Here is a 144,179-nt window from a genome sequence, read left to right on the forward strand (position 1 = left end):
TTTAGTAAGTCACCTTAAGCCACCTCCATGCCCACAATTTAAAAAAATAATATTATTCCTAATTGCTAAACAAGATTATTTTCACATGTTCATCTTCAAATTCTTTGAGTACCTCCTTATTTTATCATGGTACAATGAGTGAGCTGCCCAGGGGGTAGGTGATGTACCACTACCAGTGTTTTGTATTTTTCTACTCCCTCACTGCTACCCGTATGGATGTGCAGCAGCAAGGATCTTTTCCATTCCCTGAAAAGCATTGGAAGACAGAAACTGCTGTCAAGTGCCCTCAGAAATTTGGAGTAGGGCTCAAATTCAGCCACCAAAGTACGCTCCAGTCACGGGCATAGTTGTGCCTGCAATGGCGAGAGTCTCCAGTTGAAAACCATTCACAGATGGCTGCGGCTGCTGTAGGTCCATTTCTATCCCAGCTGGAATAACCTTTAAGGTTGTTAGCACATGACCAATTCAGGTCCTGTCATATTTTCAGGATTCTGATGTCTCATACTGAGGTTTACTTACCCCACTCCACACCAGCAGCTGCCTTCCTAACACTCCCTCTCTTCTCTTCCACAGAGCGCTTGCCCCGACTGCACAACGGAACAGCTCAGAGCTCTGCTGCGCTCACACCGCCGCGCACTCCAGCAGCCTTCAGCCAAGTGTTCTGCTCCAAACTACAGAGCAGCTCACTGCTCTTTATCCTCAGCCTTCTTTCAGTCCTCTCCTCACAACTCCAAAGCCCAGGCCAGGCTGGCACACAATCCCATGGCCACTGTCTGTGCAGCCTGTGGCCCAGCTCTCCGTGCTAGTCACAAATCTTCCGTAGAAGCTGGGCTAACGCTGCCCTTTAGTGTGCTGCTACCTCCCTGCTAGACCTGCTAGTTAGAAAAGATCATTTATTCCTCATGAGAGCAAGCAAGAGAGCAGGTCAGCTTCTGAAAGTGAAGGTGAGGCTCGGGGAATTCATCTCACAGTCAAAATAACAGCACTTGTGGCTCCAAGAGTGAACTCTGGAGGAAGACCAGGTCCCTCTGATTTGACTGGTAAAATGTGATTTATTTAGTAGAGGTGGGAGTTTTTTACATTAATACTCTCGAGAGTTTCAACTTACTGATCCAGTAGGTTACATCTTATGGATACAAGCAGATCCTTTGACTAAATTATACTGATAATCATAAGTCCCTCAGTGAGATGAGTCATACACTGACATGAAACAGGTTAATGAGAACTTTTTAATTTTTCACTACTGGCACTACAAAGAGTTCTTTGCAAACTAAATTAACCATCAATTCTGAGCACTAGAGTGCTCCAGTGAACCACATGAAGCCACCTCATTTTCTCCAATGAAATTCAGAAAGGTCATAGATCTCTTACATTCAGCCTTAAGAACAAATACCACAGGGATAACTGGCTGAAGGTATAAATGGCTTGTGATGATCAGAATGATCCAATAGTCCCTGCTGGCTTATTTACTATGAATCTTTAAACTCACCCAAGAGTGAGACAGACTGCTCCTAAGTGGAGCCGTCATCAAGCAGATCAAAGAACTCAGCACTTAAACAGGATAAATGCCAGAAGGCACTGGAGCAACGCAGGACTTGTGCCAAAATTTTATTTTTCATCTTTATTCATTTCAATTAATAGTTCTTATAACCATAATTATTAAGGAAAAGAAGAGAGTTTTCTGTCCCTCTCTAAATTTTATTGGAATTGCCTGCAGATTTTTCACCAGCAGAGCCCCTGCTTTGTTGGCCCAGTTGTTAAAGAAAGACAGACTGGAGCAAGCATTTGCCTTTATGCTGTATAGTCAGCTTTAGTAAAATCAATGGGATTAGCTAGACTGTGCAATACTATAGAGCTTTGTAGGTCACTGAAGAAATGGGATCAGACATTGCATTTTCCCTGAAAAAGCACAGTAGCTACCAGGGACTATTATGTGATATGTAGGGGAATACAGGCCAAGCTCTTATCCCAGATACAGCCCTTAGGAAGCCACAGGGAAGTTCACAAACCCAAGCAAACATTCAGCTGAAAGGCCAAAAAGCTACAAAGACCCTCTAGAACAGGCAGGTTATTTGGAGAAAAAATGCACCCATCCAAGTCCCTTTGGGCCAAGAAAAAGTAGCCAGAGCACTGCAACTACCTTGAGGCTTCTCTAGGCTACGCAGGAGTTTGAACTGCCCCAACTCCACTCCAGGCCCTTCCCACAGACACCAAGGCTATACAAAGATTTTGGCTCAGCTAAACAGAAAACTGGTCCTGGAGATTGTATTTTCTGCATTTTCTCCCTTTCTATTTAGCCTCTTTTCCTATGATCCTACAGAAATACTCAGAGACCATATTTCTTTAGTTGTTGTTGCTGTTTTTCCATAACAAAAATGCTGTGTTAAAACTTATTTTCTGGAAATAAAATCCACTGTAGAGCAAGATGGGCAGTGTTTGCATTCTTTAGGAGGGATAGTGCAGACATTCAATATGTAAAACAGAGACTAAATGCCTATTTAGAAAAAAGAAAACAAGCTGCAAGAGGATGCAGATGGTTGATACAGGAAGTCAGTTTAAGGTCACAGCTGAATTTAAGGTCACAGCTGAATTTAAAAAAAGAAGGAAAAAGGAAAACTGTTACAAACTAAAAATAAAATAAATAGACTACACTGTTTCAATAAAGCAAGGGCCCATATTTTAACCACTAATATTTCATTGTAATCTAGATCTCCAAACAGAAGCTATTCTGGACAGGTGGAAATTGTGAAATTGCAACCAAGATCCAGATTTCTGTGATGTTTACCTTCCAGAAATTCATTACCTTCCAGACTGACTGTGGTCTATTTTTCATTATGAGCAAATTCCCTTTTTTTTAATTCAGCAGTAGGTTGAATACAAATGGGATTCTCTGCTGCTGGTATATCATTGTATCTTGAAGCTCTTATATTTCAACAAACCAGCTTGTACCATTAATGATGTCTGAACTCGTAGTATGTAAAGATATTTTATCTTTTTTTTTCTAAATGTTCAATAAACAAAATCATTTATAAGGATACGTTTCTGTATTTACACGTCTTCATCACACAAAGACATGTGATATCATATATGTGCCTCCACTCAAAAGAAAAACCCTAATTTCATAACTTTTTATGTCTAATGATATATTGTCATCACCAAAGTGGAATGAGGTGAAGAAAATCCACAACAATCTCAGAACACACTCAGTTCTGAGCATCATATATACTTGCACATATCCTTCCCTTGCCATTTTTCTTTTTAAGTTCATGTGTATCAGCAACAGATCTTTTTGTGGATTTACAAGGCATTTTACAGGCTCTTCTATGCCCTACAAAGTCAGAAGCTCAGGTAGTTTCAATCATTTCTGGTTTTCTTTAAAGAAAAAAAAAAAAGCAATTTCTTTACCTTCCAAGCAACTTTATAATACTATATGCAAAATGCACGAGCCCTTTTCTCTGAACAAAGAAGGTGCTGGATTGCTTTGCTGCTCTTCCAATATCCAAGAATAGGCCATTCTCCACTCAAATGATGGAGAAGCATTTCATTTCAGGAATCTGTCACAAGGAACAAGCATGGCTGGGTTCTCTGTATCTTCCAGAGTCCCTGCCAGGATCAGCTGGAATGATCTTCCAATATCCCTAAGCAAGGACTCAGGTCATTTTTTATACAGCTGAGCTGTAGGACCTCTCTGCTTCCTTCTCTTGACATTTCAGTTTCCACTGCCTCAGGAGACAGAGAGCTGGAAATAGAGCACCTCAGAATTTGTTCAGTGGGCTTTGAATCTCTCTTGAGCCTCAGCATGTGCAACTAAAGGAGAATCAGCCTAAAAAAACCTCCAGCTATTAATGAAAACTATTGGAAGCAAACCCTCAAATACTCAGAGGGCCTAAGAAAGAATTGACACCAAAAATTAATCTCAGCAGTGAAGAAGTTCCTCTGATCTCCATTATAAACTGAAAAAGAACAGCAGGATTTATATAACAATAGGTAATTTAAAAGTGGCATGGAAGATACTGAATATTTCACTAATGTTAGTTCTTACAGTGTTGTTTCAATTCTGCAGTCAAATACATGAGTTCTCTGAGCCTGACAGAGATAAAGCACAAATAACTGAATCTAATGCTGCTTCTAAGCCTTTCCCCTGAGCAATAAATGTACTAATTGCAGAAAGCAGGATCCAGCTTTCCTTTTGTGCTCCACATGTTGTCACACATGGATGGAAATAATTAGCATTTATCAGAAAGGTTTTGGCTCAAAAAGGTTCAGTGAAAGCCTAAGTATTTTGGAGACTTATCAATACACATTTCATTAAGAAAGGCTGGTTGGGGCTAGGTCTATCTATGAAAGTGAGACATTCTCATTGCTCTGGCCCTAATACTAAAATCTTGGATGTACCTGAACGAATTCCCATCTAAACCTGCTCTCAGCAGACAGTAGGCAGAACAGAGGAGTGTGCATTGCAGCCCATTCCCAAATCAGCTTTATGAGCATAGCTGGCTATCTCTGCAGCCTTCTAATTGAAATACCAAGGCTTCAATTCCAGAGATGACACCTCAGTACAGCTCTGGCTGTGGAAGCGTAAAAATGAACCTGAAGTCTTCCCAATGTAGAAGAAAATGAAATGTCAAAACCTCAACTTTCCTGAAACCAAGCTTCTGTTGTGTAGCCAGCATTTATTGTGACACATGTTATGAAGCAAATTCTTTTTACTGAACCAGACTGGAAGAATGAAAAATCTATAGCTAATTTAAAATCTGCCTGCTGCACACAATATCTAAAGTATTTTCCAAATGCATAGTGGCAGAACAGTTCCCCTAAACAAGGGATTTGTTCAGTTGCCCTCCAGATCATCATTGATACTCCCTTAGCTATTGCTTAGTCTCTAAAAAAGTTCATTAATTTTCCCTCAGAAAGTTTCTTACCAAGGTCCTGAGTTAAAAAAAAAGGATTTGAAAGTAAGTTACATGAAAGGACATGACATCTCCGAGCCTCAAGAAAACTAGGGAACCCGTAGAAAAGTTACTATCCCCTCTCTCTCTTTTTCCCCCCCTTTCTTTTTTCACATGAATAGAGTCTTACTGTTAACCTCTGACAACTTAGGATTTCTGCTATGCTGTACATTGCAGCCAGAGAAACAAGGAATGGAAACCTGGCCTGTACTCATGATAATAAAGGATTCTTAGATAAAAGAGGATTGCAATGGTTCGTAGTTATACTATCCTTTGGTCACACAGATCCCCAGCTCCTGCCCCATGGGGCAGAGCTCAGGAACATGTACTGAGATTGCTTAGCCTTTACTGCCTTAATGCAATTCACAGATTTCTGATTCACTACAAGGACTCACTACCTAATTACTGAGGCCTCAGTACTCCAGGGAGAAAGGGAAATATTAACCCTGCTTTAACCCCTTTAACAAAAACCTGCAAAGAAATAAATCTGAGCACGCAGCAGTTCAGACACAGCTCCATCTGTGCAAGTCTGTGCCATGGCCTGAGGAGTTCCATGGGCAGCAGCATCTGCACAAACCCACCAGACATGAACACACAACAGCAGCAGACTGCACCACAATAAAGGTCTGTGTTGGTCCACTAGGACTGAAGTGCAAGACTGACAAAGTGGAAGTGAAAGTCAAGAGTGTGAATGACCTTCTGGACTGAGCTCACAGAAACCATTTGTCCCAACAGCACTCCTTAAAAATGTGTGAAGTGAAGGACAGTAAATCCAAGCCCACTGTGCACAGAACTCTCACTCCTCAGCATGAAGTGATTTGGTCATCATCCTGACACTAATGATGCCTATGCCTTGGAGCTAACCTGATTTCTTCTGTGACACTATTCCAGCACCAAACAAGACTAAGAATAGTGTTTTGAAAACTCTCAGAAACATTAGCATGCAGGATTCATAAAAGTGACTCACAAAAAGTAGAAACCAGAGCATTGCAGCACTACCAACAACTTGAATCTTCACATGCAAGCTTCCCGACTAAAGTCAAACTCTGCCAGGATCACGAACTATCATGTCTATTCCTGTTCGTCATTTCTTTGCTTTCCAGAAGCATCTCTTAGCAATGAGGACTGAAATGACTGGTATTTTTCACCTTCCCCTTTTCTTAAATAGGGTAGTTTCTTTCTGGTTCCTAAAATCACAGACTTCAATTCCATCAGGTCTCCGTGCATCACAGGAATATCCAGATAAGCTTCTTTGAAATGGGAGTCAAGGGAAAGGCAGAATATGGTGGTGGTTTTTTCCTCGGTTGAAGACACTCAGGCTGACAGGCATCTGATGCTTTCCATTTGGTATTTTTGTTCTGTACTAAAAAGCATAAAAAAATCTGTGGGTGTATGTATATTTTTATTGCACCAGCACCACACAAAAGAGAAAGCAAGAAGTGGTGCATAAAAACTGCAGTAAGGGAGAACAAAGACAAAACTATTGAAAAATAAATAGGTTTGAAGGAGCCAGATACTTCATGGATGCATAGAAAAGGACACCTGAAGTACTACTGACTGTCATTACTATAAGTATTTCTGCTTTTAATTAATTAGGAATACCAAGCTAAGCCAGTCTGAAAGTGAAATAAGAGTGACAGCAGCAATTCATACACTTATTGAACAAGTCTTTTTTCACCATCAGGAAATGTTCAATTTGAGAATATGACCATTAGGTATACCCAAAAAAAAAAAAAAAAACAAAACCCTGACCTAACTGCCAGAACTCCAAACACGGTCCCTGGATATGCATAAATTCTCTCTCTAGAGAGTACATAGGGACCAGAGTGCTCCATGTACATAATGGCAATTTGTCCTGGATTTGGTGATATTTGTAGCCTACTCAGACCTGGAGTTACAAGAGACTTGCAAAACACCAAGAAATACAGGACAAACAGCATGCTCAGATCACATCCAACATGCACAAGAACATGCAGAGTAAATCTAGTGCACAATAGATTGTGCTTCTTTTCAGGAAATCTTGGACAGAACTCTGGTAGCTGTAATTATGTGTTTTTACCTATAAGAATATATCACGATTTTCATAATAAATCAGAAGTGTACCTCTAAACTCAATAATGGTATTTGCTAAGATGGATTCCCCATCAATGTACTTCAGAGTAATCTGAATTGCAGAGAGTAATAACTCTCTGATGTCCTCCACACAGCTGGAGCAGCACTGCAGCATGCCAGGAGGTGCAGCCACACCTCTCAGAGCACTGTGAGTTGTGCCCTGCTCCCTGTGTCGTGATGTGTCCCCATGAAAAGGATGGCACTTGCTGTGCATCTTAATGTGCTGCTGTAGGTCAGCTTATTCCCAATTCTTTCCCCAAAGCAGTTTACTGAAGCATGACCACAGGCTCCAGCTTCTCCTCTCAGATATGCTCACCCTCCACTCCAACTCCTCCATTCTCCCTTCTGTTCTGTTAGCTTTATTTTCACCACAGTTACAAAAGTTTCACGCTGAGCAAGTAAAATGATAGCTCCTTTTCTAAAAATCTTCTGATGTTTCCCAAAATAACTGTATCTACTAGACCTGTGAATCAGACAAAAATACCCTTTCACTAGAGTATTCAAAGGCAAAGATAAACAGTACTATATATGTAATCAGTGCATGTTCCCCAGTGTAGAAAGTCCTTTCCAAAAAACCTTTTTCTGGTATTTTACTGCTCAGAGCAATGCAGGTACACACTGTCCACCTTTTTTTTTTCTCCTAGAAAAAGGACAGTTTACTTGAAGCCACAATCAAATGAATCCCATTTCCACCTTGTAAAAAATTAAAGCATCAAATTAACCCTCAGATGAGATACATCACACTGCAGAATTATTAGATTAACTTAACTTAAAGCAATCCATCAACTAAGAAAGGAAGAAAGACTCATCCATTTATTCTAGATAATTTCTTTTGCTGAAAGGAAGCTTTTTCATTGGTATCTGCAGAGAAAATATTTTCTCCCTGTCTATCAGTCCCAGGATGTGTCTAGAAGAGGAGGCATAAACACAGCTCAGGTCCCCCAGGTGGAGGCCCAGCTTTACCTCAGAAGCTGTAAAAGCACAGGGTCTGCCTGCCACTGGAGCACATTGTCCCTCTCAGCAGTACTGACCAGTTAATGCTTCACCAGTGCTGAGGTTGTCCCTCACCTGAGGAGCAGGAACACTGCTGGCTCCTCTCACTGCCTCTGCCACTGACCCTGTGCCAGGTTACTGATGAGGTATCTTTTGATTTTTCAGTTTGGCTGTAAACTTTTCCAGTGCAAAAATTGCTCCCTGTGCATTTGTACAGCACCCACCATAATCAGCACCTGATACTGGTAAGAACCTCATGCAGTGTCTCTTACAACAGATTTGCAGGATTATGTGCAAACAGAAAGAACATTTCAGCTTGACAGTGCAGTTCTATAAATTTGGATTCTCATATTTTGTCATAATCTTTGAAACTGATTAGTTTCCATATAAAATCACAGTTCATTTGGCACAGGATTTCCATACCTGGCTGCTTGTCAGTGCTTTGTGCAGTGTTATGAACCTCTCTTTCCCCATTAGTATTCATTGCAGCAAGATGATGAATGACACTGAAGATGTGTTTATCTGATGTGATTTCTTACTTGTCTTCACCCATTTACTAGATACCTCGTTTTGTTTCCCTTGTGGTCTTCAATCTTTTACCAAGGAAAGATGTCAATTTTTTTTTCATTATTACCATTTTCTACATATCTATGAGCCTGATCCAGCTTCTTTGAAAAAATTCCTACTGACTTCAAAACACACTGGAACTGGCTCCTATGGAGGATGAATGTGTCTGGTATGTCTAATGCTGCAGTACCACCTCCTACTCATCCCTTTGGTTCTTGTCCCTTTTGGGGCTTCACACTTTACCAGCTCTGCCAATAAAATGCTCTTGCTTGCATTTCAGAGATATCCCAACCTCTGGCCATGCTGACAGCATGTGGCAATCCCACCTAAGCCTCAGTCTGCACTCTGACCTCAATAAACAGCGGTACCTTTGATACCCAAAAGCCAGCAAGAACCAGCTCATCTTGTCAATGTCTGAACCAGCAAGAAGGTCTCATCATTTTGTGACATGGAGCTTAATCCATGACTGATCCTTGGTCCCTTTTAAGCAGTCAAGCATACATGCTCTATTTCTCCAGCATCTGCAAAAAGCATTTTTTTCTGGATGTGACAATGCAAACACATAGTGCAATACACACAAGAATTTTCCCCATTACAGCATGTAAGGTAGCAATCTTTACCTTAGGACTATTACCTTCACCTTTTATTTTCCAAATCACATGCAACTTTGGAAGACATGTCATTTCAAATGGAAAAAAAAAAAAAGTCAGAAAGAACTCAGCTCGTCCTCCCTCTCCATAAGCCCAGTCAAAGGGAGCAGCTTCTTAATTATTGAGCAAGAGAGTCAGTAAAACATCTCCACCTCCTTTACAGGATCCTCAGGCTCCAAACTCATTATCAGATTGCTTTTTAAGAGTCAGCAAATTAAACTCCCTCCAGCGTTATAATCACCACAGTGATTATAATTCCATGGTGCAGTGAAGTTTTAGGATGCTACAGACTTGCAGCCACTGTTACAGCCACAGACACTGCAATACACAGCCCCCACCAAGCAGCACCACACTGGGAAGCTCAATCTGCTTACTGGAACAATCTTTAAATAGTATTAACTGGCAGACAGCATTTCCTCTAACTCAGGCTGCAGCAGGGGTTGTAATGCATCCTGAATAGAACACAGCACATGCTTCTTAAGTTGTCCTATAAATGGCTCTTATTTATTACAGGTTCGACTTTCCCATAAAATGGGCTTAGGCAACAGAAAAAAAGAAAAAACAAACCCTGTACATTTTTTTCAAACTATTGCTCCCAAAACAGCATTGCTTTTTTGAGAACCATTACAAAATAATAATTGAGACTATTTCAGAAAACATTCTACTTGATCAAAAACAGTAAGCCAGAGATAGCACCTTCAGGCTCTAAAGTTTCCTTTAGAGAAATTAAAAAAAAAAAAAATCCTCTTTTATATTTTAGCCACAAACTTGAAAGGTGAGTATGAAGAATAAGAAGGGCTTGGACCATGCTTTCTCAAGGGTTTAGCACCTGCCAGGTGGGGTCCAGGTATGGATGAAATTTGGCTACACTTTAGAATCAGCTTTTAGGAGCACTCTTAAATCTGGCTGTAAGTAGATGCCAATCAATCTAGTCTGTCTTGGAACTCTGTCCCTTATTAGATTCAATAATCACTCTTCTGAATGACAGCAGAGGGAAATTCAGTATAAACTGTTTTGAAGATCTGAAAGGTTCTCTCCCAGAGTGATAATTACTATGTTTCCATTTCTGTTAATGACATCTAAGAACTGGAAACAAAAGCCGTGGTGGAGGATTAAGTAATTATGGAGTATTAGATGCATTTGAAGAGCAGGGTCACCGAAAAAGGCAGGAGGAGGAAAGAGTGAGCATGCTGTGGGCTGCTCATCAGCTTGAAAGCTATAAAATATTCTCCCTTATTCACAGCTTGGGCACTGCAAAGGACACAGACTCACAGATCAGCTATTCTTTATTGTCCCCATTCTGGAGAGCTACAGCTTTTATGGGTAAGTAAAGTTCTTGTTAACTATAGATAGATACAATCTCTACTATGTGATTCATTTTCTCTCATCTAGAAATTGCAGATGTGTGTGACAGAAATAGAAAACTAATTTAGGATCATTTAAATATACAAGCGTAGGTCTATGTTAAATGCAGTAATATAGGAGACCTAAAATTCTTGTGTCTTCTAATTCAAACAATACTTAACACTTACAGTCACATGAAAATACAGGCTGGTTTAAAGAACATTAGCAAATTATGAGAATGGCAATGAAAAGGGAACTTAAAGCACTGGAAAATGATGAGTTCTCATGAAATTTAAGTGTTTGAAAGAGAACTAAAATTCATTCTTCTCTATTGACAGTACAACATCCATCAAAGCAAATATGCTCACATGTGCCTCTGCATACATACTGCACTTTGCCAAGTGCTGCTAGAAGGACTGGAGCTGCATTTAAGTGGTCCAGCCTTTGAATATGCTTCCTTATGACTCAGCCCTCAGCACAGGCAAAGCTGGAGAACAAGCCCTTGGCTATGATCTTTCCATGTGAAAGGAATGCCTTTCATACTGCATTTAAAATACACCTTTGAGAGTTTAATTTCCATTAGTCTCCAGATCATTCCAAGGTATTGGTTAACTGGATCAAAGGGTTCAGTCTTCCACCTTCATTCACATGATGGCAACTCACGTCACAATTGGACCTTGTGACATCAGCAGAACTAATCTTAGTAATACTCAGTATGTTTAAGGGCAAAATAATCTGTCTTTAAGAGCAGTATGACAACTAAGCAGCCATTTAGAGTAATTATCTTCCTAGTCAATTAAATAATTATTCAAGCAAAGTTAAACATCTCAGTAGTTGTGGGACACTGATAAAAAAACAGGTCAAAATATAACTTAAAAGGACCTTAAACAGTCAGAGAGATGGGAACAAAATATAAGTGGACTAAACCAGTACTAGACAGCATTGCTTCTGGCTAAACTACCCCTATTTGTACAGGGTCATTTCTGCAGGACTGACTTTCTATTGCAATTCAGGTGGAGATAGCTGAACTTGGTGGATTGTTTCTTCTACTCCTACATCATTTATGTGTACCTGTCCCACTTTCTGAATGTTCTGCTCAGAAGGCTTATCCTTTTGATATATTTGCTGGTCGTGGCTCAAAGTTTTTATTCCCACTTTTGTTCCTACTCTTTACAGCCTGCTTTTGCTCACACAGCACTGTTTGTGCTGCCCAAGTATGAAACTTTGGGCAGCATAATAATAAACAACAAACAGAAACCCATACGCTTCTAAGTTCAGGTTTGTCAAACTTACCTTTTCTAAAGAAACATTTATTCATGTAAAGCCATGTAAGAATTCAGGCAATTTTTAGATGTAAGCTGTATTACCTTCCTTACAACTAATACTACTAAAGCCAGCCTGGACAATATTACAAATTCCTTGTGTGTGCAGTTTTCAGCATTCCCCAGCACCTTGCCATTTGCTTCAACAGCATTATAAATCCATAATAGATCAATACCATAGGGAAATCCCACAGCTGCTGCTTTTAATTCAAGTTGGTTTGGGTTTTTTTTCCTTCTGCGTTTTAAATCATTGTGTCAGATGCACTTAAATTAGAGTCAACAAAGCTTGTTGCTAGAACCTAGTGAAAATGCAGCCACTCTTACTCTGTAGAACTAGAAATATTCTGCACCAGAGTCAATAAAGCCATCCTGACCCGTACAGGCTGCAGGAGGGCAGACAGAGTCCCAGAAGCAGTTTTGAACTAACTCCTCAAAGGCTCTCAGCCTCATTTCTGAGGTGCTTTGTGAAACAAAGCTCTTGCACTTGAGGAAGGATGAGATTGTGTCTGAAGGCCCATAACCTGTATGTGTTTCCATCTTCTCTGTTTCTAAGGACTTGTTTGCATCACAGGGTCACCAACAATCCAAAAAAAAAAAAAAAAAAAAACCACACACACCACCCCTCTTCTTGCTCTGTTGCAATCCAAGTACTTTTAATATCCATTCAGCTAAAACTATCACTCTTGTGCTTTGGGATCCTCTCCACACACATTAAAAACCCAAAATTAAATAAATAAAATACGGTGCTGCTTGGAAAGAGCTAAATTATCTTTTCACTATTCTAATATCAAAATCCAGTTTTCAGGGGGAGCTGTTTTGTAATGGAGATATAATTTCAATTAAAATCTATACAGAAAAAGTACTTCATCCAGGACCCAGTCCAGGAAAAGACAGTGCAGTATATTGTTATTTATAAACTGGAATGGGGACTTTGCTATGGTGCTTGGTAGTCAAGAGTGCAAAACTATGTCCTGATCAGTCTAGAAACATTTGGGAATTAAAGCAGCTCAGCTTTACTGAAAGACCTGTAGAAACTCCTTCAAAAACATCAATTCCAGAAAGGAAAAACAAATACCCATTTCAAAGAAATTAGCCCATGTTATAAATTAGAGAATATTTTAAGGCTATAAGAAATACCAGAAGTTTTTGGAATCAGTGCTGTTCAATGCAGATGTTGAAATACTTAGCATCCCAAAACTATTTTATCCAAATAATTTTATCATTCTTTAACTTACTTGTGCAAAAAAAAGTAGAACAATAGGAAGAAATCTAGTCAAAGTCAGCCAAGATGCACAAGCTCAGCACAGCAAAAGAATCTTATAACTTTTTCAGAGACAGTCCCTCCCTCCGTATATTAAACATTTCTTTTTCCTTTTCTCCAAAGCCCCTCCCATACACTTCGATAATTTTGATATTATTAAAATTATTTAGATAATTTCTAATGATTGCAAGCGTTTCTTCCAGACAAATAAAAGTGAGAGAAACCTGCCAAGATTTTGGAACCTGATAGTGCTAGGTACTCTCAAAAAAGCTTACACAGCATTATGTAAACATATACTTGTCCAGGAAAACCTTACTGCGACCTTCAGTGCCCAGGTAACACCAACCCACTCACGCAGCAGAGCTCAAACCTACTCACACAGCACAGGTAACCAGGTCAACATGATTAAGTTAAACCAAACAAAAAATTACCCAGCAAAAAAAAATACCGGATTTTCAAAATTGTTAAGACACCTGTGTCCATCTGCATACATTTAAAATCTGATCCTTCTTGCTCTGCTGGGAACAACTATAAAAGTAACACTTGATAGATATTGATAAAGTGATGCACCAGTAAGCAGATTCTGCTGAGCAACTCAGGTTTGGAGCAGAGCTCTGAATTGTAAGTCATATCTTACAGCAACATGTTACTTGCATTAAGCACCAACAGAGTTTATAAGGCCATAACTTTTCAAATGTGTGTCAGACTTGAGAATGGTCTTTTTTTACAGTACAAAGTCTCTTATACTGCATAAAAATAGCCAAACACACACACACCCACTAAGCAAGAAAAAAATATTCCTGGCACATCCACTATGCAACCAACTTTAATACTGTCTTCCAAGGATCTTCACATCTCTCTCAAGTTATAAAATAGGTCAAACACACATCAGGATCAACATTATAATACTCAGCACTACAAAATTGCAGACAGCGTCACAAAAAAAATTTACATTTAACAGAATTTAGGCAAATTCCCACTGCTGTCCACTTTATTCCGGAGACCTCTGAAATTAAAAAGACACCTCACTCCACAGGTCATACACTACCCTTATCTTCAACAGTGCAGGAACAAAATCCTCTTCTCTCAGTGTCTTTTTCCAGATCTTGAGTGGAGTCATACAAGCAATCAGCAAGAACAAGACAGGTGCAGGTGGCAGACAAGCTGCAGACAAAATATACTCTTTTTCTGGTGTTGTACCAGAGAAGCAAAGAGAAATGAATGCCCTTTCAAGGCCAACAATATATCTTTGTACTACAGCCTCTTCAAACAACATTTGTCACACACAAGCAGAACAGACAAATGCTCAGGCCTATGAGTTTACTTGCATAGAAACAATCATTAATTAAACCCTAGAAGTTCAGGAATTTTAATCTGGACAGTGGGACCTTTGTGCTGTGCCTGTTTAGGTGGAGCCCAGGCACAAAAGGCCAATAATTGCATTTGCTTTGTTATTTGTCATCACTCCATACAGCTCTCCTGCCACTGGGCTCCCTGGCAGGGCCTCCTTGCTCTGCCAGCCGTGCCCATGGCTGGGTTTGCAGCCCTGTTTCCTGCACCCTGCCTGGTGATGCACTGCACACATGTTCTGGCTTCTGCTGTGCATCAGCGTGCTCCAGTAACACCCACACACCAACCAAAACATCTGCAGCCAAGCAGGGCTTTGCGACAAGTCCCTGTTCAGAACTGGTTCACACACGCTGCCATGGCCAGGGATGAATGGCCCTGCTTCACTGCAGAGGCAGCAGACACTGGGGTCAGGGATGGAACATCTTCCCAGCTTTCCAGCCCACCATCCTGTGCCCAACACCCACTGACATCTTTCCTTGTGACAACACATGCTGGGCCTGGACACTGCAGCTTTCTTGTCACTGTCCACAGTCTCCAACATCCACCTACGCTCCCAAGAGACTGCTTAGCAGGGAGAGATGAGGGCTGGGCTGATGCTTTCATATCAGCAAAAAGGCTTATTTTTTCACAGCTGTTTTTTGCTTGGCTAAAAAACCCCTTGTAGGATTTGTCAGCCAAAGGAAATTAGTGTTTTCTCTGCCATGGAGCCTAATTGGTTTTGCCTCCACTGACAGCTCTTCAAGCTAAATTTAGGGAGCCAGGAAAATGAGGCTGAATGCTCTTTGGCTGAGACTATGGCATACTTCCCATACAGACACGATAACCATAGGGAAGGGTTCCTTTAAATCACTTTATGCTGCAAAACTGAAGATGTATATTAACTGTGTGATCAAAGGTATCTTTAGAGACCAACATCATTCAACAAATGCAGAAAACTAGATCTCCAGTGAGCAAGACACAGATTTCATTTGTTTCCGTAAATGAAGCCAATTTATCCCTAGCAGTCACAATTTGTCTGATTGCTTACCTGCTCACCTGTAGCTTTGCTGTACTGACAATTTACTCCTCTTTCACAATACATGATGAAATCAACACCTCCTGGAACCAAACAACTGTGAAAGAAGTTGAACTTTGATTTAAACCATCAAGTTTTCTGACCTCCTGTTTATTAAAAAAAAACAACCTACCTGAAAATATTACCCAAACACAGATTGTGCTGATGGTGCTTTACTTCTTGCTTTTGAGCACAGCACATTTGTGGCTATTCCTGCTAGCATAACTTCCAGCCTTTGGATCTAGAATTTCCTTACCTTGCATAATGAATTGGAGCATCTGAGAGCTCAGGCTCAGCATTAGCCTGTGAAGTTGGTCTATATCAAACAGACCTAGTCCCTAAGAACTAAGTCACAGTTAAATTATCAGGCATGAAAAAGGCACATCCTGGTACACAAGTTTACAACATTTTGATTCCCTTACACTGAAGTGAATTTTATCCCTATTCTCCACCCCTCAAAAAAAGGAGTAAGTTTAACAGAATACAATTAAGCAGCTTTTCATGCTATAGGTCATCTCTTTGGCACATATGTTCTCCCTGACTGCACTTGGCTGGCTTTCTTTTGACTTATCTCACTGACCTGCTTTAGGTTATCATATTTTTCCTCTTATCTGTTTTCAGTCAGGGTTCTGCAGCCATTTTTCTCATTGACTCCACAGGGCATTACATCAGCCACAAGCCAACAGCATCTGCTTTCTACCCAGAGCTTTCCTCATACACATTCTTTCCTGTAGTCCCTCCTTGGTGGGAATTCAATTATCTGAGAATAAAGCCAAAAATTATAAAAATATAGAGTTGCTTTCCCCCTCCCAAACAATCTTCATTTCACAATCAATCACCATTTTTTCTCACCATAATAGTATATCAGTATGGGCTACCACAAGACTATCAGTATCTCCTTTTACTAGGGCCTCTTCTGAGCCTGCATTTCTCTACTAGTTTTCTGAAAATTTCTTCAGGCCATCTCAGTTTCTCACTGTTAAGGAAGAAAAAAGCCTTTGTTTATGCACTTAGAGCTTCATACTCCAGTCATGCACCATGAAACTCTAAGCCTCAACCGTACAATTCCCAACCAAATGATGCAACATTTGTCCATCTCCTTTCACTGCTTCCATTTCCAACTTTTCCATTCACTGTTTCGCTCAAGTTAGAACTATGCACAGGTTCTCAAAGGGTGTTATCAATTGGAACCCCTTCCTGCATCAGCACACTCTTCTTTTGAAATCTCCCTTTTAAGTTTTTTCTGCTCACCACCCCTTTGCAGCACCCTTTGTCTAGCAGTTGGTGTTCAGGCATTGAAAATCCAACACTCTGTATCGAGCCATGGAAACCAGATGATGACCCACTTATGTTCCATGCCTCTTTTCTTCTTCTACTTTACTGCTAGGTGATTTCTTTATCTCATTTTCAAAAAATAAAAAAAAATAAAAAATAATGCCATGCATGACACCACATCAAAGAGAGCATTTGTGGCTCTCCGATCTGATTTGCGACAATTAAGAGAATTTTAGACATGGATTATAGAAAGTTTTTGTAAATCCCTGTGATTAATAGAGAACATTAACGTAAGTACTAGCCAGCCAGGCTTAAATTCCTGTCTTCATCATCCTTTCAACCTGTGGCTCACGCTAAACACTAAAATCTCCTTTGAAACCTGCTGCTTTCTCATATTCTTTGAATAGTAAAATGTTCAAAGGTCCATCCCACAGGATCACAGGCATTGAACAATACTTTAAGGAGTTCAGGATGGGCCAATGCAGTCCAGAAAGGCTCCAAAAGCAAGGGGCAAAGGCTAGATTTTGGGGACAACACAGTGGGCTTTCCTCTATTTTCCAGTTCTTGGCAAGAGGTATTTTTAAAGCATGCTTGGAAACTATTATGTGTTTGGCCATTAACATTGAGAATAATTACCAACAGTCTAGACCAGGAGAAAAGAATATTGGGGAAAATATGGCCCCTCTCAGATTCTGACAGTGGGTGAAAGGAGATATTTCAATTCCCAGATAATGACAGGGTTCCAACCTTCAAGGAAAAACTATAGTCATACATTCCCACTCCTTTCCTCCTTGAAGAGAGTTGCTGAAGAATCCAGAGGAACAAGAGTTAAAAACCAGCCAGGTCAGGAGTTGTTCATAATTATATCCCTTTCATCCTCAGGATATTAGTTTTAAGTTCTCTCCCCAGGTCCTTTTAAATCTTGTGATTTTTCTCCTACATCTCATCACCCTCGAGTGCAGTGACAAAGACACAAAATGTATCTTTTAACGTGGCCGTAAGTGGCTTTTCATGGAGACACAGATAATAGCTTATCTGATTTATAGAACAATTTTCTTGCCATGGGTTTGAAAGCCTGAAGAGATGGAGGATCTGTTCCTCCAATACTTTACTTCATGCACCCAGATAAGATAGTTCTATTGGAAAGAATGTAAGTCAGCCCAGTCCCAAAACAGTTGCATAACTTTCTGGAGATGAAATACAATAATTCAACACTGGAGAAATTAAAAAAAAAAAAAAATCTTTCCTTGAATTGAATGGCACCTTTCTTCTCCCTTCCCTGATAACAAAATCAAAAGCAGCAACTTTTGCTACCGTTGGTTTACAGCAAAATGCTATAATCATGTAGCTGCACCACTGACAGCCAGCAGGAATATATGTGACCTTACAGGCTTTATTTCCTCTTAACACACACACACACACTTACCAGCCCTCCTGGACTTCTCCATCTCTAATTTACTCCTTCATGTCTCATATGAAATAAATTTAATATCACATTCCCAGACAAGACCTAGAGCTTTATTTCAACTGTACAATAATACTTCTACTCAGCATACCGGTACATTTATCACCATAGGTTTATATAGGTCATGCCACAAACCAGGAATTCTTTTTTTTTTATTTTAGGGATGAGCATTAAAAAAATACTGTGAGAAAATGGAGACTTACAGCTACATGATTTTGCAGGCTGCCACACTAACATGAATGCAGGTCAACTTTGCTTTTAATTACATTGCTAGACACACCCAGCAGCTATTTTGCAGTACTGAGTTGAGCTTTTAGTTTCTTCAGGCCACATCTTATGCCTTTCAGCTACTCTTGACTTGCAGAACTCTAGCAGTTTCTCAGCCCTAACCCTCCTCCCTCAGCCGTTACACAGGATATGTCAAAACAGAGACTTGTGTGTCCTGCCCTGGTGTTGCAATACATTTAGAGAAAACTACAGTCAAGAGAGGGCCAGATGACAATTTCAACATGAAAAAACAAGAATGAGTTATTTTCTCCCTCAATCCATAGTTACTTTGTGGCACTTATCTCTAGTCCATGTTCTGCAAGCTAAATTTCAAACAAATTTAACATAAATACTTTAATGAATTTAAGTGCAACCGAGCAAGATTAAACTTCTGGCAAAGAAAATCCCTATGGAGTTGATTACTAGAAGTTAAGAAAGCATACCTGGGAAAGGATATATAGTGTCTTCTTTTACTGTTCTTTAGCCATCTATTACCAGAGACATTAGACAGAGCTAAATAGACCTCTGTTGTGAATAACCACCAAATCTTTATACTCTGGAAAAACACATTACCTTGTTTCCCTGCCTTGAATAATAATGATGGTAATAATCATCCATGGAAAAACCTTCTAAAGTATACTAAAGGTAAGTGACAGAAGAATAAGCTTAGTATGGGAAATTACCAAAGGAAGAAGCAGCAAAACACAAGGTATTTGACTGGATTAAGTTGTTTCAAGCTCTCAAACAAATTGGCTCATACAGACCTCATACTGCTCAGGACCCAAACAATAATAAGTAACACCAAGAGTACCATTTGTATTGAAGGATAGAGTCTATACTTCCTCCAGAAAAAAAGAGAAAATAATTTCTACACACGTGAAATGCTATGAAAATGAAAAAATCAGAAGCCATTGCTGTTTTAGAGGGGGCAAAATCAGTTGCTGAGAGAGACGCGTGGGATTCTTCTTCCTTGCTCCGTGAGGACTTTATAGGTCAAAACACAGCAATGGTTCAAGGGATTCAAAGAGCTCACCCCTCATGGCTCTTTCCCCACTGCAGAAGCCAGATGCAATTCCTGTGCTACAGCACATTTTCTGCACTATCGTCTCTGCTCTCATTAGGACGATCAAAAAACAACTCCCACAGCAAAAGTGTGTTACTATGCCTCTTACTCACTATCTTATGCACAGATTTATGTATGAATTAATAATCTATGCCTTCAGCTCAGGAAAAAAGCCTTTTGTACCTCAGTCTCAAGAGATTTCTAAACTCAGGCCCTGCAGGCAATGAGTGACCATTTCCCCCACTTCTACGGTGAATTACTAAAGCTGATGAGCAATATTCTGGCAAAATATGCTGATTCAAGAAAACGAACAGTATTCCTTCAGAACATGTTTATTCTGCTAAAACCCTCCTCAGAGGCCAGGCAGGCAGGCACTCCCTGCTGTCTGACCAGCTGGCTGGCCTGGCTGGCACCATTCCAGCCTGGCTCCCCGCCGGCCGGGCAGGGCGCCAGGCAGCCCTGGCTGGCAAAGAACCACTTCTGCAAAAAAAACTAAAACAAATTGTTCTGGTTTGCCTCTAGTTCCACCATTTCAACAATCTATTCCAGCATGGGATGAAACAAAATGTCAACATCCCTGAATTTTCCACAAAAGAGAAATAATATCTTTTTCTGGTCAGTTTTAGTCACAATCTGTAGGTGTTCTACTGCCTTTTCACAAAAATAACTGTCTTAACAGGGTCTGCTTCAATGCCCCTGCAGAAGCATGGAATTAAACACAAGGACTATTGAGGAATCAGTCCCAAGATGGTTAAATTAATCAAGTTTTTATAAATTATCTGATGAAGTCTAAGGAACTGAATAAAGACTGCTTTTACAATAGAAAGCCAAAATTATTGAGGTTACCTTTACTGGAATCTGTGTAATTCAATATATTCATAAGTGACCTAGAAATAGCAGAATAGGAAGGAGTTTTTTGATTATTTGGAGTACTCAAAATTGAAATTTACTGTAGAGAATTGCAGGAAAATTGTATCATCCTGCATGACTTGGCATAAAGAGGCACATCAAGTTCAGTGCCTGCAAATGCAAACTACCTACATGGGGAAAAGATGGCCAAATTCTAAAGGATGGTGGGGTTTAAGTAACTCCCTCTGCCCAGAAAATAATGGGTCATTTTGATTAACTGCACAAAAGCCATTCTCAAATAGACAAAGAATTAACAGAGTAGAAAACAAAACATGACAATCTGTCTTAATCCCAGTCCACCTGAGTCTTGAGAACACTTTCAAATTCCAGATCCTCACCAAAAAGAAAAAATAAATAAAAGTGAACTGGAAAAAGATTCAGGCAAGTTATCAAAGTTTCTGTAAATACTAAGCCAATTGGCAGAGGAATTACAAAGGAGGACTATAACAAAAATCCATCTGATTATGACAGACATGGAAGGGCAAATAGGGATAATTCCTTTCTCTTACTACAGCAACTCAAAGGCCATCAACTCTGACCTTTTTGGCAAATATTTTAAAACAAAGGAAAGTATCTTCCTCTTACAACAGTGAAACTATGGAACTGAATGTCACTGTGTGATGTGGAGATAAAAATTGTGAATTAACTTATACAGATAAAAAAAATTTCAAATAAAAGTTGATCAACATGTATTAAATGGATATTGATACAAATACTAGGTATGTTTCTAAAGGCCAAGGTTGACAGAAACAAAGGGAGAAGTATTTGACCTCATTTGTTTCTTGTATTCATTTGGGGCCTGCTACTGGCCACTATCACTGTAGGTACCCAGTTAGCTGAGCTGCAAGTACTGTCTTTATGATAAACAGGTATTTAGAAATGACAGACTTGATTTGGGTCCTGTAATTATTCCTCTCTCCTTCCCACCTCAAACTCTGCCACAGTTATTATATGTTAATTTCTGTTTCCAGACAGAATTTATCTCTGCATGTTTATGCCTGCACAAGAGCTATGTGCTGTACGAGAAGTGACCAAGCCTTTGACCTCATGCTCTTGGATTAAATGAGCATATTTAGATCTTGACCCTTCAGGAAATTATTTTATAATAAGACGTTAGCACTGAAAAGAACTTCCACAAGTTTTTTCCATGCTGCCTCACCAGAGTTTTCTATCCCATTCTGTATAGAAACCCTGAGTAAGCACCTGGAATACCTTGGGCTTTGTGAAGATGACACAGAAGCTGAAGATCAGATCCTTGAAAGTTTGAATGGGATTCTCCTGGCTATTACTGAAGATAGTTAAGTATCACTCTGGATCACCAATTTGCACAATTCAAAAGCATTAATTGCAGGTTTTGACTATTGTGATACTCTATTTCAAGCAGTGATTGCTGCTGGAACTATAGCAGTCCTCAGGCTGTGTTGCTTTCTTTTGTCTCTGTATAAAAATCACAAAGTTACTGGTCACTAAAATACCTAAAACTCCAGAGAAATTCCAGATTTAATATTCTATTTACTACACACTCCTAGGATTAATTTAGGGTGACCCTATCAGGTCAGGCATTTAAAAAGCAGTTTCTAGTCTACTTACACAAAAGTCCCTAAAGCCTCTGCACAGTCTCCTAAAATGACGTAAAGCTGCATTTATTTGAGTCTCCTGGCAGATGGTGATTTACCACCTTCAGGACAGCTGGCCATATTGTCAATGAAAAAAGGCTATGGGAATTGTCTGTTCTAATTGCTAGTTTAATAAAAGATGCTGTGCCTAGCTACAAAATTAATTGCTAGGCCATACCTCAGGAATAGCATCTTAATCCCTGACTTCCCATGCCTTATGCAAGCATCCTTTTATAGTCCAAGAAGATGAAACTCTTTTCCTCTTTGCTTTGTCACCCCTGCTTCAATTCAGCATAAAGCAGAGTAATCAGCTGGAAGCACACTTGCTGCAATTCAAGCAGATGACTGTGCCCATAGATTCAGAGTGAGACAGACTTTAAGAACCTTGTTAAATCAGAGCCTTGGATCCCACAGATACCCCCTCAGAACTCCAGGAAACAAAGGAGCATGTGAATGAAACAGCTGCAAACCTACTGTAGGTATTGCTAACACTTATCATTGCAGAGCAGAGATCCTTCCACCTACTCAGAGAGACTGGCATCTTCCCAACTTTGGCAAAAATCCTGAAGGGCAATCCACAATGTGCAGTGAAAGCAGCCCACGTGCTTTCAGAGATAGCCAAAAATGGTAAGTTGTGCTCAAGTATTACTACAAGGCATCTTACAGCACATTAGCTGCGTGTTTTCACTCCTGAATTTTGTTTCATGGCTACCAGCCATTGCTATTGCAATTGTTTCATTCCTAAATTGCAAAAGCCTGGAATTCCCTCTCTTTTATCTATGCAGAGGAAATGAAGAAACCATGTATTGAAGCAGATTTGGTTCTAACACTGATACCTCTGCTGGAGAGCACAGACCAAGAAATGCTGCTTCATGCTGGGAGGGCCATTGGCCGTATCTGTTACGATAATCGTAAGTATCCACTGAAAAGAAGCTGATTTTCCCTGGCTCTAAGGCATTACTTTAAAAGGCATTGTAACCTGTAACTCATAATAATTTTATGAGACCTGAGCACATAATGCACTTCAGCCTCCAGTTAGGTATACAATTCACACAGCTCACACACACCTGGCTGAATGCACCCTAAGCACTGCCTGAACTCTGGGTTTCCCCCCTGTATTTTTGACTTCAGGGTAGCACATCTCTGTCAGAACTGCTTTGCAATTACAAGAGGAGCAGAGCCTCATACATATCTTAATCAATTTTGCAGAACTGCCTTGGGTTCAAATCCTGAATGGCTTGGACTCCTTCCAAAGTAATAAGAACATCTATAAAGGAAAGCACTTGTTTAAAATTCATGTTAGAAAAAAACAGACTTAAAAAAAAACCAAACCAAACTGAGATATCTATCTATGCAAGGAGTGGTCTTTTCTGAAGACCACTGCTTGTATGCAAGAGAGCTTTGTGCTCCAAAGTACCTGGACACCAGCTTGCCTGCTGTCTCACAAACTAAACAATTTTCGTTTACTTGCCCAAACCGTTTAAGATTTTTCTTTTAACTCCCAGACTGACCAAAATATTTATTGTATACTGAAAGTAATATGGAAATTTTCACCCAGTATCTCCTATCCACTACCCACTGCCTTCAACCTATCTTCTCTTATCCTTCTGGTGTGGATCTGCACAGCTTTACTTAGAAAGCTGTGGGTTTGCCTCCCTGCACTGTTCTTACGAAATCCAAATGTGATGGGTACCTGGTATAGATTCCACTAAGCTCCCTGTGAATTACATGTATTTGCCAGGGAATGACACATAATAGCTTAAAAAAGCTTTTCCTTGCAATAACACTCCTGGCTCATGCAGCTCCTGCATACCAGCATTGCTACAGCATATGGCCATACTGCACATCTGCTTCCCTTCTGGCAGAGCACAGGCCCAGCACAGATTTGCCAAGATGACTGTGATTTGCTTTAATAAATTCTATTACTAATATAGCAATAAATACATCAAAGAGAAGAAAAATTAACTTCACCATTCCCTGCCTGAATTTCTATTGCCCATGCTACAATAGCACCCAGATCCTTCCTGGTGTCTGCCATACACGCTGTGACCCAAGCAGGAGCCCAGCTCTCAGCAAGACACTGCTGCACAAGCAGTGCCCTTGTGCTGGTAAGAAACCATCACTGGCCAAGTTTGTATCTTATAGTTCTTGGCATAATCAAAATCATTTTAGATATTAAGCAAGCATTCATTACAAAACTAACTACAAAAAGAAAAAACAGTCATCAGGGATTTTCCTCAGCAAGCACATGTGGATGGAGACAGTGGCTTAATTACTTAAGTCAAAGTAGAATCAGGAGGTTTAGCAAAAAATTTGTTCCAAACTTGCATTTCCTCCACACACAAATTAGCCTGAAGCTACCACACAAAGGCTTTACAAATTCTAACAGTGTGAGAAAGAACCAGACTACATTACTGCTAAGCATCTCAGCTGGACCCTTTCCACTAATTTAATCAGTTCCTGATTTAATCACCTTTAACATCTACGCTTTGCTGACCAGGTGACCTTCAGGAGGAGCTGGTGAAGGTTGGAGTAATCCCATCACTGGTTCGAATATTAACTGACTATGCAGAGAGTGAACCACTTGTCCACGTTGCTCTATTGGCCTTGTACAATCTTGCAGACCTTGGTAAGTAAGGTCTTTTTAAAAGTTTTTTAAAGTTTTTTCATTTTAGAGCTAAATATCATCTCCACACTGTCACTGCACTTCCATGCCCACACATTTGTTGGCTTTGTTTTGTTTTTCCTTTGCTTTTGTGGTAGGGCGGGGGTGGTGGTTTTTTTGGGCTTTGTTTTTAACACACTACTGATACCTAATCAGGAACTGGCCACACTATCTGGATTGGAGAAATAACTACTCTTCTATGGAGCAGCAGCATTTACTGGTACTACATTAAAACAATTCAGATTTAACAGACAGCTTTTGGCCCCAAAAGAAGAGATGGCATAACTTCACACAATAAATTGAAAATTTCAGCTACTTCAGAGATGGTACATTAAAAACCTGTTTATTAAAATCTCATTTCTATTTAATAATTAAGTATCCATACTTACTGAAACAGCTTCCATTTTCATTTACACAATTTTCAAAGCAAAAGCTTTGAAATCCTCTGATTTAGAATATATTTGCCCTACTTTACACAAGTTGTGAGTAGTAATAGAAGAAAAACACCAAGTTCAAAATTATTACCACTCTCTATATATGGTCTGGCTAAAATTTGATCTACTGCTTCCTGCTTTTAAGGGGAGAAGCAGGGAAGGGGACATGGTATCACACTGTCACATTATTCTCTAAGTAGGTCTGTCCTTATTATAGCTCTTACATTATTCAGTATATTCCATTAAAATGTATTCTATGTCAAACTGTGGCAAGCTTTGCTAACGTACATCTTGACGGTGTTTAGGAACCCAGCAAGACTAGAAGCCCCTAATCGAGGCAAAAAATATACTACTACAGCAAAGTGACATGTGCTAATGACACTTTCTTGTGTTAAATAATCATACTCCAGGTGGATTTGTAACAGTCAGGTAAATTAAGCCAGGATTAATCTGACACCTATGAGGTCTACAGGAATTACAGAAAAAACAGTTAAAGCAGCTGGGGGGAGAAGGGATAGAGCTTTCCTGTCTCAGTGCTGTCCAAAGAAATAGAGGAGTCTGTCAGAACAGAAAAAGCCTTCAAAAACAGTGTCTAATCACTTCAGATCATAGGGAGATATGCTCTAAACATTTAATCAAATAAAGAAACATTCAAAATCCTGACTTTATCACATGTACAGATTCAGCCAAGGAAGCTCTAAGCATGACCAAAGTTGCTGAACAGCTGGTGAAACAACTGAGGAGAGCACAGAGCCATGAGAGGTTAGAAATTGTCTTTGAGGTCCTGCAAGCACTTGCAGAAAACGGTAAGGCTCCTTTTGGTCTGGGTGGAACAAGGGGAGACTGGGTATTGAACTGGTTTAAGCTCTGGGTTCCAAGTTTGCCATGGGAGCCTGCTAATGGAACCAGTAACCCTTTCAGGAGAAAAAAGCCAAAAGAACATGCAAGATCCTGGCCTGAACAACATTGTAAGAGGTGAGACAACAAAGAAAGAAGGGAGAGAGTAGCACTCCACCGCATTTCAGCAGGTCCAAAAGACAGCAGATTCAAATTTATTCTCCACAGTGGGTAAGAGGAAAGCAGCAACGCAGATCGTATTTTTAATTTAAAATATCAGAACAACTGGGTACCAAGTTCAATTCCTGTTTAGGCCATTTACTTAAGAGCTTGACTCGCTGCTCCTTGTGGGTCCCTTCCAGCTCAGATTATTCTGTGAATCTGTAAAGATGTGTACTTTAAGCAGCAGTGCAACAAGTGCCAACATTGGTCCACTAAAAATGTCTAGATATCTGACACAGATTTTAAAGACATGAAAGCTCATGACTGGCAACACAAACGTCAAAGACCAATGCAGGAAGTTTTGCTCATTCTGCCTCGGTGTCATCCTAGCTCCAGAAAGCTGTTACAAACAAAACCAAAACAGTGACTGCACCTGAAAAAAACTATAGCTAAAGTTCAATGATTTAGCTTTCTATTTAGTTTGAAATGCTTCCACAAAGAACCAAGAAGTTTTTAATGTGCTTTTACTGTGATCTCTACAGATGCTCTGAAAGTGCAGTTGGTGGAGGCAGGTGTGGCAGAGGTGCTGTCTGAAATCCTGCTGAGGCTCCAAGGCAGTTCACAAGCTGAAGATACATGCATTGTGAAGTCTGCATCAGATCTCATTGTCTCTCTGCTTCTTGGAGGTAAAAAAGGGAATATTACAGGCCAGGTACATGAAGAATCAGCATCCAGAAGTCCCCATAGCAGAGGAGTTGCCATCTTCTCTGTTGCTTTCCTTTACTTAACAGGGACCCATCCACAATCTCTTATCATCTGTACAGGAATCCTTCTCAGGCACCACACTTTTCATTTCTATAGCCTAGAGCCCAGTGCTTGTGCTGCCATGCCTCCCTTCAGGCACTTATGTGTGTTGCCTCAGGTCATCTAAAACCCCTGTGTTTGTCCCTGGCCAGGACACAAAGGCCACGTGCAGGAACTTGAGCCATTGTAGCTGTACTGTGGCTATAAGGTCACACCCTGCTTCTGTAACTTTACTTCCAAAGCTTGGCTCAAGAGCCAATCTTAAATTTGAAGCTAATCACATTGAGTTGCAGGGTATTGAACTACTCCCCCATTCACTATTCCAGATCTGTTAGGTACCTTTGAGTATCTGGGTTAGCAAATGAAATGTAGTAACTTCTTGTAGTCCAAGTTCTGCATCTATTAGGAACAGACTACACACATTGGTGACCCAGATGTTTTACTAAGACTTTAAGCTGATTTCAGGAACAACACAAAAAGGCTCAAACTTTGTTTATATTGCTGCTATGCTGTATTTTGGGTAATACAGATTAAAAAATAAAACATCAAGAACTGGACACTTAGACTGCATCCCACCACTCTCAACCCCAAAGCAATCAACAACATAAAGGTCTTAAATTATTAACCTTAACAACAATCTAAGTCATCACTTAATGACAGAACAGTTCACTTTGGGGCTAATTATAATCAGATATGAGATATTCTCTATTTCTCATAACACAAATAAGTACATACAGAAGGTTTTTGCCTAGGGCTGTGGCATCATCTCTTAGAACATGGATACTTGCACCACATCCAGACACTTGCAGCTACCAAGACAGGGGCAATGCCTATTGCTAATTTTACAAAACAAATTGTAAGGTTGGTTATTGTCTACCCTTCAAAGATGGAAAGCCACTGTTTGTGAGTGCAGAGAAAACCAACACTATCAGATTTCACTGCTCCCTGGTTCTGAAACAGTTACATTCTTTTCTGCAGACTGGAGACTTGCATGCTTTTAAGTTATAGATGCTAGTGATACTAAAGTAATTTGGGGGCCATAATCGTGAAAAATGGGTCAATCAGGTAGGCAAGATTTTGCACTTTTCTTTTTCCTGAACCACACCTTATTACAGGGGAGACTCTGGAAATATTTCATCGGGAATATATTTTTTAGAAATAAACCAAAAAAAAAAACCAACCAAAAAAACCCCAAACAAACAACAAAAAAACCCAACCCACCAACCAAAACCAAAAAAACCCACCAAAAACAACAACACCACACAAACAAACAACCCAAAAAAACCACCCCCACACAGTTATTGATGTTTGAGGTTTTAAATCACTTTTCTGAAAGGGAGAGCTACACTCAGACACATTGGCAGGGGGGAGAGAAATCTCAAGATAAGCCATTTTATCTTTCAATTCCTATTATAGAAAGCAATGAGCCTTTATACTATGCAGAGGGAAACAGAGATTCTTATAAGCAGACTCCTGGAAGGCATGCTGTGCTCAATCCATCAGGGAAAGATCCCCACCACACTTCCTGTCCTTTGTCACCGACAGCTACTGTACTTGCTTCAAACTCAGTTAACAAAATTGCTCAACTTTCTGCACTAATAGGTGCTTAATTATTATAAAAGATTCCCTCAAATCTGTCTGAATATTGGTTTTGTTGGGTTTTTTTTTTTTAAGCAAGCTATCATCCACACATCTCTTCACCTCCACCTCACAATTTTTCCAGGCTCCCTTTCTTCCTTGCCTTATACCTTGTTCTGAATCAGCCATTGTGCCTCATGGCTCTACAAAGGCCACAGAAGTGCCCCCAGTGCCTCTAACTGGCTATTTCAATTCACTCAGCTGAATGGCTCGCTTTGTCTCTTGCTCTTCTCCCCCCATCTTCCCCACAACAGCATTAGATGTTTCATGTGGAAGAAGCAAATAATATCTCTCATGCCTCACTATGTGCCACTGATGTGTGCACAGTTTTTAATCTGGGAGAAAAAAAGTCCTATGGAAATCTGATCTCAGCATCAAATGACTTCTAGGCAATGAAAAGATGACAGACAGCTTCTGCAGCTATGAAAAGTGGTTGTTCCTATCAGACTTTAACTATGAGCCATTAAATTGAATGTTCTGCTGCTATTAAAGCAAAAACTCCATAGGAAAAAAAAGCAATTTGGAGCTCTGAGACAATCAAAGCAAGGCAACCACTAATGGGCTCTGCCTATTTGCACTTTACTACATGAGAAAAAAAAAAAAAAAAGCTCTGACATTCTTCAGTTTGAGAGGTGGGGGAGAAGAGAGAAATTAAGTTCAATTAAGGTTAGTCTATATGAAGATCGAAAATTTTTCCCTGTAGAATTTTATCAGACCAAAAGAGGTGACCTATTTCTATGGAACCTGTTCCTAAAGTGGACTGGGCAATTTTTCCTCATATACTCTGATCTCCAAAGATTAGGAGCAGGCAAGAGAACACTTGAAGAATGATAAGCAAAACCATCAGCTTTTCACAATGTGGGCATAAAACAGTATCAAAAGATTTTTGCGTGAGTAGAATTCCAACTATTTCACAGACTAACAGTTCTCTCAGGAAAATATCCAATTACATTTTATAAGCATTTGACAAATTCTTATCTAACATATGTAAGAATACAGGGAAAAAACAGGCTACTAAGTGAAATGTTAAGAGACGAGAAGAATAATAAGCACTTGTTCAGAAGACAACATGTTCAAAGGACAACAGGAGTGTCTATGACTTGGTGGTGGAAATAACATCCAAACCAGCAAAGGTGTTGAAATTACTAAGGCCCTTTTTCACATGCTATACATACAAAAATTAGAAGCCTGTACACCTCAGTCTGTAAATTTAGTTAGAACCATAACAAGTACTAAAGATACTTTTGGCCAGACCATGTATTTGCATGAGGTGTGTACAGTTCCACGGATAACTCTTTATTCCAAGTGAACATGTAGTCTATTTAGTGTTCACACTGTTTTGCCATTTTTTAACTAACAGCCTTCACAAGGTAGGAGCACAGCAATAAGGAGATGTTCGTATGTGTCAGGCATATACTTCTCTTGAGGCATAACAAACTGCATAAAGGAAAATACAGAAAATTATTTTCCAAATGGCATCTTCAAAACACTTCCTTCAGAAAGGATGCCATCTGTAGCATGGAGGGTTTCCTTTTGCTCTTTAGCAGAACTTTCTCATTTCCTAATAAGGTGAGCTAAGCAGCTTCTGAAAACAAAGCTGCCACTTGTACAGAGCCAAGTTCTCAAAGACAGAAGGAGACAGAGACATGCACTGACAAAATACTGCAGAGCATTGCTGGGGAAAGTGGTAGTTTTTTGGACTGGACAAATCTGCTCCTTCACTTGGATTAAATAAACCAGATCTCTCCAGGTCAGGTCATATTTTCCTACCTTTATATGAGTACAACACCAATAGACTTTTCATTTCAGAAAGTGTGTTTCTCAAAAGAGGTAAGAAAAACCTAGCTCTGATTCTTTCAAGGAGTAGTTAACGATAACTTATTTCATAGAAAACAAGGAATAACAGCAGTACAGAACTAGTAATCAGATTTACTGTTGGTGGATAACATCCCTGGTTTCACAATAGTGTCTTAAATCAGTAGAATAGTGAAATTAAAGGAGTGTTAAAGGTATCCTGGGGAGAAATGGAAGATGCCACTGGTATTCTACTACATATATAGTGGAAAATACAGCAGCACTGAGGAAAAACAAACAAACAAAAAGACTGGAAAACCTAGGGTTTTGAATTTGACAGTGACTGTCCCTTGAAAGCTCTCTTAAGCTAAACTTTACTGAAGTCTGTCTCAGCATCATTTTACAGGTAGCTGAAGCTTACCTCTATCTAGAGAGCTGAAGGTTGCAAAAAACAATGCAATATCTATAGTCTCGATCTTAGCAAGACATGAAAACAGTCAAGACTCCCTGAATTCTGAATTTGCATTATTAGTTTCTATCATTGTGTTTCTTACCTGTCTCACCTGCTTGGTTCTGCCCCTTTCTTCAGATAGCAGCTGCTTGCACATGGTCCAGCTGGGAGTCATACACCAGCTCCTGGACCTGCTGGAGAAACACGTCCAGAGCAGGGACACCTCTGTCCAACAGGCTGCACTCAGTGCACTGCAGAACCTCGCTATTCCAGGTACAGTCTGAAGACAACTGACTCACTAATTCTTTGTAAAGATGGGTCATCTGTGCAGCTCTGTCCAACTCACCAATGCCAGTCCCTTGTGTTTTGAGGGGCAATTGACCTTTTCCCCCCATCTCCTGCAGGAACATACAGTTGAATAATTCATCAGGACTTCCTCATCTACATAAAGAGTTTAAATATCATAAACCGTAATCTCATTACCAGCTGCTAAAATTGTTTCATATTAATAGCATACAGCAGCTCAAGACAAAAAAAAATCAGAACAGAGTTTATAGCTTAAAATACAGAGTACAAGGTGGAGATAGCTGGTAGGGATGTCAGACTTTCTCTTCCATAAAGCCAATATTCACTGCTACACACAGAATCACTAAATCTTAATGTTCTTTGAAGATGCATTGTAAAAAGCTCAACGGAATTATAAAATATCAATATATTTTATATATACAGAGCATTGTGATTATCTGTTCTGTTCAAGTCTATTACAAACAATTTTAGAGCTTTCCAAGTGTGTGGACACTTGAAATGCTATTCCTACACTGCACTTTTCCTCATCAATTCATAAAAATATCTGTAATATCTGTTACATATTCTAACAGAAATGCAACACTTCTAGAAACACAAACTATCACTTTCAACAGTATAATCTGCTACCTGAAAAAAAAAAAAAAAAACACTGAGTGGAAATCCATAAACATTAATTAAATATGGGTCAACACTTGGAAACAGACACAGAAGAACTCTTCAATTCAAGTATTGATCTTAGAGAACAGATGCTTATAAAAAAATTGAAAAAGTCATTATGGTCTAGTAAAATGAGTCAGTCTGTGCCACTGAAAAACAAGGACATTAAGAGCAATTTACTTAAGAGGGTCTGCTTCCCAATTTGCCCAATAAAAGGACAAAGGGATATAACAGTTCTCTCATTTCACTGTCCAATCTTCCTCACTACTCCCCCAAAAATGCACACAGAAATGGGAAAAAAATTGCTCTGGAGGAAGCAGCTTTTGGTAGCACAGCTAAGCAGTATTAAGACTCCTTCCAGACATGCTTATGATTATTACCAGGGATTACTGCACCAACCAGTGGAGCAAAGATGCAAAAATGAGGAGAGGGAAGCACAGAAACAAAGGCATGAACAACAGGGGATCAGTGAGCTCAAATATGAAAAGAAAATCCATTTTCAAGAAATATGGCTGAGTAAATCACATCTTTCCCCCAATTCAGTTAAGATGAACTGGCACAGAAAGGTTTCCTCATGTGAGCGGGCAAGTGGATGGATAACCTATTACAACTAGAAAAAGGAAGAGAAACAGCAATGTTATGTTTTATGTACTTATTCTGGCCAGGGCTAAGATCAAAATCAACCAAAATAACCCGAGAGCAGTTCCCTAGGGAAGTTTTAGCCCAACAGAGAAGTCTAAACAATCAGGTAGTCCTGACTTAATTTCCGAGCTCTCTAACAATTGAACTTTTTGCTAGAAGCCTAACACAGCACACAGTTCACAACAGTTATATCTATATTTCAGATGTTTGTGTCATTGCTAAGCCTCACATCAACACCTCTTTTCCATGTTCTAGTTGTCAGCAAGGTTCAGATGCTGGAGGAAGGTGTTGCGGAGCGGATCGAGGCGCTTCTAAGGTCAGAGAGCCCTCCTGTGCAGTGTAAGCTCCTTGGAACATTACGGATGTTAGCAGATGGGCAAGGTAGGCACCTACTAATGTTCACTGAGATCAGCTACGAACTCCCCTCCTCCCTTACCCTGCAAAACAAGGGCTGTGCAAGACTATGGGCTAAGTGTCCTCCTAACCTAATTCCACTCAATCTGGAGAGCTTCCAGCAGAGATTACTGCCAGAGGCTGCACACTTTCCAGACTGACCCAGTCAGCCTCAGAGGTAGTTGAGAAACAAACCACACAAAGAATCCGTGGTAGTCGGTGAGAATGGGCAAAGGCCTTAAAAGATGATGTTTTTCACCAGAGATACAGCAGCAAGGCATGAGTATGATGAAAAAGAGCCAGGCTGTAGTGTCAAATCAGAGGACAGCAAATCAATAAAGAACTAGAGAACATAAAAGGAATAAAGGGGGCTGGGTTGGAGAGAGGCAGGAGAAACTAATTTCTACCAGTCTTTCTATACATGTTGGCAGTTTTATCGTGCTCATGTGGTCCAAATGTTGAATTTACTTTGCATGCTAATGTATCGGATTATCTATTTGCACTTCAGTTTAACACAGAGGGGGGTATGCAAAAGCAACAATAATCTTTGTGCACATCACTGCATTTTGAGAAACATGCACAATGTCGGAGTTACATTAAGATCTACTTCAATATCTTAATTTATCCTTAGGCTTACTTAGCTCTTACCAGAACACGATACAAAAACAAGCATCGTGGGGTTTGGTATTGTTTTTCATATTGCCAGAGCAGCTGCTCTAGAGCACTAATCAGTAGTGATCCCTTGATATGCAGGAATGACATATGCCAAAACCAGAACCAGAATAGTTATGACCATTTTGTGACAGGAAGTGACAACTGACATGGGACAATTACAGACACCACTTCATTAATTATATGGAAGAAGATAAAGCCTCACTCTCCTACATTTCACACTGCTTTCAATTGCACCACTGCAGGCACCCCTTAATATGACAGCTACTTGCATCTTTTATCAAATTAATATGCACAATAGAAAATTTAGATCTAGCCCTTGTATTACTTTCCACTGCTTCCAGACCAGTGAAAAGCTGCTTTCACTTATATTTCACTGTGGTAGGAAATGAACATTACAAGATATACAGAAACCTAGAATCTTCCTGCTCTGAGGCTTTGAAGAAGTCATTTTAATGTCATTTCTCTAAAGTTGTATCTCAACTGTGACAGGGGGAAGCATTTAACATTTGAAATTGAGACATCACAGTAACATAGATCTAAATTATCAAACACTAAACTATCTTTTTTTTTATTTACCAGCCCTAATACAAAGTTGGAATTTGGCACAAGGTACAACTTCTAAATCTGACACAACGTAATTATCAAAATGCAAAGTAGAATAAAATACGTAGGAGATTCAATGTTTATCCATTCCCACCTATGAACACACAACTCTATCACTTTTAATTACCTTCTATTCTGTTTACCCATTGCCCTTAATTAACTCAGCCTGAAACTCTTATGAACACACATCTACTAAGAAGTCCACACTAAATTAGTTAATTGCCTTATCTAGTATAAATTCATTACTCTGACTATCAGCAGGCATGCTGAGGCTTACAGACTAGAAGAGGTAGGTTTCCTCCTAACCACAGAAAACTGCAGGCAGATCTGTCACCTTCATTACTATAGAGATGTTAACTCCTGGTTCTTCCACCATTTTACTTCAGAGGAGCAGAATAATTTGTGCACTTCAATAGCCAAAGGACTTTCAGCACAACTGAAAGTTCAACCTTATAAAATGACAAATTTGAATAAATTGTAAGTTAAAAGGTTTTCCTGTTAGGAATAACTATCGGGTTTTATCTCAAAGAGCTCTATTGCCTGCCAAACTGAGTAAAGAACCTGCCTTTGCAACAAACCTCTTACACTGGTTCCATCCTCCAGCCTCCTTCTTCAACTTCCTGTACTAAACTGATTACCATGATCTCTGCAGACTAACGAGTAACATCTGAGTAGAAAGAAAAGTCTTGTGTTACAGGAGATAACATGCAGGTAGCTGTGCAATGCCCTGTAACTCTTATCTCAAACTATGGCAGCTAGGCTATAAGCTCCCAGATTCCTTGTGGGATTTTGACCTGTGGGTGGACTGGACAAATTAAAAAGGAAGTGTGTGTACTTCCCCACCTCCTTCCCACAAAACAGAGTATAGGCTAATTTACAGCTTCTTGAAAATATCCAGAGCAATCATGTGGTTTACTGACACTGACCTTCTGGTGCCTGCTCTATTTGACCCTGCCAGCATATTTCAAAAGAAATGCAACACACAGAGGAAAGGGCCAGATAAAGGAACAGGAGCAGGGTGATGCCTCTATCAAATCTATCCCTTCTGTTACAGATGTTAATATAATTAGAGTTCCACTTCTCAGGAAAAGTTATCTAGTGAGGTTTTTTTCAGATGTCAACCATACAGACTAATATTTCTAGCAAGTCTTGAAATAGGATTCCTGAAACACAGGGGAATGCTCTTCCACACTCAAGGGGAATTTCTGATGATGCCTTATATGGTTCAACACACATCCTTAAGACTCAGGTCATCCAATTACTGACATGCTGCAATTCTGTACTAAGACTTGACTTCCCATGCTACCAACAATAATGAATTATCACTGTAACAGCACAAACAGGCTCCCAAGAGCCCCACGGTTACATTCTTGCAGGGCTCAAAGTGCAAGTGCAAAACGCCAAGTGGGAAAGGGCCAGGCCCCCTGAAGTATCCCAACAGAGTATTTGCTTTCATAGAAAGCTGCTCATTTTAAGCCCTACTTCAGCAGCCTCTTGAAAAGGATACGTCTGTTGGAACAGCTTGTTTTGTCCTTCCCCTGCACAATTCCTTTGGTAAGTATTTCCAAGATCCTTTAAAAGCCCAAAGCTTCAAGCAGAGTTCTTAGAGGATGCTGAGTGCATGCACGGCCCTAGTGACTTCCACATTCACATTCCTGTGGCAGACAGACAGAGGTCTGATTTCAAATGCCTCTTGATGATGCTTTTCTCTTCAGCTGACGCAGCTGAAATCCTGGGCCATGACCCCATGCTGCTCAACAGGCTGGTGCAGTGGGGCAGTGTGAGTGACCACAGCAGCATCTGCAGAGAGGCAAACCGGCTGCTGGCATCGATCCTGCACCACAACAGATCCCAGGTACGAGAACTACTGCTCTGATACATTTCTACTTCACCCTTCTCAAATATTTTTAGAGCTTGTTGACATAGCTAGGGATTAAACAGCACATACAGCTTTACAACAAAAACCATGAAGGCTCACAGTAAAAACCTCTCTGGTCTGCCTCAATGCCAGTAAGGGCGAAGTGAGGGGGAAACCTGTGCACTCTGTAACCACAGACACCTCACAGAAACAAGCACCATGGTCACTTACTGTCACTTGTCAACACTGACCCTCCTCGAGTAAGGCTTGACAAATGGTAAGCAGGCTTGACAAATGGTAAGCAGGTAAAGCTTTTCTATGCCCATAAATATGTTTCAAATTTTAAATTAAAATGGTAAAAAACCCCCGGACCTGTCCTAAATGTCAGTCCTCCAGAAGCTCCAAAGAGCCCAGTTATACATGATGAATGAATCTGGCATGATCTTTATCTGCTGCTATTTTAGAACAAGCTTCTGTCTTTTGTAAATTGTGCTATTACACACAGGCATCCCAGCCATGCTTTACTATGAGGTAGTGATTAAAAACGTAGATATTATCTTCACAGGCTTTGATAAAGCAAAACTAATCCTTGCTAGTTTGACGACTTGAAATGAAAGAGTGAAATAAGGACAAACTGAAACAAGACAAAACATATATATATTACAGATATGCATCTATATTTAATTCTAAGTATTGATATTCCAGGTAAATTAAACCAGCTCTAAGCAGACACATATGATCAGTGCCAAAAGCAGTGTTATCTCTAGTCTTTGAATACCATCAGTTTGCACTGCAGCAGACAAGTAATTTCCATCTATTGAGAAGCTGAAGAGTGCAATCTCATTACCCTCTCCATTCTACTGTATTCCTATGTCAGATTTCCATCTGTTTTACCTTTGCTTTAACAGGAAGTGGTCAAAGCCATCCAGGCAGCACAAGGAGTGAAGCATCTGGTTTCCATGACTACAAGTGAACATGCTGCCATGCAGAATGAGGCTCTGAATGCCTTGGCAATAGCATCTGCAATCGATTTAGGTATTTTCCTCCAGAAGCATTTATCTGCGCAAGATCCCCAATTATTAAGAAACATTGTCATGCTGTTAATTCTAGGTAACATGTATGAGAAAAAGCATGTTTCCTTGTCTAGATTTAGCTCTTCAGCATGAAATAAAGGTTAGCAGCCATTCAGATCATAAAATCAATAGGCTTTGGGAATGGCCTGAAGTTTTGCTTCTTATTTAGGATAGAGTCAAATCATCATGCTGTGTGGACAGGCACTAGCTATTCAAGTAGCATGATATGATACTAGAAACCTACACAAAAAAAAAGAGGGAAAGTAAAGCTGACTGAGATAAGAAAAGATGGTAAAGGCTAAATGAAGGACAAATTATATACCTGAATGGTCAATGAAGACTATAAGTAAAGGAAATAATCTTAAGACATACATGAGGAAAGAATAAAGCAGAAGCATAAATTAAAATGCATTGTAAAAGCTGCAAATGAAGCAAATAAGAAAACTGTAGATTCAAATGACTTTTCCCTGAGCTAATTTTCAGTTACCACACAATTTTTTTTCAGATTTTTCCTGTATGACTTGAAAATGGGTCTCAATTTATTACACCACCACAGAAATCTACAAACATCAAAAGATGAATTGAAAAGAAAAATAAACTTGACATTTGTAACTTCCTACAACAACAAATATGATTGTGAAGAGCCCACGTTACAACTTGTCTACCATTAAATTCTCAAACTCATTTGGCCAGCTAATGTGAACCAACATTTTTAGCACTGAATATTTCAGGTTTCAATTCATTATGAGGTTAACTTTATACAGCCAATAGTAGACTGGTCCTGTCTTCAAGAATGAGGCCAGTAAAGAAATTCTGTACAGAAAAGAGCACAGAAATTCTTCAGTACCAAAGGCAGATGCTCAAGACATAGCCAATCTGAAATGAAGCCAGTGAGGAATTTTTTTTTTTTAAAAAGCATATTCACTTTCTAATTTCTTTTCAGATAAGAGCTATGGGTTACTATTTGTTTACTTATTTTTCAGAAACCCTTGAAGAATCTTTTAAGGAATCACAACTAGTTCAAAGCTTACACAAACTTCTACAAGATGATGATACAAGTCCTGAGGTGAAATACAATTCAATGGGCCTTTTGTGCAGACTTCTTAATTCAGGTAACTTCATTTTAAGTTGTCTGTGATGGAAGGAAGGGTATTTGTGATGAAGTGTTTTCTGTCACCAAAATATGCTGCCTGCAATGCTCCAGTGAATAAGTAAAGGATATTAGAGGTTCATTCTGTATTGATCACCAAGAATCATAGTCAAGTAGCTTCCTTCTTTATGAAAAGCTGATTAAACCATCCGCTGAATAAAACAAATAAAAAAGGCTTTATTACAGTGAGTCAGTGGCATAATCAACTCCCAAAATAGCAAAATTAGGGCCTTGGAGTAAAGGGATCTTTGTCCAACTTGACCGCACACAATTGCCTGGCAGTCCCAGAGAATTTTTGTGTCCAAAGACACAGTCTGTACCATGCTCAGAGGCAGGCATACATTTGTTCCGCCTGTGCAGTAAGCAAATCAAAGCTGAGATAAAGCAGCCATTTCAGCAACGCTGCCTTCACACAGCAACTTTCAGTAATGCATAGCAAGGGTATTATTTCAGTTTCACTCCATGGTCAGGGAAGACTTAAAATGTTTCAAGCAGGATGGGACGATCCTGGATGTGCAGCAGTACACAAAAACAAGCACCTTGAAACCAGGAGTCCGAAGATCTCACGGCAGTTTCTCACATCTTAACACAAAAATTTCTTAAATTGAAAATAATGATTGTACTTAGGCAAAGATGGATCACAAGGTGAGCTGCCTTTCAAATCCTGGAGCCACCCTGTATTGACAGACAAGCTGGATTTTGCAGTATACTCTATTTTATCCCTGTAGCCACACAGATACTGGAATAGGACAAAGCACTTGCAGTGCTACTATGAAGTGTTGACATAACAGATGAGATCTATAAGACTTTTTTCCAGAGATGTAGATACTTAGCATTTTATAGACTAACTGGAAAACTAAGAGCTGTCTTACTAGTGTGGAATGGTAGCAAAAAGTGCTAGAAATTGTCCTGTATTAAAATTTCAAAATTTGGGGTTTTTTCTGTTAATCAGCTCTTGGAAGTCAAACAGCAGGAAAAAACCTTAATCAGTCCAATACTTCCAATGGCTGAAAGAGTATCTATTGAAAAAAGAATGCTTTAATTAAAGTAGCTCATTATGAACAGCAAGTACTCCAAACTTTTTATCTTACAACAATTGTTGGGAGCCACTATATCATGGCAGGTCAGCATTTCATCTCCCATTCAGGTGATCTGAGACAAGAAATAGAAGAGGACAAGATTAAAGACACACTTGAGCGACTCTGCAGTCACAGCAATGCAGATGTGGTCAAGGAAGCCATCACAACATTACAGGTTTTGAGAGGAGAGACACCCCACTAACCTCCCTTCTCCCACGTGGCAACCCAGCACTGCTGCAGAGGCAAACACCACCAGCTTTGCAACCCTTGCATTTGTCATGCTGCTGCACAACCAACACTGCTGAAGGCCAGCTGCAGCTCCTGCTTTGAAAGCTGTATATAAAAATCCCTCATTTGCACATCTCTTTGGCCTGATACTTGCACCACTGCTGCTCTTCACTGAGCCACTAACACACGGCAGTAGGAACATGTCCTGTCAAGCAAGTGGTGTTAGAAAACATCACAGTAGAAACATCAGGCAATTATCACTCATACATTTTTCAGCTGCTTGGTTTTGTGACATTAGGATACACAATTGCAATTTTTCTTGTATCAATAGGACTTTTAAATACTTACATAAAAGTCTTAAGCTTTTATCATGCAACCTGACACAGGAGTTAGATTACATCTGTAGCTTAAACAATACAAAGGGTTAACCAGCACCAGTTCAACCTCTGCACATTGTGAATCACACTGTGAGCTCAATTGTTAGGTGAACATGTTAAAACTAAAACTGTCTTTAAACTAACTCCCCCTTCAATCTCCAATTTTAAAGCTCATCTCTGAAACTTTACCAGCTCCTGTCACAAGTTATATTCCTAAATACTTGAGGCTACAGTCTTGTCCTGATTTCCGAGGTGCACGTGCTGTAAACCTGGAATGAGACTCTGCAAAAGCAAAGTTTTCAAGAAACTGCAGTCAGTGAACACTCAGTGCTTGCACAAGACAACAATAAAGTTGGTTAGAAATTACAAGTGGGCAGGGGTGAGGATGTGGAGGCAGCCATTATCACCCATAAGAGAAACTGGGTTTAACTTTAGATAATGGAAAAAAAAAAGTAGTAAACAAATGTCTTTGAACATTTCTGTGGAACCCTTTTGTATCTAAACAAGGTCACTAGATGAGAAGGTAACAGATTCTATTCCACAACTTGTTCTTATGGGAACTTTTTGAAGCAGTTGAAGGTATGTGGCAATCATGTTGTCCAGACCTAGGAGATCAAATTCAAAATCATGTAGTGGTAGGGATTGAAAAGCTCAGGAGCAATTACTTTTTTTCCAGCCAGCAGAAAAGCTACTGAGAAAAAAATAGACAAGCACTGATCTTCAGAAACCTACTATAAAGCAGACTGTATTTAGAAGTCAACAAGACCTCATGTTCTCAAACAATTTGAGAACTGGCCTATTTCTGCAAACAAACATGACAAATTTGTTCCTGCAAAAGCTTTCCCACTTGCAAAACTCAGTAACGCTACCATGTGCACTACACTCATCATCAAGTATCACTCTCAGGAGTACTCTTCAGAAAGGGAATTTCATAAAACCACCCCAGGCAAGAGCCACTTGGTGAGGAACACACAAGCAGGTTTTTACCACATAACAGGAGAAAAGAAAAACAGAGGTTTTAACTTCTTTGATGTCCAGAGATTTAATAGTTACTCTACACCATTCTGCAGCTGTTCCCTTGTTCATGGCTTTCCATTAACAGAGCAGAGAAAAGCATCAGTCTTATCTATTATTCAACAGACCAAAGTGAAAAGAAAAAATATCAAGAATTAGTTTCCGCAAAATACACAAACAAGCACCCCTGGACCTTCACCATTTCTGAGTTATCCACAAACTGCAGTCTCAGTAGCCAGGCTAAACCTTAGAGAGTAAAATACTAGTGGACTGGAAACAACAAATCTTAGGAATCATACTCCAGGAGTAGAAAATATTAAATTTTTATTTAATCAAATTTAAGGCTTGAGAAAAAATATATTGAAAGTCACTCGGAAAAGCCATCTCAGAAGAGGAGACAGAAGCTCCCCTTCCAATGGCTGAACAATGTTCAAGCAGCATGACAATGCACAGGCAGGAAGGGGAAGAAAGAGGGAAAGATGGAATGGGGAGACAAAACCCAAGGCAATTCTACACAGAAATCAATCGCCACATCAAGCTCCATGGACTGGAAGCACAAGTCTGTCCACATGGCACTGCATGAGGTCACCAAAGCTTAAGACCTCTTGGGAAGAAACATTCAGGTTTTCACAAGGCAACCCAAGGTCCTCTGGTCACAGCACTTTTTTCAGTGCTTATATTCACCCTCCTCTTCATGTGCAGGGAAACTGTGTCCAAATGCAGTTATATTGATAGAAACAGAGGCAGTTGCACTGTCAAACAGACTGACAAATACATACATTGCTTAACAGAAATCAATTGTGCTCATTTCTGAGAAATAAAAGTGATCACATTTAAGTTTGCTTCTCTCAGTCCAGTTCTTCAAGTCTGACCTCATTTGACATCTTCATTAAAAACCTTGGTTCCACTGTAGTGTTTGTGAAGTTGTTCCAAATGCAACAGCTGAAATCTCAACATCAACACTGTATCAAACCTCACTGTGATATCACTGAATTACTTTCCTTTGTGGTTTTAGAGGCAGGCTCACACCCAGCTACTTTTACTGACAAGGCTTTTTTTAGACCGTAACCTAAATCCTTCGCCATGAAGTTACTGCAGGTCCACAGAGAAGGGGCTAAATAAAACTAAGTAGAAAGTATTCCCATTACAAGCCCGAATTTACACTAGCCATGTACGCAGGTACTTCAGAATGTACAGAGGCAAAACAGGATTTTAAAAATGATACTGAATAAGCACAAAGAAGTTTATCCACAGTGGCAAAAAAGAAAAATCACTCCACAGATTTAAAAATCCTCAAGTAAAGTTGAACTTCTCTCGATTTCAGTTCCAAATAACTGAAACACTGATACAAAAGCTGGTGTTAATATGGCTAAAGCCATTAAGAACAACCTGTGGAAATACAACACTTCAGTTAAATTCTGTCTTGCATGCAAACAGTACTTCAAAAAGAAAAAGTATTACTTCATCTTCAGTTAACTTGGTAAGATTTGCAGACCCTGGAATCCTAATCTGTAATGATGGCTCCTGTCAGCAGCTAATTTCAGTGCATGAACTCCACAGCCATCTTTGACACCGGGATGATTTTCACCAAACTGCTGAAATTCCTTCCTAGCACTAGGAACTGACAGTGCCAAAAACTAGCAAAGGGAAATGTACTCCCTAGCTGGCATTTTCAGTGCACTGTTTTATGAATAAGAAGTTACAAATCAGAAGCATCCTTCTCCCATTTTACATATATCAGATTATCACACATAACCTTAACCAAGCAAGTTGGTTGATGAGGTGTTGCAAAGTTTCAAGCACCAGAATTTAAAGCAAAGTTTGCTCTGCTGCTTGCAAAGTCGTAGTACAATCACACACTCCTGGCTGTTTCCTCATGGATCAGATTCAACAAATAAGTAATACAGACCTCACATTCAAGGCTTTACAGAAGAAATGCCTCTTGCTCTCCCCTCAGTGATCTACTGCTATGGTTTTCTTGTTGTATACCAAAGTTAAAAGAGTCACAGTGTACTTCCAGCTATTTTACTTTCAGGTTTTCAGATGAGTTAATAGCAGACTACCCTCTGCTACTGTAAGGAAATCAGCCATCCTTAGACAAAGCTTCCTTTTCCTGTTGTGTCTCAATCACTGACCAGAAAAAGAACTATGAAAGCTGAAGTACACATGAGGACTGTCTGAAGTGCTTCACAGATTGCAAGCTAGAAGGATGCCTGGACAATCAACCAGACACAAAGATTCTTACTGTTGATCAACTTTTGCCAGTGAAATGTTTGTTAATACATGCATAATAGAAAAAAAGGACATAATATATTTAAAAGTTTGGCTTCCAAAGAAAGCCATATACATTAGAAATACAAGTATTAAATCCTTCAGGCACACTACATGTAGTAAAATATCATTATAAAAATAGATACTTTTCTAAAATTTACACTGTGTTAGGCACTGTAAATGAACCTGCTCTCCCTGAAAAACCTGGTGTCACTGGAAGCAGTAAACGATGTTAGTTATATGGCCCACAGTAAAACTGACAGCTACAGCTACTTCCAAGAACTTTTCAGACACATACCTTTACCTTAAAGCTATGGATACACCACCACAGTCTTATAGAAAAGACTTGAACTCCTACTGAACTACAGATCCATCTACTAACCCCCACAAAGGGAGGACTGGAAGAAGAGTTTCATTTTCTCTAGATTAAAATAAAAACCCTGACATAGGAAGGACTAGTTCAGCTTCATGTAGAAAATGACTGAAGAAATCATTCTGGTTCACTGTATTTTGATTCACATTTGAACCATGAACCAGGCAGAATTGATAATTCAATAGCTTTAAAGATGAGTTAAAAGTTCAACTTAAACTTTTGCTAAATCTGTACTTCCTTACTTAAAAACATACTTCAGTAAGGATTAACACTGAATTTGTAAGTCTTTCATCAGTCCTGGTAGTGGCAGTTGAGACTTGTAAAGATCAACATAGCAGTTGTGAGAGAAACTACAGGAATAACAAAAGCCATCAACAGCTAGCACAGCATGCTTGCTACCTACTGAAACAAGCTGCATTTTGAAGTATGTGCAGACAGCACTTTTTAAAGATATTACTGATCATTGAAAGGATAAGCATTTTTAAAGAGGTTTTTCTTCTATAAATAAAGAATATTTACATTATTCTCAGACAGGAAACAGCATGAGGGCTTTATACCCTCTTGCCTGAAACGGAGATTTGTAACACATAATGCTACAGATAGTCAGATTTTTCCCATCCTGGGAACTGGCTTGCATTTTTCAAAACAGAGTGGGGTTTGCACAACCAAGAATCAATTAAAGATCTAGACAGTTTGTGATTTTTTCCCAATTTCCAACTATGGTTGCTGGATATCTTGCCAAAAATGACTGGATAAGTCTACTGTAGAGATTAATACGATTGCAAGATTCTGAAGAAATCAACATGCGACATTTGAAAAGATTATATTTTAAGACAGATGACAGGAGTGAAGACAGGACAATCTTCACAGCAATCCTTCAAGGAAAGGGCTTACAGCAGTTTCATGTCTCCCTGCTACAGTCTTAAAATCTGTTCTGCCAACGTCTTGGGAAATTACATTTCTTCCTCAGAGAACAACGCTGGTGCACTGAGTTGTCTTGTTAGAGAAAAGGTAGACAGTGTGCATTTGGCAATTCTTTTGTAACAGCTTCAAACAAAAAGCATAAGCAGGGGAAAAAAAATCCACATAAGGCTTTTAGCAACAGGAGTATTTCATGGTCCGTGCATTTCTTCCACCTTGGTGTCCAATCAATAGTCTCAAAATAGATTGTTTTGCAACATGTGTCTGCTTTCGTATTCAGAAGGCATTACTTGCTTTTACAGCTTCAATATCAGAAATCAATGTCCTGGCTAGGAAAATCCCAAAAATCTAAAAAGATAAAAAAAAATACCATTTGTGAGATAAACTTGTAATGTACCAGTCTGTAAGATGTTTGTTTGCAGGTTCAGATATCATTTCATAGCCAAGATCATCCATCAAAGCATAGCTATTACTAAGTAGTAAAGGCAACAGAACCTTGCAGGTAATAAAACTCATGAGAAAGATGCTTTCATGTAAAACTTCAGCAGCATTCAAAATAATAAGCTTCCAGATGCCTTAGAGCTAGAAGAAATCCACTCATCCACTAAGTTTGAGCGTCATAAACACCCATGCTTGCCTATTGCTAAAGCTACAAACCAGACATTTTCATTCGTTCCACAATTTTGAATAACAATCCAGTCAGTTTTCAGATCAATTTTTTTAAACACAGACAGACTGGACAATTACCTGTACTAAAATGAAATTATTGTCACAGACAGCAGTAAGAGAAGTCCCAGATTTCTCAGAGACATTTAAATTTGAAATTTTAACATTCATGTCAGTTCTCAGGGAAATCTTCCTTTACAAATTGAGGATAAATTTGTAACTCAGCCAATTTCCTGTAACATTCTTACAAATAATATAAAACTGGGGTGAAGTTTTGGAAAGCTAAAAGATTTCATTTAAATGTAGTCAGGTCATGTCTAATTCTCAGTCCCACCATGAAACAGCTTAATGCACAAGAAAGACCCAATTGGAAAACACAAGTAACTGAAAGTGGTTTCACAGAGACTAGGGACATGAATAAAGAACAACATTGTCAAGTTATTGTCAATCTACACAGTGCAAAAAGATCAAACTTCAAGTTTTGACCATCTTCCTAACAAAAGATCCTGTTCTTAGCACAGCATTTCTCAAACCCATGGAAGCATTATCACTAGATAATGATAAACAAGTATCAAACCCTAAGCTACAGAGGGCACTATTACCAGGGCTGGAGAAAGATATTTTACCAGCACTCTATACTCCACTCCTGCCAATTACATGGAAAATACTTTCTGTAGCAGATTTACAAGTTTATTTCCCACTGAAGGAATTTCATAGCAGAGAAATTAATGTAGTGCAAACAACTGCCACAACAAAAGCAAGATCCACCTTGACAGCTGCAATCTAACATGCTTTACTGAAAATTTTAGCTCTCTCTTTGATGTACCAAGCACTGATGAGGCAATAGAAGTCACAGTGACTTTCATCTGGTTCTGCTAACATCGCATTTGCAACCTGGTCACCTATTTCCCTGCTCTTACATTCCCAACCTTTGTGAGCAGCATGCTACACCCACTTACAGCCGGCTGAGGTAACCCTAGCATGAAGGACAAGGTTGTATCTTAATCATTTCTGGTTTGGGATAGAAGGCTGGAGTTCAGATCTACTGGAACAGACAGCAGAACCCCCCTCCTTCATGACATTAAAACACAAGTAGTATTTTATATAATAATCATATATTGTATATGACTACGTTAATATTACAATATATATATCAATTATCACACACTGTATTATGAATACACTATTTTTATAATGACCTTCACTGCTTCGAGCAAGAGGTATTTTCACACTAACTCCCCTTTACTATAATTGCTGTTTCTGCCATATTCTTCTTGTAACTTAAAAAATCCATATTCAAGATATTTATTTTACCTCTGTCCATAACTCCTTTTACCTTCAGCAGGTCTATCTGCAAACACGTGCAAACATGACTTTTTTCAAAGAATCATAATAACAACAACTAACCTGGAGCAGTGAGATAGCTATGAAGACACCTGCAACAATGTAGATATTTCGGGGCAACCAAGCTTCAAGTGCATGAATACATCCTTTGACAAAAATCTGATCATCCCATTGATTTTTGCTCTGAATATAGAAAGGAAAAAGAAGAATATTACTTTTCTGCTCCAGTTTATAATAAGATCAATCACATGATCTAGCTAAGCTAGTGTTTTGTTACTTTTGCAGTCAAGTTTTAAACCACACTTCAAAAACAGACATTTGGATCAGGGAGTGCCAGACATTGATATTCATATCTTCCTGAAAATCCTGTTATTAGAACACTGTAGAATTATCAGTTAATAGACTAGCAGATAATAGATCAGCAGTGTTAGACTATTAAAATTGATAATTGAAATGCACACTTGAAATCCCAGTCCTACCCCTTTTTGAAACACACCTTCCCCTTCACCTGTTTTATCACTTGTTTTCTCTACCCTCCCACAGTACAAGCTTCTTTAAACGAAGGACAATGTCTACCTTGCTCTACTTGTAGTATGATGTAGCCCAGTAAATTAGCTCCTAGAATTTTGAGCTGACACATCTAATCAGCAATCCCACCATTTTTATAGTTTTGCCTCTGCAGGCCCAGAACATGACAGACAGCATCTTACCTTCTTTCTGATATCATAGCCACACTGTGTATTCACAACTTTTTGCTGCAAAGCAAAACAGATTTTAAATAAATCAATTGAATTCTACTCACTTCTGTTCACAGCAAGGTTTTTTTTAATATTCATAAACATATCAGAATTGTCAGAGCCACCCATTTTAAGAAGCATTTTTAGCAAAACCAAACAAAGCCCTAGCAGAATACAAGAAAATTAATGACAAAGCAAAGATGTGTACTAGCAAGATGATATCCTGCACCAGAAATCTCAGCTGCTTTATCACTTGGCATTCAACTAGCAACTTTTTAACATGAAAACTGCACTGCCAGCACACAGGTAAGACATGTGCATTTACAAAATGCATAGTAAGTTACATTGAAATATTAACAATAGAATCTCACATTAAACAGATTTAAGCATCCTTTTGCCTCCTTAAATACAGCACCAGCAACAGAAAAATGTGCAGCTGAACAGTACTGCTCCAAACTAAACTAGAAAATAATTACTGGGCAATCTGACTATGGAATATATCCCTGACAAAGGTTTTCCTTGGCTGATTTCCAATACAATCAGAAGCCTATATAAGGTATTAAATATAACAATGGCTATCTCTCAGCACAAGGATCGCTGGACAAATTTTGAGTTGTAAGTATTCCCACTAATAATACCATAAAGCACTACGTGTTAGCTCCTACCTCCACATTTTGGTACCTGCTGTAAGGCTCACAAAGTCAAACTTTACTACACAAATTAACCAAAAAGCACTTATACCTTCCCAAAATCAAGGACTGACCCCGAAACTTTAAACTTCATACATGAGCACTTTACTAATTACTGACAAACAAGCAGCAAATGGAGTTAGTCCTGCCTGTCTGGCAGAGGGGTGGTGAAACATTAATCCTAACTGGGGCAAGCACAGTGCTTCGACAGTGAGCACAGCTCCTTACAAACCAGGTAACAAAGGCCAGGGATGCAAGGAAACAACACACTGGGAATAAAAAAAATGTCAGCCACCACTACTTCAGATCCAAACCATACTAAAATAGCTTGAATTCCTGGAGACAATACATTTTCAGCTGTCTAACAGGTTGCCACATTTGGACTCTAAAAAGAACGCAACAGAAACACAGTTTGCCTGCGCAAGAGTAATTTTTGGTCATTTAGGACATCTCAAAGCCCTTCAACACCTTATTCAGGAAGTACTTCCTGTCATAACTTTACAACCTCAGAGCAAGAACAAAGCCAGGAAACAACTTACAGCAGGATCAGGTATGCAACAGGAAAAAGGAACTCCGCACTTCTCACGACTCTTGCTTTCACTCTTGCAGTCAAAGTATATGTTAAAGTCCCAGTCTTCTGGACCTTGGGCACCACAGCAGTGGTTCTGCAACAGATGAATACATTCCAGAAGTTTGTTCAGTGGATAAATCATCTCTAAAATACCTCTAAATAGTAAGAGCTTGCTTACAAATCGTCACCATGCTTAAGTCTATGCAGAATCAACAACAACAGCAGAGTAAAAAAAATGAGTAGTCACTAACAGGGCTCTATGAAATCAAAGCAATATGTCTGGAATACTGCTTGTGGAAACAGGTGTCAGCATGTCAAGCAAAATCAGGAAAATTATCACTTTAGATGTAATTGTCAGATACAATCAGTTCCATTACTAAATTTTTTTATGAGAAAGTTTTTTCTTAGGGAGCAAGGGAAAGGGGAGCAAATGAGAAAGGTCAAAGGCAGATGCATGCCTGCGAGAGCTTCCACAATGGACATCAGAACAAGCCTGGATCTCAGGATATCTTCCTTCCCCACTGCTTTCAATACAGAAGGAAGAAAACCAGCACATCTAACACAGTACTATTAGCTACAAAATATTATAATTCTGTAACAAAAATGAAAATTTTAAAATCCACATATTCTCCTAGAAGACATCAAAGTGGCAGGATTTGAACTTACAATTCTCTGTAGTGAATCAATGATGTTCTGGAGATCAATGTCATCTCGGTAGGATTTAATGTTATTCTCAAAGAATTCTTTTACCCTGTCCCTCACCCAGTCCTGGAACAGGAAAGCCATAGCTGCTACTGCCATCTCCAACAGGAATATAAACACAATTGTTCCACAGAACTGTAAAAAAAAAAAAAGTCCTAAATCAGAAAATATGAATTCATTTTGAATGCATCCCTACACCACCAGAAACAGGCACAGAAAATTAGGTTCAAATTTTGCCTCAGTACAGACACTGAGGGCACAATGAGAATACAAGGTAAAGAAATGCCCAAGAGACAGTTATCCTTTTATTTTTGTCACCTGAACTTGACAGTAAAAAGAGCATCAGACACAGTCATTATGCACAGCAGTGAAAGTATTAAGAAATGAGAATCTGTAAAACACAGGGCTAAAAAATCTTGATATTACCTCTTGGATTGTTTCTAATTTTATAATTTTTTTTTTTATAATTTTTTGGCCAGCTTAACTGTTTTCAGATCTAAAGCAAAGAAGTAGCCTCAGTATAAAAACAATCATTTAAGAAATTTCACACCAGTCACTAAGTCCCAAAGTTTCGTCCACCCAACATCTACAAGAAACTTTAACGTTTTAAGGGATTTTGTTCCACTATGATATATTCTCTCAGTAATTCCTAACTGACTAAGCATGTTCCATAACATCACAGTGTTAGATTCTGATATATGTACTATAACATCACTGCAGAGCAGAACAAATGGAAAAAGGGAAGGAGGAACATGTTCCACAAAGAGGAAAATACACAGGCTGGAATCACCCCTGCCTTCAATACCACTACTCAGAGGTTTGTCAAGGCAGCAAGTTTACCATATACTTTGTCACAAACCAAATTCTATAATTAATTAGCTGGGTTTGCTCCCAGTTCATCATTTGCAGCTTTCACACGTATACTTCCCTCATATAATGATGTTACTTACAAACTTCAGCAGGCAGATGTTTTCCCTCAGTGCTCCCACACAACCAGCAAATCCCAAAGTAAACATCACTATTCCCACCACTAAGACAAGCACCACTGGGTCCAGACCATGAAGACCAGTCACCTTTGTCAGATCAGACAATACACCCTGAAGGAAAAAACCAGAACAGAATGTGACCACTACAAGCATGTTACTCATTGAGCATTCCTTCTGGATGACTTCCACATGATTCCGAATGAACTGGTTGCAAACCCTTGAACTTGCCAACAGTGACACCAACAAAAAAAGTCATGTTGTAAAATTGTTATTGACAACACCAATTTTCTTCAGCCCAGCAGAGGAAGTATTAAAGTTATAGCTAACAATTCTTTTAATAAGTCAGTTTCTCAGATTACATCCTCCTAGGTCTATGTGCCAAACAGAATTCCACAAGATGGTGCCAAAAGCTCAGTACTATCACTGAATGTTCATTTAGCTTCAAGGCAAAAGAATTAATGTTTTATATTAACTTGAAATGCATCAATCAGAAGGGCACTCCAATATCATGGTCTAAAAAAAAAAAACTTAAGAAAAATTTTCCAATCCTATTGTTTAAGTGGCAGAAAGGGAGAGACATTCTAAGGATAAAGCACCTTATGGATGGTATTTTAAAGAGGTGAACAATCTTGTTCTGGTTTTTGAGGAAAGCAGACTTTTCCTCTCATTTTAGTTACATCCCTTCTAGTGTCAAAGAGTCTTAGTTATCCCTCCTCCAAACTCAAAAATATAGAGGTATAGTCTAAACTTTTCACCTTTTCAACCCCAATAAAAATTCTTACACCAAAAGGTGTCCCTATATTTGGAATTTGCCAAACATAGAAGCAATGCTTTTTTTGTTAACTATCAAGAAACCACTTATCTTGACAATAACCTTTGCTATGAAGCCTGTCTACCTAGATTTCTAAGCCTATGTGAATGTAATGCTAGCACAGTGAAATCCTTCCTTATAGTTTCTAGATTAGCTTTTAAAAAGTTATTACACCAGCTACGATTAAAATTCCATCAAATATACATAACAGGATTCTCATGTGATGTGCAATAACAAGATGGAACATGCAGAAGACAGAAGGGGCAAACAACTGAAACTCTTCATGAGAATCCTGTTATGTATATTTGATGGAATTTTAATGTCATGTGTATTTGCAGGGACATCCAGGCAGCCTTGCAGTTGTCTGAGTGTTTATTATACAACCATCACCAATACACAGAACAACTTAAGGAAATATTTTCATTTTAAAACAAATAACAAAAATCAACACACACCACAATATCCCATCATCACATGTTTGCTACTTGTTTTCCTTTATAAAGTATATTCTCAAGCTAACCATGTTTAGTGTAAGAGAAGTATCAGAGACACTTGAAATAAGATGCCTAATTCCATCAACAGAATTCTCATCTTTTTACCCAGGTACTTGTGCTAGAGTTAAGTGCAAAGAATATACATCCTAAGACAACACCTTGGAAAACTCCATTCCACTTCTTATTCAACTGCTCACTTAAAAAATAAAATCTTCAAAATACAGCTTCAGAAGAAAATGTGCCCTTCGAGAAATTTCATCAGCTCAAGACACTGATTAACACTGATCACTACAGTGATCCACAGGACTTCATCTTCTTTCATAGCATCTTCCATAACAGATTATGTCAGAGCTGATAATTTGGCAACAGCAAGACAGTTGTTTTTATGAAAACTGGCTGATGGGATGAAAAGAAAAAAAATAATTGAACTGTAGAACTCAGAATTGCCTTGCAACAGCTGGTGACTAACAGCCGGAACAGGCTATTAGAAAATGGTCCTAGTTTGTTGATAATATGTTACCAGTCACACATTCCCATTCCTAAAAAGAAGTTAGACCTCACAGTTAACTAACAAACTTGGGTCTACCTGGTTAATTATGAGAGTCCCACCTAATCAAACCTTGACTCAGACCCCACAGTCAAGAAACACATGCCAAGATCAGACAGGCTAATGCAGTGTCCTTGTAGAACCAACATGCTGTGAAACCAAACACGGTGTGACCAGGATGCCGAAACATTCATAACTATTGCCAGCCATCTCCTTCCCACACCAAACTCAAGCTTTGTTTTCAGATAATCTCATTTGCTCAAGCAATATCTTTTGGAAGAAAACTTCCTCTGATCAAAGCATGTTATGAATAGAAGTTGGCAGGAACCGGGCTTTATTATTCAACCTCAGATGTCACTGGTTCACCACAGCTTTGTCATGTTCACACATAATGTTTATAATATGCTCTTTGAAAAAGAAGATTATGGGGATTTTGCCTAAGAGAAGATGTTAAGTCAAAAATTCTGCAGGAAGGAAACAAGAGAATTAATTTAGAAAACTCTCATCTCACCTTACCCATTTCTCTAAAGACACTCCTGCCTGTGCCATCTGCACCTGGTACAAACTCTTCGAAGCACAGGCTGTCCTTTACAACACAGATTTCCTCAGGTACACAGGAATGCAGTCTGATACCTGCAGTCAGTGTCAGACATTCCATAACAAAATTCACACCTTAAGTCTTTCAGTCACACCAAACAGTGATTTCTCCATGATCTTGAAGTCCCTCTAAACAATAGTCTTAATTTGAAAACTGACTGCTCCCTCTCCATTTGTTATTAGCCATGAACTTGCTGGAATGAATTTAGGTTGACTAGCCTCTAGTTTCCCAGATCTTCCTTTGTGTCCTCCTTGAAACTGTTTTAACAACAGAAACCATTTTCCTGATAAGAGGGCTCAGTGTTACTCACCTTGTTTCTACCAGCAGTTTACAATAATTCACTCTTAGTGACTTTTGCAGTATCTTTTGTGTGACAGATACTGACTCTTAAAATTTTATGCAAGTTAATTTTTACATGACTGCTCAGAATAACTAAAGCCAGTTACCAAATCATAAGGATAGGCCAATTAGATACACCAGTTAGAGAGACTGGATTTGACTCAATCAAGTAACAGGGGTCAGAATGGTAACATTTTTCCACATAGTATTTTCAACACTTCTCACAAACCAGCAGTCCCATTTCAACATACTACCAGCCAAAAGAGAAGCACAGGATTTATAGCCAGAGAAAAAGACTGCTGAAGAAATAATCTGAAGCATAGTCCTAATGCAAAAAGAAAAGAGACAAAACCAGAATAGATCTAATGTACTTCACATTGTGGTAATAGACAAGATGTTCAGAACTCTTCCACCACCTGTAGTTTATCTTTGGGTTAACCACAGCAGCACAATTTCTGCAGTGTTTTTCTCTTACTTCCCACCTGTTGTTCACCAAGATGTTTATCTGTAAAACACAGGCACTATTGGCTGAAAAATGGTACTGCTATGAAAGACTGAAAACATGGCACTGAACAACTGACGTAAAAAATAATGAACAGATTTCACAAGCCATTCAGAAGTTCAAAACCACAGGAAAGGCTTTGAAGCACTTACTTGCAAGACACCACAGAAAGCAGAACAGGCTCAGGCAAAATTTATCAAATAAAGACCAAAAGAGTCTGTCTTTGCCTTTTAGTAACTTCAGTGTACCATGAAGACAATTTGGCAAATGGAGGTAAGTTGGGAGATATTAGCCTCCAGCCACACAGATCCTATGTGCTTGTCTACAAAACAGAAGACTGTATGAACATTAGAGAACACAAATTCAAGACAAGTTTAACATTCCCCTTAAAGGGTTGGAAAGAAAATTCTTTTGTAACAACAAAACAGGAGGTAAATGCATTTATGTGTCGAGATAGGTTGCTTACTATATAGCAATGATAGCACTAATCTAGTTACAAGAATGTGTGCAGGCACATAGGGAACAGGGATGAGCAGAATAAATACCTCAGAATTAAGATCATCATAAAACTCACTTCCAGAAAGCAGAGGAATTCCAGAACCTCTCTGTATGTGGATAGCTGCTGTGTATAACCATTTCAATTAAGGAAAAGTGAACTTATGATGGTAATTGAAGTCTTACTACTTAGCAGCAAAACTGAACAGTGAGGGCACCTGCCCTCCACTCCTGATTGAGATGCAGATCAATGAATCTAGTAATGGTCACTTATACCTACTGCTTGAATTCATTACGTCCATGCTTTTACATTCATTCAAGGAGTTGAACCATTCATTGCCATACCTGCATCATTCTCTTTTCTTGTAACAGAAGAACTGAGTACATGTGCACACAACTTCCTTCAACTGAGGAAGTTTTTTAGCTACAAGAAACCTTTGCTAAAAACAAGAGTTATTCAGCTACATCAAGTTCCGCAGTTTTGTTCCTCTACGTGGAAACACAATCACTTAAGCACTCCATGGGGAATAAAGTGGACAACAGATGGCCAACAGACTGGGACCATCTTTCTGAAGTATTTCAAAGATGCACATTTAGATTTAGTGGTGCTGGTTTTAATATAAAGACATCTCATGCTCTTTACAAATATGTTTGTAACTAAAGGAGGTGGGTAGAGAAACATCTATTTCAGGAAACATGCTTTTGAAAGAGCACCTGTTCATCGAGGCTAAATTCTCCCTAGCATCCTGCTCTTACAATTTCATAAAAAAGCTCTGAATATCAAGGGTCACAGCTTAATTCCTGATCAGGGACAAGAAGCAAATTCCAACTAAACTCAGTTTAGATTATTTGAACATGGTCCTGAGCTCAGATGCTACATTTAACCTTTGCTGCTTCCTGAGGAAGTAGTTTTACTGGAGCAGGAGGGGGCAGCCACTGAAGTAAGACCAATCGTTTCTACTCTTACCTTTTCACTCCATGCCCAAAGACCAGCTGCAAGGAAGGCCACTCCAGCTAGCTAAAGTTTAAAAAAAAAAGAAAAAAATTAATTAGATGCACTAATCAACCACATTCTCAAAAAACTTAGCCTGTAGCACTACTGCTCAAGTAAAACAAACATTGTAATTTGAGACAATAGTAATGGAACACTCCTCCCCATGAGTCAATCTTTTACAAAAATTATTTGAAGGGCATTTATTCCACAGCATTTATGCATTTTATCAACTACTTTCTAAAAAGTATTACAATTTGATTCTTCATGATTACTCAAGAAGCACACAGTACTTAGCTGACAATCCCACACAGTAGCATGCAAGTGGGATTTATCCTTGTCCCAATGACTTGCCATAAAATGTCTGCCTGCACACCAATGAAGATGTCAGAATATTTAATGCATTTTGAGGTTATTCCCTATTTAGACATTTAATAGTACCAACATTATGGCTATGACAGTAGCCATGCTTGACTCCTTGTAACTTCTCAATGTCAAGGCTCACTATATTAGCCTCTTTCTGATTAGGTACAGTTTGTCTTCTGAATCCTTACCTTGTTTAAGCCCATCTGAATCAAGCTAGATGAATGGTCCATTTGCTTACTTTCCATAAGCACCAAATCTGACAACAAACCCTCCACTGATTCATGTGTTTGTATAATAAGCACTTCTGAATTATATTCACCCAAATGAAGCAAGAGTTCCTTATTCTAACATTCACTCCCTTTCTCCAATGCTCAGGCAGCTTGTTTTTAACATCCAATTTCAATAATCAAACTAAAATGACCTCTCTATAATCCAAGGGCAGCTCTTCCTCATTACTTAAAAAGCATTCAACCCTGCTATGGCCTCATGGCTCTCTACAACTACCTGAAAGGACATTGTAGTGAGGGGGATATCAGTCTTTCCTCCCATATAATAAGTAACAGCACAAGAGGAAATGGCTTCAGGTTGCACCAGGAGAAGTTTAAAGTGAATATTAGGAAATATTTGTTCCCTGAAAGGGTTATCAAAGCATAGGAGCAAGTGGCTTAGTCACCATTCCCAGATATATTTAAAGGATGCACAGACATGGCACTTAGGGACATGGACTACTTGGCAGTTTTGCCAACAGCTGAGTTTGATCTTAGCCATCTTTTCCAGCCTAAATGATTTGATTATTCTGTAGAGAGGACTGAGGTTGCCTCTCCAGTGCCAAGCCTTACACACATTGAAGAGTAAAACTCCAAAACTGAAAAAACACTTTAAATAAGAAACCCTCTTCTCTAGGAAATGCAGCACCTCCCATGAACTAAATGGGCATCACAGGCAATTCCCTACAGCACAGGCAAGAGGCAAAAATGGAACCCTCTTAAAGAAAACAGATGTGTAGGTTTTGAATACTGCTGGGCTCATGGGCTGCTTGCCCTAAGCTCACTCAGGGCAAGTGAAGATGTTCTGCATTTACTCTGCTGGGGAGAGTGGGGGAAAGCAAAGCCAAAAAGGGCTGCAAGCATCATTCATATTACTCTGTAAAAATTACTCAAATTATGTTAAACACTTCTAAGGAGCAATTATTATATGCCATATTCTGGGTCTTAAACACAGATTAAGCAACCAAAACCACCACTAATACATGGAGTTACAACTGGACAAAGCAGTGCTAAATAAATTGCCAGATGCTGCTTAATAAGCAGTAGCACAATGACTATTCATCTTGGACTCTGAATGGGCTGAGAATACCTAAAGTGATCATTTAGATCAAAGCATAACTTGCAAAACACTATTAAAAACCACATCAATATAAACAGAATATTGACCCAGATTAACCCTAGATCTTAACCAGTGATCTTCAGATTAAAAAAAGAGAGGAAAAGAGTCAGGAATCAAACTTGTATGTCATTAAGTTGCACAGTGCATGTAATTGATGCATCCTTCATCCTTTTCATTCCAAATGCTCCAGGAATGCTGGGAGACAGATGAAGACAGCTGGTATAATTTGTAGTAATCAAGGTAAATTATACAGACAGCTGGATCTTTGGAAACTTTTTCTACAGAAAACGGTGAAAAATAATAAGTGGGAAGACATATTCCACTCTCTGTATACAAATTAAGGGTACTAGAATGCTAATATTGTGCTATTGAATTTGTAACTAGGATGACCTCTTCAGACTGTCTGCTTTTCATTATAATTACCTTCTTAATTAAATTGTAATGGATTTTTGATTAAGTAGATTTTTCACTAGCATGCATTATTCTCACCTTTGAACATGAAGTTTGCTCTCATGTTTTTACAAAATGTCCAGTTTCAAGAAACTATACTATTTTTGCAAAATTATTTCCATAAGCATCTATGCAAACTATCTACAAGTAAAATAGTTTATCAGAAGAAAAATAAACTTAGTCTCATTAAATCAATGCGGATAAATCTAAAACTTAATTCAGCTAAGACAAGCAATTCATAATTTTCACTAGAAGCAACCAAACCAGATACATTGTTTCTTTAGCAAAAATCCAGTGAAGTACGATGTACTTGCAGAAGAAACAAAGCCATCAGCCACTACATTGACAGGTGCAATTACCAAAAAAACCAATTTACAAAGTAAAGTAGTAGTGAAATGGGAAATGAAATGAAATCCTTTTGCTTTAAAGACTTGAAAATCTCTCACTGAAAACTACTGTAAAACACACCGTGGTGAACAAACTAGCTCAGAAGTTAGTGTGACTGAGCATGCCCAGAGTTCTACAGAGAATTAGCACCAGGAAAATACCCTCTCTAACACACTTGCACAGAGGCATCCAAGTGATGGCTACGAGGCAGAGCAGGGAACTGATCCTGCCTAAACTAAAGGCCAAGCTTTAACCTTCTTCAGCTCACTGAACTAAACGGCTGAGTGAATGGGACAACAGGCAGCTGAGAAAAAGCAAGGACAACCAGAAGTGCTCCCGAGGTGAGAGAAGGCTAGTCAGCCATTTCAAAAACGCACTACATTTTGAAATTTGGCTTTCACCAGAATCTGAATGATGTGCAAACATGAACAAACTGGACACCCAATTCACTGCTGTGCTGGAGAGTCATGTAAGCCATATACTGCAGGAAAGGTTAGATGGAAACATACACAAAGCAGCTCAATTGTGTCCCTTGGAACAGGAAATCAAAACACTGTTTACCAGCATTTGGTTATTTCCTGCTTTAGAACTAAGAAATCCACTTTTTTAACATATTGCATCAAACTGTAGGCTCTGCTCAGATGTACAATACTGATGCCAACTCAGTGACACTGTGCCCAAGACACCACTTTTAAGCATTACTCATTTATCCATTCCCAATCACACTTTGAATTCCTGTGATTCCTTTGACTATGCTGTCAGAATCACACTACCAACTGAGAAAACGGGGGCAATTTGTTTCTCAAATGTAGGCAGCAGCTAAGTAATTCTTGCAAGACAACCCTTGCACACCAACTGATTGTGGGTCAGTCTGCTCCTAGGTCTGATCAGGAGCAATAGGAATTGCACTCAGTTTTTGTATATTCTTACAGAGAATACACTTCCCACTCCCTGGATAATCCTATTCTACACTGCAGCTCCACCCACACTGGAGCAATCAGCAGCCTGCAGCCCTTCCTTCCTATCCTTGTCTCTTCAGACTCTTCCTCTCAGAGCCAGGAAACCACCTGGTGGTACATTCTTTCCTCTTCCGGGCACAGCCTTGCTGTTTCAGAAGTTCCTGGAAAACAACATCCTCTGCAAAAGCCAAGAAAATCTTATGCTAACCTGGGTCTTCTCTTATTTTTCAAAGATATGAACTCAGAATTCTTTTCCAGAACAGAAGATTTTTGCCTTTCATCCCCATGTTCAGGGCAAAACACCACATCTCCTATACGATGAGTAACAAGTTCAGGTTTTGTCTCCCATCACCCTTAAGAGTCACACAACTACAGACCTTTAGAAGATAAATTCAGAAGACAGTAGCTAAAAGCTGTTTTGTCCTCTCCTCTCAATTCATGTGGGAGACAGTGAGCTCATATGTAACCTAAAAGGCTTTGGCACAGCACACATGCAATCCTTCACTTCACTGAAAAAGCCATGTCCCAGATGAGGTGCCATTCTCAGACTACCCAAAAAAAACCCTTTCAGCTGGAGGCAAAGCAGCAAGCACCAGAGCTTTCACAGAAGAGCTCACTCAATTGCAGAATGACTCAGAACAGAAAGGTGCCAAAACCAAGCTCTTCACTTGGCATTACTGCAGTCTTTAAATTGCACCACGACAAATGAAGTTATTTGACGAAAAAAACCGAAACGCTTTCAAACACAAAAAGGTCCAGCCTTCTTATCTTGCTCTCTTGCAGCGCTATCTTAACAGCTGCAGTACTGCCTTATCACCACTCATTAACAAGAGTGTACTCAGACAAGCTAAGTCTTGTGAGCATGCTTAAAAAGCAAGGTGAAAATAAAGTAATGGCACATCAAAATCATGCCTAGGAAGGCAGAGCCCTCATTCTCTTTCTTAAAAGAATAGGGAAGTGATAATACAACCCAGCAGTGCACAACTAAAAGCCAGAACCTTCTATTCCCAAGTCACTCACCTAAAAAAGAGAAATACTTCCAAAGAATGAAGACTTACAGATTTCTAAAGGCTGATTACACTGAGCTCACCATTATTAGTCATATTTGCCCTCTTTTAGTTCAGTATTTTGTTTTATCCCAACCTATGTGAACTGTATTTGAAGCATGACACAAACTACAGTAACCACTCACTGAAAAGCTTAAAAAGTCTGTAAATTACTACATCACCACATGCTTTAAAGTTTATACAGTCACTGATGTTATTTTTAGAGCCACAATGGGAAAGTCAACATTTACCTTTAATAAGTAGGACAGAAGAACACATGCAACTATTTACACGCACATAACCTGGCTTGTGCATAAACAGTCCTGAGCTGAGGCACAGGAGAGCTCTAACAGCTTATATGGGCAAAAGGCTCTCTGACATCTATCTAAATCCATCCCTCACACACCTCTAGAGCAGCCATGCTCACCAACAAATGCTCACAAACAAGTTCCCACAAGCACCTGTCCTGTAACCCAAGGAAAGTGAATCAAGATTAACATTCCCTTCTTAAATGCTGCTTGTGAGGTATGGTTACATTTTCTCTTCTGGTTTTGTAGTCCTTCAGTTCTTTTAAGGCACACAGAAAATTTACTCTGTTTCACAAATGGTGAATTTACAGTCATCCCAGGCAGCAGGATTTCAGAGGCTCCTGAATCCTTGTGTCACCTAAATGATTCATGTGTTGCCCATAGAGACATCTACCTTCAACATTTACATAGCTTGTTCTACAGCTAAAGGTGCCAAAAATCTTATCAAAAGAGCTGTAGCTGCACATCATTGACCTGGTCAGCCTGACAACATCAGTAGAAGCCTCAGACTCTTTGCTGAGGAAGCTACCAAGACTACAAGTACCTGTTCAGAAAGGTAGTTCCTCCAGCCAACAGATCAGCTGAAAAACACAGGTTGTATTATGAATTCTCCTCAATTTTTGGCATCTCTTTTAAAGTTTTTCTTTAAAGAACAGAAAAACCTTTAGATCTTCATTCATTTCAAGAGAATACAGTTTAAAAAAAGTGAAAAAATGTAATGACTGCAGAGAAGAAAAAAAGATACAAAATTGATTCCTGTGAAAAAGCAGAGGCAAGTTCTTGACTGTCTTCCCCTTACAGTGAAGACAAAAATTTTCAGTTTTTAAAAGGTGGTCAGAAAGAGTCAGTCATAGACCCCACTTCATGAGACACTAGGAAAAAAAACCAGAAGTCTAGAAGAATCTTAATATATTAATGAACAAGAATGTCAATTTCTCACATATCCCACCAGGAACTGCTGAAGAGCATCCACCCAGTTATGATGTGATTTCCCTGAAAACCAGAACAGTCTGGCAAGTATTACTTCTCAATGCACCACACTGCACTACAGGTACATGGGAATTTGTACAATACAGAAGAAAAGGAACTGCAGAGCTGGTGGCTCGTAAGCACAATTTTTGACCTGTTGCAACACAGAAAATATCATCCTACTGAACACTTGCACTATGCAATATTGCAGCAAATTAACCCTTACTGAAACAAAAGTTTCTACACACCTTTTCTGCCCTGCTATTCACACAAGGATAACTCCCCTGTGGCTAAATGCTGCAGTATCATGTTAGAACATTGCACTAGTAAACAAGAGGTGTTGACAGCAGCAAAAAGTTCTGTGGTTTTCAGCACCTATACCACTAGCACTGGACAAGTCGCTGTATCAACACTTACCCAGGCCTACCCATGCCTTTCCATGACTGCAGTTCCTATGACTTCAGGTGCAAACTCTTAACATTTGACCTGAAAGCTCCAAAAGGAATTATTGAGTTGATCTGAACTGCATCCTCACCTTCCCCTCACAGATATCTTAATTCTTTCTAGTGCAACACTATGCATTAACCTTTAAAGAGCCTTCTTTTCCAAGGCAGGTGCCATTAACCTTAACCATCATACACATCTAAAACCACACTTCTATTGTTGCACATTTTCGCATTCACAATTCTAAACAAATACTATAGGCAGGTTAGTCCATAGCAAAGTATTTCAAGACTGTATCAGACAATTCAGCTGCCCACAGAGCAGACATGTACTGCCAGCGGCTGACACGTCTGAGGCAGCTCCTTTCTTTTCTTCTGCATAGTGTATTTACAGCTACATCACCCAACAAAGATCAAAGATGATCTGAAAGGAAACATTGTAAGAGGATATTCTTTTAACAGGGAAGCACTTAAATAAGATGGATACTGAGTCCTCACATTTTCAATAATAATTAATTTCTCACATAGGATAAGCTGCTTCAATTACAAAACGTCTGGGGCATACTACACATCAGTTTCCTGCTTTCAGGCAACTATTTCAACTTGCTCTCTTCAACAGAGTAATGAAGTTAATAAAATTGAGCTATGCCTAAACTATTTCAGTCTCTACATTTTGTACTCACCCAAAAGACAATGTTGTAGCTGAAGAGCAAGTATTTGTACCAACAGCTGACTTCTGCATTAGAATATCGGTAATAGTGCATCTTCTATAGCACAGCGTCTGCACAGAAAAGAAAGAATGACAGGGATTAGGTAAAGATTTCAAAAATAATGGATTTTTTTTTAGGTCTCTCTTGTTCTGTTGAGAAAGGGAGTACAGTAATCTGTACCATATGCCATCCAGAGTTATTTCAAAGTCAGTTCAAACTTCCACTGACCCTACACTTCCCTTTCAGTATTTGTTGCTTAATAATCCTATCTTTAAGCACCCTAATGTTGTAACAGGGCGGGCACACCCACAAAGGAAACTCACTATACAGTTAGCCTAGGAAGATCTACATCAGCAAGTTGACATTCATCTGCCTTCTCACTCTTTCAAAACCGTTTTACTTCTGCAGATGGCTGCTTGGACTTATCCACAAACCCTGTGGATTGCACATCCAGCAATCCAGCTAGCAGGACGTCCAAAGTGATTACCTGGAATCTCTCAGTGTCTGTGGATTGCTAAATACAATAGGTAGCTGTACCCAGCCTCTTCCATACTTGCCTTTACCAGATCATCTCCTGTAAGGGGTTTTATATTCAAGAACAGAAGTCCCACCATTCAAAACCAATCTGCTCTGTTGGAGTTTGGTTTGCTTCCTTACACACACTAGAAGGATAAGGTTCAATTGCAACTCTTGCCCAAGTATTTCAGAGAACTACAGCTGTTCAGAGTATCATAACTAAACCACCTCTGCAGAAATGCCATGCATAAGAAAAACAGAGAACAAGCTGTTAAATTCAGAGCAGGAGCGAGCACTTGCACAGCCCTCACATTCTGGACTGCTGAGTGCTGCCTAACACAGACAAGCAGCGTTTCAACCCTCCACTTCCTTGACGGCAATGTCAGTGAAAGGTTTGCAAAGGCAAGGAAACAGGAATACAGAATTTTCAAACACCTCCTAACTAAGAAAAAGTACTGTGCCACCCTGGTCATTCACAGACAGCATGCAAAAACCAAGCCTACGCAGTAAAGTCTGAAATCCAGACCATGCAACAGACAACTGAACTGCACCACAAGCACAGCTATGAGAAGGTAAACTAGGTTTTTTAGGGTTGCTTGGTTGGTTTTGTTTTTCTAGAAAGGAATCTGCCCCAAAGTATAAAAAAAACCACTCCACCTTAAAGAAGAAACAGAAGTTAGCTTTGAGAATTCCATCCAATACAGACTAGAATGTGAATTAATACTTGAGCTCAGTATTTCTAGAGTTCAGATGTTGTTTTCCATATAATTTTAAACAAACACTGAAAACAAGTTTTCTTCCTTCACCTTACAATTTCTAATGCACACAGTTCATTTATAGCAAAAAACACTTAACTTTTGTTAAAACAAAGGAAATCATACTTTATGGCAGCATAGGCAGTAACTGGAAAGGACCTTCCTACATGTGGCCCAGTCATAACACACAAAATAAGTTTTGTAATTTTGTTACTGACCTTTTCAGCCCATCCAATATTACAGACAAAATTTAGGAACCTTTACAACTGTGACGAATCCTAGCAAAGAACTCTTGCTTAAGCACCATCCTCCTGCTTATCTAAGTCGACAACTGAGAGAATATAAGAGAAGGAACAAAGTTTGGTTTTCCCAACTTAATTTCAGTTTCTAGCTCCAAATTGCAATTTCTATTTCAACAATCAATACTCACACACTTGTATAACTCAGTAATTCTGATGTGCCTGGAGAAAAGAGGAAAGGGAGGCTACAAGAGCAGAATCCTGCTAATCTGAGCAGAGTCCAAGACTCCATTTGCATGAGTGTAATCCCATTTTACAGCAATACACTGGCTGCCAGTACAAATATATTCTCCAGATGCAGACACACTGAGGCTTCCATCACTGCTCTGCTTCCTTCCCTGTGAAAATTAGCAACCTGGTAAAAGACAGGAGTAGCAATTGCAAAATGCTGATAAGGAATGTTGCTTTTGGTGCTGCTACATCTACAAAAGAGAAGACAGTATTTAGCTAGCACATCATTAAATTTCATAAAAATGAGGTTCTGCTAGACAAAGAGGCCTAAAATATAACTTGAGGCAAAAAAGCAAGCACACCATTTCAGGACCTTAAGGATACACATCATCTGAAGACTTACTTTTTGTTAGGTTACCCTCCCTGGCACTGCACTTATATCCAACTGTTCAGTCCCAGCTTCACTCAAACTATTCACAGGAATGAGAGCATTAAAAATATCCTTACTGATAAGCACTACTCCCCACCTACCTCGCTATTATGACCACCAGCTTGCAAGACATTTCTCTACACTTCAAATAGCTGCTAAGATGACCCAGTCAACACTAATCACAGTATTTTAACAGAATGAAAAAGCAAAATACTCCTTTCAAAATACTCACTACTTAATGCTTGGAGATGATTGGGGGGGGGGGGGGGGTATATTACCAGTACTAGCAAGAAGCTGTCCTGTAACAGCAAACAGCTCCTCAGACAGATATTAGCTTCCAAAACATCTGCCTATCTTAAGAGCTGATTTGGCTTGCTCTGTGCTTACCCTCATCAGAATTCTTTTGGTGGTTCTTGAAAGACCACTGAACACTGTATGGCTGGTATGGGAATGGCATGATAAATCTGAAGTGCAGGTAATGTGATTTTTTTTCCCCCCAACACTACAAACAAATGAAGCAGTCCACTCAAGGCTACACAGCTACCTTCCCTGTGTTTATACTAAAAGCAGTCATGTTTCCTAACACAGAAGGCATCTGTTACCAGTCTTGAAATCTGCTATGTCAGTAATTCACTTCATTCACAGCACAGGCTGCACAGCTATGGTTAGGCAATACTAAAAACACTTGGAAGATTAAAGCAGTATGTGGGCAGCACAGACTAATAACATTCTCTACTGTGTTTCAGACAAAGCAAGTCACATTGTGTCAGCTGACAGTTATCACCCACTCACAGCAACAGGAATTTCTAAAAATTAAATACAGAGCACTGCTGCTTTGGTAGAATATAATTTTGTCTTGGTGTTTACAGCTTTAGTGAGGGGAAAAATATAGTCATTCATCAAGAGGCTACTGACGTTTCCAAAGCTTTTCAACACCCACAATTCCACTCTTACCTTCAAAGTGCTACAGCAGTGGTATTCCTAATGTATATTCCTCACTCTAACAAAGCAGATGATGTGATCTATTAACTAATCTAACGTGGGTATGCAGAGAAATCCTCATGGATAAGATGTTAAGTTTAGAACAACTGAAACAAAACAAATTTCTAGATTTAGGTCCACAAATTCTTTTAATCCTCCACAGGCATTTACTTTACAAAGCAGACCTAAGTCACACTGAAGTTCCAAGTTCAGCCAATACTGCCACCATATACAGAGTCCTGATCCCCTTCACTGCCCCTCCTAAAATCCACAACCATTCATCAACCTACTCAGTGGAGCAAACAGCCACAGAGCAAATCATGTAGCAAATCTAGTCTTGTACCACACACCAAGAAGTAAACAGTTTTAAGCCTTCCAATCTACCTTCCCAGAGCATGTACAAATGCCAGCATGGGGGCAGTCAGGAGGTGGCAGGAGAACAAGGATGGGAAAGCAAAAGCAGAGGTAGCTTGAGCGTGCTCATGGAAATGCAGCACCCCTCTGGTGCCAGCCTATGCCAGCACCACGCCTGAAGCCAACATGCCAAAACAGATGAAGCTGGGGGAACAGGGGCACAACTGAGGCAAGAGAAAAAAAATTCATTTGCCAAGCTGTTGGCTGCTCCTCCACTGTTCATCAGTACAAAGCATCACATCTATATGGAGCTGGTGAAGCAAATGAACAAAGAAGAATATGCTGAGGAGCAAGAATTTTTAAAATACAGCAAGAGATGTACTTTGGTCTATGACTTGTTTTGACATGACTCAATTCCATTACTCCATCAACACCAAATCTATACCAAAAAGCATCAGTTCATTCAAGACATGGTGCCCTTAAAACCTACTGCCATTCTTTGAAGGTGCCCAAATCATTAGTGGTTTTTGTGAAAGTAAAAGGCGGCCTTATCCCTGACCAGGCATAATTCAGGTATTCTTAGGACCTTCTAAAAATGGAAGAACTAAAAGGCACCTATAGACTGCTCTTTCCACATCCTAGACAGAGCTGGCCACCAAAGGGTTCCTAATGTTCAGAACAGTATCTGGGTGTTAGCCATCAAATCTTCATGTGTAGGGGCTGAGCTGGTACAACAAAAAGCCAAGAAAAACTGACAGGATTTGATGCTCTTAAAATGATCTGTTCATGGAAACAGATAGAGTAGTCCTGCTGATGACTCAGGAACTCCAAGCAAGCACCTGTGATTTTACAATTTTGTCTCCAAGGAACTCAGACTAGGGCCTCAGAAAGAACAGACAAGCTTCTCTTAAGGAATATAAGTATAGTTTATTTAGTTCTGCTGCAGTTCAGATGAGCAGAAAAATATCTGCTCATTCTTAGAAGAGATCTGAGGATTAATCAACAAAAGGGTATTTTCTTAACCTGAAAGACTTATGATGAAAGACATTATCATTAATAGGTTATCCCTGTTTCACCAGAAAAATCATGGCAAGCAACAAATCTCAGAATTCAAGGGAAAACGTGGCCAAAGCCAGACAGAATTCTTAAGACATCATCTTTTGGGACCCTTATTTTGTACTGTGCTGAAGACTCTAAGTCCTCCAAGAATATTTCAAACAGAAGTCGCTCCAGTGTGAGCACTAAAAAACAATCCCTCAGAGAAGAAAAAATCCCCAACCTATTGGGAAGGGTTTCATGTTTCAGTTACCAGGCTTTGTTCTGCTACTACAGCACAAACTACAACTTAGGAAACTTGTCAGAAACATACACCAGTGTTTCCAAACCCCAAACAAGGAAGCAGTAATTCAAAAGAGCTCCGCTCCAGGTCTCTATAACTCACACTCAAGTTATGCTGTGCTTTTGGCCAAGCCACTGCTTCTATGCAGATGAGTTGCATCCAAAACACAATGTAAGTGCTCTGAACTCAGTAACATTCCCTAAGTGGACACTCCACCTTCTAAAGAATAAGCTACATGGTCATCAAGAACCTCTTCTGAACAACCCACTTGACTAACATCACTAATCCTTTGGCATAAAGGCTCTACACTGCACAACTGTAATTCAAGGAGCTATTCAAGCTATGATTCATGGAATATTTTCAGCTCCATTTGATCTCCTAAACTAACAGAACCACACTAAAGGAAGACTTGAAAAAGGCAAGCAGAATTCAGTACTGCTCCCACAGCAACTCAAAAGCTGGAACAGAGGACAACAGCAGTTCTACCAACTTCACTTTTCACTGTTCTTCATACAGAAGCTACAAAAGATACAGCTGGCTGGCCTTGCTTCCACGTGTGGAAGTATTTATTCCTACTCAGCAAAAAAAAAAGCTATTACTAATATTTAAAAAAAAAATCCACAGAACAAAAGAAGTTCCAGAGATTCCATATTTTCATTTATACAAACCAGTCAGAATGCAAGCCAATGACGCTGTACAGTGGAAGTCTTGACAATGTAAATTCAAACTGCAGATATTTTTAGTTATTGACACTGAGAAGAGGCACAACTCAATCATCCACAGAATTTTAGTACATTTATGCTAGTTCTGCCTTACTGACCCTCAGGTTCATTGAAGTAGTAACTGAACAGGTACTTTCTGCTTCAAAATACAGAGGTGCTTGACAAAGGTATCAACTAAAATGCAAGGATCTCTTACCTAGTTCAAGGAAAATCTGCTCAAAACAGCTGACTGCAAATAAAGCATATACTCCACATTCTGACTTAAAGCAAGAGATAGCACAGGAAACAGAGAGAAAAGGAAATGTAAGCTTCATCTAAAAGCCAGTAATTTTCCAAACATGAGGAGAACACAGTAGAAGAGAGGCAGATCCTTTTGTAAGATATCCATCTCTTTACTAATATTTAAGAAATGCAGAGAACAGCAGAAGCACAGGATGTAGGGCCTTCACTGACCCTATCCTCAAAAGCACTATTGGATATACTTCTGGAGTTAAAATTCAGTTGGGATTACACAAGGGTCAGTGAAAATAACACTAGATATTATCACTACAGTTGAAAAGATGCCTCGTTAACATCTTAGAGAAGTTTAGAAAAATCTTTCATGTCCATGAAAATTTTCTTTAATAAAGCTATTGAGCAGTTTCATCTGAATAGGACCTTGCCTGTGCCACCACTTACTCACTATACACAACAAGCCACAAGTCATACTTTCCTTTTACTTCACAGAAAGTTCAGGTATTGGGAAACACAGAAGCCAATTAGTCATTCTGAGCAGGAATTTATTCACCCCAGGGTGCAAAACCTGCTGGAACAAGTAACCAGAATAATCTGAGCTGACCCAAACTCCTCAACTGCTTTCTACCACCTCTCATTAGAGCAGATACACACCCACTCTCTGTAACATCAACAGTTGCAAGGCAAAACTCAAAGTCTTAATTTAAAAGAAACATGTAATTTGATTTTTTTTGTTGCCTTCCAACAGAAGGTTTTGGAACCCTTACAAAGTGAGTATCTTAGCTGAGGAGCCAGAACTTCCAGTTTGGGGAATAATTTTAGTTCTATTTAGTAATCCAACAGTAACAGAACCTATTCCATACACTTTGTCTGCTCCCTCCCATACCTCCATACAGACCAAAAGGTTTCAAGCACAAAATGGGTCCCTCCATTTGCTATACCACTTCATATCATAAAAATAAGACAGGAAGCCACCAACTCTCTTTGCTGACAAAAATACTCTTTCTTCAGAGAACATCCTAAACTTTTATACATATTGTGACTTTCCTCCACTTCCAGGAATGCCACTTGTTCAGTCTCCAGTTACCTTTCAGACAAAAAGAATATACCTTCACTTTCTCTTTTAAGAAAAAAAACCCAAGAGACTGATTATAGCAATACACAATAAGGAAGAGATGACCATATAATTTGCTTCGGGTTTTGTGGTTGGTTTTCTTAAAAATGTTCCTTGCTTTGGATATAATGTGCAGTCTGTCTATATCCACACCAAATTTCTTAGCCTTCACACTGAATATTCCTAAAAATGAATTTATATATGTAAACTTATATATTACATATAATAAAATGGATATTTATTGTAACAGTTTAAACCAGACCAAGGTATTTCTTAGTTAAAAAAATTTTAAATTCCAGTGTTGAAATCTGATCTCCAGTAATGAGCCTGCTAAGAAATGACTGCAATATCACATAACACTAGTTACAGTCATCACCTGTTCTGCTTAAACAATGCTGACTCCATGTCATGGAAACACGATGTGGAGTTCAATCCATAAAACCTCTTTTTTTTGGTCCCCTCCCACCCCAATTAACAGGGCTTATGCTTTCAACACCAGAGGAACACTCATTTCAAGTGATGCACCAGGGAATGCTACTTTCTGGGGAAAGGCATGTAGGGTTTGGGGACAATGCTCTCAAAGCTTTCTTTTGCTGCCCTCCACCTCCAGCAACTGCATTCATAACACAACCAGGACACCCTTATTTTACTTGCTAAAGACAACAATCACCAGCTTACAAGCCACAAGAGAAAATGGTTCTTTGTGGCCACGTAGACAGCTCAACCACCATGTAATTCATCTCTTTACCTCCTTTCTGGTAAAGAAACACACTTGTGAAACTTGCAAAACCCAACGAGAAGATAAACCTCTAAGGCAACACTAGCAAATCTTAAAGATGTGACAAAATAGCCTTCACCAATGTCTCACAATGCTAGCCACTGTCAGCTCTTAAGCAGAATAAATGTCTCAGCCCAAGTACATAGGAACAAGCTAATGCTTCAGGAGTTATAGCAAGTAGGTTTGCAGAGCACCCTGCACATGCTACCACACCACAAGAAAAAAAATTAAAAAGGCAAAAACCAATGCTGCTTCAGGACAAGCCTGTGCTTGAACAGCTCCAGCCCTTCCCCCAAAAGCCAGTGCTCTGGCAGGTCGTGAGAAAGCCTTGACTGTCTCGCCCAAAGTCTCTGCATCCGCCCCTGGGGAAGGAAGAAAAACAGGCTTTCCACCTCTCAAGATGATGCCAAGAACAACACTGTGCCATTTAGAGATCAGGGCAACAAAGGCTGTGAAGGGACACAGCCAGTACTCCTTCCAACGCAGACCTCAGTCTCTGCAACAGCTAATTACTAACACACCAGCAGAATTAGAAGGCACAGAGCTTAGACACAAACACTTCCTAATCTGTGCCTTTAGTAAAACGAAAAGCATACCTCCTGATGGAAAAAACGTGACAACACAGGAAACTGCCATCTGAACAGGCTGACAGTACAGTATGACTAGTTACACAAGCACCACAGCTCAGAGAAAACAACAACACAGAGCTGAGCTACACCTTCCCTTCTCACTCGCCCCAGCTGGACAGGCTCTCTCAGTTGAACACCCTCCTGTTTTGCAGGAGCAGACCACTGCTATGACCACTTTGCCAAAATACCGTTTGCAGCCTCAACATGCTGGACACTTTGCAAAGAAAGCCACCTTGTTGTCTTCCAAGAGTCATCTCACCAATTGCCTTCCATTAATTTCAAGTCAGACAACTTTTCTGACGAACCTTCCTGCTCCACAGGCTTGCATGTGGCCAAACTGAAGTAACTCAGGGCAGGGTAGAAAGCTTTGCTGTTTTTACCCTTTATTAGATACAGCTATACCACTGCAGGCATATTTCACACCCATGAAGTACTTCCCCGAGCACCATCTACTAACAAACTGTTGAGGGAAAAGCAACGTGCATCAAAAGAATCAGCTCCATATTCTGGCAGTCAGAAGGCTGCTGTCATATAAAGACCAAAGTCCAACCTCTCAGATGTCTTCCTTCAGATGCAAGTTACTTGAGGCTATTCCCTTTGTTTTCTATTCCAGAAGTTTCTAGATGTCAGTGAACATATTTCAGCATCCATTTTATGCCCCAAAGCAAGAGTACATCACTTGCCAAGCTGAACAAATGAGGTTTGTAACATATTAAAATTCACAGCATTCAGGCACCTCCAAATACTCTGTTTCATCCTGTAGCTGCAAGTGCAGGAACTCAAACACCTTGTTACCTTCAAGTCCATCAATTATTTAGAAGAAACTCCTTTCCAGAGAGACTCAAGTATCAATTATTTAGTCTTTGAGCAGGAAACAAAAACCATTAAAAGAGGAAAAGAGATTTCTGGAAAGGGCCATTGGGCCACAGGAACATATTTGGGGTTGTACACCAACAACCTGCCTGAAACAGAATGAGAAGGCCAAAATAAAACAACCACATGCACACAGGAGCTCATCAAGTCCCTGAACCAATTAGTGCCAAAGAGCCCCAGCTACATCAGGGGGTTTCAGGACAGGTCTTCACATGGAAGATCTTTATCAGTTTGATATAAATGCCTGTTCTCTAGCCCAGGAACATAAAACAGAAAGAAGCTCTTTTATAGTACCACAGGAGCTGGTTTACAATACCAAGACAACATTCAGCAATGCTTACTACAAAGATCAAGGGGAACCAGAGCCCTGTGTTTATTACACCCTTGCCTTTCCCACACAGGTTCAGATTAAGGATGAAGACAGGCCTAAGATTTTCAGCTTTTACATGGACTTCTAAAGATAACAACACAGAAAGAGCTCTCAGAAGAAACACAGGTAAGCAGTCACCCTAGGTAAGAACAGAAATTCTTCCACTCACACATATCATACATAAGCAGTGCTACAATGAAAAGGACAAAACACTGTTGCTTTGCTCCCAAAGAGCTGAAGAAAGACAGGAAACCTGAATAAGTGCTGGTCCCCCCTGCCAAACAGGGGCTGAGGCACACTTTGAACCAGAAAGGAAAATAAACTTATTTTTAAATCCAGCTAAGAGCCCTGGGTTTGGATATAGCTCCTGTTGTGGCCAGCATATTTGTTAAAGGATTTCTGCACAAGCGATAACAGAACTCACATGTGAATAATCAAGCAGAGTGGTACTGCTCTCTGAGGGCTTTGATCCCAAGATTTATGTCAGATTGGCCATGCAAGGCAGTGGTTTCAACTGCAAACATCACAATCCCTTATACAGTCAATTTTTAAGGATCACCACTTTTGCAGGTGACTCTCAACACCTGCACTTTGCTATTATCCTCACCTGTGACATTCCTAAAATAGAAGAATCTGCAATGAATCAACAGTGATTTTTCAGTTCACTGACCATCTGAAAGCAGATTTCATCCAGAATAAAGTTGTTTTACAACACAGAAAAATTTCAAATGTGACATTCAGCCATAGTTATGTAGTTAAATTATGGCTGCATTTAAAATTAAGTCATCAGAGCCTAGACATTTCAATCCCCCTTCTTTTTAGATCACTAAATCAAAATCCAGATTCCTGTATTCTTGGAAGGACCCAAACTATTTTGCTCTTTAAAACCCACACATACCTAATCTTGATAAGAATTAGTCTGATTATCTCTGACATTGTGCTTAACCTCTATGAGATGCTTTTTTTCTGAGCATGAGCCAAAGGTTCAAGGAGAAGGATCCTGTTCCTGCCCAAACTGTACCACAGGCTGAAGGCAGCATCAGTGCCTCCACCCAAGCCACCAACAGCACAGCTCTGGAAGAGCCAGAGACTTCAGGACTGGGCAGTACCAGAGAGGAAAACACACGACCATCCTTTGGATGTACAATCAGAAGCCATCTAGAAATAACCTCTGCTTAATTCCCCTCTAGTAACAGCCTGCACCATTTACTGTTTGAGGATCTAATTTACTTTATCTGACCTACTTCAGCTTAAAGCAACATGAGAACCACAGCACATTCATGGATTTTGTGAACTGCAGCCCTCTTAGCCTTAGAAACACACCACAGGTGACAGAGTACAGAAGTCCATTCTACCCAAAACCAGGAAGTTTTGACACAGGAAGCCAAAGTGCAGGGCAACATAGCACAGAGAGCCCCCGAGTAAAGTGTGTCTGAAATCCACACATTTTTCCATACCCCACCCAGGTGAAAATTTTTGTAAAAGCAAAAAAGTACATAAACAGAGGATCTGTGGAACAGTTTTGACAATAGTTCCGTGAACTCCACTTCCCCTCACACACACCCCAATGAGAATTCTGAACAAACACAATGAAATTAAAACAAGAGTTTCATTTATTCACACTAATCAGTGCTCAAACTGTGCCACACCTAAACCACGATGAGAAACTTGATAGACTATGAGAATTAACTGTAGCAGTTTGTCAGCAGAAAAATTCCTCCTTTTTTTACCAAACACCCATTTACAGGTAATGGCACACTAGTAGCCACCCACTAACACTTCATAAACTAATTTAAAAAACTCTCTAAGAAAAGCAGAGATCAGCCTCAAAAGCACTCCAATGGATCAATATTCCTCAGTTATTCATTAGAAGCAAGCATACAGCTTAAACTTATTCATCATCCAGATATGGCCAAATTCATGACACCATGTCAACATTTTTCTTGCTACATCCAAGAGCAAAAAGTTATACCTTCAATACCAAAGAAAGCATCCCAGTTAAATAGCATCTTAGGGCTCAGAGCAAGAGCTTTTTATGATCCTTTCATTAAGTATTACAAGGTCTAATGCTAGTAAAAGGTAGCCCAGAACACACCCCCTTGCAGTCCTGTTAGGTATGTTACCTATGTGAAGGCTCTGCACAGACACTGCTCCTAGCAAAAGATCATACTTTTTCCTTCTTTTCTGCCACCCTCCTGCTCCCCACAAGGAGGCCAGAAGGACAGGAAAGAGGCTTTAAACAGGAAACAGTAAGATTAGTTTTTCTACAACACACTAAATGTCAGGCAAAGCCTGTGTCCAGAAACAAGAACAAGACTCAATTAAAACTTAAGTGAGTTTCCTTCTGATTTGATGACTGGAGGTAACACTTCAACACAAAGGATGCTAACCAGACCAACTTACACTAAAAAAAAAAAAAAAAAAAAAAAATCAAAAAAATCACACTGCACACACACCACCCAGAAAAGCAGCTTTCCGTGATTGTGATTTAGACCTAGACTGCATCTTCAGCAAGTCCTTCTGGGAACAAGATCGACAAAAATAAAACAAAATGCCAACTGTGTAGCTTACTTGTACATTGTTTTTTCAATATAAATGTATTTCCAAACTTTTGGGAAGCTATTCTAAAAATTCCTCTTTCAGTGGCATTATAGTTTTGAACAAGACAATCTTCTAAGGACAGGCAACACTATATTCCATCCTCCAAGAACAGAACAACAAGGTTATAGATCACACCCTACAAGTACTTTCTTCCCGTGTCATTAACCAAAGGATAAAGAACACCATTCCACCAACACAAGTGTCCTGAATTCCTTTAGAAAAAAACAAAACCCATACAAACCAAAAGCTGCAAAATAGTTTCCACCACAGCTCATTCCTACTTCACATCAATGACTAGACTTGAATTCCCACCTGACCCGTTCTCTCTGCACACAATTCTTCAGTTAAGCAGGTAGCGCTAGACCCTCTACCTTCCACACCAAAGCATTTCACACATTTATTGCGAGTATAAGGTGTCTCAGTACTGATGCCTTACTCCCTGCTGGAGATAGCCAGAAAAGAGATGGATCATCTCACCAGAGAGCACTTATGAACAAGACACACCCTGTGCTTCCATTCTCTAGGAACTGCTTTCCTTCCATTTTATCCAGAGTTCTAGGTCACAAGGCTTCTGTCACTGTAACAAACAAACAAAAATCCAACCAAATAAAAAAGCAGTGCTGGAAGAATTTTGTCCTGACAGTTATTTTATAATATCCTTCCCACCTTCACCACCACCTCCTTGGAAGACCTAGTAAAGAAAGGAAAAAACAAACAAGTAGCTTCTTTTACAGCATGGATTAAGTTTCTTTGCGGGAGTTTATTTCTTTCTTTTTTTTATTCAGAATGTCTCAAAATGAAACCGCTAAGCCCACATAGAGTACAGAACGTAAAGCAAGAGCCAAAACAGAACTGACCACGGAGCATCACCTCTGGTACCCCTACGCTCCACGGCCGGGCCTGTTCCGGCAGGAGGCTGAAAGGGTGTCAGAGAGGTCGCTCACTACCACAGCCTACAGGCAATTACAGTTAAAATATTTAAAAAATTAAGTTACGGGCCTCAATCCTTACACCCACTGTGCCGTTGCTCCCTCTAAACATCCTGGGCTCAGGTCAGAGCCTAGCAGCAACCGAGGCGACGGTGGAGAACAGAGAGGGCAAACTCTAGCTGCAGCACTCCGAAAGGCCTTTTTCTATTATTTCTAATTTTTTTTTTTTTTTTAATTTTTCTCCCTCGTGGCACCTCAAGGAGACAAGCTAGCGTGAACTCCCAGAGGAAGCCTCACCCAGCCTCTGCGGCTTCCTTTAATGGACAAGGACAATAGCAGGGGCTCGCCATAGCCCCGCACTGTCGGGAAACTTAGGCGGCCGGAGGGCTGCTCCCCGCCCGGCTCGGTGGCCACCAGCCCCCAGGGGATGCTGCAGGGAGCAGACGTGCTCCGGGGAGAGGGAGCAGAAACGCCGGTGCTTCAGGACGGGGAAAGGAAGGGGGGCTCCGGACGGCGCGACCCCCGGGGCAGGCGGCGGAGGGGATGGGATGCCCGGGCCGGGGCGGACAGGGACTCACCGGGGCAGCAGTCTGCTCGCTAAGTTTCGCCGAGTTGGGCGGAGGGCGAGGCGGCGGTCGGCGTAAGCGGGGTCCCTCCGCTGCCTCGCCTAGTCCATGGACACGGCAGCGCTCCCGGACCCTCCTCCCCGCGTCAGCTTGGCCGGTGCGCCAGGCGTGCCCTTGTGCCGAGCCGCCCCACCGCCCTCCCGCCGGGCCGAGGCAGCGCGGAAATGCAATGTCCCCGGCCACGCCCGCACGCAGCCGTTCTCTACACAAAAGGGGCGTGCAGGAAGCCCAGCTCTGCCTCCGGACTCCCCGATTCCCGCCGGCTTCGCCCGCTGTGACCCCCTGGCAGGCGTCCCCTCAAGCACCCCCGGAGCTGGGGGGGTGCTGCGGGCGCCAGTGGCCCCCGCCCCGCGGCGGGCGGGAGCCGCGGCCCGTCAGGGTCCCTCCCCCGCAGCCCTGGGGCGCCTCAGCAGCCGGGGGAGCGCGGCCCCTCGGCGAGGCCCAGGGCTTTGTTATCTCGGATTCGCTCCGTGGCCGAGGTGGCCGCGTCCCCCGCCCCGGCCCTGCGGAAGGGGCTCAGCCCAGCCCGCCTCAGCTCGGCTGAGGGAGCGCTGCATAGCCCTCAGCGGCGCCTCTTACTCCCTCAGGGCTTTTGGAACATGAACCGGCATGCCCGGGACAGCACATGCTGAGCAATATGGAAGGCGCGGTCGAGCCTACCTGGAGAGCCGGAAGGTGAAGGAAAGACATAAAACGATCCTGAAGAATATTTTGAGTCTTCAGGCGGCCCAGGGCTTTTACACCTCCCGGGAGAGACGCTAAGAAGAGAAGAGGGAAGGGAAAGGAGGGCTGAGCTGTTTAAACCCATGTAGTTAGCAAGTGATAGCTCCCACCTGAGGCAGCCACCGCCTGGCAGGTGGGAAGTGCTCCCCTGCCGTCTAGCTTGGCTCCCAACCTCCACGCTCTCCTTCTGTTCCCTTTCCATACCTTGTGATCTCTCTTGACACATGGAAACACTTCTGTCACCTTCATTCCCTTGCTCATATATAGAGCAAAACTAATTAGTCTTCAGTGCCTCGCTGACTGTGAAAATACTTTTGTGTGCAGGAAGGCAAGGCCCAGGGAAGCAGTGGAGCACCACACGTGTTCTTACAGGCTGCCTCATGTTGTCTACACTTTCTTCACCTGCTCCAGCCCTTGGACTTTCAGGAAATCCTTATTTCCCCTGGATCAGGATGAAGCCCGCTCACAAAGACAGCAGCAATCCCACTGAAGTGAAAGGAACTGTTGAGCAATCAAATGGTGTGAGCTTAGCAATTCTCTAGTGTGCTAATTCTCCACTCATCAAAGCTGACAACCAAAAGCATGCTAGAATTAATAGTAAATACACAGTTCCCCTCACCCACACCCTTCTGATGTCTGAGAAAGCAGATACACACCAGCGTGTCACCCACTCACCAGTCACATTATCAAGATTGCTTCTCATTTCCTACATGCAGTTATTTAAATAAATGGAGGGTTGGGTTTGTTTTGAGTTTTTTGTTGTTTTTTTTTTTTTTTTTTAAGGGAGGGGGAGTATTTGCCAGCCTCCCCCAAGCTTGCTCAAGACTTCTTAGAAACCAAATCAAAATTGAACTGAGTGTTAAAGCTGACAGAAGATGCTAGAAGAACTACCTGAATTTTAGGCAGGATCTAAGAGGGGAAGGGGAGCTTGGAAAGGTCACTGGATTATCAGATGGTTAAAAGAACTGGAAGAGATCCTTTCTCCATCTTGGAAGTACTGAAGTAATCTCACAAAGCACTGAGTCACATCTTCAGAAAGTCCAGAGCCAAGACAGAAAGCTCTAGTGTGCTGATTCTGTAAGAGATAGGAAGATGGTACAATAGCAACTGCAAAGATTCAACAGGAAAAATGGGAAATTCAGCAGCTTTAGGATGTAAAGACTGTGGAATTGGGAAGGGCATTCGTCGATAAAATAAGGTTCTCTTGCAATTTACCATTTGTAAAATGGTCAGTGTTAGCAGTTCACAGCGTAGTTGAATTGACTGTGTTCACTGTTAGCATGGAGCTAGTTTGAACAGCCTCTCTGTGTCCCATTTATTTGCCTCTGACATTATCTCTGCACAGTGCTTCACTGTGTTGCCAAGAAAATTAGAGTAAAAATCTCATCCATCACAGAAACCATTAACTAAGTGCTAGGGCAAATTGGAACACTTTTAAGAGACAGTCACTTCAGCAGTAAGAGGTGTAATAATCCTGCAGGAATGAAAATGGGAAATCTGATTTTTTATTGAACATGTGCAGGCTGATGTTCATGTATAGTTTGTCAATGCTCTTTTCCTCTGACTACTGCACAATATTTTCTGTAATTAATCAATTCATCATGAGGAGTAGCTGGCGGAAAAAGGCCCAACCAGAGCTGGTCACCACTGTATGTGTTCAACATTATCACCAAACACCATTTTTGAGTGTAAAAAAAGGTCTGTTTATGAAGGAAGGCATCCGGAAATCAGAGTTACACTTGGAATTGTCACGTGGTTTTGATAATTATGAGGTTAAGAGAGAGGGGTGTGCAAGGAGACAAAGCCCACAGAAGCTACTGAGAGACCTTAAGCAACTTTAAATACAAAGAAATCAGTAGCTGGATCTAAAAGACAAAGCAGAAATATTTTAGGGAAAGCCTTTATAACATGTTCGAGATCGATGAGAAGAATAATAAACTAGGATGGAACTGGTCAGATTAAAATTCGAGGTGATTAGGCTGAATCAGTGATTTAAGTTTTCCCTCCGTCCCACAGCGTTTGCCCACCTCCCCCTGCTGTTACCAGCGGCTGTCGCACCTCTCTCCTGCGGACAGTGTGCAACAAAGGCAGCCACGCACACCCCGCAGGATCGGAAATTAGTACCCCAAAAGCGTAATAGGTAAAGTTTTTAAGTATTGTAGTGAGTCTGTTAGTAATTTATTCCCTCTTAGAAATGCTACAAATATTAGTACTTAGAAATATCTGTATACCGCAGACTGTCATTCAATACAATATATTCTTCCTCCAAGTTTCTTATCCTTGAAGGGAAAACGTCCACACAAGTGAAAAGGTCGCAGGGATAGATGTCTTTTCCAACACCTTTCTTCAGTGGTCCTACAGTGGTCTGTTCCTGGAACCTGTTAAGCAAATCTTCTACTGCAGAAAACCCCTCGGGTTTACCGCTCACCTGCATTTTGGCTGGGTAGCAGTGACATCCAGCGGTGCGGAGAGAAAGAGAAACTTGCTCGTTCTTTTTTTTTCTACCACAGTGCATCACAGGAAACGCGTCAGAAAATGGCAGGGATCCCTTGGCATTCCCGTCTCGTTGTGGATATTCGCAAATGGCACCAAGAGCAGGCAATTTGAAAGCCGTGGGAACAGAGAACCCGCATGGGGAAACAAAAATGCAGAACCAAGAGCACCCTCTGCAGCAGACCATCTTTCTAATGGCCCTAAAAGGAGACTACACATAGAAAATACAATTGGTGATCCCTTAAGTTCAAATAAAAAGCTCTTTCCTATATTACACCTACATCATTGACTTCACGGCATTTTCATTTTTAAAATGTTTTTATTAACCCCAGTTATGTTCTGAAAAAAGATAAATGGGCTGGCAAACAAGGAAAAGTTGATTGAAGAGAAATTACTATAGCAGAGTTTTGTTTCTCAAGCCCTACCCTTGCACTTTGTGCACTTTCCTACTGGCCTGATCCATCTTCATCTAAAGGTGAAAATAAATAGCATCATACTGCATGGGTGCAAAATGCACATCTCAGAACAACAAACAAACTTTCAATTATTAGTTTCCAGTAACCAGCTGAGTGTTGAAGCATGATGTGATATTTGATGTGCCTAGAAGTGATTTAGATTTTGGGTACATGTCGTGTTAAAAGAAAAAAAATCAAAACATTAAATGCATACGAAGAACTGGGCCAGCAGAGGTAGCTGTTAGCACAACAAAATAAACAACTGTAATTTTTTTTTAAGTGAACATTCTAAATTCAGTCTCCGGTATTGGAAATTCACTTAGATTTCATTTGTTCCTCCTTTACTATTTTTGCTGTAATTTTAGTTATTTGGCTTATAGCCCATTTCCAATGGTTATTAACTGTTCCTAGCTGCTAGGTACCACCTATTTTCTATCCTTCCCATTTTTATTTTGTAAACATGGAGTTCAGAATAGATGAGTTAACTCCAACTAATCCCAAGTCTGGCTTGAAAAAAAATTATCAGATTTATCGATAATATTTCAAAACAATTTCAAATGTCATTTTTACCTTCTAAGGCTCCAAATTTTGATTTCATTTCTGAAATACAGAGTTCTAAAACTTTGAAATGCAGGTAAGTTTATGTAACTCTCAAATCAAGAAGTGCACTAACTGTTTACAGGAACTAACGCTGTTTAGAGCAGGAAAAGACCTCTGACGTGGTTATTGTGTAAATGCCTCTGGGGAACCTGCCTGAGCAGAGAACTTTCAGTTTCCATGAGTACTTTAATAATTCAAAAACTTCATGGGTCTTTCTAAATAGGTGTTTACCCTACAGGAACACTTCAGCATGTTGTAGCATTAGTGATTTGTATGTTTGACAGCCATTATACTTCCAATAAACATTCCAAATGCTGGACAACACAGCTTCCTGCTTCTGTTTCCAATCCCTTTGGGTAGGCTAAGAGCAGGGCTGCAGCCCCATGGCATCCTTGTCACCATCTAGGGCTCCCTGCAGACGGGGCAGCCAGCTCTGACAGAGTAGGTGGAATTCTGTTGCATGTACACAAAACTGTAAGGAAATGCTCTCCAGATTTAGCAGGTTCTACAGGCACTTTACTTTATCTTCAATTTCTTGGAATTTATCTGGCTTCCATCCCATTCTCCAAGGACTGTTTATGCCTTTCACATTTCATGTTTATGTGATATGCATAAACAGTCCTTGGGACAAGGCCTGAATTGCAGGTCTAAGATCAGTACCTCCTTTGCTGGTCTTTGTGCAAGATCCATTCTCTGCAAATGGCAAAGCTTTCTAGTTCCCATGAGAAAGAAAACTCAGAACTCTGCAGAAGCCATGATCCAGAATACTCCTGCTTTAAGATCTTTGTTGTTCACAGCCTCTTGCAACTGTAAGGAACCGTAGCTCACACCCCTTTCTTTTGGCATCTCTCGTGTTTCCCACCACTTGCACTTTCAAGTATCCATACACCTACTGCAGACAAGTGGACACTTACACGATGCTTTGAACTTTTTAGGGGCCTTGTGTCAGCACACAATACCAGTACTGCCTTCCAGCAGTTAAACCCAGGAAAAAAATCCCTCAGGCACATTTCTTTATTTCATGGAACAGCCTGGCTCCAAAGAGCCCATCTCCAGCCAGGCATTTTATGTCTTTGAGAATCCAAGAGCATTTATGGGCATGGTGACATGGGCAGCTCTGAACATGGACAGAGACAATACAGGTGCTCTGCACCTGTCCATGGCTCCAAGGAGGGCCTTTATAGAGGAAGTCCATATCACAGACTCAATTTGCTATAGACTTTGCTGCTGTACTCTCCAAATCCTGTTCCTTCATCCCCAAAACAGTCAAACACAAATTTCAGCTGATAGTAGCACACTAGTCCAATTTCTGTTTAATTTCCAAATGAAACATATGAATCACTCAAAATCCTCACTGGTAGTGTTGTTTCTGGGAACTGTGAAGAACAGACTCTGAAGAGCATATAAATATTTTTGGTTAAAATCAGTTTTACCTGGACATAAATACTAAGAAAAAAAGGTCAGGATTTAATTCATAATGATGTAATTTTTTTAAGAGAATCTTAAACACAAAATGGAACCTGTCCTCGTGCCACAATTATCCTCCTTGCAGGGAATCCATGGAGCTAGAAGATCTACAGCCAGTAGTTAACTAACAAGAAATTCACTGTGCAGACATAGTGCCAGTCTTGAATGCAAAATCTCAGAATTAGACTGACAGGATGTAGTCCTCTAGAAACAAAGATGTGTTTACATGGTAATGAAAAAGCAAAAACCAAAGGCATTTCATTTACATGAAGTTTTATTATCTCTTCCCCTCAGCTGGTACTCCATTATTCCAGCCTTAGCAGAGTTTTGTTTCCGTAGGTAGACAGGTTTTCAACTGACTGTCTCTCACTGAAAACATCTAGGCTAGGTCAGATTTTAGACCCAGCCTTTCATTAATACAGTCAGATACAAAGGACCAGTCAAAATCCTGACCACCTGGAAGGCTGCAAAGGAACAAAAAACAATCCAAGAGGATTTTCATCTTTTTCTATGTTTGCATAGAGAACCTTTCCTGTGCATTGATCCCTAAATAGTTAAGCAATGACACTGCACATTCAAGACATGGATGCATTCTACATTTCAAGCTCTAATCAGAAACATGTGCAGCTGTTTTTCCACTTATGAAGCTTGTGGTTTTATCTTCTCAGCAGCTTCAAGGACAGATGGAAGGCTGACTTTGTCTCCAAATTCTTTCTCACGATGCTCCAGTAAAACACCCTAGTCAAAGACACAAGAGAGAAATTCAGATACATCTCCCTACAAGAGATCCACTGCCCAACTGAACAATTCCAGGAAACAACTTCTTGTCTTATACAAGACATAAAAGCCTCCTAGGTGGCCTGCAGTACCTGTCTTCCTGCCCCAATCACATATACACCTCCCAGGGTGAATCCTTCTCCTTCCAGATTTCCACTATATCCACTTCTCCATGCACGGAAGAAATTTTGCCAAACTCCCAAGCGGAAAAAGCCTGACAACATCATTTTTCGTCTGCGTGGACCGTAGAAGCCTTTCTGCAGGGAAACAGAAAATACGTCAGCAAAAAAAGTAAAAAAGACTTCTCATTCATGTGTATTTTAAGCTCATCCACAAGTATTTAAGCCCCATGTACACCAACATTCCTATTGCTGACAACAGTGGTGCTTTGGGATAAACATGTTTTTTGTTCAGTTGGTTGTTGTTTTTTTTTTTTTTAATTCAGCCTGATTCTTTCACACAGGCAGGGGGGACAGAGAAAATAAAGGGATCATCTAGCTGATTTTTAGTATTATATATTCTTTTTTTTCAGCAGACAAATGATTTTTAAATGTGTCTCCTGGTGTAAGGAGAAAGCAGGGCTGTGGTTCTGTATGACATGAGATTGGCAATCCAGCACGTGCCAGTGTACTGGGACAAGCCATATCACTGCAATCTGGCCTGTACACCATAAATTGTGTCACCTTCAAACCTTGATTCACACATTGTAAACATCAGCAAGTCACACAGCCAGTGGAAGAAAGGAATAAATATTAACAGGCCATATTGTTTATCTGTTAAAGGGGAGGAATAATCTTGCAACAGCACGTTATCAGTGCATAGCTACACCTCAGTTTGTAAACTCAGCAGAATATATAAATATAGAAAAACAAAACCAATTAACTTCTTAAACTACAGTGCTACTAAATCCTTTTTCATTCAGACTACATTCTACTTATTTATACAAGCTCTTCAAAGAAGGCATTCTTAGGTTTGTTTTTAAACAAAAGGAGAACACCGACTTCGCTATACCTTTTCATCCAGAAAGATTTCTCCTTTGAAATAATGCTGAAAATCCTCCACTTCAGTCCCTATCTTCTCTTTCACAACAGCATAGAGAGGGACACCCAGCTTGGACAGCTGGGGTTTCAGAGAGGAGAGCTCAGAAGCCTCCTAAGCAAAGGAAAAAACCCAAACATTTCAGTCAATAAATGGAGGTTGGAAAGGTTCACCTTGAATTTCAAGACCATCAGAAACACATAAATTCTAGCTTGAGGCACAAACCAGAAACAGACCTGTAACATTTAAGCTAGCTGTACTCCTAGGCAGCTCTTCATCAGATTTACTACAATTTTCTTTGTTAAGCATGGAGGAAGCACATTCTTTAATAAAATATTAATCCTGAAGAAAACATCTTTTTTTAACTCAAAGCTGTAGATATACCCTGCCTGTAATAGGGCTTCAATTATCTTCTAAAGTATTTAAGAATGGTAAAAATATAATGCCTGCACATCACTTAACTTTTTCAGAATTTTCAATTCTTTTTTCCAAGTTGATATCCATCATTATCAGTACTTCTGCAAAGTATTTTGAGGGCTCTGTGCTGGAGCAGGCTATACAGGTTTAAAGCAAGTAATGAAGGTACACTCTCCTTCCTAAATCCCCCAGTAAAAATAATCAGTGAATTCCTTCACAGACTTTCAGTATCCCAGAAGGAATACTGCTTTTTCTGGTGAGTAAAAGTGTAAGGTGTCACCACTCATCTGCTGGGTTTTTTGTTCACCTGAAGAAATCCCAATTCCCATAGTTTATACGAAGATTCCTGAGGTTTTGAACAGACCAGAGTGTGCACTGAAAATAGATTTCCTATCTCCCATGGAGAAAGGTCCTTTCACTGGACAAAATTCCCACCAAAAAAAACCAACTCCACACTTTAAAAACATGGACACAGTTTACATGATCACTTTCAGTCACCTAACTGAAATACCTTAACTGAAAGGCTTGCAGGACATCTAGAATTTACAGAGTACCAAGTAGCAAACAGATGGGGATGAAGAGACAGGAAAATTTGAAACTTTTATTAATAATAATAATAAAGAATCACTCATGGATTCCTGACTGACTGTGTGTGAAAGTTACAGAATCAGGCACGTACGTGCATTCTCCTCCTGCCCACGCTACACCTGTTCAGAGAGAAAAGCACTTTAACCTTCCATGAATTCTACACGTACTTAAGCAATTACTATTGATGGGAGAAGATGCCATAATGAAGTGGTTACAATATTAATTACTCCATGTTATAGAGTAGTGAGTAACAACATAACAACTATTTTTCCCTATAGCTATGAGAAACAATGTCCAAGATGCAAGCTCTGGCTGTTCCCAAGCACTCACTACATTCAAATTGTGTTTTAGGTGTCTCCTTCCAAGAAGCTCCACCCAAGGAGCCTAATGTCAACTTAAGGATCAAAATCTGTTTTCCAACCCACCTTGTTATGGCAGTAACTCCTTATCTTCAGAGTCTGTACCTTCCTGCCTCACATTTAGCACCCAGAACAGAGAGGGACTCCCTCTAGGCACAGCTCTTTTTTTTGCAGATGAGCTTTATCTGATGGCTTTCTGCCAATCCAATCTTGAGCTATATTTGACCAGAGACTATCTGGCTCACAGAGATTTATTCTGGACTCTATATGTATAACTAACTCATAAGACTCATTACCAACTGGATTTTGTGCAATCTCCCTTTTATAATTACCATGGGCTAGGTCCCTGGCAGATGTAAAAATCATGTAACCATCACCTTCAGACCGAAAACGCTCAGGACCTGGATCGCACAAACCAGCTGCAAAGGAAACTAAGTGTGCTGGTAGCTGGTGATCAGTTTGAAGAAGAAAACAAAAACTTTCAGATGTTTTAAATGTATTTGATGACTGTCCTATTCATCCCCTCCCTTTATTTACAGAGTATCTATGCAAGGAGACCTCAACTCTTCTTAATTAATTCCCAGGCCCAGCAAGTACCTCTCTGCACAAAAATCATCCAGGTCTTCGTACAGCCATGATCACTGCACCATTCTCCTTCCATAGTTCACCTGCTTTGAATGTCCTTTGTTCTGTTTGTACAGGAGAAACAACATCAATAACAATATCAGCCATTCTTGTTTATAATGATTAATACTTTATGGACCAATACAAAGCACTGCAGAGAATTCCACATTCAAATATAGTTCTAACAGGAGAAGAAATAAAATCTATATGTATAGGAGGATATTCTTGCATTATTGGTTTTTAGAAGGATATCTTGCTTCATCCAGAAATAACAGTTTTGGTTGCTTTTCCTTCCCCAGAAATATTGGATATCAACTTCATGTCATAACTAGGAAAGACTAAGAAAACTGCTTCCAAACTTGGCCTTAGAAAGGTTTTTATAAAAATACAATTATTGAAGAATATGGTCTGAAATAGCCAGAATCTTACCTGAACCCAAAGTTTTCAGCTCTATCTCCTCTAAAAACTCCAATGTAGCCTTTTCTGGCTTGGACAAAAATAAGTCAGTGTTAGCAAGGACGATCCCCGTCACAGCTGCACCAATGGCTCCAAGGCCAATAGACCAGATGCCCATGGTGAAGGTCCCCAAGTCAGGCAGGAAGGACATTTCTGGAATGAGAAAGAAAGAACAGTTCTGACACTGGACGTCAATGATGCCAGAGGAGCATGAATTGGATTAAAACAACTAAAAGCTCATGCAGGTAGTTTTGGTTTAATGGAGATGATTTGTATATTCATTAATGTACTGAAATGGGTTTTAAAAGATAGAGATTACATTCCAGTTCTGTGCCTGACCCACATCAAAACTAGATATTAACAAGATGTTCTTATCCTTCCCTGCTACCAGGCTGACAAAAACGTTAATTATTAAAGTGCTCGAATGCAATGAGGAGAAAGATGATCCAAGTGCATGTGTGTAATAAAGAGGCTGTAACAATATGACCTGTATGTTAGCCAGTAACCTAAGTTTTTACAGGAAGACAGCAGTTTCTTTCAAAAAAAGAAGCATTTGTAAATTAAATGTTTTACACACACTAATCTATATTAAACAGTGAACTTTACAAATATACTACAGAAGGCTTGGGAAAAAAAGAAATCTAAACCTGCTATATCTGGTTCATCATAACTGGTAACCTTTCACATTCCTTACAGTTCCCCACTGAGAACCAAAGCAGGCACCAAGCCAAACTTAGAGCTCATGCTTGCAGACAGAAAAATGTAGACTTGCAACCATTTTATTACCCAGTGATCCAACATTACAAACATGCCTGGGACAGCACCTTCGTTCCCTATGCTAACTCATTGCCACTCTTGCTAAAGCAGAAAGGACAGCAGGAACAAACAGCCTAAACTCACACCCATCAGTGAGAACTGATAGCATTGCAATGGGAACCATTACATACAAATACTCCAGTGTGAAAGTACAAACCCTGCTTGTGGTTACCGGTGGCTCGAGTTAGCTGGCAATTTTGTTTCACCACCTTCCATCCACAAACCCCCCACAGCCCAATCCTGACCCTTGCAAGTGTTTCATAAGCCTGGAAAGGGCTGACAGGCACCCTCCAGTGAGGCAGTATCAGTTACCGAGGATGCTGGAAACCAAACTTAGCCCTGCCTCATGGACAAAGTTCAACATCCAGCTCTGAGTAATAACTGGTACAAGAGTCACTGGAGTTTTGGCAGTATAAGAAGTCACTTGCATCACAAGGGCTGTAGATTTGCACTCACACACTGTAGCATTACACATTATGGAGAATGGAATTTTTTTTTTTTTTTTTTTTTTCACAAAACCCCTATTTCCTGATAGAATATTTTGGTGAATATTGCTGTCTATATATACTTTTGTATGGGTGATATCCCCACCCTAATAAATGTAATAAAATATTACACTTTTGAATTGTGACTGGCAATAACCCAGACACATACAGATGATTTTTATCCCCACAGCTGTTGCCAGAATTCAGAAACAATTAGGAGTAGCTCCTCACTTTTGTGCCCAGAATTTTGTTTGAGAGAACCCCTTTCTATCCTTAAGCCCAGCTCCAGAATTCTGCTGATAAACAAATAAAACGTTGGGAAACAACAACAACAAAAAGATCACATTGTTCTTTTAACAGCATACTTGGTTTCGAGGAAGGAAGTATCATGGCATCTAGAAATGTAAGTAATCCATGATCCCAAGCAAGAAACAAGGCCAGTTTACACAAACATCATGCAGATAAGAGAACAGATCCTACCCTATTTCACCACTTATTTCTAACCAAGTGAAAATGTCCTTGACCATATCAGCTTTCTTTACATACTTCTTTCAAACATGAAGTCACATTGTAATGACATTTTTTTTGTATCCCCCTCTGACACCTATCAGAGACCATCCTGACCCCAGCCTTTGGAATGATGCAAATGTAACTCAAAAGGTATGTAATGCAGCAATATCCTTAAGACTGAAAATCTCTGTGGCATACCCAAAAGGCTATAGCCCTGCTTCCTCCAAGAGTCCAATTACTCGACTATTCTTTGGATTTCAATCTCGTCAGGTCAAGAAGTGTTTTCTTCTTAACTCATAGTTACAGGGGGGTGAAGGACCCAAGTATTACTCCTTTGTGCACATCATTTGTGTACAAAAATGTTGCAAAGTTTGTGGCAAGTGATTAATGAGTAGTTCTCACATAGCTTTTTATTTTTATTAGCATAAATTGCATCTCAAAAGAAGCTTCAAATTAGTGGTCACTGATCCAGGAGATCATGAAGCTTAGTCAACACACTTCTTCAGTTTACTTGGACTCTTCGGTCTCCACACAGTTACAAAAAAATACCCCTATTCAAATATGTGACATTTTTGCTATTTCTATAAATAGGAGAAAGGAAAATGCAGCTCTGCAGGGTGATACCTAAATTCCTCCCCCACTAAGCAAACACCATAATGAGCCACTTTGAAAAATATGCATGGGACGCAGCAGGCAGGATTATTAAAACATTTGCTAACAAGACAAGCTGAACCCTGACACATCATATCATTGTACCCCAAGTGGCGAGACTGACTGGAAAACAGCTGAGCATTTGCAACTAGCAGCTTCACTTCTGGTTAGCTGCTGTTTATTAAGCAAATCTGAAGCTCAAAAGGACTTCACGACCCTCCCCCCCACCTTAAAATACAAACACAACTGCCTTGTGATCAAGTTTTTAAACACCGATCAGCAATACGATGACACAAGAAAGCATCCCATAAACCATAATCCCTGAGAAGAGACAGGACAGCATCCCGCAAGCCTTTAGCAGGGGTGCAGCACTCACCAGAACCCATGCAGGCTGCATGAGCTTCGGCCACCAGCAGCTCCTGCAGGCGTGAGCAGGCAGGAGAGGAGCCAAACTGCACTGCACGGGTGCGAGGGGCAGGGCTGGGGAGGAGTCCAGCTCGGGAGCCTCTGACTTTGCAGGACCGGGCTCTCCTGCCTCTGCCAATCCCCGCCCAGCCACCCTGAGGTGATAAAACCAAGCGGCTGTCCAATCCAGGGCAAGGCTCATTTGCAGCTATCTTAATCATTCAACCTTTTTTTTTTTTAAAGTCAACACGTGTTTACCCTTTTTATGGGGTGGGTAGGTACAGGGAATAGGAATTACAGAAAGCTTTTCTGAAGCTGGGAACACAGCTTTAAGACCTGCAGGCTAAGCCATGCTCTTCTGTAGAACTGGGCATTTTTACAGGAAACGTTTTCCCTATGTTTCAGCCTATTCTACATCTAACCCCTTCACACATGCGCACTGTATGCCAAAACAATACAAACAACCCTGGAAACAATTAAAAAGTCATCACAACGCACAATATTAGGAAAAAAAAATTAGTATAGAGGCTGTACTAGTGAATTAACCCAGTGTTCCTATGGTCAGCTACCTTCTCTAGTGGCAACATCCATTTGCTAAAAAGCATCATTTTCTCTGGGAGTATCAGATCTTCAATCTCTCAAGTCTGCTAAAACTTCCAGAAAAGAATGAACACTCCTCTTTAAACAGCAGAGGCCAAAGAAAAAAAAGGAAAAACATCTTTTTGTGTGTCTGTTTTTGTGGTGACCACAAGAGATCTACAAAATAACAGTGAGTTATTTTATGGCCTGTCAGTACTCAGTTAACCAGAATTTAAACAAGATTAATCTTAATCCTGTTTTAAGTGCCAGTGGATGGTCTTCACTTTTGTCAAGACATGGTTTTCCAGATGTCTCATTTCCCTCCCACCCACAACCACAAAAAAAATTGTCATTCAGAGGACAGCTATCCTTAAACATTTATTTTAACAGCATAAACAGGACCCATTCCAGCTGTGTCCAAAAAAAAAAAAAAAAAAAAAAAAAAGCCTCTGTTTTCAAGATGTCAATAAGACTCAGAGTAGCAAACAGATTTACTTACATACTTTTCCTAAAAAGAAAACTGTCTTACAATTGGGACTGCACTAGCAAATACTCTCTAGCCTAAAGCAGCTTTGACCATTGCTTGTTCTTCCTTTCTCTCCCACTCCAGCTTCTCCAAGACATTCCATATCAAGCCTAAAAATGTTTCAGAGCTTTGTCGGAACTTGTGTATCCCAAACAAGCTGAGCTGATTTTTTATGAGACATTCTGCCCCCTCCCCCCCTCCCCCAAATGAGTCATGATTGCAAATATCTTTGTAAGCTAACTCCTATAAAGAAAATTTACAATTCACAATAACCTGGTAACATGCTCATCAAGATTTCATGAGCTTTTAAATACCATTAAGGATTACGAAATACAGCATCCTGACAGACCTTCAAATTTAGCCCTGCTTCAAGCAGGGCTAAGTACTGGAGAAACTTAGGAGGTCTCTTCCAACTTAAATTGGCCTGTAAAACACCAATATCAAAACACAGAGAAGCCTCCTAACATTTCTGGTGGCATGAATGTAATTTTCACAACACAAGGGATTTTTTTCCTTTCTTTTTGCCATTGTAAAGACCTAACAAACCACTCCTTGTGTCAAGAATAATGATCATCTTTTTAGGTTTCTTCCCAATCCGTGCATGGTTCACTGCTGAATTCTGTGCTCTTGGCTGTAGCTGTAGAGAAAGTTGCTGTGTCAAGCAAACAAACCATACTCCTTCCTTTGAAAGGAAGTTAGTTGTTAGACCAAATAATCGCTCCCATTTTCAGACTGTTTTGAAGAAACCCAACATCTCAACAAGCCTTTTCTTTCGAGCAAGCAAGAGCAAAGAGCTCTGGCACACAACTTTGGAAATCTTCCAGCTCTCTTGTATTGAGAGGGAACAGGCAGCTAGATACTGTATATGGAAAAATTCAGATCTCTGATCAGTCAGCAAATGGATACCATGGAGATGGGACATATTTCATGGAGCACAGAACTGCAAAAGGTACCTATCTGAAGATAATACAGGATGAACTCATGGCTTGGTCTGCTAGTGATCCAGAGCAGGAAAGCTGCACCCTGTGTCAGTCTGCAGAGGTGGGGGAGGAAAGGGAATACCAACAGACCCGCTAATAATAAAAATCAGCATTCACTGAAAGCACAGAAGGTGCTAGGCAGCAAGTAATCCCTCCTGTTCCCACCCAGCAGATCCAAAAATTCTAAGTCCTGCAGATTCAACCTTAAATGAAGATTTTCCCACCTTTTTGGGGTTTTAGGCCTTGCTTATATTCTAACTTTCACAGTTCTCACACTATACAATTAATAACAGCAAAATTGTTATTAAAATCAAAGACACAAGAAAATGGACACGTTTCAACTCCACCCCATAGGGCAGGGGGCTCTATGCATAAACGAGGCTGTAACACATCGCCATACACCCAGCCAGTGCAGAACAATTTTCCCACAACCTTGCTTCCCCTTTTATCGCCTGCTATGCACCAGGTCTGATGGGAACAGTGCCCCTGTGGTTGTAAAAGAAAAGGCTGGGAGAGCTCCAAGCTGGTCCTTCGAGCAGCTCAAAGGTGGATTTCCTGAGCTGTGCCATTGCACCCAGGACCCAACCAGCGCATCAGGAATGAAATGAGAAACGAAGCACGGAGTCTCTTCGTCCTTCACGGATCTTGCTGTGCCTACTTACACAGGATAAGTTTGCGAAGCAAGTAGGGATCTCTCAAAACGTTAAACCACGAGGGCAGACATAAGCAGGATTTCAAACCTCGACAGCTCGGGGTGGGCAGCAGAGCTCCGATGGCGAGAGTCGCGGGGGTCCCCGGCCGCCCCTCGGTGATCAGCAGCCGGCGACCACCGCCGCCTCCTCCCCGCCGCCGCACTGCGGCTGCGACCCGGGGACCAGCGGGGAGGGAAACAGCACCCCCGCGGGGGACAGCTCGGCCCGGGGCGGCACAGAGCGATCCCGTGGGCCCGCCGGGCGCCCACGCCGCGGCCCCGCGCTCACAGCGCCGCCCCGCCCGCCCCCGACGCGCCGCGCGCACCCGCGGCCGCCCGCTGGCACTCACACCCTCACTGCCCGCACTCACAGCGCGGCCCCGCACTCACACCCTCACTGCCCCGCACTCGCACCCTCACTGCCCGCACTCACAGCGCGGCCCCGCACTCACAGCGCGGCCCCGCACTCACACCCTCACTGCCCGCACTCACAGCGCGGCCCCGCACTCACACCCTCACTGCCCGCACTCGCACCGTCACTGCCCCGCACTCGCACCCTCACTGCCCCGCACTCGCACCCTCACTGCCCGCACTCACAGCGCGGCCCCGCACTCACAGCGCGGCCCCGCACTCACACCCTCACTGCCCGCACTCACAGCGCGGCCCCGCACTCACACCCTCACTGCCCGCACTCACAGCGCGGCCCCGCACTCACACCCTCACTGCCCGCACTCACACCCTCACTGCCCGCACTCACAGCGCGGCCCCGCACTCACAGCGCGGCCCCGCACTCGCACCCTCACTGCCCGCACTCACAGCGCGGCCCCGCACTCACAGCGCGGCCCCGCACTCGCACCCTCACTGCCCGCACTCGCACCCTCACTGCCCCGCACCGCGACCCCCCGGCCCCGCACTCACAGCGCCGCCGCTCCCGGCCCGCGGCCGCCGGCACCGCCCCCGGCGCTCTCCGCGCACGCACCGCTGCCGGCAGCGCTCGGTGCCCCTCGGCCCCGCGGCTCTGCGCCGGGGCGGCCAGCGGGATTATCCCCGCCGTTAGCCTTCTGTTCTCTCTCGGAACCCACTGTCTCCTCTCCGGGGCTACTGTAGCTTCTGGCTAAGCAAAGAAAGAAACGAAATACATTATGGGATACAGTGCTTAAATACGCAAGACAAAAAAAAGCACCCAACCCATAATGACCTGAGTCCAAGAATGTAGTGAGCTTATCATTCAAGTAATCTGATTAACGGGGCACTTAAAATGTTTGCATATATATTGCATTCAAGAATATACTTGCTCAGATAAGCCAGCCTATAACATGTCACAACATCCTTTAACAAACACGCTTTTCAGATGCTTGTGGTCATTAGGCACCACTCCAACCACAGACTCAGAGGACTCATCTTCACTACCTTGGGACTATTTCCTGAGGACTCCTGTTAACATGGCACCTAAAATCCCAAAAAAACAACCAAAAAAAAAAAAAAAAAAAAAAAAGGTAGTGTCAATGACAGAACAGTCTGGTCGGTAACACAACAGTAGCTCAGGAGAATGAACACAACCCTTTTGATGGTACTGGAGTGTCTACGCTCCACCATACAGTTTTTCATCACGTTCCAAACTTAACTAGACAAAATGGCCTTTTCTTATCACTCTGCTCCTACAGCAGAGCACAGCAGCAGCTATGTGCTGCCAGAAAGCCACATGGAACAGCAAGTTCTGCAAGACAGAGCCCATTGCACCATGTTGCATTGCACATGTCAGAGTGGCATTGGCTGAGGTAGTTACAAGGAAAAGATTTTGGTCTTTTTGCCCAAAATTATGGTAGTTATGCTTTTATCTATACACATTCTTTTAGAAATCAAATGGATTATAAAAAGCACTAAAGCCACTCGGTCTTAGCAGCAATAAAAGAATAACCTAAGCAAACCTCATGGCAGAAACAGCATTACCGGACTGCCTGAAAGAAATGGGGAATTTAGAAGGATTGAGAATTTGTGGCTGCTTTTGTCCTGGGAAATACATGAAACCGTATCTCTTGCTTTTTCTCCTCAATCAGTGTGGGAAGATTCTCTGTCAACACCAAACACGCTGAAGTGACTTTGTCATTTTTTTAAAATGCAATCAGCATTAGAATATATGTATCTGCCATGCTGACACAGCAATCTTTGGAAAAACATTATGAGCAAAAAAAATAGGCAAATTTTGTCACCCATCTTGATATAATTAAAATCCTAATTTCTGCAGGCTGTCAACATTCCTTTCTTCTGAATTTTACCATGGTTGTGGACCCAGCTGACATCATTTGGCAATGGTAGAACGGCAGCTCCATTATTTTTCTTCCATGGTAAACACACTAAATGAATTTTTTTCTTAATCATACTTCTGCACATTACACCTCTAACAACCTGGCTGCTGGCCTTCACAGTTCCAGGGTAGCCAATATTGCTGAGGAGGAAAAAAAAAAAACTCACCTGTCCAAAAAGAAAATATCTATTTCTTCTTTTCCCTGGCTAAAGTCCATGACAAGGCACCAGGCAAGAATAACAAGCAGTTAATCTCAGAAGTGACTCTGACTTCATGTGTCCCTATTGTAAAAATGTTCCAAAAGATGCAGAAAAATCTGAGCCCACACATCCGGATTCCATCCAGGAATACTGTCCTACTTTGCAAAGCAGCAAAATCCTTTGAATGCATGCACACATCTAATAGGCACAGAACTCAAAGAAACACGGTGTCATGAAAATACTGGAATGTTACCTGCCTTATCCACATCTCCAGAAAAGCCTGCCTTCTTTGAAAAGTTACTGTGTTGCATTAAGTGGAGTTGCAGCAACCTCACTTTGTCCTTATTAAGACTATCCTTGCTTTCATCACTTCAGAAAAGTAGTGCAATTTTGTCAGGAAAGCTGAATGGGAATTTGACTTCTTTGGTTTTCTGGTTTTCCTTCTTGATAAAATCATATTATGATTGATCTATGATCTATGAAAAGTTTAGCTTTTCCATACACCCTTTCAGATGTTATTCACATACTCTTCCTCTTACAAAAAGAGACTAATAAACTCTCTAACGCACACACATGCACATTTCACAAAGCAACAGACACCATTATTTAATCTTCAAATCCCCAGGTTCTGAACAGTGTTCTTAAAAAGCCCATTCAGCCCTTCTCTTCCTGCCTTCATAGTTCAGTTTTATAGCAGTGAATGAGGAGAATCAGTCTGTGAACTGCTTGTACCTCAGTTAATTAAATTTCCCTGGCATGCCTGTGTGTAAAACAGAATGCACTGTATCAGAAGCTGTGCTAAAACATGATCTAGCATTACGAAACTTTCAATTCATGTACAGAATGACAAAGCTGTGTGTTATTTCAGGGGTTATTTCTTTTTCTTGTTGGATCATGCTTCTATAGATCAGCCTTAGACCAAGGGAATTGTTAGACAAATGGCTTATACTAAACAAGTTGTCTTTTCTATGAGAAAACAGAAGATCTCTAAAGCAACAAGGAAAGACAGTGGTGGACTAAGGCAGGATCTAGGCCCTAGGTCTGTAAAAGGACTTCCAGACTAATTAAGATTTTCAATACCAAGCCAATAAGATTAGATGTAGATACAAAAAGAAAAAAAAAATACAGCTTGAACTTTTCACCTCTGTGCTACTAAAGGCAAACGCACACAGATGCAGACTGACGTAGAACTCTGCTAGGCCATGCAAAAGCTGTCTCTTGTTTGGAGGCTGTACAGTGACATGTACTCATGTAGTGGTGTTCTCCACCTCATCCTGATTCTCAGGAAATAAACACACCAGTCTGCCCAGACACAGAATCTCAGATTTATTTTAGCTAAGACCAGAGTGCAGTAGTCACAGAAGAAACCAAAGGAAATACAGGTCTTTTGAAATTAGTTCATTCGCATAAGCAGTTCACAGTGGGACACCAAGAAGAGATTGGTGCAATACCCTCCATCTGGACAAGAACAGGAAGAAAGAATTAGTAAGTCTTTTCATCGAGTATACAGATTCTTATAACAAATCTCTTTTGCAATAGCCTAATAAACACTGAATTACAGAAAAGCCTACCATTTACAAGACAAAAGATAACCAAGGCATTTGGAAAGTGCAGATGAGGTCATCAGTCCTCCCACTGTCCTTCAGTCTTTAAATATCTTTGTGTCAGGTAAGTGTAATTACTAAGTGTAAGCAAAATAGAATCTGTGGGCTATAGTTTGCCTGTCTCCTGTTTACTGCAGTGCTACAAAAAAATGTCACTCTGATTTTTTAGTATTGTCATATTAGGTAGGACACTGAAGACCAGTAAAAAAAGGTTATTTTAAATGGCTATTCAAGCCACTAGAATAGGGATCAAGCCTCAGGCTCTACAAGCAAAACCAGGGTCATGAACATCCCAAATTACCCACAAAGATAGCACCACACTTCTGCTCTTAATATTTAAAATCTGGGAGAAAAATTCCATGGCCTCTTTTGCTAAAGAACATCCATGTTATACAACCAAAATAGCCCTGGTATTACAAGTGTTGAAGCCAATGTGGGTCATTTTGACAGAACTTGGCTAGGAATCAAATATACATGCCAGAAAGCTGCAGTTCCAACTCCTGGTGGCAAGGCTGTAATGAGTAGTTAGGCACAGTAAACTACTAATCTAGCAGAGTTACAGCCACACTCTCTAACCACAGCTTTAGAGTTAAGCTCTTAATCTTCTTATTACACTGAGCTATTTGTCTGTGTAACCTTCTTCTGCTAGAGCAAAACATAAATGTGTTACTATCAAACTGAATTTCAGCACTGCATATCTGTATTTTATGACAGTATTTGTTCTTGGTCTTTATACAACATCAGCCTAGGAAGGGCCACAAACTATGTATTTCATACTTTCAACATATGCTTTCTGTTTAATTCTTGGTGAACTTTCTTTTTAAGAGGTTGTGCTCTCATGAGCATCTCTCTCATGGGCATACGCACAATTTTCATGCTGCTATCTATCATTTTTACAGAACTTGATCACAACAGCTTGAAAGAAAAACAATATAACAGAGTATCCAATGCACAATCATAGAGTATCTGAAATGAACAGCTCTAAATAACGACTTAATCTGGTAAGCATGAACATCATGGAGAAATGCAACAGAAAAGACATTCTACTTACTTAGCAAGGTACATTCCAAGTCCACAGCATCCCTTCTGCAAGTCTTATTTCCAAAAACATATGGATTTATGTGCCTTTAATGGGAATGTGGAAGACTTACAGCAGAATACATAACTAAATCATGATCAGCCTTTCTTCCTAGAACCAAATTATACTCCATAACTCTTCCTCATGACTGGTTTAGTCACTAATCTAGAACTAAAAGTTTGCAAAGATATTGTTTAGATTTTGCCTGAATGTTTTGTTAGATAAAGCCTGTCAAATTGCAATTGGTTTGAAGAATGTTGATAAGCTTTTTTTTGCCCAAGTAAAAAAAAACCCAAAATAAAATGTGAGTATCGCCTTCTGTTAGTGTGTGTTTAAGTGTACTTTCTTTCAAGCTTTTTTCCCCACACCCATTTTGTTCACATCCACTGTATTTTTTCCCACTGTATAAACTGTCCAACAAACTTAAATGTAGCAGATACTTAAAATCATTGTGTAGGGGATAAAACCCAATAATTTTTTGGTTATTTCATTTTGCTAAATTAATAACAAGCATAATTTTAATGCCTTTTGTATCCTGTTCTTGTATTTGGGTGATAAGCGGGTGAGGGTGGGACAGAATGCTGTGTGGTAGGAAATAGTGTGCTGATTATGCTAAGAACTTTCAAGGTTGCCATTTGCTATGCTGCACTACCAAGCCAGCATTTTCACAGGGGTTGTTCATTTGTATCTTGCAGGTTAAGCTTGGAATGCAGGCTTTTGGGAGGGAAAGGAGGTTGCTTAGGTAAAGGGGAGTGCTAAGGCTAATTCCATTTCAAGCCACAACTATCCAGGAAATGATCCATGTCATTGCCCATTCCTGTGGTTTTATTATGATCCCAGAACATTCACAAAAAAACAAGTTAGCACCCTGAGATAATTTGGCAAATGCTCTTCTGCCTATGCCAACTATTGTTCCAATAACAGACAACCTGGAGAGGCCCTGGTTAGCTGAAATTGAAAAAACTCTGGAGAAGAACAGTTCTTGAAATCCTTATCAATTTACAGCTTCTCAAGTGTAGCAAGAGAAAGATTACAGACCCAAAAAGTTTATGGGATATGAATGAAAGTCACTTCACCTGGTAGATGACCGGTAAAAAAAGATGGCTAAAGATCTACCAAGCCAGATGAGCAATGCCCTATGCTAAATAGGGAGACCAGAGAAATTCACAAAGAATTCTGAATTGTAGCCATTTGACTCACACGGAAACCATTAGAGTTGTGTTCTTGTCGAACCAGGGGAAGCCCAAGGTAGGCACATTACAGATGACTCAGAGGAGTGGCTCTGAACTGAAGCAATTTCTAAACGGCACAGATGCCAAAGATGCCCTATCATCAAATGCCATAGGTTCAGCTTTGGATGAAATACAGAATAAACAGGAAAAATTATCTTTCCACTTTAATTAAGATGGTATTCAGGCTTACCCTAATTAGTTCATTTTTAATAATTTCCTTTAACTATTGCTATTAAACCATTCAGCTTATTAAGAACCACAGAACATCACAGATCTAAATGACTGCCTAACAGCTGCAAGCAGTTCATTAGGTACCTACAATCAAGCTTTTCTCCCACAGGAAGAAGGCATCAGTAACTACCCTTCCATTAATCTTTCTCTCTCAGAACAGCAGCAAATTACACACATGCTAAAATTCACGGAGAGTTTACCCTTCCTAGGACAGCATCTCTTCCATATGCATCTGAGGGACTGTTACACAAAGAAGCCCAACATAGCTTTTTTTAGAAATGTTGATTTTGTTAAACATTTAGCAAAGCTCTATGGTATCTTTATACTGTTAATAAAGAAAATAAATCAGTGTCTAGAATCAAGAAACCCATGGCTATTGTTATGACATCCTAATCACTATGCCCTTAATACTACTAGGCAGGCCATCTCTTAGGGAAAGTGATAATGTCACTGTGAACATTTTTTGGTCTTATCTGATCATTTGCCTTAACCACCCTATGATTCTTTTATGTTACACCCTGCAATTTTTTTTCTGGTATTCTCTACCTGCATTTCTATTCCCAAATTTCATAATATATTAAATAATTACTTCATGTCACTCTATAAATAGAGCACCTGACCAAAATTAAAGACCTGTGGGATACTTTTTGCTACCCCAAGTAAACATGATTGTTTGAAATGTTAATAACTATAAAAAAAAATACATGCAGTTCATAAAATGACCAGTTTTTTAAAGAAGACCCAAGTAGTTACGCTTCAAAATTCAGAGCTAATGAAAGCATCTAGAGACCATCTTCATATTAGACAGAAAATTCATGAACGTAAACAGGGCTTCATAATCACAAAAGTGAGTCGAAACCAACTCCTTAAACAACACAAAAACAAGCTGAGTGGATAAAGAAGGGAAACAAAGAACAACCAAAGTCTAGTACTTAATTTTAAAAAATGCTTTTAATATAAATCTGAATACAAAAATGACCAAAACAGTCATCACAAACAAATCCTCAAGGTTTTCTCTTATCAGTTCCCTGACAGTTTGGCAAGCGCTTGTTTTCTCTGTTCTGCAGTCATATACTCACAGGCTTCCAAAATATTTACTATAATTAAAGTCTGTTGAACTGTTTTTGCTTTTACCCATATTCTTCCATTCATTCCCAGCACCAGCTCAAATGGGTACAATTGTGATAACTCCTGAATTATTTCACATTTGGGAGCCAAGAGCCTGTGAACAAGACCAAAAAATGTCAGAGGAAGAAGTGCTCACACTTACAGACACCACATTATTATTGACCAATAACTGCAGCAGTATTGCTGTTATGGGAGCTATTTAAGAAACACAGAGATGATCAAGTTGCATATACATCCAAAATAGCAATGCAGTATCAGATTTTTAAAGCTCCCCTCGTAAAAAATACATGCACCTAAAAAATAAAACAGCTGTAAATTTAGTTCTTTTTTTCTCATTAGATTCAGAAGTAATCCCTGACAAATATAAAGTGAATTGATACTTTTACAACAATTTTATGATCTAATAAATTCTAAAAGCACAATGTTTGAAAAAATGACATTTTTGAAGTGCTATTTATAAAGCTGACACCACAGAGGTGTCTTTCAAAACAGGACTTCCCTTCTACTTCAGGCAACAGCATTAGCAGCAATAAACAGACTACTTCATTTTTATTAGATGACAGCATACTAAATACTGCAATATGCCTAGGATTAAATCAAGCTAGAACAAGTATTTACAAAAACTAAAAGCATATCAGGATTTAGTAGTTGTAATATGCTGTTATTTTTTTACCTGCATACAGACAAAATTTGGAAAACAGAATGGCTGCAAAAAGTTTTCATATCAGTTCATGCACACTTCTGCTAGGACATATAAATCAGACAAGTTATAGGTATGAAAGAGCTGCTCTGCACCTCCAGATTGCTTATCCAAAGAACAACAAAAACACACAAAACTCCACACAAAAAGCAACAACAAAGTTTGACTACTGTTTATCCATGTAATCTGGTATTCTTTGACAGTCACAAAAAAAGTCTTGTATCTACATCAGCATAAGTAACTCCAAAGCTCACAATACATTTAAAAGTTTATGAAACAGTTCCTGGATTAATGTGTCAGTTTTAAACTAAAATACTACCATTTTTTAATCTGTATCTTTATTTCAATGCAACTTATTTTTTCTTTGGAAGTCAGAAAATAATGTGTACTGATATGCAAAGACCCCTTTAATCAGCTGTTAGCCAAACATACGCCCTCCACTATGCCATTAAGCAGAAAAAGGACAATAAGCATTACCAAGTTTTAAACTCCAAGGTAGTATGCACATACCTGAAACACTATCCTAAATGTTTGATTTCCCCAGGTCACTAGTTTATTTTCCATACTGCCTTGGCAACCACACCACTTTTTTTTAACAGGTCATGCAACGCCATACAAAAGAGCTTCTAAGCCTCTTAAGAGGAAAAATAAACTTTCCTTCTAGGTCAATGTCCATACTCTATTCAGTAAAACTGGTTTAAATAGACTATAAGAATTATACAGTCTGATTTACAACTGCCCACATTGCTCAGAGGAAATAGTTGTGGGAATCTTACCCACCACATTACACATAAGAGTGACTATTTACATTTGTTAGTACTTACTTTCTTATTAGACCTAAAGAAACTTTAAAGAGGAAGCCATCTTGTCCAATTAATCCCATTCCACTTGATTTTCCACTGCTGTCTATACAGACCATCTCTGGTTCCATGTCTTTATTTGCTACAATGAACTGACCATAAACAAGATCTCCCACCTAAATAAAACAGTGTCAAAAAGCAAAAGTAATAGAGGAAATCATAGTGAACATTTATAACAATTGATAAACATCCTCTAGTGAGGCCACAAAATAGTTTTAAAACAATAGTGACACAAAGCCAAACTGATATACTAGGAATTTTAATTTTCTCTTCTTCTGCTACAGAGAGCACCCTCCACAAACAATTATCTTGTACCCCTACTGGAATTTGTAAGATAAAAGGACAGATTTTTCTTTAATGGAGTTAAATAACTCAGTTTTTCTTAAATACCAAATATTAACTCCTCTTTCTTCAGACTTCAAGGATATGAACAGCCTAAGCAACCTGCTCTTATAATCACTTAGAAGGACAAGAACAAAAAAATATCACACCAGCCTATTTTGTTTTTCTTTACAGTTCATTTTACATTCTGGTGATGGCATTTCATCCGAGTGCAGAAACTGTGGCATGCATGTGCCACACAACCGTTCACAACAGTGCTGTTAGAAACCCCACACAACTAACATTTTCCAGCAGCATCATATGGCATAAAAGCTTGTTTGAAAACCTTAACGTCGGAGTGCTCTTTTGGATGCACATTACTCATGAACTGCATTTGCTGCTGGCAAATGAAAACATGAGGGAAGCTGCCAGCCACCTGAGAGAGAGCAAACCACTAGTTACAGTCCTCCTAAGAAACCTCAGAAAGCCCGGGGCCTAATGGTGCAAAACCCTCCGAGGAGGGCCAAGGCGAAACCATTACAACGAGACCGGCACACCTCCTCTAACATGCAACTTACACAAACCCTTGCACTAAGACAAGCTACTGAAACGCAACAGAAGCGCCAGCAAACGACGCGGCTGAAGCGCCAGCTACAGGGCACCCACCTGCACGTTTGGCCTGTTCCTCTTCGTGGCGCCTTCGAAGGCCAGGTAGGACAGGGACGCCGGCTCGCTGCCGCCCACATCCAGTCTGAACACGTCCCCCGCTTTCGCCGTCACGATCCCTATAACGTGGTCGCCCTTCACCGGCACGTACTGCAGCGGGGGAGGCGGACAGAGGGTCAGGGGAGCGCGGGCGAGACGGGGACAACACACATTCACATACACACAGACAGCCGGGTCCCGCCGCGCCCGTACCCGCTTCTGCTGCGAGTCCACCCAGTACGCGCCGCCGCCCGCGGGCCGGTGCCGCAGCAGCCCGCACTTGGTCACCAGCAGCCCGGCCCCGCTGCGCCGCAGCCCCGGCCCGCAGAGCAGCCGCCCCTGCGGCGCCGCGCCCGCGCTCAGCCGCAGCCGCTCGCCCTCCGCGTCCTCGTCGTAGTGCGCGGGGAGCAGCAGGAGATCCCCGGGCAGCACCACCTGCCCCACGAGGGCCTCGGCCGCCATGCCGCGCTCCGCTGCCATGGCCGCGCCGGCGCAGGGCCCCTCGGCCCGGGCACGGCTGCGCTCTGCGGCCCCGGGCGAGGCGTTCGCGGGGCGCCAGCGACACCCCCCGGCCGGAACAGCCGCGCCCGCGCAATCCACGGACCGCTGGAGCCGGCTCCTCACCGCTCACAGCACCTCTGCCAGCTGCCTTTCCTTCAGCAGCCCGTCTGCAGCCTTCCATTTCTGCCAGGGAGCGGCCAAGACAGCGTTAGCGCACTTAAGCGTCGGAATTAATAAATACACGGAGTTAATTCTTCCAGCTGCAGTTATTTGCAGGGTTTTTTAATACCCGATTAGACGCTGACAGTAGAACAAACAGCTGGTCAAATCTGAGGTGAACATCAGCCAAGGAGTTTGGCAGGGAGGAGAGAAGATCACGTCAGTTGTGAAGGGAAACTGCTCACAGAGAGAGGGCATTAAAACAATTGGAAAGGATCACAGTGGGTCATCTGGTCCAAGCAGGGTTGTCCTAGAGCACACTGCACAGAACTGTATCCACACAGTTCTTTAATATCTCTAGATAGAGAGATTCCACAAGGTCTCTGGGCAATCTGTCCCAGTGTGTGGTCACCTGCACACAGTAAAGAAATTCTGCCTGTTGTTTAGACGGAACTTCCTATGAATCTGTTTCTGCCCATTGCCTGGACTCTCGGTGATTGGCACCACGGAGCAGAGCTTGGCACCTCCCCTTTAGGTATTTATACATATTAATAAAGTCCCTTATAAACCATCTCTTCTCAATGCTGAACAGCCTCAGCCCTCTCAGCCTTTCCTTGTAAGAAAGATGCCCCAGTCCCTCAGTCATCTTCATAGCCCTCTGCTGGACCCACTCCAGGATCTCCATGTCTCTCTCATGCTGGGGACCCCAGAACTGGACACAGCACTCCAGGCAGAGCCTCACCAGGGCTAAGCAGAGGGGCAGGATCACCTCCCTTGACCTGCTGGCAATGCTCTTCCTAATGCACCCCAGGATACCACTGGCCTTCTTGGCCACAAGGGCACTGCTGGCTCATGGACAGCTTGCTGTCCACCAGGACGCCCAGGTCCTTCTCCACAGAGCTGCTGAGCCCCCAGTTTCTCCCGGTGTTCGGAGTTATTCCTTCCCAGATGCAGGACCCTCCATTTACCCTTATTGAATTTCAGATTCTTCTCCAGCCTGTCGAGGTCTCTCTCAAGGGCCACATAACCCTCTAAGGTCTCGGCCCCTTCTCCCGGTTTGTGCCACCAGGGACCTTTCCGACCAGGCCCCTTATCCCTCCATCGCCTCCTGCGGGCGGCGCTGGGGCCCTCTGCGCTCGCGGCGCTGTTGCGGGGCAACGCCGCGCGTTCGGGCGGGGCCGCAGCCGCGGGGCCGGGGCCGGGGCCGGGCCGTAGGAGCGGGGCGGGCCGGGGGCTGCTGTCCGGGGGCTCTGGGAGCTGCTGCCAGGAAGGAGCCAGAGCGGGGCTGCTCTCCGAGGGAAGGCGAGCGGCTACAGCGCAGCCCCGCGGTGCCAGAACCAGGGCAGCGACAGCACCGGGTCCCAGTGACTGTCGCGGAGCGTGGGGCGAGGCGGGGTAATGTGCCAGGCCCTCCCCAGGGTTCCGAACACCAGGCGTAGGGATAAGCAGCGGGCCCGCCCTGCCTGGAGCGTAGGGGAACGGGAGAGGCCCAGACTGTGCTTAAATGGAGCCCGGGGGCAGAGGTCGCGGGGGAGGCTCCGGGTTAAGAGGGTCGGCACCAGTAAGGTCACCCTGGAGCCGCCGCGAACGCGGAGGGTGGGACAGGATTCGCTGCTGTGCCAAGTGCCCGGGCTCTCTGCCCCGCCGGACCATGGCTGCCCCGCACGGATTCAGGCTCCTTGACAGCAAAGAAAGGGTTGTGTTTACTTAAACTGGGCTAGTAAAGTGTGCACAAGGATCTGTGCCTTTCCTAACTATAGAGTGAGTGCTTCAGGCCCTTGCCTTGCATACATATCTTAAAGGTAGCTTTGACAATTCAAACTAAAACCCCCCCTAACTGTTCTCAGAACTACTTGCATTTTCTTCGGATATCTGTGTAGAAGTTTTCTATGTCGTGTTGTGGTCTTCAGGTTTTTGGTTTGTTTGGGGTTTGTTTTGTTTTGTTTTTGTTTGGTTTTGGTTTTTTTTTGTTTGTTTGTTGGGTTTTTTTTTTTGTTATAATGCACACCTAGAATTAGTCGCCGCCTCTTTCCAAGTGGTTTATGAATTATACATGTAAGATGGGGTTTGAGCATTTTTTTCTGCAGTGATTGGTGTAAGTGTCCTGTCACTGGAGCTTTTAAGAACGAAACCACTACTGAATAACTTCCCTGTCTAAATTGCAAGCTTACTAAAAAGTAATGTCATAGTCAGTGTTTGGCATCTGAAGCAAGAATTTTTAAACCCCCTGACTTAATTCTGACATTGGTGCCTAATATCTGTCTGTTTATTGTCAGTAGATTTGGATGGAATCTCAGTATCTGAAGCAATGCCTGGGAAGTTGCTTGAAGAAGGGACTGGCAGAGGTTGTAGAGCATCGGCCAGCAGATCCCATAGAGTATCTTGCACACTGGATTTACAATTATAGAAGAAACTTAGATGAAGAAAAAAAGGTGCATCCAACTTAGGCAAAAAACCATTGCTACAATATAATTGATGCTATTTAATATCTCTTTCATTTTTATGTTTAATTGATTCTATGTTACCGCTGAAATAGAGAATGCTGGAGAGAGCAGAGCTGGAACAAGAACGGGAGGCAGCCATAGCCGAACTTGAAAGGTTAAAAATCCAGGAAGAAGAGGAGCGGAAACTTCAAGAGCAACGTCAGGTTATTATTATTTAATAATAGATAATTCTAAGCAGCATATGGTGCTGTGGCATCTTGGAGTACATCTTTGTGTACTTCTAATAGCTGCATAATGACTTTGATAGAAGTGACATAATGCAAGTATTTTAATCTCACTTTTCTGAGTAAATGAAATTATTAGTCAGCACATGGGTAGGAAAACTTACATACTAGGCAGTAAAATGTTATTAAAAAAATGAAGGCTGTTAACGTAAAAAGCAGCCAATTTAGGACTTATGTGAGAAGTAACTGAAAATATTGTTTGGGCTTATAATATGAGAAAAAAATACAATATCTGTGTTTCTAGCCATTCTTTATAAAGGCATCATGTGAATTCAGTGTTGTTATGGTGATGTTGATGTGATCTGACTGCACTTTTTTTGTATGGCTGACTTTCATGATGTTAAAATCAAAAGCTTAATTTTAAATTTATGCTGATCACATTAAGCCCAGCTCTGGTGTAAGATGCATTCATTTTATTTCACTTGCACTTATAAAATTTGGAATTTACTAATTTGCAAACCAAAAGTAATGTGCTTAAGGGTTTCATGAGTGATGTAAAATAGTAAATGAAAATGACAAGATTGTGTCTAGAGATAATTCACAAAGCATTAAATAAATCATTTCACATAAGCTGTGGGTAAGATGTTGAACAATGCTCACATTAGATGCATTTATTTTTTAACCTAACTCAGTTTTGGCCGTAGTCAGATACTCAGGTAAGTTTTGATTTTATGTACCAAAAAGGAATAGAAAACTATGACCATACTTGTAGTTACTCACAAAATGCAAGAGCAAACAGTATTCTCTAGTGTTGTTGAAAGTAAATACTTAGATCATGCAGTTTCTAAGGTTTTGATGTAATAGGACTTAAGTTCACAATTAATAAACACTTTCTGTTAGACATTTCCAATTGTAAATACTAAAGGTTGCTGATGGACATGATTTATGTTAATGACATTGCTTGCCAAATTTTTCTATAGATTTGATTCTATATTGATTCATCCATCTGTGCTAGATATTACACAAAGTATCAAAGAGCTCAATCCAAAGGATGGGAGATAACTAATACAGACTGATAAAAGATCATGTGTAATGAGACAGTATCTGAAGTGTGTACACTAACTTCAGTTAACTGTTTCTTCTTCCTCTTGGTAGTAAAACCTTTTTATCCATAAGAGTCTCAAAACTTTGAAAATGTTGAGCCAGATGATACAGAAATGACTTTGTTATTAACATAACATGGCAGTTGTAAAGTTTTTATTTACAATTTCAGTTATGAAATACATTGTAAACAATGTGGTAAAAAAGATAAATGTGGGGGGTTTTTTCTTTCTAATTTGTCCTTTTTTAAACTGTTTGCAGGCTCAGCTGGAAAAAGAGCGTGAGGAGTTGGAGTTGCAAAAAAAACTTGCAGAGTTGGAACTGCAGAATAAAGAAGCTGAAATGCAGTTGCAGCAGGAAGATGAAGAGGTTTAAGCCAATACTTAGTTGGTGGTTTGAAAATACCATTAATCAGCCATTTTTTCCAGATGCTGGCATCAATTGCAAAACACAGAGCAGAAGCCCATGGGTGTTGGACTAACACATAATTAAAAAAGCAAGAGTGTAGTTGGGGGGGAATGTCTAACACGTGGCTTCTGCAGTCTGGGTTTTAGACTTGAATTCTGGCCAGAACAGAAGTTTATTGCAAATATCCAGCATAAGGTCAGCTTAGCTGATGCTTCCACATTCCTTGGTGGTATTTATTAGAAAATTTTATAAAATAAGCATGTCTAATTTAAATATCAAGACAGTAATGCTTTACAGGGTGTTAGCACAAAGTCAACTTACTGTACCTGGAAAAGGAGCTGTGTTTTAGAATTGCAATGCCTCTGGCTTCTGATATCTTCCTGGTGTATGGGAATTTATACTAACATAAGAGTGTGTGTACCGATATCCATGTTTATGGTCTTTTAATACTGCTTCAGTAAGAACATACATAGATAATTGGCATGTTTATCTCCCTAAAGTTTTAAAAGTGCATATTTCTTAAATTTATGTGGAGCACAGAGTATTTTAGAAATATCGAAGTTTTTAGAGCACTCTTAAAATACTGACAAAATATAATCATAGGAAGATGAGAGTATGAAAGTGACAGAAAAAAATGAATATGCAAAAATTTTAAATTGCTGTTGATTGAAAAAAAAAAAAGATAAAAATAGGGTTAATCATACAAAGACCATATTCCCATATAGTAAATTTGTGTAGCCCTTATCTAAAGTATTCTCTTTATATTAACATGTAATGTCATTTTAACACACGTGAAATATGATTTCATGGCATGGGACATTTTAGCTGAAAACTAGTTTTCATTACCACAGGAAAATGAAAAGACAATAGCTGAAGATACAGATAGATCTGGAACACCTACTTCATCCAAAGCTGAGAAGCCAGATGAGAGTGAACAGGTAAGTATTTAGAAAGAGATTATAAATTATTGATTCTTACAGATTTGCTTTTCTGTGCTGACCTATCAAAAGGTTAAAACTGTTGGTGGCTCTCCCCTGTGGTTTTAAGAGACGGTATTTTGGCCACAACTTCCAAACTGCCCATAGCAGCACTCTGGTCGGAGTTAAGGCATTCTAAAAGACTCTGTGGTGCTGGCTGACTATATCCTCAAGAGTTAAAACACCCTTTTGTATTCAGATATGTTACTGACTAAAGCATGAATGTACTGAGAGGAGGCAGCCTTCCTGTGCTGTGTGAACCATTATATCACTTCATTTCTGACTAAATCACTTCATTTCTGGTACCAGTAGTGTAATTCTAGCTCAGAATTTATGTTGTGATATTAATATGCTTTGTACTTAGGGTTACTTTAATAACAGCCTGTTTTATTAGTGTTCTCTGTATAGATTTATGAAAATACTTGTGATTGTTCTTAGGGTAAGGTTTTCACTGGTGTTTTTTCCACTGAGGTAAATCAGATGAGTATGCAAGATCTCATATAGCCCAAATTTTTATAATTTCCTGATAATTACATATTAAAAAATATTCTTGAGTCTTTGGGCATATTTTATGAGTTCTTTAATAAACAAATTGCAAAAACAGAAGTGAAAATGAGTAGTGAGTAGTAAGTAGTACCTGCTGTTTCCTACATGTGCCAGGTTTTCAGGCCTAAAGGTGTTAGATTACATTGGCTTTTGGGGATGTTTTTTCAGGTTTTACAGTGATGTGTTTGCTACAAATTAAGAACAGATTGATAAAATAAGATATATAAGCTTGTACTGTTGATTCTGCCCTCAAATCACAGTGCTTCATCCAAATTTGCTGGATTTCATAATAGAAGTCTGGTGATGACATTCATTGTATTCCACTGAATGGAAGAATACATGGTTATACTGATAAGTACCAACTTGTTTATCATGGGCAGTTTTGTCTGTGTTCCTTTTTACAAAGTTCAGTGAATGCTAGTAAGTGATAGAATTTTTTTGTTGTCATTTTTCAGAGCCAAACAGATCTCTCAACAGTAACAGAAGAAGAAAGTACCAACTGACCTGAAAGCAGTAAAAATATTTTCTACTCATTACTCGCTGATCCTGAAGTTTAGTATCTTGATTTATGTATTTTATAAGTAGAACTGATTTACGTACCTGTTTCTCCAGTGTCAGTTTTCAAGGTGTTTATATAAAGTCTGCTAATTCTGACACTGATTCTTCCTTTTTGTTCTTAAACTGTAGCTAGCATGGCTGACTTGAAGGAAGAAAATTGCAATTGAAATGAAAGCAGCACATATTTTTTCTACTTATTGCATATCTAAGTTACCATAATAAATACTAATATAACTAATGTGTCTATATTATTTGAGGATCGATGCTACAATATAAGCTGGATCAGTATTAAATAATAAAATAAATAAAAGAATAAAATATTACTGAAAATTATTTTCCAAGATTTTGAATGGTCTTTGATAGAAAAAGGGAATGCTGTACAGATTAGAAGATGGAGAGAGTGTTCTGGACATCAGACTTGGTGCAAAAATTCAATCAGAAGATTTCCCAAATATATTTGGAAGAGATAAATTTAACTCTGACTCGGTAGACAGATGTACTAGATCTTGTCTCTTCAAAATCATAAGGTGGTCTTTGTAATATGGGATGTTTGCTCCAGGCTTTATTAGAACCTTTTTTGGGTATTGTGTGGTGCTAGGTGAGCTGCAAGTGTCTGCATGTCAGTTTTGATTAGTCAAGGTTTTAAGCCTTTTCTGCATTTTTCTTGAATTTGTAAATCAACAAATTAAATCTGTGTTGTCTACTAAATATCATTTTTATTTCTCAAAACTTCACTTCTAAAAATCGGGAAGAATATTTAGCTCTATCCATAGTTATCTATAAAAATAAATTTTATAATCCTTAAAGATGCATTTTTATAAGAACAGATGTTTGTAATCACTGGTATCTTGATATAGGTTGTCAAGAGTATTCTCTGTCTGTTTGTTATAAATGGAAAAGACATCAGCATTAAGAAATCCTGCACTTCAATAAAATGTGCCTTTGCATCTCTGTCTTCTAATACAGGTTAGTTGGTCATGGCCGATACTGTGTAATGAAAATGCCTTTCATTACAAAATCAGTGCATAATTAATGCATTCACTGCATTCTTCAGTTTTGGGATGAAAGAGATTTTTCTGATAATTTCACTTCAATTTTTTAATAGTATCGCTGACTCTAAGGGGTTTGCTATCCTTGCCAAACTGTTAAAAATATCTATGTACCCAACATACAAAGGACAATCGCATAATAAATGGTTTCCTGCTCTGAATAACTGGTTTTGATCATGTAGATCAGACTAAGAATAATCCTATCAATTTTTAAAAACATAATAACTATTGATTTTTCATACAGTAATATATTATTTTTTCTCTTAAAGTACATTTATTAAAAAAATCCTCTGCCCATTTTATTGCTACATTGCTTTTTGGATGCTGTTAATAACCACGTCTTACATGAGTATCCTTAAAATCAAAAGAGGAAAATGTCATTACCAGGTGTAAATACTTAGAAATGTTTGTGTAACTTTTGGGACAATGGAAAATGGAACTACTTTTGTGACTAGGTGGTCAGGCTTTGCTGTCTACATTTATTGTGCCTGGTACAGGTTTGCAATTTCTATGATAGTCAAAACCTTTCCTGTGGCATGAATACACCCTTGTGGCTGATGTTTCAGTAAGCAGCTTTTGGCACAGTTTACGATTATATTTATTAGTAACAGTTACAACAGAATCCTGTAAGGACACTGATACCACAGTTCTAATTACACCTGCATGCACAAGAGCTTCTGATGACAATCTCAAAAGGGTGGAGTAAATGGATAAACATACGGAATTTCTCTTTTAAACCACTATTTGTAACTGATTCTTAATTTTTAGATTAACATTTTCAAAAATTGGTAACTCATGTCCATTTACACTTAATGTCCAGTCGCGTTGACCGTGAAAATTCCAACCTCCGTACAGCCTTCAAAATGTAAGACACTATTTTAAAACGTGCTAGAAAATAATTCTAATGATGTGTTGCTTTCATTTTTTAATCTTTTCATTCTATTTGTATCTTTGTTTGATTTTTTTAATAATGTGTCCACTAGAGTGCATCCTAAATAAACACACTGGGAACTGTCAGTTAAAGCCCATGGAAACTACAACTTCTGTTTGTCATTTTGTTTCAGTTTATTTTTAACTATGACTTTTTCTTTGTGATCCTGCAGTCCATGTTCCCCACTTTTCTTTCGAGATACGAAGTTTTGGATGGAAACTTTTATCAGAAAATTACTTAGCAAGTGCTAGATTCCAATTTATCTCTTTCGTTATTGTTAGGTACAAAAAACATTTGTTGTTAAAATGTTATTTGTAGGAATTCTCATTTTTTTCAGGATTTGATGTGCACAGACCTGGTGCATTATTCCCCTTCTACAGCTTTATAGGAATTCTTTTCTTGGATATGGGACAAGAGGTAAAAGTTCTTGGCTCAGTGCTTTCTTAAAGTGCAAACCTGCCTATTGGTAACTTGCAAATGTAGTTCACAACAAAGATGACTTCTGCCTGAGTGTCTGAACTGGGAGAGAAATTAGGGCAGCTTAAATTAATTTTTTGCCTTCTCTTTCTGAGCTTTCACCTTCTTTGGAGTATAGCAAGCTAGAGCCTGGAGGAGGACAGATGACTATTTTAGTTACTGCACATGATGTGATTTCAGAAGTGTTAACACAATTTAACCGCTGCATAAAATGTGAAGTTGTATGTTGGGAAAAAAAAAAACAATTACTAAATGTAACTTCATCTATGGCTTACACTCCCTTTGAATACATTTTTATGGAATGAAGAAGATAGAATTCAGAGACAGATGATGGAAACTGTCACTGAAAATTAGGTGCTGAATACTGACAGATTTATGAAATTGTAGTTTTTCCTTTCTTCAGAGTAAGAGCAGTCCTGTTCAGGCCATGTCCAGATCCTTCAGAGAACATGCTGATAGTAACATGCCCATTCACAGCTGTTCTCATTCCAGCAATACTGAAGCACAAGGATGAAAACAGATATGAAGCCTAGAATAGGACAAAATGATTCAGATTAACTATCAGTGTGCTCACAGAGGTGAAAACCCAGCTCTGCAGTGTGAGAACCTTCTCTTGCATGGAGAAATACATGTTGCAGCAAGCACATTTTTAAGTTATCTTTTAATAGAATAGGTTTTATTAAGTTTGCAGTCCCCTTTATGATGAATGGTTTTCCTTCAGAGTCTAAAGGAACTAACTTATCTTTTTGTAAGCAAAAGCTTTTTACAGTAATTTGCTAATGGTAATGGGAGCCAGATGAACTAGTCTGGATTAAATGTTAAATTGAATTCCTCTGAACTTCACTAATACAGCTTACTCATATTTGAAGTCAGCTATTAATTGTTTTACTTCAAAGAAGTTTTTCCTGTACTTAGGTTAGGAAAAGAGTAGTGTTTTCTATTGACTACAGCTAGCAAAGAGAGTCTAAGCCTGTTATTTGCTGATAAGGACTGAGATACTTTTTAAAATATCTTACCAGTACACTTGTTTGCTTTTTGGTTTTGTTTTTGAGGTGTTGTTTTTTTGGGGGGTTTTGTTTGGGTTTTTTTGTAGGGGAGTTTGTTTGCTTGGTTTTATTTTTTATTATTACTTATTATTATTTTATTATTATTATTTATTTATTATTACTTTTGTTTATTTTCTGTCACTACCATTATAGACCTTCATGCAGTCATTGTATTTTATACTCAGGTATTTGTTATAATTCATACAATGGAAGAAGAAGTTACACTATTAGCAGCATTTGTACAGGTATTGGGCTAATAGTAATGGAAGAAAGGCCAGGTAGAGAGGAAGGTGCCCTTTTTTTGAGCTGTCACAGTGTAGCAGAATTTTTAAGAAGTTAAGCAGAAGACTCATTCCCAGAATTGGAAGTTCTCAGATGTATATGCATCTTCAATACTGTGGGTCTTCCCTGTTAAATTGTACCTCGTAGAATCATTATCATTAACCAAAATCAGTGTCTATTTTGGATGAGAATTTTTGCAATCTATACTATTTTTTATTGTAAATAAATTAGAAAATATTACATCATGAAAAATTACATTCATTAGAGCCTGTCTGAAGATACTGAGTGCTCCCGTTTTTTCTTTAATTGCAGGTCATCCAAAATCAATGCCCAAAAATTGAAACCATTTTATTATTAATACTGGACATGTTTGTTTTCATCACCTAAAAGTAAGTGCACGTTCATACTGTCAAGTAATGTAATGAGCAGAGAAGGTTGCCATTTGGTTCTTGTTGATTAATCTTTTTTGAGTTATCTGGTACAAAGGCTCCATTGACATTTCTGTACTGCTGCAGTAATATATGCTTCACTGAAAATTCCAAATTTTCCCTCCTTACTTTGCATCTGGCACAATTTAAAATTTCAATGTACTTTATATGGTGATGTGAAGCTTGGATTTGATTTAGAAATAAAAATTGATATTTAGGCATATCACACCAAAATTATCTGAATAATTGTAGCTTCTCTAAGGGCATTTTGAAGGTTTAGGAATTTTTAAATGAACTCTCCAAGGAGATTCTGCCACTTTCTCCGTGTAGTCATTCATGGATCTCAATAGAAGTTGATATCATAAAAGTTTTGGGTTTTTCTTCCCATAATCGTGGGAAAGTAAATGTGAAAAATGTAACTCTCATTTGATGCAAGAACCAACGGGTGTTTCAGTTCAGCAAATTATTTTATTTAGTGGTCCCTCTATAATTTAGATGTTGTCTAGCAGATTCCAGATAAAGAAATTGGCTTTTCCTGGGGGAGGAGGAGGAAGTATGTTTGAACTTGATTAGTGTTTTGGTTAGTCTGTTTTTCTTAATGAACTGAATCATATTTCCAGCTCCATTACAGAGCTGATTGGTTTTGTTGTTTTGTTTCAAAAAAAATTGAGGCAAACCCTTTTTTGGTGCACTGAAGATATCTTCCAAGGATCTCAGTCTTGGTCTCCTTGAAGTTGCTGAAAAAGTTGTGGTTGAAATCATAAGAGGATTGAGCTCTCAACTAACATGGAATTCTACCTCTGAGACGCCATCTCCTTGTTATTAAACTTTTAATGTACTTAATATTAAAACAGGAGAGAATTGATTGCCTCAAACTGTATGCAAGGCAGACATCACAGAAATAAAAAGAGATTAATTGTGGGGAGGGTTGGAGAGAGGAAACATTCAGATAAATCATTCCCATTTCAGCAGAGGGGCACTGCAGCTCTCTTTTGCTCCGTTTCAAGTCACATTCCTGGGAGTGTGTTAGGCTTCTCCAATCATTCTGCTTAATTTCTACTCCACCTCTTGGATGTACTTTCTTCCAGAAATGACTGGCTGCACACAGACACACCTGTATTTGGTTCATTATCTTAAGCAATTGCGGTTTTGCCACTGATGTGTTTAGTAGATAAGTTTAAAAAAATGTTATTTATTTAGCTGATAATTGTAGCCCTGGAAACAGGATCTGTTTGTTTCATTGTAAGCCAGGCTGCACTGAAAAGTTACCCTTAGGCACTGACAGCTGAAAATTTCTTGGGCTGGGGCTGCGGTGCAGTTCTGAGACAGCTGTTCTTCAATGTTTTTCGGTGGGCATATGTATCTAAGAGGAGCCTATAGCAAAAATGCACCAGTGTTTCATAGCAAAAATGCACCAGTATTTCGTTTCTCACTTGAACTTGGGTTAAGTGTTATTGTATTTGCTTGTATTTAAAACCTATGGAGTCAGATTTATTGGCAAGAAGTATGAATTCTGCAAAAACTACGACTGATCGTATACTAAAGCACTATTCTGAAACACTAACTATTCTCTTATCTCAAAAGATCATGTGTTTATAGGCACCTTTTTGCCACTGCTCACATGTAGGCTGCTGTTAACCCAAGCATGTTTTCCCCTTACCCTTCTTATGTCACTTTTCCAGGGGTTTTTTTAGCTATCACTTGGAAACTCAGCATAGTTACAATGTGTGAATGTGTCTATAAATTTGCCCAAGCTTTGCGTGGCACAAAATGTCAGGAATTACAGACAGACCTATATATTTCTATTTCTATACATTTGGTCTGCCTCTTGACAGAGTAAAGGCAGGCTTCTTTATTTTGGTGCAGTTTCTTCCAAAGTCTCTCCAGCAGCTACAGCTCTCTCATTATTCTGTGACTACGAGAAAGTTGCCACTTTTGTCTGTGCTAAGCTCATGCAGCTGGCAGCTATACACCAATATTCTTTTTCATACTTCTTTAAATCAAAGGACCATCTAACCTTTAGAAAAAGATCCACTGACTTCTCTCAATTTTGCTTTGTTTGGTAGGATAAGTAAAATCCTAGTTTTAAGTAAAATAAATTTTTATTGCTTACAGTATTTCATTGTTGTAAACACCATAAAAATGAAATCTGCAGCTTTGAATAGGTTCAAATAACTGTGAACTCAAAATCTGGAAATGAATTTCATATTTTAGTTTCTAAGGAGATCAGGTCTGTGCTTTACTGAATTTGCTGGCAGGAATCCCATTGAGTCCTAGTAGAACATTCATGCCAACTGCGTGGGAATATCTGTATGTGTCTTAAAAATAATTACACATTGAAATAACCTTGCTGCCCTTGCCTCTAAAGACTTATAGAATCCCAGTGAGATATTTTATGGTACTGCAGAGGTGGAGAGGGAACAAACTAGAACTGATTACCCAAAGCCTCTGACTGTTGCTCTTGGGATTCTAAGCCATTGCTAGCAAATGGGAATAATTTAACAATAAGCTGCAGTATAAATTTGCCATTAGTTTTCTCATTAGCCAAGGTTTCTAAAAATACAGAAAAGAAGATATCTGAGAGGAGTTGGCTTATGCTAGGTGCCAATTTCAATACCAATTTTCAAAAGCAGAAAATGGTAGGCTTCACTTCACTGGCTAAACCTTCTAATATGTATGAGTCAAATGCTTTTTCTTCTCACAGTCAATAGGAGTAGTTGATAGGTTTTGATTGTGGCAGGTCTGCTCTGATCTCTGTTTTCTGGCTGACTTACCAAACTGTTGAGAGGCCAAAGGCAACACTGGTGTTTAATTACAAGCAACAGAGATTGTGGACATAAGAAAGAAGCAGTAGCAGGAAACCTGTAAGCTGTCAACCTCAGAAACAGGAAAGAATCCTCTGCATAGAAACACAATCAGTGATTGGTATGAATGTAGGAAATTAGGGTGCTCCTTAAATTGATTAGTAGGAAAACCTGGAAGAGGGAAAAAAGAAAAAAAATCAAGGGGTAAGAAAATATTGGAGTAGAAGAGATAGAGATATACCCTAAGAGCAGCTCTTCCACATGTTTAGCTATGAGCTGTTACCTGTGGGTAGCCTATATACCTATGTAGGGTAGGGTTTAAGGTGGTAGGGAGAATAGATCTGTCCTTCTCTTTCCCTGCCTAGTAGAGCTGCAGGCTTCAGTTTCCACTTAAAGGACTAAAACTGTCTTCCTAGAGATGATCTAGTGTTGCTGGTTTATTTTCTGGAGTACTGAGATTTGTGCATAACTTGAATACTCTCCATTGCAAAAATGAATAAGTTGTTGATCTTAAACCTTAAGAATAAAATTTGAAATTTATAGTCTTAATTCACATTTGTTGGGGCTTTTTTTTTGTTTGTTCGAATCATTTTTCATGTTTTAGTACAACAGGTAAGGTGTAAAATTCTAGATACTGATATTTCTCATTGCTAAAAGTATTCTTGTTGCTAAGGGTCAAAGCAAGATTGTAACACATCACAAGTCGAGCTTTCTAGCTTGTTTTGGGGCAAGGGAGTTAGAAGAAAAAGAAAAGAGGAAGAGTATCATAATGAAACTGTGAGATGGCAACTATGTCTGTAAGCCAAAAGATCTTTTGGTGAGATCCATTTTTCATTCCGTATTTTGTCTGTGAACAGGAATCTGTTGATTGTGTTCTGATTGTTGTATGAATTTTTCTATAGTACTATTTATGTCCTTGTGTTAGTTGATGCTACATACCCTTCATCCATTATCTAGTATCCCCTGTTTAGACAGATGTCTAAGAATGTTTTTGGCTGTGTTTTATTTCAGACTTGCATATCTGAAACTGCTGAATGACCAACTGCAGTGAAATCTTTCAGACATAGATGAACAATAGTAATCTTTGCTGGTTGCTAATGTATTTGCCCAGGTGAAGTATGTGAAATTGCTACTTAAGTGGCAGCCTTCCCAGTCTGGATCAACTGTAGTGACATGGTCAGGTTGGAGGATTTCTGAAAGATGTGACCAAGCAGTTGATTTAGTTAAGGGTTTCCTGCAGACCTCGCAGTGCCAGTAGAGCATTTGAGCTCTGTAGCAGTGATAGCAGGAGAATTTCTGAAAAGGCTGTGAATAACCACAGGTAGGAATCATGGCTAAAATGAATCTTGGATGTGTGCTGTATCTTTTTCTCCTGATAGCCATACACACTTAATTCTGGAGCTCACAGCATGGTGTAGTTACTTTCAGTCATGTAAAATGCATGTAAAATTATGCTATGCATTATTTACTAGATTAGTACTGAGTGTTTGAGTAGATGTGTGCCTGTATCAAGCAGTTCAAGTATGTAAATATTTTCTTTGCAAGCATAGAAGAGGTACATCTGCAAATATTGGTTATTGTTTCACATACACTGTGCATATGGGGAAGATTTGTAAAGGGTTTTGGTCCAGAAAAGTAACCACAGTTTTATACCACATGAAGGAGAAGTATCTTCTGGTATTATATTTCAAAAAAGTCAAAAGTGTCTGAATTTAACCTAATGTTACTTGTCAGGAAGCCAGAATTAACGAATTCCACAACTGTTCTTGCAGGTAGGTTTCTGAAACCTGACTTCATGTACTAAAGTCAATATTTGTTTCAAAGTCCAAAGACCACCTGTACTGTAAACATCTATGAAACACTGCAGCAAAAACTCTTGGGTAATAGCTGTTTAAATGCATCAGTCTGTTTCCTAAGGCACTGAGGAAATCCTAATGGTTTACATATATACACTAATAATGTCACAAGACATGGGAGAGCAGAAGATTGTACAGAGCCCACGCTGCTGGAAGCCAGCTGAAGTTCCCTGTCAAATTGTTTTTGAGATACAGATCTATGGCTGTAATGGGGTTTAGTCTGGGCAGGTGATCAGACCTGTCCTTAACAGCAAGGAGCCCCAGCTACTCCCTCAGAAAGGAGCTGTGGCTGTGTGTGGATCTCATGTGTGGTCACACCCCATGCAATTGAAATTAAGGGTTGTGCTTTGTTACATGCCAGATGACAATCTTTCCCTAGCCAAACAACTGACCTTAGCAGCTGGAAAAACATCCACTGAAAATATATAGATGGCTTTTTGTAAGGTTAAAGGGAGACCATTTCTAATGGAAGACTTTTCCATAGCTGTCCAAGGCATAACTTTTAACGAGTGGGTTAATTTATTACATTTACTATAATGGTTTATGAGCAAAACCCTAAATCTGTATGTTGTACAAATCACTCAATCTGTATGTTATACACTGCCACATCTGCAAACTGAAACTTTTAGTTGTGTGAGGTGAATATGAAACAGGGCTCTTTCTTTCCCTTCTACCCTCTCATCATTTGGGAGGGATACAAAGAACTTGTGAAGCTGTCTTAACAGGCCTTGACATAAGCATGTAACACAAACAAATGCTTGTGCATTTCTCTAGAGAGCTTATAACTTAAACAGGAAAACTGCCAAAGACTAAAGGCAGAACTAATTATATACCAGTATGGTTTAAAGCTGTTTAAATGAAGCAATAGCAACAAATCAGTAAATGGAAAACTTTAACTAATCTTGTTATTTTTGCACCATTTCTGGTACAACAAGGCTTATTTATGAAGACTGATTAGAAAACAGGCTTTTTAATTTATCATTATCTCAGGGTTGAGATATGAACTGCTAGTACTTTTATTAGGTGAATAAACAGAAAATTAATTTGTATTAATGTCTGCTTAGTTCTAAAAAAATAATACTTCCAGTGAAATTAACACCAAGATACATTTTAATAAAAGCCCAATTTAGCCCCAATGTAGCTTTAATTATTTCCTAAGAAACTAAAAGCTGCCACTTCATGTATAAAGGCCTGGCATATATTACTTTAAGACATGGCCATGAGCAACCTGTTCAAGCTGGTCCTGCTTTGAGCAGAAGGTTGGAGTAGAGACTGTCCAGCCTCAAACATTGTGATTCAATGAAGTGTAGGAATAGAGAATTTGAGGTCAAACAGATACAAAAAGGACAAGCAAAGGGGAGAGAAGCAAAATGAATTATTTTCTCTGACATTAGTAATGGAAGAACCTGGACAGTCTTCTTAGGAAATGGCAGGGATGGCAGATGGGAGATGCTGCAGAGGATCTCTCTGAAGCTGCAGTTATTGTGGAATGAGTTATATAGAATGCATACCAAGACATTGCTCTGACTGGAATTGGTATTTACTCAAAAAGTCATTAAAAACCCTCCAGAATGAAAGAGCTGAATTACTTATGCTCATGTGCAGAGGTCCAGAGAAGGTGAAAGGTGATATGAAAGAATAAATGCTGGGTGATAAACACCCATCTCAGGGCACACACTACCTTCTCTCCTTCTACAATCATGACTTTTTTTTCTGCTCTGCAATATTTATTTTACCCTGAATGTTCATGGGCCAGTGAAATCTACACCTGCACATTTGAGAGGCCTTGAGCCACGCTCATTTTTAGATAATTCTAGAGGTGAGAGTTTTGAAGCAGGTGCGAAGTGAGTCTTGAATTCCCGGTGTTCAAACTCTATTGCTTTGATCAGGTTTTTCATTCTTTGTGCAAAGGAAATAAACACATCTTGACAAATCTTCCTTATGTGAACTCTAAAAATGAAACCACTACCTCCCCCTCAGCAAAATGTCTGGGCTAAGTCAAGGCTTTTCACCAACCAACCAAATAGCCCTCAAGGATATCCCCATGAGTCTTGCATAATTTATTGCTTACTTCCAATAGGAAAAAAGATGGACTACAGTTACTCCTTGAAAACACATTATTTGTATCATGCAAGCTACTAATAGTAAACAGCAAAAATGAAACTGGTATTAAAGTATTTTTTTTAAACACCTGGAAAACTGTTTCCACAGGCATTAATTAGGAATGAATTCCTTACATGAAGTGAGAATAAAAATAGCAAAATAAGAAATTTAAACTGTTAGCCTGTTAAACAGTTAACTTGATAAAATAATATCAATAAATAATATGGAGATAAAGGTGAGAGAACAGAACAGACGTGTGTTTAAGAGAACGCTTTCCTACATGTTGTTTATATCCATATTTGTATCCAGTATTGCTACACTTATGCTTGTTTGGGTTCTTTAATGTGGTGGAATTGTAACTTTAAGTTACTGTAGTACAAGTGTGTGATCTCTACATATCAAGTCATTATCCTCAGCCTTTGAAAGCTCTGATAAGAGAGACAAATTACACAGCTTGAGAAATGGTCTTCCCATAACTGATTCTAGTAATGCAGAATTTCTTCTGAATTCCTGATACAATTTACTCCTCACTCAAAAGAAGTCACCTAAAAGTTACCATGGTGGTGAAACAGTATGAGTGAAGGAGCTTCCAGGGAAAACATGATTCTTCTGCAGCTGAAGTGAGGACGCCCAAGTCTTAGAGATACCTGCTTTCTTCTTTCCCTTTCTGCTGTCATAGTGTTTTGTCTGTAATTTATTAGCTCAAACTTGTTTTCTCACTTCTACAGTTCTCATTCACCCATGTAGGCTCCATTTTCGGTGGTTTATAACCCAAATGGGATATCAGTAGTGACAGGTAGGGGGATGGAAAGGAGCAAGTAAAAGGAAAAAGAAAAAAACAAGAAAAAGGGAAATGTATTGTAACCAAATGGATATAAGCAAGACAAAATGAGGGAAGGGGAGAAATGCAAATAGGTGTAGAAAAGGAGAAAATTAGCAAGTAAAACAATCTGATGAGAAGGAAAGGTCTAGAGTCAAGATAATTTGTCAGTCATATCTTTCCAGAGAACCAGTACTATCAATAGCAATCATTCATAAAACTTTTTGTCAGTTAAGTCTTGTTCACTTATTTTCAGGGCTTTCTGGCAGGTGTTTTTTATATGAACTAGAAGAGGGGAGGTCTTGCAGAGCTGCTGTGAGTAAAAGCAGCAAAATTACAGGATGCTGCCAAATATGAAGACTCTTACAATCAATAAAAAGATCCTCATTGCTATTCCAGTGGTTTCAATTGACATTATAGACAATACAGAGAAATACAGAGGGGCACTGTTGTTTTCCAATCATATTTTTTCCTGTCTTTAGCCTCATTTCAAAGCACAGGAGTCATACTAATTTGGAAGATTTTATCGGTAGGTATCTTTTGAGTAAAGATCATGGAATATGGTAAAAAGATAATACAATAATGGGCAATATATGAATTATAAAGAGATTTACAGAGAAACTTTATTAGGGCTCAGTCCAGGTGAGTATGGCTATAAAGTTAATAGAAAAATTGGAATCCTGTTACTTTGAGTGATAGTCATTATCAATAAAATGGAATAGGGAAAAATGTAGTATCAGTCATTCTCTTGGTATCATCCTATTTTATTTTTTTATACACAGAAGGGGTATGCCAAAAAGACATGATGGTAAAGCACTATCTTACCTTTTTACAAATATTTAAGAAGTCAAATTGTCTGGGAAGCCAAATTAAACATTACATAACCTTACAGTGCTTTAGCACTGGTCGCAGATGTCGTAGAAGAGAACATGCTGAGGTGCTTCATGGCCATAAAGCATTATGTGTTGCACTTGATAGTAAAAGCACAGCTGGAAGAAGTTCAAATTGGAGGTTTTACACAGGTTAATGTGAAATGCAGCTGGGCAACATTTCTAGAGTGCTAGTACAAGAGAGGCTTTTTAATGAAGGGTGACCCTCCAAAGGTCTCAAGGACCAATGCATTTAACCAGACAGAAGCAAGTCCAAAAAGAAGAACTGTGAAAGCAAAATAAACAATGGTCCTGCAAACTCATTCCTCATGTACATCAAATACTTGTGCTCTTCAGCATTTTAAGAGCTTGTGGATTTTTATTTTTATATGTGATAAGAAGATTATGTGAGAGGCCTGCATTCCACTTAAGTGTTACCTTAAACCCATGAATGCTGATTCCCAAACTACAATTTCTCTCCTTAAGTGCCATTGAAAAGCAAGAAAAAGCAAAAGAGAGTGGAACTCACAGGCTGATGATATTCAGTCTTGTCTGCTTTTGTTGGATGATTGTTTGTAGAATTAGAAAACTCTTAATATGTACAAAAAAGCATTTTTGTCAGAGTTGTTTCATCCATTCCCATTCTGTCTCTTGGTGCCTCCATAAGGAGAAAGCAAGCATTTGTGTTTAAGAATGAGTGTTTATCACTGGTGTTATTTTACTTTAAAAGTTAATATAATTTTTGAATGTTACAGATTAACTAGGCTTAATATAGTTAGTTACTCTTTGGTTTGGTTTTTTTTCACGAATTCTATTTTTCTGGGTGGTGTTAATGTGTAATTTATTCAGACTGGGATAGTATCTTCCTGTCAGTGGGGTGATCACAGTTTACTCCAGAGGAAGCTGTGTCTCATAACATGTATCTGATGTGTGAATTTGTGCATTTTCTTTTAAGTGCAATCAGTTCTCATCATTCCGTGAGATGAATTTTGTACAACAGAAAACCAAGAAAAAGTATTTGAAATGAACGATTCCATGTCAATGATAATTAGAGAGGGGCCAGTGCTGCAGCAGATTACTGCTGAACATTCACAGACATTGGTTATTGTTTTCAGGAATGTAGGCAGAAAGTGAAAATTCTAATGAATTCTTACATAAGTATGTAGCAATGCAGAAATTTGAATCCAAGGAACCATCTTGGGGATCTTAATAATAGTACTGGGTAAGGATTTGAAGTAACTAAGTTTTTAAACTGAAGAGTGATAAGGATTTCATTTTTTGGACAGACCAGTGCTTTGGTCAGAGATTGAGACTATAATGGTTTCTGTAGAGGAATGAAAGACAATTACACCCGTTTGTAATGGTGCAGTAGTGGTGGGCATTTTGTGGATCTGTCCCGTGGGTACATTTACTTGGTGTTTTATATACTGACTTAAAGACACAAATACCCACAAAATGCTCTCTGCCTTCATACCTGGCATGCCATCAGCATATTCCAGACATGAGCCATCTGACTAGAAGAAATTTTCTGCAGCAGAACTGATCACTGAGTACTCAGATGTGGCAGTTATTATATTTCTAAGGGTTCTGGAATATAATATGAGAATATGATACAAAAATATAATTGAAATGGACCTGAATTAGTATAAGAAAGGACAGGGGAAAAGAAAAGCAAAGGCTGAGGGGTGAGCTCTGTGTAGCAGACTGTGAAGCAGCCGTGATGCTAGATCTTATCAGATGTTTCATCTCTCAAAAGTGCATGAAAAATAAAAGAAAATGAAGAAAAAAAACTCACCAGGGAACTCTACTTCTTTAGAGATGAAAAAGTAAAAGGAAAATATGGTTATATGATGCATATGCATCATATATATGATCATATATATATGCAGCATATATATGCATCATATATATATGATGCAAACTTCTTCCAGTGTTTCCTTAGGAAAGACATGCGTTTACACATTTTGTATCTATCTCTGTAAAACCACAACACAGAGTTGGAGGTACACCATAGATCCGAGAATTAGGGGAGAGACAAAGAGAAAAGCAGCTGACCTGAGCTGTCACTAGCACTCCTGCTTTACTTCGTGCTCAGTGGAGCTGCTAAGATAACCAATCTTGCACAGGTTGGATCCCGAGTGTTTCCAAGAACTGAGTTAATTAGTGAAGTATCCTAAAGTTAACTAACTCCCCTGCCAAGAAATGGGCTCTTCCATTTTCCTCACATGATTATCTGGGCACTTTCACTTTTCCATATATAGGAGCAGCTCAGGGACTGACAGATCAGGCTAGGTAGGGATACAGACTCCAGGCACATGCATACTCTTTGCTTGCAGGCACGGATGCGAGCACATGCTGCTTTCACACACTGAAATTCAAGTTAGCCGAAGAGATAATAAGTGAAGACAGCAGTAGTCCTGCTCATAAAGAGCCTTCTTAAACAGAGGGCACCAAAGGTAGAGCTCTTCAACCACTGTTTATAATAATCCACCAGGAAAAGCATCACAACCATGAATGGGCCGGTGGATGGTTTATGTGATTACACGCTGGATGATGAAGGCGCTTTCATGTTCACCTCGGAGTCTGTGGGAGAAGGACATCCAGGTAAGAAGGCAGCTCTGGTAAAAGTGTAAAAAGTATAATATTTTCATTTGAGGTGTTTTAAAAGCCTAAAGAAGCATTCACCTGCTGTTAATCTTACTAGAGAAATTATTTGTAACAGGGTGCTTTTTCTACTTTATTTCTACTGGACTTTGTCCATACAGGCTATAAAACTGCTGTAACTAGAGTTACAAGAGTAACTCAACAAGAGTTCGTGTGCTTTTGCAGGGTTTGTGTCCAACTGAGGAAGGCAGGGAGGTTTATGGTTGCTGCTCCTTCTTCTTCATCTAAATTTCTTTCAGTATTCCTGTGGAGACACTACTCTATCTCTGACAGACTCAGGTTTCACATATGGATAAGAATGCATAGCTTGCTTCTCAAGTTCCATATCTTTATGGGCCTTGTGAAACTGTCCTGCACATATGGAGTGCTCTAAGACTGTCACCCATGACAGGAATATCCCTAAGTAGCCTGTTTCAGAGCCTTTTTTTAGTGGTCCTAGCAGCTGTAGATGGCAAAGGCACCGGTTTGCCCCCTACCTCCCGCCCCTTTCCATCATCTGATGCAATATATGGAATTGCTGAAGCAAATAGTGGACAGTTATTTGCTAAACTTTATGTATGGTCAGCAGAGATTAGTTCAATGTTATTGAAAACAAATATCCATCCACCATAAACATATACCTTATGTCAACAGCAACTGTTCCCTCAAATGAGGCCAGGGGACAATGGGCTGTTTGATGTCCTGAAAAGTGTATTTGTTTTAGAAGCAGATTTGGTGGCCTGCACTTTTTGCTGTAATAAGGCTTTTCAGGTCTGTATTCATGTTATGTGAGTAAATCATAAATGGGTGGAATGATTTTATAGCAGAGGATAAAAATGTCAGCAATGAGTTCTTCTACAGTTCCAATACTCTTCCATATTAACTTATTAGTGCAGATCAAATCCATGGCTGACGCAATTGAGTACATCTCCATCAGTGTGAGGGCAACTACATCAGGTTAAACCAGTTGGGGTTCTTTCTGATGTAACACAGTCAGAAAATGACAACCAGGTTTTGTCCTTGGAACATGTGTCCTGTGTTGAATTTATATATAATTCGTAGTTTCATAGGAAAAATAACATAATAACAGTGTGGTAGTTTTACATGGATGATGTTATTTCCAAAGACAACTGGTCACAATTTATGCTACTCTAATCATTATTTTTTAATCATCTTGGGACAATAACAGGGAAGTCTCAGAGCAGAGAGAGTTCAACTGAGTCCCCAGATTTAACTTTATCCCTCGGTTTCTTTTCTTTACCAGTTCTCTCTTTATACTGTTTCTTGTTTTAGAATTTGGCCAATTTTTTAGTTCTTATTCACATTCCCTTCTTTATTTCCAAACCCTCTAGTGGCCCTCAGTAGCTTTCTTTTAAGCCCCATGAATATTTTTCTCCTGTGCTGAAATACTAGGCAGGCCCTTAAGAAACACAGTTACCGCTTGGATGTATCTGCAGCTTCTCTTGCCTGGCAGAGGTTGCTGGGTGTCTGGGCACTATGAGTACCAGCCTGGGAGGTTTATTTCAGAGTGAGTGGAAAACTGAAATTTACCTGGATGTTTTCAAGGCTGTGGTGCTTATACTTTCTTAAACAGCCTAGATCTTAACATAGGGTACTGACAACTCAAATGCCTATGGCAAAGGGAAGATAGAGATTTTCCAGATCAAAGGAGGACAGGCTGGCAGTAAATAACTCTGGGTTGTCCTCCAAATTCTTGTTCCTGAGCACCAGCAATGTATCTTAATCATCTCAGTGATAGCTCTGGCTCCTGACAGCAAATTGGTCACTCCTACATCCTGGCTAAACTCCCTTTTCCCCTCTGTGGTTTTGCACAAGAGGTGTAGACATGCCATTAGGATTTTATCACCCAGGAAAATCTTGGCTATTTCTTAAAATGGGGGCCAGTGCCTGAGGCTGTAGTTGGGCTTCTGATGTTATCTGTAGCAATAGAATTTTATTGTGAGTTTTGATTTCCTCTGTTTATACAAAATGGATAATTTGCTTGTTCTTGATTATTTCTCTTCCGTATGTGATACTATAATTTTGCTAGAGGGCATTATGTGAAGTAAAGATCCTGAACCAGATCTTTGTCTGGTGGAAATTTGAATTGTTCTGATTATATTAGCTGAGTATTGAATGCTTTAATGGAGACCTTCTTAATGCACAAAGCAGGAGAAATTATATGCTTATTTATTTGAGTGTACTGAGAACTGCCTTATATCTGTGCAATGCCTAGAGCTGGGTGTCACTGAGAAGACCAGATTCCATAGAAGCAAGTAATAGCTGTCAATAATTAACACACAGGTATTACCTATGCTCCCCAAAGACATTATAGCAGACTGTTTATGCCATCTTCTTACTCCAGATTCTTCAAAATCCCTTGGGCATAACATTTGGGAATTCCTTTCAGGTCTTTAATCATTTAGTCATTTAGTGGTGTAAATTCTAAACTCTCTGAAGACTTCCACATGACTTCTTCCTTTCAATGTACTAATAAAAGCATACAGACAGTAGCACGAAAAAGAGAACTTTTTTTTCTTGGTAGCTGCTCCATTTTCCTTAGTCCAGTAGTGTCTGTCATGCTGCACAGGTTTCATGGTGCTTTGAAACGCATCGTGTGTTTCTCTGCCCCACAATGTCTTACAGATGTCAAACCACCAACGAGTAATTCCTTCCTTGTCTGGAACTGGCTGCAAACTGACTGCCATTCAGATTTCCAGAAAGTGTCAAGGAATCTCTTTAAAAATATAGGAACAAACATCTTCTAAAAGCACCCTCATATTTTCAACCGTATAGAAAGCATATGTTTGTCTTGTAGATATTCACAGGGAGAAAAAATCACGAGAGAAAAAAAAAACCAGAAAATTCAGATCTGTCCAGCAAGCTGATGCTTGTGTGTCTTATATCTAAGATTATATAGACTAAATGATATGCATAATACTTCAGTAAACTGTGCATTGAACAAGGAGAACAGATGTACAAGACGTTTGAACACTGCTGATTTTGCGGCACCACTGTAGTTATTAACCAAAGCTCCTCAAGAGTTCTTTTAAATAGGAAGAATGTACAGCACAATTCAGTGCTGTAGTCTGAAGCCTTTGAAGTCTTTCCAGTGAAACTCTTGTTAGAAAGCTTATTTTTTGATGAATGCTTATGATAGGTATCTGTATTTCTTCCCTGTTTTAATTTTTTTTACCAGAAAACTGAGAATTGCTCAGTTTCTCATATTTTGAATATAAAAATTCACAGTCTTGTTTAATTTTTTTCTGTTGATATAAATAATATAAAATTAAAAATGCTGAATTTAATTTTGGTGATCACAGTTTTTGAAGAAAGCCAACCTTGCCATTTCAAATGTTCAATGTGTATTCCATTTACTACACCATCAAAACCAGAAGTGTGGCTGTACCTCTTTGTTGTGCTTTGTGGAGCTTTTTCGAATTAAATTTTCAGTTTTTACTGCTGTTCATATTTTTCTTCTGTGTGTGGTAAGTCTGTGAAAATGAATTCCTGTGAAGGCTCTGAGAACTTTTGCTAGGCTCTTACACACTCTAGATTCACATAACAAACTTAGGTCTAACTATCTGGAAAACTGTGAAGCTTCTTCTAATTATTTGAGATCACTTTTGTTGTTGAACACCTCCTTTACTTCCCAGTGTTACAGCTGGGGTTGTGAGTAGGGTTTATCATCAGCCTCCCTAGACTCATTTTATAGTTAGCAAGAGCTGTTTCCTGGCTAATTGGCATCTCTGCCATAAGGCTGGGCCTGTGGGATGATTGGATTTCATGAAAAGACTCATGGCTGTCTAATACTTTCCTGCTCAGTCATTTTAGATACCATTTTTGCAATATTCATTCCATTGGTTAGTAATTCACTACATGAAGGTATGCATGATCTGAATTCTGACCTATTAACTGGTTTTTTTAAGATTATAATGTCTCACCAGAGGTGTTCCATTATGCTTTCCCTGTTTCCAAAAAAGAAGGGAAAATAAAAAGGAAGAAAATAGTAGACAAACTTAACCTCTCACACTTAGCAGATAATAAGAGAAATGGGACAGTTGAGATGAGAAATTTAAATAACTGAATGAAGGGTGCACAAAGCCTGCTAAGCATTGCTAAAAATAGAATGCCTGGTTTTATTTTACACCAGAGACCTTTACTAATAGACAGACAGCCTTTAATTTAATGCATTAATCAGCCAATCATCCAGCTGGATTTCTCTTTCCAGTCTTGATAGATATATCTATCTGGATTTGCAACTAGTTGCACTAGAACTGCTGGTTGTTGCACCAAAAATCAGATATGACATGAATTATCAAACTGATTTGCCTCAGACTATTTTAATGTATGCTCCAAGTATAGTAGATTTAGTTATTCTAATCTATTGTTTTAATTTATTATAGTCTCACGTAGATTTTAAAGATCAGAAGGGATCCCCAAAACATAATCTGGTCTGACCTTCAGACATAGGCAATAATATTTCATGCAAGAATTCTTCAAACAAGCTAGTAAATGGCAGTTGAATTGCATTCATACCTTTTAAAAAGATAGTCAATTTTCATGTAGAAGTTTGAAGGGACAAGGAATCCTGTATGCCTCTAGATGAATGATTTCCATGGCTCTCACCCTTTTCAGATTTTCCTTTTTGAATCTTTATCTGTCTCTTTTTAACTTTCATTTATCAACTGTAGTTACGTTATTTCCCATCAGAAAAAAAAAACAACCTTTTCTCTCAGCACAGTATTTTTAGGTTCTTAGGCACTGCAATCACGGTGCCTGTAGGGGTTTCCTCTGGTAGGTTGCCTTTCCTTCAGCCTTTCAGAACTAGATTGAGTTTGATTGATTTCATCCTGCAAGATAGACTTTTCTGATTTAGGGCATTTTTCTCACTCTGTCCTAAACCTTCCCACAGCTTCTTAACACCCTTCTTGAGTGTTTCGGAAGGAATGCATATAATATCCTTGTGTGTGCCATCCAGGGAACTTAGACATGTGGGGCAGTGGCATCTAATGCAGGTGAGACATGCTTCATGTGGAGCAAGGACAGCAATAAGGGTTGTTCATAGAAATTCTGGGCAGTGAAAGACAGATTACAAAACAGTCCCAGTCACTAGAGTTTGCTGCTGGGTAAGGGACCTGCACTAAAATCCATTCTAACCCCAGCTGCTCTGTTGTCTCATTCAGGTAATCAAAATTTCATGTTGCCACCAGTATTTTTAGCATTTGTTCTTATTCCTTATAAAAATGAAAACTTTGAAGAGAGCAAGTAGAGATACATTTTAATCACTCCTGCCACCTTTGTACCCAGGTTTCCTAGACAAGGTTCAGTTGGACATCTAATTAAATTGCAAAAATGATGTCTGATTCCTGTTTGGTAATAATTGTCCCAAATTTAGTAATCCATGTACAGTTCTTGCAAGGCTGAAAGTTCCAATGCAGCCTACATTTGCTAATTGTCTTTTGTGTTCATTCTTTTTGTGTTGAAGGGGTGAGATGGGAGTGAATATGGGAGATAAGAGTGTCAGAATCACATTAGTTCTCCACTCTGATTTGTCCCTTTGATTAGCTAAATGAAAACAACTGAGGATTTATTTTGACTTGAGCTTGAGTGTATTAAAAGTCTCTAATGGCAGACTCTTACAAAATTGCTTTCCAACAGATTGTGTTGCACACAGCAAGGCAGGAGATTAATTTATTTTGCCACACAGCTTGTTGTGTCAAAATCTAAAAGCAGTACTAGACCATTTTTTTACAAACAATAAAATTAAATTATTTAAGAAAATTTACCTTTTTCATGTGGAAGACTTTGCTATGGGTGCTGCCGTTTTGTGTCCATTAGATTAGCTAGACTATTTGATTAAGATTCAGTATTTGTTTTAAAGATTAGAAAAGAAAGAAAGAAAAAGATAAAAGATTATTATGACAAACTTGAGCTGAAACCTTTGTGTTTGGCATGTAACTAAAGATTTACCTCAAGCAAACGTCAGTTGGTAACTCCTTGCTTCTTCTGTGTGTGTACTTCCTGCGCTGCCTTAGCTGGATTGCAGGGATTATTAGGAGGTGATATTGCTGGACGGTAGGAATCAGTGACAAAAAGCAAACCAAAACCCAGCCCTCCACTGAGCTGTGCATCATCTCTATTAATCTAAGCACTTTCTCAGGCGTTACCACCTGTGTTGGTAAGGTACATTGTAACTTTCTGTTGGGGTGATGGAAGTTGGTGGTGGAACATCACCATTCCATTAGAACACCACTGGTTTGCAGTGCTGGTGGTGCTAGAGAAGGAGAAGGCTGGGAGTAAAACCTCTTAACCTCCCAGGTTATTCTGTGCATTTCACTCTTGTTTCACACCTAAGTATAGAAAACTACAGGTAAAGTTGTAGTTAGTAAGTTTACACCAGTAAGTAATCTGTGTCTACTGAGTTTGCTGGAAAGATGTTTAATATGTCTTTCTATTTAGCTACCCTAGACATGCCAGTAATAAGCAATAAAAGAATTCCTTTCTGAAATACCTACTGAAAGTGATGCAAACAGTCCATGTTTTGTATTGAGTGCTGCGGTTTTGAATCATAGCTTTGATGTCTTGCAGATAAAATCTGTGATCAAATCAGTGATGCTGTACTAGACGCCCACCTCAAACAGGACCCAAATGCCAAGGTTGCTTGTGGTAAGTTGTTTGATTCTTTGCTTTAAGTCATCACACAGTCTCATTCTTCTTTTAGGATGTTTGCAAAGACCTAGCTCATTTCAATCTCAAAAAATGGCATAATAATTTCAATCTTCAAGAGAAGGAGAGATGAGAAGAAACAGTAAAAGTTTTTGTAAAGACTGAAGCCTAAGCAGGCTGTAGAAATGTACAGCCATTGATTTCGTGTGTGGACTGAATTGTCCTGGAAGAAACAGATTTGCGTATCACTGAATCATGCTCAGTGTTTTGACTTTCCCATTTATAAATTGGACACACTAGTTTTTTCCTTGCTTTCAGACAGATAGTGGATACGAAAAGAATTTGTTATAGACGGAATTGTAATGCTAAAAATATGGATAGAAAGGATTTACACTGTATACACCCAATAGGTCTCTCAAAATCAGCATCATCACAAACACAGGTATTTGTCTTAGTGGGCTGGCTTATTCTGCTATTGTAATCCTGCTTTCATCTCTCTTTTCAGAGACTGTATGTAAGACAGGAATGGTGTTGCTCTGTGGGGAGATCACTTCTCGTGCTATTGTGGATTATCAGCGAGTTGTCCGAGATGCAATTAGACATATTGGCTATGATGATTCAGCTAAAGGTTGGTGGAAAAATTCATGAAATCATGGAAGAGCGAGCAATAGGCAACTGCAGAACAGGTCTGTCACCAGTCCCACACAGGGGCTTTAGCAAGCCTGATACAAACTGAATGTGCTGTGTGAAAGCTGCTTACATGGTGCTACATGATACACTTTCTGCCTTTACCCCAGTAAGTAAAAACCTTTTGTTAGTTAAAACTGAATTGGGAGTAGGCAGAGTATACTTTGAACTGTGGTATTAGGCTACAATAATTAACTTCAACTTGAACCATAGAACCTACCACTCCTCCAAACTTGCAAGAACTTGACTCTTGGTTTTTCATTGGCAAGCTGATTGTTGCATCTTGGTGCAAAAGAGAGAGAACAAACCTAGTTCATTTCATTGTACCTTTGTATTTTTGTACTGCAGTAGCATCTGGAGTTCCCAGGTGTAAAGGTGGTTGTCACTGCAGGGTGCTCTGTTAGCTGTGAATAACTCCTTTTACACTGAGCACTGTGTGGTCCAGACCTAGGTTGTGAGATGTGCAAATGATAAAAAAGAAAAAATGCTCTGAGTACCAGACACATTTCACTTTCTAATTTCCATGTATCTGTTTATACAGTAGAAATATTCAAAGTATTCTGTTACAGTGAAGCTTATCTTTTAAGAGTTTTTGATTTACAAGTTGTTTACTGCAGTCTTTCAATTGCAATTGAATTTGCAGGAGATTGTGGTGGGAGAATATTACAGCAGCTCAGCTGCAGGTTGCCTCCACCATCATGCAACAGCAGTGCTTTTAGAAAACACAGGCAAATCTAGTAGGTCATAAATCTCTTTTCATCCATACTGCCAACAGTGATGAGGGGAGAGTCAGTGATCCAGTAAAAAAAAATTTCTAGAAGTTAAAAAAACCCTAAACAAAACAATTACATACAGAAATATAATTTTCTTCTCTACTGAAAAGAGGGTGAGGAGCATTCAAGTGGATCATATGCATGTGGACGTGTATATATGTTGTACTGGCTGAACATGAGTTTGGTCAGCAGCTGTCGATAGCTACAGTTCTAGGAAAGGTTGGATTTGGAGAGAAGCAAGTTATTATTAATATACCTAGGAACAGGTGGGAAATTTTGCCACAATCTTCTGTAAGTCCTTCAATTTCTTTTTAAAACCTTACTTTTGGTCTTTGAAAGTCATGTAAATTCCCATTTCCAGATTTGTTGTAAGACCTGAATCTGGTATTTTTCTGTTTGTGGTTCATGCAAAGTCCCATGAGATATTCAAGTACGGACACTGCTTTGCATGTATTACAAATTAAGTATCAGAGAGCAGAGTCTTCAGTTGCTGAAAATCTCAGCTTCTGGGAATTTATGTGGAGGACTTTATTACTATTCATTTGGAAGAGGTTCATTATTTACCTTTTTGACTATTCTGCAGTTGACAATTCATAATCTGAATTGGCTTGGCACAGGGAGAGAGTGCAAGAAAAAATAAGCAGTAACAAGAAAGGCAACACTGTATATCCCATGCCACCCCAAAAAAAGGTTTCAAGGGTGGTATTGACAAAAATTTTACTGAAAATAGCAGTTAGGTTTTGAGTTCTGAATGTGGTATCCTTCAGAATAAAAATGTTGTCATACGGTTCCATGTTACTTTCCTTAATTGTGACAGAAAAAGCTAATCACTGCTATTCTTTTTTCCAAATAGGCTTTGACTACAAGACTTGTAATGTTTTAGTGGCACTGGAACAGCAGTCACCTGATATTGCCCAAGGTGTTCATCTACACAGGAATGAAGAGGATGTTGGTGCCGGAGATCAGGTAGACATAGCATCACATCGAAAACACCAAAGCTGTTTTAATGGAAAAAGTTCACTCCATCTTATGCCCTATTTTGTATGTCAAAACCCGCATCAAAATAATTTCCACACTTCTCTTTACCCCAGAATAAAACCCATAATTTTACTAAAACAGTTAGAGGTTCTTTGAGGGCAGACTTTTGCCTGGTGTTGTTTTAGCACCCAGGCAAATCAGGAGAGCTCTGGCAGTTTGTAGTAGCTGAGAAGGTTCCCTTTAGAACTTAGCAAAGGTTTTTTGCTTACATATTTCATGGTTTCATTGTGTAGCTTTAGGTTCATCAGACCATTCATCTTGCAGCCAGACTTGCCGTGTAACACGGAATAAACAAAGGATCTTTTCACATTCACAGAGCTGTTGAGATTTTGTACAGCAAAAAATTAGGTGATGTTTCATCTGCCCTCAGCATGAGTACAATAAATACCAGAGTACTTTTAATTCTCACTTATTCCTGGAGGCAGCTCTTGTAATAGGTGTTCCATGTAATTAAGGCTGTCCAAACTGCATTTCTCTGAGCTAAAGAACACATGTAGACATTTATGGTGTGTTCCCAAGAGAAAGATACGAACATAAAAACTCCATAATGTGATTGATGCCTTATGAGTGAATTTAACATTTACTAGTTATCATTAAAAGTAATACCTAGTTTATAGCACTGCTGTTGAGAACTATAAGTGCAGATATCAGAGTCCAGGAGACAAGCTAATATTTTTCAAAAAATCCCTTGAGGGCTAAATTAAAATGCTTTTCTGCTGTCAGGGGGGCATAATAATGCATAAGATAAAAAGAGATCTGACTCTTTTTTGGTTCTTTGATAGCCTCACTTTCCATTTGATCAAAGTACCTTCCTGTCTTTTTTTCTTTTTTTTTTTCCCACAACATACACTGGATGAGAAGAAAGAAAATGCTGCTAACTCTATTTAGCAAACGATAATCTGATGCAGGGAACATGAATGAATTATGAAAGTCATATATAACAGTATAAATACAAATATAATAGATAACAGTAGAAGCTGTGACTCTAAGCATGTGGCATTGAAAAATTTGAGGCAGGTGCCTTAAACTGTTGAAGGGTATGTCCTTCATGGAGTGCTCACATCCCATTCCACTGAAATTTCAGATGTGAGCTGCAGTGTAAGTGTGCCTATATTCATACATAAAAGCCTCTGGAACGTTTCCAGGCTAAAAAAACCATCTTTCTTATGACAGAATAGTCCTGAAATGTTTTCTCTGGCAGATTTTTTTTTATTTTCTGTGAAAGAATCTGGTTTTTACACAGAAATGTCTTCATTTTTGTCCAGGTTTCCAGCTCAACATGTAAGCCTTCAGGCTAGTGAAAAAATTCTAGGAACATGGTTTGTTTCTCATTACACTGTGACATGTTCGAGCCTGATCTGAGTTTTGGATCCTTGCACTGTGATGTAAAACAGTAGAAAGTAAACCCGAGGATACTGCTGACTCTTTTCTTCAGATGAAATCTCATTACCTTTGGTTGTGGTGCCTTTAACAGTGATTGAAGTATGTTCTCTCCTCCTGCAGGGTTTGATGTTTGGTTATGCAACAGATGAGACAGAAGAATGCATGCCCCTAACAATTATTCTTGCTCATAAATTGAACGCCAGGTTAGCAGAGCTGAGGCGTAGCGGAGAACTCCCTTGGCTGAGGCCTGACTCTAAGACACAGGTAAATACTGCAAGGGATTGTCCAGAGAGTTGAAAACCAACACCTTTTCTTTCCAGAAATATTGAGTGTTTTTGAAGATATCAGTTGATGTGTTTCAGCCTATCAGGATAACCTACAAGTAGCAGATAAAGCTTTTCCACTGCTTGTGACCTGTCTCCTTGACTGTTGGAAAATGGTTAATTTGTATCAGAGCACTTCACCACCTCCCAGTGAAGAGACATTTAACCCTTCAGAACTAAGTTGGTGTGTGCTCATTGGAAAAGTGACAGGGCATCCGAAGGATTTATTTGTATTTAGTGGTTCAGGCTGACATTTTCAAGATGCAATGAGAACATAAATTTCTGAGGCTTGGGAGTTTTGAAGGAAATCCCACCTGAAAGACACGTTTTGGATGATTTCATAGAGAATCAGGTTGCCCACATTCAGTTGTGTTTTTTCTTTTTTTTTTCTTTTTTGTCTTTAGCATAGCAAAAATGGAGTGCGAAAATAAGCTTCATTTCTCATACCCTGCCATCAGTGCGAGCAGTGATCCCTCTAATGTCAGCACTGACATTTTGCTACAGTTTTGCTTTTGGAATAGCCTATGTGGCATTTGATGAATACCAGTAATGTATTTTATAGCAACTTTGTTGTTTTCTCCCCGTTGTCCCCGTGTGCCTCAGGTGACGGTTCAGTACATGCAGAAGAACGGAGCAGTGATCCCCGTGCGTGTTCACACCATTGTGATCTCTGTGCAGCACGATGAGAGCATTTCTCTGGATAACATGCGCAGGACCCTGAAGGAACGTGTGATCCAAGTTGTTGTCCCTGCAAAATACTTGGATGACAAAACTGTCTATCACCTTCAGCCCAGTGGACGTTTTGTCATTGGAGGGCCTCAGGTTTGTGCTGTATTGTTTTGGTGGTCTTACGAGCTTGTCTTTCACTGTGTGTGTGTCTTCAATGCTCAGGTTTTGGCATCTCTGTCCCAGGGTGTAAGGAGCAAGCTGGCCAGTGGAAGATTTTTCCTGCAGCTGGATGTGGGAGAAGGGCCCAGGGTTTCATGTGTCCTATGCCAAACTAACCTTTGAGGGCATGGTGATACGGTACTTGTGACCAGGCAGGCAAGTCTACATGCGATCTTCCATTGCATGTAGAGTGTGCAGCTCGATTCTGGGTCTCCTCAAACCCTCTGGGGACCAGCACAGAGTGAGACCTACAGTCCTTTCTCATGGGAAGCACTTCTTACAGAGAGATGGGCAAGAGAAGCTTCACTTCTCTGACAGTGAACCTGGTTTTCAAATCTTTATAGCTCTCACTGTTCTGCCTGACACCACTAAGAGCTGAAGGTGTTCATTGGTTCTGAAAGTCAGTCCCAGTCATCCTGCAGTCACAGAGGTCAGGCAGAACTTCCACTCTCTGTAGGATCAGAAGCTCTGAGATCTAGTTTTTGAAAACAAATTTACCATTACCAATGTTTTAGTCTTCAGATACCTTCAGAACTATCACAACAGAATTTCAAAACTCCTTCCTGAAATTAGGTTCAATTTCACAACAAATCCAAGTAGACAGTGTTTTCCCTTTGTTTTTCAAATTCATTCACTTACTGGAATTTTCTAGAATTATATCTAAGGCAGTCTGTCTTTTTTACATTAATGCCGTGTAACAACTAGGAAGGTGTTGAGATTCATCATTATAATTAATGATTCTACAAAAAATGTATTTTTGTGCAGTTGAATGGGTTGTATCACTGCAATTTTGTGTATCATTGACATCCTAGACTACGTACAAAAGGAGAGTTCAACCTGAGCTGTAACTTAGCATGAATGAACCAAAGCAGCAATCATAGCATACAAAAAGAAGGCAGGAAAATTTTTATGTGTGCAGTGAACTGCACCATTAAAAATGTAAATCTTTCAGAACTGCATCCATTTGAAAATGTACTATAGTTACACGTGATAAGCCAACCAGGAATACCCTTTCTACTCTTGTGCTGGAGCTCTGTTGCATATGTTTGCACACACAAACCGAGGCAAGTCACAGCATCCGTTTAAGCTTTTTAAACCTGGGCTAGGTTTACTCAGTATGGGCCAATCTGCCTATGTGTCCATGACCTTCCAACTGCTATCATCACTTGTGCAATTTACAATGGCAATGCGGCAACCAGAAAATAACTATTTCTCTTCTTGACTTTAACAGCTTTAGCTTTCTGCTTATTTTTCAGAAGTGTTGCTCAGTTTTATTTTTAACAAAGCTAGCTACAGGAGGCTGTTTTACCTCCAGCTCAGTTCATCTAAGGAAGATATGTGTATTTCACTTGGGATTTTCACCTTAAGTTTTTGAATGTGGTGGGACCTTGAATTCTGGCTGTGGCAAAATGAGTAGGTTTGCTGCTGTCATCATTTTCCTACCAGCAATACCTGCTGGTGAGATGAGGACAGACATTACAGCTCATCACAATGATGACTTCCATGTGCTTTATAAGTGCATTTGTACCTGTTCAGCACCTTTGAAACAAGGAGTGTTTCTCTTGCCTTTCACACGTCCATGTATTCCTCCTCCTCTCACTCAGTTCTGCAGCCAAGTCATGGTGGCGCACAAGGTGTTCTCATTGCAACTGTCTGCACCATGAAAGATTAATGTTTGAGTCCAGCAGAAAAACCCAAGGACAGGTTCCTTTAAGACAGGTTCAGCTATTTAAAATTCAGATTTATGTCTCACTTCTTCCTTAGCAGAATGGAACAAACAGTGCCAAAGGTTTACTTCTGTGTATATGCACAGTCTTTCTAAGAAAAGCTTTGACTCTGCACTTTTGTTTGCCGTGCAAACATTCCAGCAGTTGAATTTTAGTGACATGATGTTCTGAGGCCAAGAATTTCAAATCTGCCTGCACAGGTGGCAGCTGAATTTAAAATTTGAACATATTTCTATTCACACCAGAAAGCTTAAGGATTTAGTAAATTGCAGGGATCAGACAATTAGTTTGGTGCTGATCAGCTAACCCCAATCAAAGGAAAATATTAAGTATTTGTGAGGAGCAGTCAAGATAGCTGTAGACAACCAGAATGTTATCTGTACTTCCTTACCTAATATTTCAGAATATTCATCTATAAATATCTATTCTGAGAAGGAAGTAATCCTTTTTCAATTACCTATAACTGCCTAGTACTCCATACCTGTTGTGTACCCTTTAAATTAGACTATAAATATTTTGGGGTTGGAAATGTGGTTTTTAGTACATACATGACACTCTCTGATACTGCACTGGAAGTGCTGGGTTCCAGTGTCCATGTAATGATGTGTAAGGTACCACTGACATACCTTTGACTGTAAATAAAGAATCTACTATTTAATATTCACGCAATTTGTGATTTTGACTAAAAGATATGAAAGCCTGGGTTGGGTTTTTTTCATATTTTAAACAGTGTGAAATCTCTCAATGGTTCTTATATGGCACATAGCTTTTTAGCAATATTCTGTAATTGGTTTGGATATTTAGTAGGTCCTTTCTAAACCAAAGTTTCCATATTGCCAGGGATTTTTTTTTTTTAACAGGCAGTGCATGGTCTAGCTACCGGGGTGTAAACCTGTTTGCTTGATTGACCAAATAAATTTGTGCATGGCTTGTGTTGAGAATCTGGCTTTAAAGAACAATTACAGCCACTGTTGTACCTTGGTGAGACAAGTTCATTCCTTCAGCTACCCCTGTGTGGTGAACTTACCCGTTGCTGCAGTCTTCTGAAGGAATGCACAGCCTTGTTTGAGACTGATGATGAAATGGATGTATAATGGACAACTTCTGTCGCTGGGTCAGGGTGATGCTGGTGTCACTGGGAGGAAGATCATCGTCGACACCTACGGTGGCTGGGGCGCGCACGGCGGCGGGGCCTTCTCTGGCAAAGACTACACCAAGGTGGACAGGTCGGCCGCGTACGCAGCCCGCTGGGTGGCCAAGTCTCTGGTGAAGGCTGGGCTCTGTCGCCGTGTTCTGGTTCAGGTATGGCTTGCTAAGGATGTTGCTTTTCTCAAAAAGATTTTCCTTTTTCAGATTTTCCTCAACTACCCATCATACCAAACACTGTAGTAGAAGTGGTCTCGGTGCTGGTTTTTTGAAGAAAGGAAGACTTGATGTGCTTGGTTTAAGACCCCTGTAATGTCACTAATAGTCTGTTGGCTTCCTGAAACTGGAACTTTTCATTTAGCTTTCATTTTATTGGCCATTTTTCTGGACATTTTGCCCTCAACCCTCTGACACTTACTGTCGTGGAAATGAGCATGGGGTGACTGAGCATGGGGTGACTGGGTAAATGCAGAGGCCTCAGCATTTTCAAAGTTTTCTCTTCTTTTTTCTACAAATACAGATTGTGCAAATATGAGAAGTGAAGGAGAGGCTTTAGTTTTCATAAGATGTTTCATAAATGAATGCTTTCTTCTGCTGCAACTGGTGCTGTGTTTGTTAGCTGACTAAAGTGCCTTTTTTCCCACAGGTTTCTTATGCCATTGGGGTTGCTCATCCACTGTCTATTTCACTGTTCACTTATGGAACTTCCCAAAAAACAGAGAAAGAGCTGCTGGACATTGTGCACAAAAACTTTGATCTTCGGCCTGGAGTCATTGTCAGGTAAAGAAACACACAGAGAGGAAAATATCCCAGTAGTCACATCCAAGAAATGATTTCTTGCAAAATCTTCAGCTGTTACTGAAGGTTTGGCTTTCTACAGTGTATGGAAGTCAAATAAAACAACTTTTGTATTCCAAGAACTTTAAGTTACTTTACTCTGAGAAAAAGGTATCTTTTGGTTTACAAAAGGAATTGAAGGTTATTTCATCTTTTCCATGACAATTAGTAATTCTCAGTAATAAGGCCTTTTCCTATAGCCCTAAAGTACATTACAGACATTTAAGTAGTCTTGTCACTTTGTCTCCATTGAACATGTTCATTGGTATGCTTGCATCTCCAGAAAATGCATGCTTGTCTAAGGATGTGGGATGGATACAACATCAGGATTTAATAGTAGTTATCATGAAGTATCATAATATGAAAATTTTTTGCTTCTTTTCATTATACACACAGGGATTTGGATCTGAAAAAGCCCATTTACCAGAAGACTGCATGTTATGGTCACTTTGGAAGAGAGGAATTCTCATGGGAAGTGCCTAAAAAACTCGTGTTTTGACATTAATGACATGTCACCTTTTAAAAACAGAAAGGAAGACCACTAATGATGAGGATGCTTCTGAAAATCAAATTTGACAGCTTTATATTCAACATAAGGAATTTTAGATTTTGAATGGAAAGAAAGAAAAGATTATTTTCTTGGAAATTGATTTTTTTTTAACCCTCAGTGTATTTCATTATCTAAGATGTAATGGACAGAGTCTGTTTTTTTAATCAGCATAAGACAACGAAATACAGTTTACTTTTAACTGCTGCTCTGTTGGTTCTTTCGATATAGACAAAGTGTGACTCAGGTACTCAAACCAATAGCTGAACCTCAAACCTTTGATGGGCAAAGGTGAAGACGACTTTCCCAGCTCTGACTAAAGATCAGCAGATCTGTTGCTTCTAATTAGACAATGGGAAATTCTGGGGTCCAATTTCCTTACTGGAGTTAGCATTGCATACAGCTGGGGGCTGCTTTGATGGGAGGTGGCTGAATATCACATAAATGTATCTTGGCCTCTTTTATAAAATATGCTAACATATATGTAATATTTAAATCACCTTCACTGCATATGTGCTGTTACTGTCGTGTTTCAATTACCTGCATTTTTGAAACATAAGTGCTCTCCTATGAAACAACAATCTTAGAATAAAAAGCTTTTTCCTACCATGTATGTAAACATGTCTTTTTTTCCATGTTTTTTTTAATGTTGCTGTATGATGGTCCATCTCAATTCAGCTGCTTCTACTCTTGTAGTAATTTAGTTTACCAGCATAATTGAATTTTGTTCGATTTTGGAATTGTTATATGAATTTCCCTGTTAATACGTGTATGATCACTCTTTAGTCCTCATGATTAATGGAAACACAGTGAAAAAGTATTAGATTTTTATTTGTAACTCTTAGGTTTGTGCTACACAGTATTTTTTCATTATTTTTGCCCTCAAACATCGGGTTTATTGCATGGCTTTCTGTGTTGGATAGAATTTGGGAATAAAATATAGCTCAGAGAAATAAGTGCAAAACTTCACCAAATGCACACAGCACGAGGTTACATCTGGCCCAGTGCCTTCCCCCCGGAGAGCTGGCCCTGGCTCAGAAAGTGTGCCCAGCTGTGGAGCAGGGCTGTGCCAGCACTTGGCTCCAGGGGTGGGACCAGCATCCCGTTATTCCTGCTGGAGCCAGCGCCTGCCTCTCCTCTGCACAGCTCGGGATGCTGCTGCGGGTGGGCAGGACAAGGACATCTCTGCCTGTGCCCATGTATTGTCCCAGACAGTGGCAAACTACTCTTTCCAAATGCCTGTGGGTTAGGAACAGGTCTGTTTAAATTGGGAGGGTGTGAGACCACGTTTATCTTCTGTGATCCGTTTTGTTTGTCAGTTGGCAACAGCTTAATCCTGCAATGCGAGGGTTGCCTGTGTACGGCCCCCAAGAGGGACTTGATGCTTTGTGGGTTAGCCAGCATTCTGATAAATCTACTCTGGAGAAGTACTGCCACCCCGTGTTTAACTCCTAAATAAATGTCTTCGTACAGTGCCTCCCGAATAGATGTGGTGGTGGAAAGAGAGTGCCTGTGACGAACATTAAAGGAAAAGCTGCCATTTATTGCTTTCAAGTGTCTCATAAACACAACTTCTATCTAGTCAAGCCAGAGGTCTCTCCACTTTATTAATTATGCTAATGTGCTCTGTGTAAATTGAGATAAACAGGTTTATGGGTAGCTCCTGATCTCCCAAGGACTTACCACGTTAATCAGTGGGCCTCACTGGCTACCCACCTGGGTACATTTTGGTTGGAAAATATCTTCAAGAGCATCTGCATCTTAAAGAATGAGTTGGCAAAGAGTTCCCATTTTCCTAGGAGCATATTGCTTATCTTCCAAGGAATATGGAATGTGTGTGTCAGCATCAGAAACATAAACTCTTTGGAACCAGGTCTTATTGGTCTGCCTAGAAACGCTAACCTTGACCTTTGTTATTAAAGACTTGTTTTGCAAATGGTCTTTTACCTCTCAGTAATGTATACAAAGGCATTTTGCTAATAATAAGGAGGTCATTCATGCTGACACAGAAGTGTTTCATGGAAGCATTACAGTCCTACACATACCTATTTGTCAAGATGTCCCTGACATAGCACGAGAAGACATTTCTTTGTCAAGAAAGGCCCTGGGTGCCTTTCTTTTGGCTTAACTTCTTCAGGAGTTCCAGTTCATAGTGTATTACACTCCAACCAGCAGAAGCAAGTGAATGAAAAACAAATAATAAGAAACCAGAGAAGGAGCTTTATAAATAAATGTGTTTTGTAACATAACATGGAAGCAGAAAGCCCATGTCTCAACAAACAGAAACACCTGCAGACAAAAGGAACAGTTCAGGTCAGGTGGTGACAATAACAACTGTATTAACCATTAAACCATTAAAGGTTTGTTGGAGAGGAGGGGTGTGTGTGTGTGTTTCCAGTTGGTTGGTGGGCAGGGGAGGCTGGCCCGAGGCTTGGCATTGTCTGGAGAGGTGTGACAGTCTTTCAGGTGAAAGGCTGTGACTCTGAACCCTGCATAGGGGTCAGGCACACCCCTAGCATGTTAGCTAGATGATTGGATTAATCTACTAATAAATGTGCAGGGTAGAAATGGATGAACTTTTGTGGCAATTTTTCTACCTATTCAGCTCTTCCTATAAATGGATTTAAGCACATGAGCTTCATGGCTCCATTAAAAAGAAAAGATGAAAGTAGCTAAACTCTGAATGCTACAGGATACAGACCATATCCCCTTGGTTCAAATCAGTCAGCATTTGATATTCTGAGCTTTCTCTTGGAGCATGACATACAGGCTAAGGCATTATTATATATCCTTTATGAAAGTAGATATATGTGTGTGTGAGAGAGAGACAAGCACAGACAGATGGGAAGGTGGCAAGAGAGCACGCAGGAATGTGCACACACTAAACATGTTTACAGTAAACCAGTTAATCTGACAATTTCCCAGTGGAGCTGGCAGCAGCAGAGCCAGTCTGCCTCAGTGCCCTAACGAGAACATGCCCTTGCCCTTCCTGTAACTATTCTGGCAAGCTCTCCTTGGGCTTCCCAGAAAGTGGGGCAATGTGTGCCTCCCCCTAATCCCAGTCACAGCACTGCTGTGGAGTGAGGCACTCTGAAAACAACCAGTGACCCACAGGCACACAGCTCGGTGCCTGACTGCAGTGCTTTTGCTCTCAGGCACCACAAGCAACAAACAATTAGCCCTTGGTCTCCTGCAGAAAGAAATGTTCAGCTCCTGCCTGCCCCGGAAAACACTGTTTGTTCTAAGTTTAGCAGTTCTTCTTGCAGGTAAGATATTCTTGAATATGACTAACAATTATTTAAATAGGGTTGTCTTAGAGAAATGAAGGGCCTGCTTGGGAACCCAACCCCCAGTGGCCCCAAATAGGTGCTCAGATTGCTGTTTCAAATCAATCAATATTTGTACAGATTATTCACATTTGAGCCCTGATCACCTCAGGTATACAATCTAGTACTAGGACTGTGAGATAGAAGCACAGTTCCTTTAAACATGTGCTATTTCATGGTATTTGGGGTTTGTTCTTGTGTCAGGAGGGACTATGACCTAGCTAAGTTCCTGCTTCTGCTTTTCTTTTAGATTTTACTGAAAACAGAGCTTTTGCCAGCCCAAGTGAATGCCAAAGTGCAACCATAGGTGATGTGAACGAGCATCTTGAGGTAAGAGGTTGGCTGACCCAGGGTCTGTTCTGCACCCACCCCCTGTGCTGGTGGGCCCCTGCCCCATCTGCCTGCACTGGCTGGGCAAGCACAACTTGTGTATTGCTTTGGCCATGCACAAAGTACATGCTGGGGAGGGGAGCCACACGCAAGAACAGAACAAACATTAGTGTCACCTGACTTACCACAGCTTTGCTACTGCTAGTCTAAAAACTGTCCTTGTAGATATATTTTCCGGTTTTGCTGTGCTCCAGGTATATAAAGGGGCTTGAACATAAGCAGTATAGCTAGATAAATAACAATAGCTACCCAAGAATGCATGAGCTTCTTTATTTATGGATGTTCACAGATAGTTTAATTCTAAGGCTCCCAAGTCTTTCCTTTTCAGCTTAGACTTTTTCTCCCCTCGCTCCATAGAAATATTCAAAATGCTTGCCTGAAATGATTGCCAAGGGT

At 39.9% G+C, this 144,179-nt stretch overlaps 5 protein-coding genes across 9 annotated transcripts; 2 read left to right on the forward strand and 3 right to left on the reverse strand.

Moving 5' to 3' along the window:
* Window positions 1-21,835: 21,835 nt before the first annotated feature.
* On the forward strand, window positions 21,836-39,620 carry LOC309575448 (rap1 GTPase-GDP dissociation stimulator 1-like; the record flags this gene model as incomplete). Its single annotated transcript, XM_082285873.1, has 12 exons — window positions 21,836-21,878; window positions 22,702-22,824; window positions 22,983-23,108; window positions 24,698-24,826; window positions 25,977-26,102; window positions 26,838-26,981; window positions 31,121-31,255; window positions 32,843-32,968; window positions 35,974-36,113; window positions 37,025-37,151; window positions 38,173-38,301; window positions 39,487-39,620. The coding sequence occupies exons 3-12, from the start codon at window positions 22,988-22,990 to the stop codon at window positions 39,618-39,620; spliced, it is 1,311 nt and encodes a 436-aa protein (XP_082141999.1). The 5' UTR covers window positions 21,836-21,878; window positions 22,702-22,824; window positions 22,983-22,987.
* A 1,724-nt stretch (window positions 39,621-41,344) lies between these two features.
* TSPAN14 (tetraspanin 14) lies at window positions 41,345-76,065 on the reverse strand. The gene is made up of 9 exons (XM_082285789.1): window positions 75,772-76,065; window positions 62,072-62,169; window positions 55,051-55,101; window positions 50,262-50,408; window positions 49,276-49,446; window positions 48,578-48,703; window positions 47,323-47,367; window positions 46,676-46,795; window positions 41,345-44,950 (listed from the first exon to the last, which is right to left on the reverse strand). The coding sequence occupies exons 2-9, from the start codon at window positions 62,150-62,152 to the stop codon at window positions 44,879-44,881; spliced, it is 813 nt and encodes a 270-aa protein (XP_082141915.1). The 5' UTR covers window positions 62,153-62,169; window positions 75,772-76,065; the 3' UTR covers window positions 41,345-44,878.
* Window positions 76,066-81,829: 5,764 nt separating this feature from the next.
* On the reverse strand, window positions 81,830-92,452 carry PRXL2A (peroxiredoxin like 2A). Of its 4 annotated transcripts, none has more exons than XM_082286543.1 (6): window positions 92,378-92,452; window positions 85,790-85,969; window positions 85,334-85,425; window positions 83,346-83,486; window positions 82,427-82,591; window positions 81,830-82,295 (listed from the first exon to the last, which is right to left on the reverse strand). In XM_082286543.1, exons 2-6 carry the CDS (start codon window positions 85,965-85,967, stop codon window positions 82,197-82,199), a joined length of 675 nt encoding a protein of 224 aa, XP_082142669.1. In that variant the 5' UTR covers window positions 85,968-85,969; window positions 92,378-92,452; the 3' UTR covers window positions 81,830-82,196. The 4 variants fall into 4 exon arrangements, with proteins under 4 accessions (XP_082142669.1, XP_082142670.1, XP_082142671.1 ...); XM_082286544.1 differs by lacking the exon at window positions 92,378-92,452 and adding an exon at window positions 91,431-91,601; XM_082286545.1 differs by lacking the exon at window positions 92,378-92,452 and adding an exon at window positions 91,509-91,563.
* Window positions 92,453-99,033: 6,581 nt separating this feature from the next.
* On the reverse strand, window positions 99,034-102,325 carry EXOSC3 (exosome component 3). Its single transcript, XM_082286534.1, has 4 exons — window positions 102,037-102,325; window positions 101,785-101,934; window positions 100,762-100,913; window positions 99,034-99,331 (listed from the first exon to the last, which is right to left on the reverse strand). The coding sequence occupies exons 1-4, from the start codon at window positions 102,301-102,303 to the stop codon at window positions 99,130-99,132; spliced, it is 771 nt and encodes a 256-aa protein (XP_082142660.1). The 5' UTR covers window positions 102,304-102,325; the 3' UTR covers window positions 99,034-99,129.
* A 1,407-nt stretch (window positions 102,326-103,732) lies between these two features.
* Window positions 103,733-109,795, forward strand: LOC309575752 (uncharacterized protein). 2 transcript variants are annotated; one of them, XM_082286536.1, is made up of 6 exons: window positions 103,733-103,878; window positions 104,760-104,915; window positions 105,020-105,130; window positions 106,514-106,621; window positions 107,512-107,598; window positions 108,639-109,795. In XM_082286536.1, exons 2-6 carry the CDS (start codon window positions 104,769-104,771, stop codon window positions 108,684-108,686), a joined length of 501 nt encoding a protein of 166 aa, XP_082142662.1. In that variant the 5' UTR covers window positions 103,733-103,878; window positions 104,760-104,768; the 3' UTR covers window positions 108,687-109,795. The 2 variants fall into 2 exon arrangements, with proteins under 2 accessions (XP_082142662.1, XP_082142661.1); XM_082286535.1 differs by having other exon boundaries at window positions 104,763-104,915.
* The last annotated feature ends 34,384 nt before the right edge of the window (window positions 109,796-144,179 follow it).

Source organism: Coloeus monedula (assembly GCF_965178545.1).
Source record: "Coloeus monedula genome assembly, chromosome: 8".
Taxonomy (NCBI): domain Eukaryota; kingdom Metazoa; phylum Chordata; class Aves; order Passeriformes; family Corvidae; genus Coloeus; species Coloeus monedula.

Coding starts and splice junctions, on each gene's coding strand:
- LOC309575752 (XM_082286536.1), top strand. CDS start 104,769: ATGGAATCTCAGTATCTGAAGCAATGCCTGGGAAGTTGCTTGAAGAAG. Junction 104,916..105,019: donor ACTTAGATGAAGAAAAAAAG/GTGCATCCAACT, acceptor CCGCTGAAATAG/AGAATGCTGGAGAGAGCAGA. Junction 107,599..108,638: donor AGCCAGATGAGAGTGAACAG/GTAAGTATTTAG, acceptor GTCATTTTTCAG/AGCCAAACAGATCTCTCAAC.
- TSPAN14 (XM_082285789.1), bottom strand. CDS start 62,152: ATGCACTATTACCGATATTCTAATGCAGAAGTCAGCTGTTGGTACAAA. Junction 55,102..62,071: donor GCTACAACATTGTCTTTTGG/GTGAGTACAAAA, acceptor TTTAAACTTTAG/CTAGCTGGAGTGGCCTTCCT. Junction 50,409..55,050: donor TTTGGGCATGGAGTGAAAAG/GTAAGAGTAGAA, acceptor TTTTTCCTTCAG/GGTGTATTGTCTGATCTGAC.
- EXOSC3 (XM_082286534.1), bottom strand. CDS start 102,303: ATGGCAGCGGAGCGCGGCATGGCGGCCGAGGCCCTCGTGGGGCAGGTG. Junction 100,914..101,784: donor GGAACAGGCCAAACGTGCAG/GTGGGTGCCCTG, acceptor TGTTTTATTTAG/GTGGGAGATCTTGTTTATGG. Junction 99,332..100,761: donor TCTTTAGGTCTAATAAGAAA/GTAAGTACTAAC, acceptor TCTTGTTCACAG/GCTCTTGGCTCCCAAATGTG.